We start from the raw sequence: 101,839 nt of genomic DNA, 5'->3' as shown, positions 1-101,839 counted from the left end.
CAGCGGGGGGAAAGGCAAGGTTCCAAGTGTGGTATTCTCATTAGAAAGAAGGACTGTGCTTCTCCAAACGGCAGGAGGACATTTTGGCATTAACTCAGGAGGTGGTTTGGGTGTAATTAAGCTCTCGGGCCGGCATCTTCATTTCTGCTCCAGATCTTTAGAAAAGGCCAGCTCTTTGTCTCCTTCCCATTGAGTGTCTGTGTTTGCCTTCCGTCCCAGATTCATCTGTCTTCTTTCTCCCTCCACCTCTGTCCTCCCTCCCTCCCTCCCTCCCTTTCTTCTCTCTACCCATACTTGTCTCTACTCACCAGACATCTCCACTTTTCATACACATTCCTTTCTCTAAGCACTTGCCTTATGTTGCAGGTTACAGCTCCTAATTTTTTCTATTTCTCTAATCACCTGCATCTTGGCTGTCCATGGGATTCATACGGAGCCATCACAGCCTGTGTAACTGGTTAATTCCTTTTTGAATCTTGCTGTTCCTCAGGCTCATTAGGATTCCCGGGAATTCCCATCCCCTAAAGAAACACGTATGTACACAAACACACACACACACACACGTGTGTGTGTGTGTGTGCGGAGATACTGAACAGTGGCTGAAATGTCAACACTAATGAGATGCCAATGGTTTTGTTTTAGTCCCTCTGTTGTTTCCTTCTCCGAAATGAAGGTTTGTCCCAAAGAAACATATAGATCATATTGAGGTAGTATGAATTCTTAAGGATTTAACCATAAAAGCATTCAAAAGTGCTTTTGGCAGGCTGATACGTGGTGAAAGTGGATTTTGATGGCAAATACTTAAGGTCAGGGCTGTGAGCCTGGTTGCCCTGGGAGCATAAATGAGTCACAAATAATATAAGTAAATGGCAGCAAACAACAGGCCTCAGGATTGGTGACAGCAGGGTGGGGACTGGGGGCAGGGGTGAACACAAGCCCTGTCCAAAGGGGGCAGCCAGCTGATTATTGCCACGCCGAGGAGGGTCCTGTGCCTCCAGATCTTCTGGTTCTTCAAGAGAAGCCAAAAACCCCCCAATTTTTTTTTTTTTTAATAAGACATCTTCTGACTTCTTTTAATATTGGCAGCTAATTAAAACTCAGAGCTTGGTGGAGGCCAAACACATCTCTTGCTGTAGACACAGGTAAAATTCAGCCAGTAGAAATCAGCTGGCAATCTCTGCTCCTAAAAAATACAGGAGGAAAAAAAAATAGAAAAAAAATATGTATAAAGTGAAGTTCTTTCCAAAGGGCTCTGGTAATATTTAGAGGCATTCAAGTGCAAAGATGTGTTAAGGCTTGGGATAGCTTCAAGTATGGATGCCAGGCCTGTTTCTCTAATTATTTTTTCCTTCACTTCCTTATCTACGCCCACCTCCCCCTCATAGCTCAGGACAGGAGCCCCACCCCCAACGTCACACCACCTCTGCGAAGGATGGACCTTTCCAGAGAGTTTTGGGACCCCAAGCGCCAGCACTACTCTGATGTCCCAGGCAGGAGAGATTGCTGAGAAGCTAAACAGACGCTTGCTGAATTTCATGCTGTAGTTGTAGGTCATTAGCAACCAATGGGTCAGAAACTGCTGGTACAGAACACAGTTGAGGGAGGGGCGGTACTGGGGCATCATGATGGTAGTCATCCTTGGAAATGTCTGAGACTTAGCTTTGCTGATGGAGAAATAGTGACCCACCTTTTTTGCCTCATTTCCATGGCTTCCTGGTGAGTAACCTTCCTGTTTTTCTGGGCAGTGAGTCTAGCTTTTTATAAAGGTCAGAACTCCATACTTAAAAAAAAAAAATGTTGGGGGACTAGGTCAGAGGGCTTGAGGCCAGAATTGCATTTCTCTCTAGAGGCTCGTGCGTATGGTGCTCCCTCCTGGCCATGGACTTTGGACTGGAGTTCTCCCAGCTCCAGGGCAAGTGCAGTGAGGGACAGGAGCCTCTGCTGTCCAATTCCAGGCTTCTGTGCTCAGAGCACCTGCCTGAACTACATCCCGGCTTTTGCTTTAAACCTCTTGCAGCTCCTTCGATTTTACTGGAATTATAGTAGCTCATTTACTTAGAGTTGCAGGAGACCAGGCAGAAAGCCCCTCGATGGTGTGGTCAAGGAGATGCTGAGAGTTTTCCCACAGCTGTTCTGTCGTATTTAAAATAGAACATTCAGATCTGACTTCAAGCGGGACTTACCATGTAGCAGTGTTCCGCTGAGGTCTGTAAACGTGAAACTTGTAATATTTCCCCAGCGTCCAAGTGTCAGGAAGCAGCATGCCTGGGCAGAAAGGCCGTGTCCACATTTGAGCAGTTCTGGGTCAGAGCCAGCCTTCCCAAACGGGGTGCCACCTGGCACCAGAGTGCAATTTGGGGAACTTTCTCCATCGCTCACCCGATTTCCTCCCTCTCCATCCCCGGCCGCGGTATGACTGCTTCCCAGTGTCTGCGAACTCGCCTCTCTGTCCACATCTCTCCATATACTTGCCATCCTGACTTACCTTCCATTATCCGAGTCCCTTTTTCCCCTACCTGCTCTCCCAGAGGTACTTTCCCGCCCTCTGGTAATAGTATGATTCAGCTGAAATTTTTAATTTAAAGTTCCATGGTGACTCATGGCTGGATGAAATACAGCATGATGACTAGTCCTTCTAGGGACAGGCATTACTCAGGGGTATTGTACACCAGCTAGAGTCTATAGGGTTATTCTTTCTGTGTCCAGTTTGTCTTCTGGAAAGAGTTAATAGCTAGGTGTGGTTTTCGAATCCTCTTCCAGAAATCAAAAGTCACTCAATCTGATAGAAGAAAAATCCAAACAAATGAGCATTTACAGCCAGGCCACAGTGTTAGCATTTATCTTGATAACAAGGAAAACTTTTTTTTTCAAATTTATTATTGATTCTAGAATCCTGGCAAACAGAATGATCGGTGAGTAAAGCTCTTAGGAGCCAAGGAAATCCCAAGATGGTTGGAAATGACCTGATTCCATAATGCATTGTCCCCCTCGAGCAGTTTATCTGCCTAAAAGGCAAAACAAATCAGAACCTTGACCGCAGTGTTCATGGACAGTGCATCTATGGGCCTTTATCCTGTTCCCCATTTGTCTTCAAATAAAGTACACATAGTTCCTGATTCACAAACATAAGTTATGTATTTGTTCATTTGTTCGATAATAAGCCTCCAGCAATGAATAAAGCAAACAGTTCCTCCTGTCTGTGGAGCTTATTGTCTGTACCTTTGGGCCCTGCTTCAGATCTTTTTGGGAATGAGGCAGGATGCTTCTTGAGAAATAAGCTTATTATAACCCCCTGTGCTGGTCAGTGATTCCCCAGGACCTCCCCTCACAATTGAGAAGATTCTGGATTCCTGTTCCTTTGTCTTGCTTCTGGGCCCCCATTCCCTGCGATGAGGCTCATTGTCAGTGATGGAGAGAGGGCCCGCCTTCCCAGAGAAGTGGCCCAGAGGATGGTTGCTTAGCCCCAGCTCAGCAAACTTTCTGTAAAGGGTCACATAATAAATAATTTAGGCTTTGCAGGCCTCTGGGTCTCTGTCACAACCATTCAGCTATGCCTTTGTGTCACAAAAGCAGCCATAGACAAGGTGTAAACAAATGGACACAGTGGTGTGCTAATAAAACATTATTTATAAAAACAGGTGACAGACCAGATTTGGCCCATGAGCCATAGTTTAACCCCCGGTTTAGCCCCAAGTCTCTATGTAGAGTCAGATCCTGGTCCTGCCATTTATTAACCACATGACTTCCCTATGCACGTCCTTCACTGTAAAGGGGAATATTAATAGTATTTACTTAATGGTATTGTTTTAAAGATGAAAGTAGGTTGTCATAAGAAATTTCCTAAAAGCAGACTTTCATACAAGTGTTTTATCATCATCCTCAATATGTTTCATTGCAGAAACTGGGCTATAGAGGGCACTTTTTTTTTTAACTTCTGGAGCTTCCCCAAAAAAAATTTTCATTCTTTCTTTTTTTTTTTTTTTGATGTTGAAATCGTGTTCTAAATGGTGGGCATGTTCTGTGTCCTGTGGTCCAGCCACATGATGAAATAGAAGCATATTGATGAAACCTGATGGCCATTTATAATATTGTTTTTATGGGGAAATAGATCTTCATTTACATTTAGATGGATGTCTGGTACATAATGTGTGGGCGAATTGGGAACTTGGTGTAACTGGCAGTGGATCAGGTAATCTGGATGAAGCAGGAGTCGGGGGGGTAAAAGGAGTCTCAGCCCGAGGAGTCAGTGTGCACTGACGTTTCTCAGCGTGGTCGTTTGACAGAGGGTCCTGAGCAAAGACTCGAAAGTGAGCACATCTGAAAGATGTGTTACATGAACCCCACCAAGAATGAACCCAAGTATAATCCTAAGCATTCACCCAGAAATGGAGCCGTTGGTTTGTTAGTGATGGCGTTCACAGGAAACTCCAGCATCTCTGTCGGTGTCCTAATGCGCTTTGGATCTTTTACAAAATCTGGGATTTGAATCCTTCGCCTCTTGAGCTATGCCTAGGGAGTTATGCACAGCGTTCAACTTTCCAGTTAGAAGAAAAGTATCTTCTGACCACATCTTTTCCTCATTTAAAACCATTCCAGAGGATCTTCTTGTCATTTGTCCGTCTCCATGGTTATTCATGAGCTTGAGCATGTTTGTGTTGTGTTTCATCAATCTGGTTAATTCTTCCCCTGAGCCATTTGGGCCACATCTACCCCCAGAGATGGGATGGTCCTAGAATCAAGAATGAGGGAGGGTGCCAGGGTGGCTCAGTCGGTTAAGCATCTGCCTTCAGCTCAGGTCAGGATTCCGGGGTCCTGGTGTTATAGGATCACAGCGTTCTTAGCTCATGAAGTCAAAAAATGAATCTCACAGACGCAAAAGGGTGAAGCGAAGTGAAAGTTTATGAAGTGAAGCTGAGAGCAGACAGGAAAGAAGCAGCTCTCTAGAATGAGAGGGGTCCTGGAAGGGTTGCCATGGCAGTCTTCTATTGAGAACTGCCTGGGAAGCTTGTGGCCTTGAGATTCTTGTGCCATCTTGGTTTGAGCAGACTATTGATAACATCCTTAATGACTGACTTCTTTGAGGTTTGGTCATTTTCTGTGATACACCGTAGCCACCAAAGAAAAATATTCCCGACATCCAAGGCCAGGGGGTCTTGTTTCCTTTTCTCTTGTTCACTCTGGCTTAGCACTTTTGCCTGCCAGGAATAGTCTCAGAGCCCAGCCAGATAGGTCCCCTATCTCTCCCTGTCTATACCTTAACCCTTTCCTTACTCACTGGGATCGAGCCCCACATCGGGCTCCCTGCTCAGCGGGGAGTCTGCTTCTCCCACTCCCTCTGCTGCTCCCCCTGCTTGTGCTCGCTCTCTCACTATCTCTCTCTGTCTGTCAAATAAATAAAAACCTTTTTAAAAATAAATAAGAACATGGGCGCCTGGGTGGCTCAGTTGGTTAAGCGACTGCCTTCGGCTCAGGTCATGATCCTGGAATCCCGGGATCGAGTCCCGCATCGGGCTCCCTGCTCGGTGGGGAGTCTGCTTCTCCCTCTGACCCTCCTCCCTCTCATGCTCTCTGTCTCTCATTCTCTCTGTCTCAAATAAATAAATAAAATCTTTAAAATAAATAAATAAATAAATAGATAAATAAATAAATAAGAACAAGGCAGAAGGTTTAGGGGAGGAGAAAGGTAGAGGCACGTTGTGGGACCACCCTCCGGCCCTTCCTTTGGAGCGAGCCACCTCCTCCCAGGGTTGTATTCCCCCCAGCCCCCCACCTGTCCACCCCCCTCCCCTTCTCCTCGGATGCAGTGCCTTTCTCCTAAGGCTTGGACCCTCGCGCTTGGGGCGATTTCTTTCTAACCAAGACCTTCTTCCACAATCCTCCCCATAGAGAAATGGAGCCATGAGGCTAATGACCTGAGCCCTGGGCCTGGCTTCTTGGGCCCACAGCACCTGAGCACAGGCTCAGGAGTCCATGAAAACCACCGCCTGCCTCTCCCCATGTCGTATTTCAGTATTTAACACAGTCAACGCCAAATTCTCTCATTTTACTCCAGTATCACAGTCAGCCCCTCTGATTTGTATTGTGATGACTTTTAGCTGCAAATGGAGTTTAAATGAACTCCTTTCTACTGGTGGGGTTGCTGGTCTCCTCCACAAGTTGTTTACAGATATTGGAGATGCTGCTGTAAAAAAGCCAGGCAGCTTTCCTTAAAGGAGGCCACACCATTCTCTTCTGCCCGGTGGTTGAGGCTTTTTGTTGTCTTCATCATTTAGAGAATTAAGGTAGAACAGAATGAGAAGCAAAAAGCACCTGAGCCTTTTTCTGTACTTGCCTTCCACGGCTGCTCTACTCTAGGATAAATTAATACCTAACATCAAAAAAGAAAAAAGTTAAAAAGCAAAACAGACACATTTTTAGCAGAATTAAGATTGCTAAGAGGCAATGTGCTTTGGGCTTTGTCTGCGGTGGAATATTTCTGTTGTCGGAAAATAATGGAAAGCAATGTCCCATTAGGGGGCTGGCAGATGAGACATCATAAATAACTCTCTGGAGTGTCAGGATTCAAGGGAACAAGATGAATGCATTTATTTATTTATTTTTAAATTTTATTTATTCATTTGAGACACAGAGATACAGAGAGAGAGAGAGCATGAGCAGGGAGAGAGGCAGAGGGAGAGGGAGAAGCAGGCTCCCCACCAGGAGCCCGATGCAGGGCTCCATCCCCAGGACCCTGGGATCATGACCTGAGCTGAAGGCAGACGCTTAACCACCTGAGCCACCCAGGAGCCCCGAGATGAATGCATTTAAATTGCAGCATTGCTTGACAGGCGTGTGAGCTCTCTACAGAGAACTCCTTGCAGAGTTCTCTAAAGAGAGAAGTTTATGATCAAGTGTGAAGGATGGCAGCAGTTCTTGGGGCGAGGGCTTGACTACCACCTCCCATCCCACCCCTCCCCAGGAGCGGGAGGCGTGCTGCTGATGGGGACAAAGATGAAAAGAGCAGAGAGCGCAGTGAGGGACTGCTAAGCTCCAGACCCTTTCTGTGCCGAGTACTCAGACCACGTGCATTGGAGGGGTGGTCCTGCATCATGGGAGCTCTGCTGCTGGGGCTCAGATCCTGGCTTGTCCACATCCCAGTCGCATGAACTTGGGCACGTTACTCCATGTTCCAGCATGGTATTCTATAAAGAGGATACAATTTGAAATAGTCGTGATTTCACATCCTGGCTTTACCACTTATTAGCAGTAACCTTGGATAAGATGCTTAAATTCTCTGATCTTTCATCAGGCCTTTTTGGGGATAGTGGTAGTATCTACTGCATAGCCAAATGAGCTCATTTGTGTTAAGTTGCCTGGCCTAGCACCTGGCATATAGTAAGTGCTCAATAAATGTTAGCCAGGACTTTTTTTTTTGCTTTCATCATAGCTGATTATATAAAATGGACTTACTCAGATTTGGCTTGGACTGATATTTATGAAAATTTACAAACTCTGACACTACACTTGTGTGTGCAAAGAGGTGCTACAGAGAGGCAAGAACATTCGAGAGCACTGCTCTGAGAAGTTTTGTCAAGGAATCATTCCTGAGAACAGACCAGTAGACAGATTGTCCCAACACTCACCACTCTCTAGAGCCTGAAGTTCAAACTCCAGTTCTCTCTTGATATTTTCAGCGGCAGGCTTTCCCACCCGTCTCTGCTTCGGCTCCGTTTTCTATACAGGCAACATTTCAGGGTGGTTTGAACTTGAATACTAACCCGATTGGTAGCTTTGCTGGTGCCACCCTCAGCCCAACCCCTGCCCATGGGTCATCTGTGCTCTGCCCCAGGACCTCAAGTTGATGCCCTCATAATAATTCTCATTCTCCCCAATTACAGACCATCATCACCCTCTTCATCTGACTTCATACCCAGCCTTTATCTTCAGATGGTCGAGGAACACCAGAAATTCTTCGACCCGTTGAATAGGGTCAGCCCATAGGAACCAAGCCTGTTCATCTTTAGTGGTTTGAATGTATCATCAGCTACATAATCACATAATCCTAAATTCCAAAGAGTGAATAGCTGCATTTTCCCTTACCTTGAAAAATCCTCTAGGGCTGCACTGTTCAATTCAGTAACCAACTGGCCGTATGAGTCTATCCAGCACTTAAAAATGCAGCCAGTCTGAATTGAGATGTGCTCTAATTATGAAATACACACTGGATTTCAAAGACTCAGCAAAAAGAAAAGAGTGTAAAATACCTCATTAATAATCTGTATACTGATTCTATATTGAAATAATATCTTGGATATATTGGGTTAACACTATATTTAACAAATCTGTTATTATATGCTTTTATATGTCAGTATTAAACATTATTGAAATCAATTTCACCTGTTGGTTATATTTTTAATGAGGTTAGTAGGAAATTTAAATTTCTGTATGGAGCTGACATGGTATTTCTATTGGACAGGGCTAATCTGGAACATTTCCTCCCAAGAAAAATAGTTTGTCATGGGGTGGGGACTGAAATGCAAAACCAGTGACTTTCTAATGTATTTTTCCGGGGTTTATAAATCATCTGTATCCAAGAGACCCGGATTTCAGAAAATGGATTCTCTCAAGATTCTGGGCATGTTGCTGGACCCACATAAGCATGTGGGGGGGGGGGGGAGGGTTGTATTTTTGGCATAACTAAATAACTGTTAGAAGGATGTAACAAAGTTGGGATAATATTTGAGTTACCTAATAATTTAATAATGCACATTTCTAATAGTAGTCCCAGAAGTCCCAGTGAAATGTACTGAGAATGTCTGATTAGTTGGAAAGCTGTGAGCAGAGGGTCAGAGCCCTCATCGGACCCTCCCTTTTAGATACAAAGTTGCTTTACCTCGGGAACTATACTAAATGTATTACCTAAGGGCTGTGAACCCATGAGCTAACTAAACAGATATTTTGGAAACAAGGTGATACTAACTTTCCATGGCTGAAATGTTTGATTTGAAAGACTTTTTTGAATAGATTCTACAAAATGTCCCTTGGTCAGAACCTGAAGCAGGATTAGCAGTGGCTTCCATGAGGTCTGTGTCCTCACAGTTTTTTTATTTGTGACCATTCAGAACCATAGCAGGGTCTAAAGCAAAAGAAGCCAAAATAAAATTGTTGAGCATGTTTCATGAGAATGAGCTGCTTTTTGGGGTTGGTGATAGAGGTCCAGAAACTGCTAGAAAGAAGCATCACCCTGGAGACTCTGCAGATTGCCTTAAGAACACACATGTATCTACTTTTATTTATTCCAGGGAAACATTTTGAGATTATCCCTATTACTGATTAACAAATTAATATGATCCACTTACTATTAAAGTATTTAAATCAACACTGATGAGTCTCCGTTGCTAAGTTATATGTGGAACGAGCAAGCAAGCATTTTCCTGTTTACTATTGCTGAAATTGGATTTTCCAAAAAGCCTCCATTGTCTCTGAAGACTTTATCTAATTCAGAATGTTCTTCTCTGGATGAGAAAAAAGAAAATAGTTCATTGGAGACCCTCAGATAAATTGTAGCTATTTGTTGATCTGATCGGGCCTGCTACTGTTACCACGGAAACCTGAGTACTTTCCAGTGACCTTTTGGACCCCAAACAGAAAATCTGTGTGCCCCAATATAAATTCTGCTTTTTTTTATTCATTTTCATCCCTAAATAGCTTAATTAATTACTTTCTGAACTGTGTACTATTAAGAGAGGAAAGTCTATAAAATGCACATCAGTTGAAGGATATTTTAATCTTTATATTTCAGCTCTGTCTTAGAAACAAAATCTTTTTTTTTTTTTTAAGATTTTATTTATTTATTTGACAGAGACAGAGATAGCAAGAGCAGGAACACAAGCAGCGGGAGTGGGAGTGGGAGAGGGAGAAGCAGGCTTCCTGCCGAGGAGGGAGCCCGATGTGGGACTTGATCCCAGGACCCTGGGATCATGACCTGAGCCGAAGGCAGACGCTTAATGACTGAGCCACCCAGGTGCCCAGAAACAAAATCTTAAACTGAAATAGGTCAAGGTTCAGTGTTTGAAAGCACTTTCACGCATTCATTAGATCCTTGTCAACAGAGGTCAACACTACCACTCAACTGAGCAGACTCAAAGAAAGCTTCCAAAAGCAACTGCACAGAATTTCTGATTAGTCTGTAAGGGAGGGTGAATGCATTTATATCATAGCATTGGCAACATGCTTTCAGTTTAATTTCTCTTATGGAAATGACTTTGGTAGGAAACCAGAGAAAGATTATACATTCCAGTTATCTGTTCCATCCTAATGGATTCCTGAAATGACATAAAAAGCCTTGTGTTTGTAGCTGTGGGGTTGGCCTTAAGGGTGGATGTTGCCAGTTCAATAAACAGGGCAAGCCTAATATTAAATGTTAAAAGCAGCTATCCATGTGTACCCAGGCCCTGGTACCACAGGGGATTAGCAGGTCAGGAACTGGAAGGAAGGAAGATAGAGCTGGTGTCCCTTGGCACAAACAGAGACATGGTACCTAAGCACTGATACAGGTCCCTATGATTCTAGCCCAAGCACCAAAGTCAAAGTCCCTTAAAAGAGAAAAGCCTAGAATAAGGTTGACCCCCCACATAATGCTGTTTGCTGTTTCCGCAAGGAACATGTCCTACAAAGAATTAGAATTGGGGATCTAGAGAGGTCAATCCCAAGGATTCTGAACTCCCTGGATAGCCTGAAAAAAAAAAAAAGTGGTGGCCACTCTGGTGCTTCAGATCCTTGCAACTCCAAGTATGATCCATGGACCAGCAGTAGGAGTACCATCTGGGAGCTTATCAAAAATGCAGGATCTAGGGACACCTGGGTGGCTCAGTTGGTTGAGTGGCTGCCTTCGGCTCAGGTCACGATCCCAGGATCGAACCACATGTCGGGCTCCCTGCTCAGTGGAGAGCCTGCTTCTCCCTCTCCCTCTGCCTGCCGCTCTGCCTACTTGTGCTCTCTCTCTATATCTCTGTCAAATACATAAATAAAATCTTTTTAAAAATGCAGAATCTCAGGGGCACCAAGTGGCTCAGTCAGTTAAGCATCTGACTTTTGATCTCAGCTTAGGTTTTGATCTCAGGGTCGTGAGCTCAAGCCCCACTTTGGGCTCCACACTGGGCATGGAGCCTACTTATAAAATGCAGAATCTCAGATCCCATCCTAGACTTGTACTGAGTCAGAATCTGCATTTTCACAAGATGCCCAGGTGGTTCCTGTCCCCTTCAAAGTTTGAGAAACGCCGATGGAGAGGATGTGACCTGTTGACTAATAAGCGAACAAATTTATGTCCTCCAGTGGTTGTGGAGGCAATGAGGACAGACTTCATTTACACCCAGTATCTAAATTCAGTGGGATGGGGATTGGCACCCAGTCCCCTGCTTTTATACAGCCCATGAGCTAAGAATGGTTTGAATATTTTCAATGATTTTTTAAGGGTAATATTCGTGACACTTGAAAATTAGATGAAATTCATACTTCAGCGTCCATAGAGTTTACTAACACAACCATGCTCATCCGTTTGTTGTCAGTGGTCTGCTTTCCTGCTACAAAGGCAGAGCTGAGGCCCTGGAATGGAGGCTTCATGGCCTCCCAAGCCTAAATTATGCTGGTCCTTCACAGGAAAAGTTTATAATGCAATAATAGCATATCAGAAGTGGGGGCGATGCATAAAATTATCATCACGGGTGAGGAAACAAAAGCACAGAAGGGACTTACTTGAGCTGGTTTGTAGCAGGACCCAGATCTCCTGTCTCTTCTCAGTCACCCTCCCTGTACACCATGTTCCCGTCCCCCTCAGGCGCACATCATGCTTTGGCACGTACCTTAGTACTTGTGTTCCCTTGGAAAGGCTCCCCACTTCGTCTCTGTCTCAAGCTTTCCAAAGCCTACCCACATTTACATACTTCTCAAGCCTTTTAAACCAGTCCTTGTGCAGACTAAGACTGCTTACCTGCTGGACACACCTGTAAGATTTGCCACCTTCCTATGTCCAGAGTGAGAACCACAAGTCCTGCTCTGGATGCTTCAGAATCTAAACGTCAGGCCCCGTTTGGCTTTCCTCGACGGCCCAGGGGAGGATGTCTGAGCCTGTGTGTTCTAGGAAGCTGATGGAGGCCTTCTAGGGGAGAGGCCATTCTGCAGCCCAGAGAGTCTCCTTCATTCACACCTAAATCCCTTTAGCCTCAGGCAAAACCACAGGTGTGAGGAATATGGTCATGCTCAGAGATGGACCAGCTCCTTTCCCATACTTCGTGTGGTTCCAGAAGCAGGTAGTTCGGAAAATTTCTAACTGCTGTGTCTTAAGAATGTTGCTGAGTAGGAATAGGGGATGTGCGACCTTTTACTCTGTCTCCACTCTGTGGGTAATATTCCTGACCCTCACAGCAGAGGAGAAGCAGAACTTTCTTTCCAGCCTGAACCCAGTAAACATAGATGAGCAGGGGTCTGACTCAGGCCACAAGTTAGTTCTTCGTCCTGGTTCTAGTATCTCCAGTTCTTAAGACTCGGATCCCCTCACTGCTGAGAAGATTATGGCTCTCGTGACATGACGTGGTGTTAACATGGAGACCACAGTGACCTCAGGAACTCAAAATGGCGGCTCCCAATTGTGAGGCCCATTGGGAGTGGTGGCTGGGGTGCTCGTGGGTGTTTTATTCTGGTTTTATTGATGGTCTTTGTTTTCACGGATGAGGTCTCTGGCCTTTAAGACCATCGCCTAAACGGGGCGCCTGGGTGGCTCAGTCGTTAAGCGTCTGCCTTCGGCTCAGGTCATGATCCCAGGGTCCCGGGATCAAGCCCTGCATCGGGCTCCCTGCTCAGCGGGAAGCCTGCTTCTCCCTCTCCCACTCCCCCTGCTTGTGATCCCTCTCTCGCTGTGTCTCTCTCTGTCAAATAAATAAATAAAATCTTTAAAAAAAAAAGACCATCACCTTAATGTACAAGGCACTGTGGCTCTTCCTACCTCATCAAGCCAACCAGGTGGAGTCAGAGAGGGCCGTTGCTCAGGACCTCAATGAATTCAGCGTCTCTCGTGTCCATTGTTGAAAACTGGGTCGTTCACATTTAGGCAGCTCTCAGACATTTACTGTCTTCCCACTGCACAGAGGTGCTTTGCTTCCTCATCTCCCATCCAACATCGAAGTGTGAGGACCAGCCTGTGTTCCCTCAGAGTGGTCATGGATGTGTGGACGGAGAGGGTCTGTGGGAGTCTGGCTGATTCACTTCATAAGCCTTTCTTTGATTTTTTTTTTTTTTTTTAAGATTTTATTTATTTGAGAGAGAGAGAGCACGAGCTCTCTCTGCAGTGAATTAAGGTACAGCTGAAGTGCAGTCTCTCTTGTGTCCCTCTGGAACGTTAGGAAGACCTAGATGTGGGGCTCGATCCCAGGACCCCAGGATCATGACCTGAGCCAAAGGCAACACTTTGCCAACTGAGCCACCCAGCCGCCCCTGATTTTTTTTTTTTTTAAGATTTGGGTTTGTTTGTCATGTCCAAGCATGAAATGGCTTAGGGGTCTTTCTAGGTCTAGCTCAGTCCAAGAGCACCTGCCCAGTGGTTGCTGGAAGGCTGTGAAGCTGCCCAGCCACAGTATGGAAGTGTCTCTGCTAGAGGATTTTTGTCTCCCTGTAGAAGGTGACCTATTCAGATGGAAGTGGAAGGTAGGACCCTTCTGAAGCCATACCATGTACTTTTCAGGGCATCTCAGCCAACGTGGAGCCCTCTATCCCTAGAGGTATTAAGGCAGAGATTGGGCAGCTCTATCAGGTGCAGGAGAAATGTCGATTAAATTTCCTCTAAGGTTCTGGGAAACAGCAACATTTCAGTTAAGGATGTTTTTGTTGCTGTTGTTCGTTGCCTTTAATCTTGATTTGGATTAAGATCTCTAGCCTAAAATAGAGCTTTGGGGATTGGAATAATATGGCCTATTTTGAGAACAATTATAAATAGATTCATGATTACAGATTTAAAGGACCATAATTATAAGCTGTAACAGAGGCTAATCTATCCACACCTGTTCAAAGAGATGTAAAATTCATATTTAACCAGCTTATTTTAGTAGACAAAACCTTCCAAGCACAAAGTATAATCTGTTTGTCTCTGATCTCCTCTGTTCAGGCTCAGGGATATGGTGACACTTTCAGGCTGTGGAATTTTGGGTTCGGAAAACCAGCCTCCTTCTCAAATTTTCTCCCAGAAGCAGACTCACACTCTGTATGAACTTGTAGGACTCGTCTCATGACTCCTTGTACAAGGTTTTCTGTTAAGATGGTTTCAATTTATTTTTCTCACGTTAGTTCTTTTTTTTTTTTAAGATTTTATATATTTATTTATTTATTTGAGAGAGAGAGAATGAGAGATAGAGAGCAGGAGAGGGAAGAGGGTCAGAGGGAGAAGCAGACTCCCCGCCGAGCAGGGAGCCCGATGCGGGACTCAATCCGGGGACTCCAGGATCATGACCTGAGCCGAAGGCAGACGCTTAACACTGAGCCACCCAGGCGCCCTCTCACGTTAGTTCTTGCGAGAGTAAAGTTACCCAGTCAGGAGGGTCTTTTTTTTAAGACAGAAGTTGAAAGATGAAAAGAAGTACGCTTGGGGAGCCAGACCTGGTCACCTGGCGTTCGGGCAACCAGAACGTGGTTAATGAGCTGCCCAGCCTATGTTTTACCAGTAGTCTTTGGCTCTTCAAGATACCAAAGAGTCTTCTGAATTATCAAGAAAAAAATTTTGTTACGGGTAGTTTTCATGGTAAGTGGGTTTGGCTCTATTCTTACCGAAGAGTGGTGACCTACGTGTATGAAATTCAGACACTTGATGAACCAGATAAACCATTACTCCATCATATGGATTGGCCCAAAGCAAAAGAAGCATCCATAATTATCGTGGAGCTGTGTGATGGGATGTCATGCGTGGCCACATAAAAGCCACAAGAAAGAGCGAGAAGGGCCGTGGCTCCGTGTGGTCTGACACGAGTCCGTTCATTATTCATACAATCAAGAAAGAACCCGTTCCCACCCCTCTGAGGGCCAAGTCAGACCTGCCCCTATTGAGCCTCTGGAGCAGTGCCTGCTTTCTCTGCTGGACCCTCACGCTGCCTCCTGGGCTGTCTCTCCCCTGTGCTTTCTGTCTGCACTGGAAATGAAATCTACGGTGTGTTGTACTCGAGTTTTATTTCTCTCGTGGTGCTGATTGTTTTCCTGTCTGTAGCATCCTCCCTACTAACCTAGCAGTTTTTCCCTTTCTCCTGTCTCTTACAGGGATGTCATGTCCGCTTCTTAAAGGTAGTTCTTCCCCCACTCTGTCCTCTTCCATCTTCCCTGCCACAAAAACATTTTTGTGGCTGCCAAGCCTGAGCCTCCCAGCCATGCTCTCCGCTCTTAAGGATGCACTGTGTTTTCTGGTAGCTTGAACCTTCCGCCTACTCGTGTCCCCGTCTGTGCGCTCCCCTCCAAATGGCCACGGCCCTCCAGTGAGGAAAAAAACGCTCCGTATGCATCACCCAGAGAGCATACCCATCCTCCCCCGTCTCCAGATTAGGTCCATTTAAGATTATACAAAATAAGAAATAATTGAAATCTCCGATCAGTGATTAAAGATAAATTCAAGTCTGTTTTTAAAGCATCAAATGAACAGAAAGAGTGCATCTTTAAATTAACAGCACACATTTTCCTTTCCTTCTGCCAGTATATATCTCCAACCACATATTAAGACTCATTGTCAATTTTATGTAGACATCTACATGAGCATGCAAACAATATGGTGTACTTACAGTACGTGTGTGCCTTTATATGGAAGATGTAGTGTAATATATCATGGGGCTGAAATCATCAGATTTTCCTGATGTTCTTAATGCCTGGCTTAATACTTCTCACTATATTTCATTCCTTTTTTCATTTTTTAATTTTTTTCCCAAATCAATTGTTCATAACCTAATCAACCATTCTACCCCACCCCCAAACTGTCAAATGGAACTTTGCAAAGTGCATGTAAATTATTTCAAAAATCTCATCCATAATCCTTTCTGACAACACCAGTCTCTTTTGGGGAGCTGGTTAGAGTCGTGTACCAGCTGTGTCTTCAGTGTATTGTCTTTGTTAATAATTGAAATCCACTCTGGATCATAACAGCATATTCATATTGGAACCATCTGAAAAATTTAAACATTCAAATACTTGGGTGAAGAATTTGCAAGGGGAAATCCCACCCCCCGATCCTAAGCTAGAATCAACGTATGATACTCTTTTTAAAACACTGTACTAAGGAAAAGATCTAGTAAATAATGTTTTTCAAGTTTCTCTGGAGACTTGTATCTGACACTACAGATGTGTCCCCTCAGGGGCCACAAGAGATTAGTGACCCAGAGTTATTGAAAATAGGGGGAAAAAAAAAACTATTCTTTGAGGTTTCACAAGTCTTACAGAGTGTGGTGACTATCATGTGTGAAAACCTGCGTCTGTCAAGATTTCTTTTGTTGCCGCCCTCCTGTTGTTAGTCTTTTAAAACGCTGTCACACCATGCCATGTGTTCACTTTGGAGAAACATCTTCAGAAGTTGGCCATGGCCGGACACACTGAGCCACCCGGCGATTTCCTCCCTCAGAGTGAAAACATCCTCAGAGTGAGCAGACACCTCTTGATCATTCCAGGATGTGCAGACAGTTCCTGCATAAAAACAAACAAATCACCTGTCATACCCTGTTATTTCAGAGGACAGCTCTACTCTGACGAAGTAGATTCACACTTGGAGATTCAGGTCCTTACTGTGACCCGGATCTCTCTTGCCTGTGCAGTGTGTTTCTATCATTGTGATTAGGGTTTGTCGTCCCAGGGAGAAATAATATACATAGTATGGGGCTCTATTTCACAACGTGCAGAAGGAGCTGGGTGCTGGCACAAAGCTCAGATGGGGCTGGAAAGGGAAAGGGCCGGGGTGGGGGCGGGGAGAAGAAGAAAAAGGGGGAAGCCTTCACCTCCCTGGATCCCCTCCTGGCCGGTAAACCACGGCCCCTCCCACCTGCAGTGAGCGCTGTCCCATCTTCAGAAGGACTGCCATCCCTCCTGCCTGCTGGGCAGCACGGCTCCCACCTTGTCGCTGCAGGGACACAGCCCGGTGGAGAGGTTAAGCTCCAGGCTGCCTGGGTTCAAATCCCAGCTCTGCCACCTCCTAGCTATAAGGCCATGGGCCACTCAGCTCACCTCAGTTTCTCCATCTCTAAAATGGGGGCGATAAAAAATACCAGCCTCCTAGGGCTGCTGGGGGCACTGAACGAAGCAATATAAAACATGGACTGAACAGCACTTGGCTGGGCAAGGTGTTGCTGCTGCCATTATCCTCGGCACCCTCCCTCTGCCCGCCCCCAGGTACTGGGAAGAAGAAACATGGCTGTTTTCGGAGACGCCATTGCCAAGTTAAGACGAACCCTTCGTCATGTTCTCTGAGTCCCCCGCGGGCCCCGGGGTTGGGAGACCCAGTTGTGCCTTAGAAGCATAGCGCCCCCGACGCCCCCCAAGCCCCCCATGCCCCCTCGCATGCAGCAATGAAGGTCGTTGAGGAGCAGGGTCGGGAGGTGTCAGTGAAGCCTCTTGTCTTTGTGTTGGTGCTTTGTGTTGTTTCCTGTGCCTTCTGCTATGGGTCTTGGGACAAGAAACACAGGTGATGCCACCTGAAAATGTCACCTGTCTGTCAGATCTCCGCCCTGACCCAGGCAGTGAAAATGGAGTGCCATCACTCACACCTCTTTGCAGAGTGGCATTGCTTGCTTGCTCAGGAACTAATCTTCACTTTGTGGCTTTTTCTGAAAATAGACCTGTCATTCATCAGTCCGTGGCTGGCCCCCAGGGCCCATGTCTCTGTGTTGACACACTGGGAAGAAGCAGACAGGCAGGACAGTCCGTGACTCTCGCCAGTGGCCCTGGGTGGGCAGCCAGATCTGCACAGAGCTGGTGGCCCGGGTTGCAGGATGCAGCCATGGTCTCATCTCTCGCTAGGGGTATTCCTTTTGTAACCCACATTCCACCACCCCACCCCCCGCTCCCAGCCCAGGCCCCAGCAGCCTGTAAGTACTGGTAGGATCACAGTAATTGAAAGAAATTTAAATTTTACTAGCTCTTCCCAGCTTATTGACACAAGACCCCCATCCTCCTCCAGGCATCTGAGCCATACACACCCTCCCCCAAAGCTCCTCCTCCAGGGCCCCTCCTGCTCTGGAGACCAGCTCTTATAGCAAAGGTGCATGGACCGCTCGGCCATGTCCCCCTGAGGGCAGTGGGGACCACTCCCCACCCAGCTCATTTATGCCCCTTTGCTTCATCTGCTTGTTTCCTGTTGTAAGAATCTCTCTTCTGGTGGGACAGCAGCTGCTAAGCTCTGATGATGCTGCCATCCCTAGAGGAAGGGAGGTCTCCCCACTCAGGAGGAGGCAGGGAGTGTCAGTCCATTTTGCAGATGAAGAAGCTGAGGCCTCGGAGAAGTCAGCAGTGCCATAACTGGTATTCCAGCCCACGTCTGGTGGACATGCTCCTTGCCATTTGCTTCCCTGTCAGCCAGTTGCCCTGGGATGGGGGGAGGCAGATTGGGGGGACAGAGAGCAGCCCAGAGCAGTGCAGCTACCACCAGCCTGGGAAGCAGGTGTCCCACTGAGCTATAATTAGGTCCTTCTGTTTTTAAAAACGGGTGTGGTTTTAAAACGCTCAGTGAAGATACGGTGAAATCAATGGTTGTGGAAATTTGGTGCTAAATTTAATTGCATTCAACCCCACTTTCAAAATGCTGCTGTCAATTAGAGACGATTTAGAATTAAAAAAAAAAAATTGAGTAATTGAGCAAACGTATCTAGTATTTTGGGGGGAAGGATACCTTTGTTTGTCTATGTTGACTTCCATGAGGATGCAGGGTCAAGCCTCCTTTGCCAGGTGCCCAGTCCTGCTCACCTCTCCGGCAGCCGCTGGACAGGGGTGGAAGGAAGGGTCTGGAACTTTCCCCAGGGCTGTAGGCTTTATTGCCAGTTATGGTTTGGTTGAGGGTTTTTGGTTTTGTTTTTGTTTTTCAGTTGATTTCAGGAGCTGCTGTTCTGTGATCATTTAGCTCCACTTCCATTTCCCCAGTGGGCTTTTTCATTGAATTTCCCAGATTGTTTCTACCTTTCAGATAAACACAGAGGCTCCCCCGGGCCACTCCCTGTTCCCTCGCAGCCCTCCCTGCCTCCTTTTCCCTGCTTCTTGCCAAGTCTGAGCTCAGTCGAAGGGCTGGGGGGAGATTCAGGAATCCTAGGTCTAGAACCGTTGAGATGTTGTTTTCAAGACATGAAGCATGCAGAGACTAAAACATACTTCTGGCCCATACTATGGGCATTTTTCAGAGGCCTGGCTTTCATGTTAGAGATGTAGAGTCATCTGTAAAGGTAGAGCTGGGAAGATACAATCTGTGTCTCCTTTGAGCATTTGTCAGAGTTTTACCTCTGCAGGGTGGACTAGGAACCTTAGGCATATCTCTACTAAAAGATCCCAATCCAAATGCAATGGCTCTGGAAAATAAAACACCACAAGAGGGCAGTCAAGACTTGCAAATAAAAGATTTCCAGGAAAAGTTGCACACAGAAGATCCTTAGGAACTTGTGACTCTTATCTCTTTACGTTTTTGATGGACCAGAAGATGGGATCACCACTTTACATTCCCAGTTGTTACTTGGTTTTATGGAATGACAAGGTGCCAAGAAGGCAAGACGTCCAGGCTTTCTCTAGGTCTGAGGGACTCCTGTGGTCTGTTCTGGCCTGCCTGGGCCCCAGCCCATTCACATCCACCCTGCTTTCTTAGCAGCAGAGACCTCCCCACTTCTAAGCAATTGAGCCGACTGTCCGTAAAACCATTGACTTTGACAGCTTCCAGGAGTTTCCGGGCTCCTGACCCTGCCACAGCTGACTCATGCAGCCAGGGCAGTATTAACCCCAAAGGGGGACATTCCAGGCAGCAGAAGGATTAGAGGTTTCACAAAAGCACTAAGTAACCAAGAGCATTCTAACCGTACTATGCCTTGGCCACGTCCCCTCACACGGTGCCTTCCGGAAGGCTCCAGACCAATGTGTGCCGTCGGCCCCCTGGCGAGAGACCGTCTTTTTTTGGCAAAGGGAAGAATTGAGGGCAAGTTTTTGGACCTCGGATCCTCACCAAAGTCTGGAGTCTCAGCAGCGGGGGGAGGACTGAGGGCAGTAGCCTTCCCAGGATCGGTTCATCAGGCGAGACAAGTGCTTCAGCCTGATACCCGTGGATACCCCTGATACCCGAGACAGCAGTTAGGGGACAGAGCTGGGAAATGAGGGAGAACGAGGCTGGCTGTAAAGGTCCTAGGGGTGTGTGATACTCAGGACAGAAAGAACCAAGCACTTTGCCTTTCCCACGTTGGGCCTAGTGCGGATGTTTCTCCGGAGACGGCGGCTCGGTTGCCATGACAACAGGCCAGCCGGCTCCCTGTGAATTCGTTCAGCAGTGGTGACAGCCTAAGTGGATGTGCCCATAAAAATATTTCTTATTAAGAAAATGACTCAATGTGGTTTCCCTTACATTTCTGCCCTACCGAATAAGCACTTCCTTCGGCACGTTGTGTGTCTGCACAACGGCGTGTCCCTGTCCCAGTTAGCACATCGGGCACCGTGGAAGAGAGTGGGTCGTTCACGTGCATTTGAGGTTCTTCATTGTTGCCGTTCTGGTGGGTTAACAAGGAGACACAGGCGTGCTGTTTACATCTAACCACAGTGATACAGGGCGAGGGTAGGCAAATGGCAGCCCACAGGCCAAAATCCAGCTACTGCGGGTTTTTGTAAATAAGATTTTATTGGAACGTAGCCACGCTCCTTCACTCACCCGTGTGACTTTCACACTCCAATGGTAGAATTGGGTTGTTAAAACAGAGACCGTCTTTGGCTGACAAAGCTGAATATTACCCATCCCTTTACAGAAGACATTGGCCTACCCTTGCTACAGGAGGATGAGCACTGGATTCAAAGATCAGAGGTCTGGATTCAGAGCCCAGGGACGAAGACGGAGTTAGACACGTCAGTTAGCCAGTTGCCACGTCTGTAATGTGGGTGACCTGGGTTAGCTTATCTCCAGCTTCCTTCTAAATACAAAAAGCTCTGTCACTCTTGTGCTGTTGGTCCAACATTACATCTCAGGGGAACGATCCTCAGCCAGATGATCCGGGGTCCTCTTTCAAGGACCAGTATCGAGGAAAGTAACATCCTTCTCTTTCCCCCTACCCCTGCCCCCAGTACTGTCTCAGTGGCTCAGTAGCCATGGGTAGTGGAGTTAGCTCTCTAGACCTCCGTGTCTTCACCTAACCAAAGGCAGGGCAGACCTTCCCAAGGACCCTTCTGCTGCTGACAGTCCCTGGGTCTGAGAACTCCTTGCAGAAGAATGAATGATGCACACCTATGATTTGCCAGCCACCTCTGATCCCCAGTGCCAGGAGAAAACTTGTCAGCAGGTGTTGGCATACGAGAGGAATCATCTAGCCACATGCCTCCAGGTTATAGTTGTAGGTTGGATTACCGAATCTGAAGGGGGGTGTAAAAAAAAAAAAATGTACTTATCAGATATTCCTACTATGAAATCAGACACAAGACCTGAAAGAAACCAAGATCCTGCCTTCAGGAATCAGGCTGTCTTGACTCTTTGGGTTCCCCTTTTCTGTCCCACATTCATGGTCAGATTAAAGCACCTGGCCTTGGGTACCAACCTTTGCCATGTCCCTCTTGACTCGGCCAGATCCACATCAGGAATCCATCCTAGGGAGACCGGGGATGTGCACGGAAATTTGGAATACAAAATTGTTCATCTGTGTGTTATTGAAAACTGAAAATTGGAATCAGTGTAGCTGTCCAACAATAGGGGAAAGGCTAAATACACTGTGGTAGAGCCACACTGCGGGGTATGATGCAGTCACTAAAATCATGTGGCGGCAGAGTGCCTCCCAAGAAAAAGTTTACAACTTTTATACTTAGTATACATACTAAGGCATAAAGCAGGTTGCAAACAGTGTAATTCTGTTTATGTCAAAGAAGAAAACGTGAAAACCTTTAGAAGGATATACAGCAAAACGTTAACAGTGATTCTCTCTGGGCGTTGAAACTATGGGTATTTTAAGTTGTCTTATTTATTTATTTATTATTTATTTATTTATTTATCCACCCATGCCTATGAAATGTACTACTATGCTCACAAGAAGCAGCATTGTTGTAGAAATTCTTTAAAGGCAGTAACTCTGCCTTTTAAAAAAGCTTGTATGAGAAGTAATTGTCTTTCCCGGTGCACACGTGCATCCATAAAAGGATTCGAGGAGCACCATGCCCCAGACTCTCCCCTGGGCCCTGGACATACGTCAGTGAGCAGAACAGATAAGGCCCCTATGCTCCTTGCCATGGAGAGAGACAGGGAAATAGATGATAGTGAGAATCCACGCCACGGGAAGGGGAGGACAGGGTGCCCTGTTGAAGCCTCAGTGTTAAAGCATCTCCCAAGCAGAGATGGGAGGGTGTCTTGTTCCTGTCTGGGTCAGAGGGAGCAGAGAGTGCAAAGGCCCTCAGAAGGCAAGCATGCTTGACATGTTCCAGAAGACAAAAAATTATTTAGCCAGAGAACAGCAGGCGTTTTATTTACTCTGTGTTACCCAGGAGCCTGGGGTGCCCATGAGGTCCCATCATCTTAACCTGTTGCCTGGTTACTGAGTAGGGAGTAATAGATGTCGTGACTCAGGGCTGTTAGAAATACACTGGCCATATTCCGTTAACAGTATCATTGAAAAGGCTTTCAGTTCCCTTGTGGTTTTCTCCTGAAACCACTTGATTTAACGAATGTTGCAGTGGGTGCAGGTGAATATGTCACCTTAGGGCTAAGACGCGATGCTAAGGTCCTTGGTTATATATAGCAGAGATAGACCTGTTTATGGAACAGCACCAGAACGCCATCAGTCCTACACTGTCAAAATTGTTCGGAGAAGCCCTGAATACAGGGCATTTTCGTTGTAGAGAAGAGATTATGGAAGAAATCCACAATTATTCATTTGCTCCTATAGTTGGTCATTGTTGATGTGTCTGCCCTTGGAATCTTAGAAGTAGAAACGTCTATTGTCAGATTCCTCTCTTTACACCTTGCAAAACATCTTTGATAAATATATTCATCAAAGCCATATTTTCTGTTCTGCTGGGAGATATTATTGAAGACACAGTCACAAAATAGGTACAAATGGACACATTTACAATGGAATAAGTTGAAGCATTACAGCATACTTCGGAGGGTTACCCAGAGGCTCCATAATTATAGAATAGATCCACTGGGAGACCTGGAATTATGGTTAACTCTCTACTTCCTTACTGTAGAGAAACCTTTAGGCTTGGATTCCTACTGAGGTTAAGTTAGCACCTCTTGGAAGGATTGCTAGTCAAGGTGTTACTGTATTGGGGGCTGGTTTTTGTGACTGTACACTTCCCCATGTCTTTATTGTCTGTCTGTTTTCCCACATACCAAAGCTAGAGCATAATCATTATACAAAATTCACAGACTGCAGACTGTCTATGGTATTATGTTAAACTGATTGGAATTGGCAGTACTACAGGTCAGATCATCCCAGCTCAGCAGCAGCAAATGGTCCAGCCTAATAGAGAGTTGACATCTGTTGCAATCCTATCCCTCATAGACACCCAGCGCCATAGTTTTCATTTGAAACCTACCCGCCTAATAATGAGCTGCATGTGGATAGCCTCTGAACACACACACAGACAGCTCCTGAGACAAAGGTGTTTAACACACATCCACACTTCAACCCCAACCTGGGAGAATTTGGATTTGCAATAGTCAGATTCACTTTGTATGATGTGCTTTACAGAAACTCACCAAGGGAGTCCTTGAAATTTGTGAACACCTTCGATGATTGCAGACTCTTAGGACTTTGGGAGAATGTATCTGGGTCATAAAATGAGATGCGTGTTGGTTATTAGGAAATTTTCCAATGGGGAGAGCACCCTAAGTCAAGGTCTTTTCCTGCACGGTCCTAGCCCCTGAGGGAGCTACGGAAGATGCTCCAGAAATCGGAGAGCAGCTAGAGCTGAGACCCAGTTCCTCTCCTACCTCACCGGGAGGGCACGGAAGCGGGGAAGCCCACAGGGGATCTGCCTCGGCCTCCCCACGGGTCCTGAGCTCCTGCAGAGCCTGTCTGCAGGCTTGACACATATCCATAATCACAGGACCGTGAGTCAGCCTGGCAGAACCCTGACCCAGGTGACTTGCAGCTGCTCACAGAGGCCTTCAATCCATAGGCAGGGAGCAGGTGGAGGCCAAGAGCCTGAGGGAAGTACACCTTCTCCTTCCTGGGGCAAAGAAAAGAAGACCCCGGTAAAGGATGTGATGGGAGGCTCTGCGCTGGGGGCTCTTACAAAGGATTCCTCATTTCAGCTTCAGCATAGCCCAGGGATACAGAGGTCTTGGTACTACTATATTATGGATGAGCAATCTGACGCTGAGAGAGGCCATATCATCTGCCCAGAGTCACACAGCAAAAATGGGTAAAGCCAGGATTTGATCTAAACTCTCTGGAACCAAAGTCTGGGGCTCTTTCCAGAACTTGCCATTGATTTTATATGATAATTGAAGATTGTTGAAGGTAGAAAAGGTCCCAGGGACTCTGAAGGGACTTTGAACTTGGAGAAACATTCTGACTTCGACTAGCACATCTGAAACGTGCACAGGACTCACTTGAGGATCTTGTTAAAACTGCATGTTCCCGTTCCGTAGATCTGGGGTGGGGCCCAGGAATCTGCATTCCTGACCAGCCTCCAGGCAGTGCTGCTACAGCTGATCCACAAACCACACGTTGAATAACAGGGACATAGACCACAGTACCTTTTAACTGCAGGTTCTCCAGAGGAAAGGCTACATCGTATTGATCTGATTTCCCCAGCATCTGGCCCAGTGTTTGGGGCACGACAGACACACAGATATCTGTGGAATAAGTGGTGAAATGGTCTAAATTTACCCACAAGGACCCATGAGTTGAATCAAAATGTGTCCTGAGCAAGAACTCAAGATTTGGGATTTATCAGCAAGGAGCATGACCAGCAGGCTCATATGTGCTTCCAGCTCCAGCCCCAGTCAGTTCTCTGCTCCCTCCTCTGATGCCAGGCTTCGGGAGACATTCTGCCTCTCCTCTCCGGGTGTGAATTCCCCTTTGTGCACACAGCCCAGGAGGGCGTCTGGCCGTGCAGGGCGTGTCTGCATTGCTAAAGGAAATGTTGACCTGCTTATTCTGAGGCCTCCTTGGGTCTGCTGAAATTTCTGCAGTTAGGCCATCGGCTTCAGCTTTATCCCTGGACATATATTAATTTTATTTGCACTCCTGGTGAAGTCTGAATTACATTCATGACAACCAGTTATGCCAACAATACACAAGCTGAGAAGGGAGGGCTCTATCCTGCCAGGAGACCCGTTGCCAAACAACCCACTCAAAAGCTCAGAGAAAGGAACCGTCAATGCAAAGCCTCACTGTTGGTCTTCCGTGGATTCCAGTGAAGTCCAGGGCAATCAGGACTTCTCACCGGAGGAATGTCCTTTCAGAGAAACTTCTGAGTTTCAGCTCACTGGCCCAGCTAACTAGTCTAGCGTGGCCTCTGGGGAGGGTCACTGTGTGGCCAACCTCCCTAAAGGCAGAGATGCCCTCACAGCCTTTGTCTGTGGCTGTCCCAGCATGACCGGTAATTGCTTGAGGGAAGGAGTTCCGATTATATTTGAACATCCAAATGCACATTGTCCAGGGGCCACCCTCTGAAATGACATACCTGGTAACAGCCACTTTTCTGTATTAACGTTGGGCAGATGGCTGGCTGGTATTGGCTACCAGCTGACTGTACCATTCGTGATTTGGCCTCTTCAAATTCTGTTGTAGGACTTAATGAAGACATATGATTTTGAATGAATGAATGAGTCAATCAATCAATGAGATATTCAGTGAATGTGCAGTTATGTACCCAGCACAGTGCTTGACCTAAAGACACAAAGTAAGGACCATCTTACTCTGCCTTCCAGGACCTCACAGTCTAATGAGAAAGATCAGCAAATCCTCAGAAAATGTTCATCTGTTGGTTTAGGTTCCCCAGATCAGTCAACTCTGCCACAGGGTTTTGAGAGCAAGGAGTTCATTCGAGAAGTGATCCCAAAAGACCTGGGCAGGGCGGGGGTGGGGGGGGAGGAGCAGGGATGTGACCCAGGGAAGGGAGGAAGCCAGCTAAGATCAGGGCATGGTAGTTCTTCAGATGGTACCAATGCTGGACACACTGGAGCTCAGTCCTGCTGGGGAGCTAGGGAGACGGCATGCAATCCACTTTCTTGTGCGGCCAGTCGAGGCCACGACTTCCTGGGGCAGCAACATGGGCATTTCAGGCTTGCTGTGCAGGCGCGGCCCCAACAGAACCCGCGGACAGCCTCTGATGTGCACAGGGGTGCAGAGCCAAAAGCTCAGGGGATGTGGGTGGGTCATAGACAATGTCTGCCACAGGTTGGAAATCCCAGGAGGGAGGAGGCATCACGAAGATGAGGGTGGTGCTTAAGCTGGATTTGGTGGATGAGCAAGATAGCAAGGCCCCATGGGAAGAGTGACCAAAGACTGGAGGCTGGAACAGAGGGGCTGGGGGAGTCATGGGACCAAGGTCGGAGACAGAACTGACAGCCAAGGGTCTCTTCCTCATCCTTTGTGACAACTCGGCCTTTTTCTGTCCAGCAGATAGGAAGCCAGGGAAGCACGACAGGGTCCCTCCAGGGAATACACTGAAAGGGAGGTCACAGGAGTTGGGGACACTAGAGGTGGGACCACCTCAGAGAGGTGGTAAAGGAGCCCCAGAGAAGAGGCTAAAGTCTGGACCTAACCTGCAGGTAGATTTGGCACGACCTGTTGATAGATTGGCTGTACAGTGTGATCGGAAGAGGCATTAAACAGATACACCATAAATATTCACAAGTTGCCCTATGTGGCGCTCTTGAGAGCAGGGCCATGGGGGGAAGAATGGCAGCCAGTCTTTGGGGAGGGCTCCTCTGGAGAGATGGCGAGCAAGCTAAAGCCTGCAGGCAGGGAGAAGTCAGCCCGGGAGGGGGTGGGGGACTGCACTCCCACAGCATGGGGGGAGGGGGAGGCAGGGTGGAGGGGCCAAGGATGAGAATCAGGAGGCAGAGGCTGCCTGAACGCAGACTGGAGGTGGAGGCCGTGTAGAGCGCCCTCCTGGCGGTCGTTTGCTCCCCGCCACCTCCAGCTGCACAGCTGCTAGGATAGCCACGGGCTGTCTCCTCCAGCTGTGCTACTGATTAGACCCAGGGTGAGCGAAGGACTTGCCAGAGTCAGGCCCGGACCACTGAGGTTTTGCTCTCATGGAAGAGCTGCTTTTGCAAACTCCGTACTGGCGATGGCTTCATGCCATCCGGCAGCTGGGCCCTGCAGTGGCAGCGTGGGAATGACTCCAGAAGCATATTGTGCAGCGGGAATGTGGAAGCCACGTGTCTCTGGTCAGAAGGCTAGCTGCACGAAGTCCCCCGGGCTCCTCCTATCTCAGGGCTGCCAGGAGCTGGGGAGAACTCCATCTCGCCCCCTGGGTCAGGCCACTTTCTAGCCTGCCCCCTGATGGAGAATGAGGTCAGTGTAGCAGCCTGGCCCATCTCCTTCCAAACCATCCCTCTGCTCTGCCAGCCACATGGAACCCAACTCTGCTTCTGGCTCCAGAGACATGAGAATGGAATCTGCCCGGGGCAGGGCAAGAAGCCTGTGTCCTTCCTCCCTCCGGCTTCCCCTCCCCAGAGTAGGAGACTCCTTTGTCTACATTCCGCCCAAACCTCATGGATTGATTTCAGAGCGGAATCTAAGATCCTCCGGCAGTCGGATTCAGAAGTACTCAAATGCGAAAATGCTTTTCTTGCATTTACATCCCTTTGGGGACAATCTTTTCCCTGTAACTGGACTAAGGACATAGCACAAAACTCAGAGTCTTTGCTCCGTATGGCCCCCAGTGAGGGCAGTGTCTGTCCGGAGGTCACTCCGTGGGCTGCTGTCTCTGCTGTCTGTGGTGCTGAAGGGTCAAAGGAGGAAGGAGCTGGGACTCTAGGAATTCACAAGTCTGGAGCCTCTGGTTAGGAGCCCCGTGCTTTAGATGCAAGCTGGATGTTCGTGGGCAGCCCCAGCCCGATCACAGCCTCACCCAGGTGAAGACGCTCTTCGACTGTTTCAAGCCCCTCAGAGCACTGAGTCCGCCTTTTCAGAATTTACTGTGAAGTTCCCGACAAAATAAAATCCATCTCCTCGTGCCTCTTTCTGATAACGTTTCTTTTTAAAAATCAAAAGAACAGAAAAGAGTGGCGTCGTGGGTATTCTCATCTCACACTTGAACTTCCTGATTGTTCATTGCAATTTCGACGACACACACCAGAAAGTTTATCAACTTGGAATCATTCCTGAGACATATGTTTGGAGTGAAAGAGGACTTCTGCTATCCGCCACCTCCGTTTTGATCCCAGTCTCTACCTTCTAATTGATTAAGTTCTCCTTTCCAGCTTCTCCCTTAACTCGGGCAAAGCATCCCGTGATGGGGACTAAAACTACCCTCTCCGGCAATAAGGAATGCCCCGAGCCAGCAAGACCCCATGTGATTGACCCCAAGACAGCGATCAACTTGACCTTCACTGCCCAGCTGCATGCATGTACCCACTGGCCTCTGCCCAACATTTTCCTTACATAATCCTGGGAGCGCTCTCAGCACTTTGGAGACAGTCTCTGAGACACTAGTCCGCTGTCTTCCTGGTGCTGGCCTCCCTGAAATAAACTACTTTCTCATTTCACCAGCCATCATTTGTCTGCCTTTGGACTTTGTCAGCGGCAATGGGTCGAACCTGGTCTGTTTGGGACCCCGGAGCCAGGTGCTCCTGCATTCCTGCTTCCTGGCTTCCAGAGGACGGGGCTGGTCCTGCAGTTGAGGGGGGTCCTGATGTAACACTAGTGGTTATGTCTTGGCTCTTTCTCACAAGTTTGTCTGGACATTACTTCCATCCTCTGTCAAAGGGGAGGCCAATTTATGTATCACTGCAGTTAGGGTTTTTGTCTTTAAAGAGTGTCGGTGTATCCAGTGACCCCCAGGTTCATGTCTGTGTCCCACCGGGCACTGCCGATAGAGGTATATAGGACAGCTGTATTAAATACTTTCAGCCTGGAAGCAAAAATGTGAGGGCCGTCTTTCCCCGTGGCTTAAGATCTCTGCAGAAAAGTTGGGGCCATCTTTCCTCCATGTCTTAATGTCTCTGCCCACATGGCTATGCTTAGTTCATCTGAATACGCACGCAGGCCATGAGGTTTGATCCTTACTGAAACATGTTATTTTTATCACAGAAAAGCATCACCTAACAGCACAGCATCTGATGAACACATTCAAGCTTCATTTCCTTATTCAGCCAGAATGTAGAGCACACGCCCTGTGCTAAGCACTATGTGAGGCCTGGGGATCCAGAGACGGCTGGATCCCATAATGCAAAACCTCTTCCACAGAGCCTGGCACAAGGTGGGGACGAAGGGACACTGTTGCTCTAAGGGAGTATGGGTGATTCCTCAGAAGCTGCCTCTGCTGCTAAAGAAAACATGTCAGATCCCCCATCTTCCCCCAGGAGAGTGCTCTGGTCACGTAGTAAAGCCCAGGATGTCTTCTTTACGTCCTACACCTTTTTGGTAACCACATTGACTTGAGTGTTGTCCTGGCACCTACTCGGAAACTCAAAGCTGCACTTAGGTCTGCTGCCTTGGGGAAGGGCAGGGGGTGTACCTCATCATTCAGAATGTATCCAAAGCCACAGTCTTTGCCCTTGGGCTCAGTCGGGCTCAGGGCTGTGGTTTTGGCAATTGAGCCACACTGCAGGACCCTGGCCTTTTCAGCAGCTGACATGTCCAGCAACTGTGCCCTCACCGTCGGGCAGATGTTCTCCATGCAGAGTCTGGGGGGAGATTCTTCCTGGGCTCCTTTGCTGACCTTTGAGACCTTCCCACGTGATCCCATTAGCCTTTCCTTTTCAGCGGAGCCTCCTTGCTCTCCTCAACCTTTGACCCAAGACTCTAACTCTTCAATCAGAGTAATGAGGGTGTAGTTTCTCCAGCACTGTGTGTAGCGTGAGCCTGGTTTATAAAAATGCCTTCTGGTAACTGACAGGTCACTGACCAGGGATGCTTCAGGTTCAAAGGGTGCTGCCATGTTTTGTGTGAACCCAGGTTCTCATGCGTATCACCATTTTCCTGAGTTCAACTCTTAACTTAAAAAAAAAAAAGAACCCTATGTTCTTCTTACTGTGCCTTTTAAAGTAGCAATAAATCATCCCTAAGCTTGCCGGTTAAGAGTTTCCTCTCCAGGGAACCCCTTTTTGCTAGGATCCAAGTTTCCTTTATGCAAATGAATCAAATTGGAAAATCTACAAATTAGAAAAGCATCAGTGCACAGTTTATTTCTTGTATTATGTTAACCATTGTGAAACACCCATTTTCCCCAAGAAGTTAACTTCTAAGTCCTAGAATGAGAATCAGCCTGACTTGGTTAACTATGTAAAGAGTTGTCTCTTGATAGGTAAGGGCAATTTTTTTTTTTTTTTGCACTTTGCAAATATTGCCCTTAGGGTAAATATAGCTACTGACTTGAATAAATATTTCGTCACCCTGTGATTTCTTTTCTTGCCCCCATCCCACCTCCCACCTCCCAGCTGCCCTCAAGCTTAGTTAAATGCTTTCTATCACTCTTTTTCCTGGGAAAAATGACTCATCGATTTCACGCGTGTGCTTGTTGTTTAGAAAGCCAAGCTTGGCCCTGCTGGTAACAAAGTAATCAGTCCTTCAGAAGACAGGAGACCACCTTCCAACAACCTGGACAGAGTGAAACTCACCGACTTCAATTTCCTCATGGTGCTGGGGAAAGGGAGTTTTGGAAAGGTAAGGGGATGATTGTCTGTGAGGCGGAGGGGCTTTTTCAGAGACTGCAGGGATCGGTCCTGTGCTCCCTGAGGTTTCCAGAGCCATCCTTGGGATCTCCCTGTTCTCTGTACTCCTTTCTCAGATGTTCCCCGGTGCCCCACCCACCACTTCATTTCATTAGAAACAATTGTATCCAGAAAGCTACAGACCGTTCCCTGTGTGTCCCCATTTCCGGGTTGGGAACAGAGCCGGTACTCCAAAATGTTGGTTGAATCAATAATTTTCACAACTAAAAATTAGAAGTTGATTTGTAGAACCTGTTTGTCTGCATTTGGCTTCTGTGGCCCCAGATCTTACGATAGACCCAGGAAATGATTTCCAATCCCGCCTCTTTCTTTGTCTTGGCTCCCAACTCATGAGAAGTTTTATAAAGGTCAGTCACGTTTTTGCCCAAAGGATGCTCCTGAAAAATGTGCACACTTCAAGGCTAATACCAAGGGCGCGTATATTCCTTCCCACGGCCACCATAGCGCCATCATGTGGCCATAGCCCACGCAGCATGCAAATCTTCGACAGCTTCTAAATTACACCGTGCTGGGAGAGTGTAATCTGCGCTGATGCGCAAGATTTCAAAATTTGCACATGAAGGGTGCCTGGGTGGCTCAGTCGGTTAAGCGACTGCCTTCGGCTCAGGTCATGATCCCGGAGTCCCGGGATCGAGTCCCGCATCGGGCTCCCTGCTTGGCAGGGAGTCTGCTTCTCCCTCTGACCCTCCTCCCTCTCATACTCTCTGTCTCTCATTCTCTCTCTCTCAAAATAACTAAATAAAATCTTAAAAAAAAAAAAATTTGCACATGCAGCAGAACTTTATGAATAGATAGCATAGGCCGACTGAACGGCCACCTGACCAGGTTCTCCCACCCCACCCCCAGTACCAGACGTACGCTTCTGAAGCTTTCAGCTTGCCTTTCGTCTGCTCCCAGGTGATGCTTGCTGACCGGAAGGGCACAGAGGAACTGTATGCTATCAAAATCCTGAAGAAGGATGTGGTGATTCAAGATGACGACGTGGAGTGCACCATGGTGGAGAAGCGAGTCCTGGCCCTGTTGGACAAGCCCCCGTTCCTAACACAGCTACACTCCTGCTTCCAGACAGTGGTAAGGCCCCTGGGGGTTCCGATCTGTGGTGCTGCACGCGGCGTGCTCCCAAGGGCCACCCCTGAAGCCAGGGTTCTAAGCATCTGAATCCACCTTCCTCTAGTAGAGAAGGCTCAAGAAAACCTCTCACTCCTATGCTGCTGGTAAATTTGGGGAGCCCCCTCCAGATCTGGGATGCTCCCTACTTATAGGCTTGGCACTAATTCTATTTAATTCAGCAAACGTTTGTACCAAAGGTACGTTTTATAAGGTACAAATGTACAAAGGTACATTCCTTATACCAGGCCATGTGCTAAGACTTGGGGTTACAACACCAATAAAATAACCCATGGTCGTGGCTTTTGAAGGCTACGGGTCCCGTTGCTAGGCAATGCATTAGAATCCGAGCAAACTTGATCTTGTAAAAGAGTGTGTTCTTGTTTACTGCACACAGCAGGCTTGGTAGTCTGACCTGTTTTGTACAGTCCATGAGCTCTAAGAAAGGTTGGAGGAGAAAAAGAGAATAATATTTTGTGACATGTGTAAATTAGATGAAATTCACATTTCAGGGTGCGTGAATCATTTTCTTGGAAGACAGCCAGGCTCCTTCATTTTCCTGTCCCCCGCAGTGGGTCTCCCGCGGTGCAGGCAGAGTTGAATCATTGCAAGATACCCGCAGAGCCTAAAGTATTTGCTGTCTAGCCCTTTACAGAAAGTTTGCTGAGCCCTGTCTTACAGTATAACGAAAAGGAGGACAAGAGGGTTCCGAAGCACCGATCAGCCCATTGTGGGGCCAGGGCCCTGGCATGGAGCTTGCAGGTGGCCCACAAGAAATATAACCATTTCGAGGGCACCATTGTCAGGCATGCCCAAAGACAGGCTTTCCACCCTCAGCGCCTGCCCTTTTTAAGATGTGACTCAATAATCAGTAGCTATAATTATTACTGTTACGATTATAATTATTTTTAACTTTCTACTGGCCAGAAAATGACTTTCTGTCTTCCATCTCTCTTTAAAAATCTCTTGGGAGGTCCCCCTCCATGCTCTTGGAGCTTAGAATCTCAGAATGACCGTGTAACCGCACAGTGTTGGGGCGGGCCATGGACTGCAGAGCCAGGCGCCGGCCACTGCGTGTCAGCCTGGTGCCGGTGGCATGGCCGGTCCCCTTCTCCCAGCAGCACCTAAATAGTGCCCAGGAGGGAGGAGCAATATGCCAGACGGGGAGCCATGTCTGCAAATCCCAGCCCGGATCCTATCACCCCGGTTACACGGATGGAGCTCCAGGGAGCAGCAAAACACGGAAATAAAGATGGAATTAAAATTCATCACAGGAAAGCTAGAGAAGGAAGCTCCAGGAGCTGTTTCCCCACTGCTAGCACCAACTTCATTGTTATCTTCCATTCCCCGTGCAGCACTTCAATGTTTAATAACTTCCGCGAAATGGTGACGTTGTCTAGAAGCGAGCAGAGGTTGGCTTTCACCTGGGTGTGCTGTGCTGTGAGCTGCTTGGCTGTTCAACCCCATTTTCCCCCATTTACCCCACTGTAATGTCCTCATAAATATGCAGCTTTATTGGGGCCTATGATGTACGCCCTCCGTGGGGCCGACATTGAGCACACCAGTGACGGAGAAAATAAAAAGCAATACTTGGGCCTATTATGATGCAGAAGCACATTGGATTAGCCTCTCCATGTATAGTCCCCTCCCCCACAGTAAATATCATTGAGCATTTATAATTTAGGAGCCCAGCCTAACTCACGAGATCTGTTTTCAGAAGCTTCTGGTGGAAACGCATGACTACATCACTGGGGTTTTCCCCCCAGATGCTGCGAGCGAGCAACACTCGTTAAAAGTAAATAATTGGCCCATTTGGATTCTTCACACCATCGCTAACTTAGACATGTCTTAATGTGCAGGAGAAAGGGGAAGAGTGTTGGGAGGCCGTTACTACAATAGGGAGTATATGGAACCAGAAGGGGGCAGCCATGTTGACAGTTAATGACTTTATGCTTCCCAAGGCCCTCATGCAGTAGGGTTTATGACTTCTATTTCATTTGGGAAGAAAAATTTTGCAGGGCTCCACTGAGCAGATCTGCCAGGGTAGCCCACAGTTTACTAACTGATGAGAAAGCAAAACACAGTCTAGAAGAGTGAAGGAAGATTCTCGGCCGGTGGCCAAGTCCTGCTCACATGTTGCACCTTCGTCTTCAGGACCGGCTGTATTTCGTAATGGAATACGTCAATGGCGGGGACCTCATGTACCACATTCAGCAAGTAGGAAAATTTAAGGAACCACAAGCAGTGTGAGTATTTTTTTTTTTAAAGTCCCTTAATTTAGACAGCACACAGGGACTGCTGCTGGGTGAAATATGGAAGTGGGGCTTTGCCTACTTTGGAGCTGAGCACCGTCTCCTCCCAGGGGGCCAACTTCTTGGTTTGGGTCCACCGACCCTTCGGAAGGAGAGGTTCATTCTACTTCCAGTTGGTCGGAGATGCTGGTGTATCCGCCTGTCACCCAATTCCATCCTCATGGATTGAGTCAGCCACTCGTTTTAAACAAACGATTATTGGGCGCCTGGGTGGCTCAGTCGGTTAGGCGATGGCCTTCGGCTCAGGTCGTGATCCCGGAGTCCTGGGATCAAGTCCCGCATCGGGCTCCCTGCTCAGCGAGGAGCCTGCTTCTCCCTCGGACCCTCCCCCCTCTCATGTACTCTCTCTCTCTCTCATTCTCGCTCTCTCAAATAAATAAATCTTTAAAAAAAAAAAAACGATTATTGTACATTCACGACACACCAGGTGCCAGGAGTGGGATAGGCTGTCTGCCCTCCGGGACCTCACCACCTTGACCCAGGGTAGGAGAAGTCACCCGACAACTGTACTATGTGGCTGTAATGTTAGAGGTGGCACGTGAGCCCTGGTAAAGGGGAGTGGGGAAAGAACATCCTCAGGGAATGCCCGAGCCAGCGGGACAGAAGGGGGTGCAAGGGCTCCGGGTGATGAGCCTGATGGAGCCAGCTGAGGACCATGGAAGGCGTGGCGGGAGGGGGTTTCAATGGGGCTTCACACCATCAGGCCCAGTTTTCACAGAGCCCCGTGACCGAGAGGGGAAGGAAGGATGAAGGGGAGAGTAGGGACGGGTGCAAGGGGGCTGGTGAAAATCTATATAGAGGAGAAAAAATGGAACCTTCATCAGGTCTTGACCTTGGAGCCAAAGAAGAGTAAGGGCTTTTGAGAAACATTCTGGAGGAAGAAAAGGGGAACTCGGTGTAGAACAGAGACACCGGACACCTCTTCGGGTGACACCTCATTTTAGGTTTGGGAGTGGGCAACTGCCAAGGAGGAGATGGTTTGGGGGAGAATCATGAGCAGTGTGGAGGGTTTGATTGGGATGCAGGAGTCAGCAGCAGCCAGGAGAGACACGGCCCATGGAAGGGGGGACCTCGGTACCTGAAAACTCACCCTGTTTTCCAGGGGCCAGGAGGTCACAGGACACATGGCAGAAGCAGATGTATACAAATAGCTCTTTCATTTCCCTCGGGGAGGATGCATCGTGGGCATGTACCCCGATTAATCAAGTTAGCAGATGTTCATTGGATCCTGGCCGATGTTCGATTTGAAAGATAAATCTGAAGAACTTTCGGCCTGCATGGGTTGATGTGTCTTAGGGAATATTGGCTGAAGGCAGAAGAGGGAATGCTTTGGTAGCAAGCTGAAAAAAATGCAAAAGGGAATTTTTTTTCTTTCTTTTTTTTCATTCTCAGATGTCTTTTTTTTTTTTTTAAAGATTTTATTTATTTATTTGAGAGAAAATGAGATAGAGCATGAGAGTGGGGAGGGTCAGGAGGAGAAGCAGACTCCCTGCTGAGCAGGGAGCCCGATGTGGGACTCGATCCCAGGACTCCAGGATCATGACCTGAGCCGAAGGCAGTCGCTTAACCAACTGAGCCACCCAGGCGCCCTCAGATGTCTTTATTAATCAAACCCACGAACGCCAATCAGATTTTTGTTGTTGAAGGGGGATTTTTTTTCTATTTAGATTTTTATTTTTCAATTTTCAGGAATGCCTGTCTTTATCCCCTGTCTTAACTCTGTTAGTTAGAAAGCATCAAAATGCTTGGGTTGTAAAGTAAAGCTTGGTGACAAAGTTATAAAGAGCAAGTAGCAGAATAACCACCTTACGTTATGAGGTGACATCAAGGTGTCTCATCCAGCACCCTTACGTTGTGTACTTGTGTTGCTAGAAAGTTCTTATTTTAAAAATACAGAAGAGCATGAAAAATCATGTAAAGGTCGCCTGTAATCCCATTGCTTTTCCCTCTCCCATCCCATTCCTCCCCTGGTGGCCCTCAGAGATGCCACACCCCCACCCCTCCCCGTAAGAGTTCAGTCCTTATCACCAGAGGTTGTTCTCTGCTTGTGTAGACGTTGTGTGGATTTTAAGCCTCCCGGATGTGATGTTTGCACAAACGCAGTCTTGTGGTTTCTCAGACTTCAAAGATTCCTAAATGCTATGCACATTTTAAAACCTCTTTCAGCATTTACTCTGAGTTTATTATGAATTATTTAAAAGGGTAAACTCGAGTATGAATCATGGTGTGTGTCCCATTTATCCCAGCGCTTGGGGTGGGGATGGTAAGGGGGGATGGTGAGGACACCAGCTACAGAGCACATCACACACGCTCCTCCATCATCCAGGGAATCACTGCATTTTCAAACACTAATGCATTCTGTCCGTGAGTAGGAAAATAGACATTTTCCCCACTCTTCCCCAGTCCTGACACAGACTATTCTAGCAGCCACTGTTTAATAAGAGATCGTATTGGAAATTCCCTGTAAGCAGTAAATTAACTGTCCACCGGCCTCAGACAAGAAGTGCTTGTTTCTAGACAGGTAATAAACCTGTCTGTTTGACTTATTAGCTGTGAAGTTCCTCCGGGAGGTGGGAGTGCTAAAATGGCCAAGCGAAGAGCAAAGGGTTTGTCATCTGCAGGGTGATGCTGATCTCTGGTCGTCCCAGGGTCTTACATTCTTTTGCCCCCTTGATGCCTGAGCTGGAGGGTACAAAATATTCAGAAATCCAGAGAGCAAGCCAGCAAGCCTGATGAGCATCTTCTTTTGCAGATTTTATGCAGCAGAGATTTCCATTGGATTGTTCTTTCTTCATAAAAGAGGAATCATTTACAGGTGTGTGTTGAGGCTCTGCAACCAGCAGGGCATCTGGGAGTTTCCCCGGACCCCTGGACCTCCGTGTGCATGTTGATTCTGTGATGGGGACTTAAGACACATTGTTGAGAACCCTCAAGGTAACAAGAGACCTACCTTTGTCTGCAGCCTGCAGGCAAATCAGAGCCACTTTCCGATCTCTGGACCTCAGAAGATTTTGTATATCTCATTTCTGCTTCCCACAAGAAAACATGCTTTTCTCTCCACTGACAGTTCCTTCCTCTGCCTTTTTTTGTAATGAAGGTCAGGGAGCAATGGAAACCGAATTTCTGTTATAGATGCTCAGCGGGAGAAGAACATGGGGAGCTGGGGAGAGGCAGAGGAAGAACTAGTGAATTAAATTCTGCAGGTGGTTAGCAACAGTGAAAGTCTGATGCCAAAGAAAGGGGAATGTCTTCCAGGATTAACTGAAGAGTAAAAGGACCCATGCCACCAGGCAGAATGCAGTGGCCACACGTATGTGACCCAGCAAGGTTGTTCTGAACCTGGGATTTGGCAAACCTGGTTGTGTGCCAGGCCCCCCTGTGTGGGATCCTAGTAAATCAAATGGTTTGGAGCTGCCCCAGACCTGCTAAATTGGAATCTGGTGATTCACATGCTTGGCCAAGGTTGGGGATCGCTAGACCAACCATTTAGTCATTTATGCGGTGTGCATTTATTAAGTACCTACTGTGTCAGGCACTACAGTAGGCTCTGGAGATTTCAGAAACAAAAACAAAACCCAGTCATTCCTGGTCCCGGCTCTCCGGACCGTAGTAGTTACCCGTAGGACTCGTAGTTAATACGCCATTGAGGTGGCAGCTAGTCCGAGATCTTTCCGTCTCACTAGCTCCAGAGCAGACCATGTGATGTCGTGGGAAGGACGCTGATGCTCTCCTGCTTCCTTGCAGGGATCTGAAGTTAGATAATGTCATGCTGGATTCGGAAGGGCATATCAAGATTGCCGATTTTGGGATGTGCAAGGAACACATGATGGATGGAGTCACAACCAGGACCTTCTGTGGGACGCCAGATTACATCGCCCCAGAGGTAGGGACCCCGATTCTCCTTGGTTTCTAGACCAGACCTTTCAAATCACAAATACAGCCCCCTCCATGGGGTATAGAATCATTAGCGAATCACCAAGTCAGTGGCCACAAAATAGGCCAAATTAATAGAGCAAAATAAAAAACAAGTGTGAGAGCTCAGTGCATAGTAAGAGTATGTCTCGTTTCGTGGAACTTTGTTTTGTGGACCTGTAAGCTGGGTGTATGGTAGAATGTGTTTCTTACACCGTCATCATCAGAACAATTTAAGCCACACTGTTGGGCAGAGAAGGGGCGGATAGTGCTTGTAAAAATGCTCTGCATGGGAAAACTGGGTCAAAAGGTGGTTCTGATGATGGCTTTTTAGTAAAATCAGAGTGATCAGTGCCCTAAATGACCCATTGGAATTGATCATGGTGTTTAATCTAGGAAGAACATTCCAGTGTGGTTGTAAGCGGAGTGGTTCCAAGATACGTGATCACAGCGGTGGCCAGACTGCTTCGTCTTTGTATAACATTCTTTAAAAAATATATATTTATTTATTTGAGAGAGAGCAAGTGAGTGAGCCAGTAGGGAGGGTCAGAAGGAGAGAGAGGATCTCAAGCAGACTCCACGTGGAGCCCGACGCAGGACTTGATCCCACGGCCCTGAGATCATGACCTAAGCCGACATCAAGAGTCAGACACTTAACCGACTGAGCCCCCCAGGCACCCCTGTTATGACAGAGTCTGAGTAATTTTCGTCTTCTTGTGAGCCTTCCTGCGCACCAGTGACTGGGCGGGTTATAACCCTGGGTCACTGTGTAGCCAACTTCCTATCCACACACAGCTCTGTGGATGAAATGGGTTCCTCCCAGCTGCGCTCCAGCACCTTATAGAAGGTAACAGAATCAAAGTTAGCCCAGCCTTCCCTCTTTGGAGAGCTCTCGCGTTCGCTGTTGGCAGCTCGTGCGGTATATTTTTAACCTGTTGCCCCACGTGTTTGTCTTAGAGGTAGTAGGTGCGACATGAGCTTAGGAGTCAGACCAAAGTGTCCTTCATTCCTGATTATTCTTCACAGGCTCTGGGAACTCGGGCAAGTGACTTAGCCTCTCTGCCCCCCGTGTCCACAGTGGCAAGTTAGAGATGATAATGTCCTCCTCGTAGAATTGCTCTGAGCACAGAAATGCCAAATACAGTGTTTTGCACCTAGTAGACCCCCTGTGGTAGCCAGTGTTCCAAAAAGGAAGCTTAATTTTTTTTTTCCCATTGTTAAGAGCTTCCTTATTTTGTTTATCTGCCCAGTGTGGAAACACAGACTTCGAACATTTACTTAGAAACTTAAATTCTGGGGCGCCTGGGTGGCTCAGTCGGTTAAGCGACTGCCTTCGGCTCGGGTCGTGATCCCGGGGTCCTGGGATCGAGCCCCGCATCGGGCTCCCTGCTCGGCGGGAAGCCTGCTTCTCCCTCTCCCACTCCCCCTGCTTGTGTTCCCTCTCTCGCTGTGTCTCTGCCAAATAAATAAATAAAATCTTTAAAAAAAAAAAAAAAGAAACTTAAATTCTCGGGGCGCCTGGGTGGCTCAGTCGTTAAGCATCTGCCTTCGGCTCAGGTCATGATCCCAGGGTCCTGGGATTGAGCCCCGCATTGGGCTCCTTGCTCCGCAGGAAGCCTGCTTCTCCCTCTCCCACTCCCCCTGCTTGTGGATGAAAGAGAGAGGGAACTCTCTTGCTGTGTCTCTGTCGAATAAATAAATAAAATCTTTAAAAAAAAAAAAAAGAAACTTAAATTCTCAATGACATGGCCAAAGGCGACATGTTATCTTGATACATAACTTCGGGGGGTTTGCCCCCCAAAGAACTCACACATCACTGTCTCCAGGCATAACGTGAGCTTAAATAGTCCTATTTCTCAAACGTGAAGAGTAGGGAGATCGTACAGTAAAAATACAACTTCCTGATGCAGGATTTGTTCTGACGCCTTCTACCGGCTGACATGTATTCAACAGGCTGTGATTATGAGCTGTACCTGCTCCCATTTAACACCCACCAGATGCTATAAATGTGTGGTGACAGGGAAGGAAGTGTTTTTTAGGAATAAAAGTGGTTTGAACTTCATCTCCATTAAGACCGTTCTCTGCGATTAAACAAATAGCTTCCTGTGTTCAGTAACACTTCAGCCACGTGACGTCCCCAGGGACGACCGCTTCCCACGTAGATGAAATGTTCCAAATAACGGACGTTCGTTGTCTTTTTTTTTTTCCCCTAATGTTCCTCATTGTATCAGTTTCCTATTGCCACTACAACAAGTAGCCATGCACTTAGTGGATTAAAACAATACAAGTTTATTATCATATGGCTCTGGGGTCAGAAGTCCAAAATCCATCTCACTGGGTCAAAGTCAAGTTATCGGCGGGGCTGCACTCCCTCCAGGAACTCTGGGGGAGTCCCGTTGCCTTGCCTCTTCCGTCCTCTGTGTGGCTACGGTCCGTGCTATTACCATTTCTGTCTTTTATGATCCCAACCCCACAGCCTCCCTCTCAGAAGACCTTTGTGATTACGTGGGGCCCACCCAGATAACCCAGGCTTGTCCCTCTGTCCCAGGACCCTTAACCACACCTGCCAAGTCCCTTTTACCGGATAAAATTACCATATGCACAGATTCCCGGACTAGGATGCACACAGCTTTGGGGAAGGGGCCACGGCCCGTCCTGCCACACTCATGATGGTGTCCCAAGTAACTATATTTGATAAACTCCCACCCCCCTCCTCCAAGGACACCTAGACACACTTCTAACATACTTTGGTAACTTTGGGGCTTTTTTTTTTTTTAGAGCCACACCTCCCCCCTCCGCGGTCACCCCTCCTGTCCCCATCCCTGGCCTCAGCAACCACTCACCTATTTTCCATCCTATAACTTTGCCATTTCAAGAATGGCATATGATGAAGTCACACGGTATACCTTTCGAGATTGGCTTTCTCATCTGAGCACTTTCTAGAATCTTCTAGTCATCATATTGGCGTGCACGTCTACCACCTGGGCAGGTTACTTGAACATCCCGTGCCTCAGTTTCCTCCCCTGTAAAGTGGGGATGATAACGTCTACCTCATAAGGTTGCCGTCTTGTGACTTGGAGTATCATCTGGCACCAGGCAAGGTGGTCCTGCCATGGTTATTGTTCACTTGACCCATTTGCCACACTGCATGGTGGGCCTCTTGCAGTCTTCTGCTGCAGCCCCCCTCATAGTCCTCACAGCATGCTTCAGAAGAGGTGCCAAAGGCAGTAAGTAATGGTCTAAGGCCACGTCACTGAGAAACCCAGAGCCAGGCTTCACTGCCAGGCTCAGGCCCCTGTAGACACTCATACTGCCCCGTATGCTAAACCACAGCCTGCTCCTAAGTGACTCACGCATTCACAGACTCTCTGTACCAAACAGGGTGCCACTGGGACAGGGTCTCCACCGGGACCCGGCCCTGGACACACTTTACAGTGTGGACGACATGATGCTCAGGCGAACGGAAACCCATATCCGTGTTTCGATTCGGGTTGACTTGCATTGTAAGATAAGCTGCACCACTTTGGGAACTCGATCAGTAATTCCGGGTGTTTTACCGGAAACAGTTAATTCAGGCTGTTTTACCTCCTGCTAGCATTTTCCCCATACGGATCCGGGAATGTGGCATATTTGGCCATAGGGATAATTGCGGTGAAGCGGAAGACCATCTAGATTCCAAGTTTCTAATTTGCTCAGAGGTTAACATAATCCTGTCCTCTGTATAAATCTTTCTGTCAGGCAGAGGCCAAAATAATTATCTGAGCTGGCATTTTCCCTAATAGGCAAAGCAGAGGCTTAAATATTTATGGCTGTTTGTTTAAAACCCTTGAAATGGATTAATACTGTGGCATCTCCTTAACCAGGGAAGATGAGCTAAGGCAGAAAGTGTCACTAACAGATGGGATTTTGGAGTTGAGTTGGACACGCACAAGCAGGGGGTGCTCATCAAAAACTAATTCCTGGACTCGACCTCACGGGTACTCAGTGCTTTCACACAGAAAGAATTCTTCGGGGTCAGTGCGAGTCCCTGAGAAGAACCAACGGAAGCTTCATCGGGGTTTAATCCCCCCTCCGAAAGTGATCTGGGGTGTGTGAGGTCCAGTTGCAGGTCAAGTCCCTCCCGGCAGCTAAGCATCAGGCTCTGAACACTAGCCTGGCGCACTTGTTCCCGGGAGGAGAGACGCAGCAGGGACGGGTTTGCTCCTGGCAGGTGCACCTCCGAGTACCTCCTGCTGCGGTGGGAGCAAAGCCTTTGGGAACTGTGCCATGCAGAGTCCTTGCTGCGGCAGGGGGCGCGTTAGACCACACCCATGATGTAGGGACTATCTACGCTGTACCAAGCCTGCGGAGCACATCTTCTGGTTTGTCACATTGCACCCGCGAGCAGAGCTTAAGTGACTCACCCATGGTCACACGGCTGGTAACAGGCAGAGGTGGGATTTGGACCTGAGACATTCTCACCCTAGCGCCCAGACGTACATTCTTGTCACCTACTGCCCCCATCTCCAGAGAGAAGAGAAAACTCCGCGAGTGAGCAAGCCGTTCACAATGAGTGCGGAGATATTGTACAACATGAGCGACATCTTGTAGGAGGAGATGGATGCTTATCCAGCTCAACTGGAATCAGGGACCTGAGTCACAGACGTCTCTACCGCAGTCAATGACTCGGGGTTGTATTCCTGCTGGTACCACTGGGCATACCCCTTGAGAAGCCAGGGGCCGACCACCAGCACCGAAGCCCCTCTCCCACACGTGGCAGCAATCAGCCAGATACTCAGAGCGCCTGCTAAGGGCCTGCCATGCCCGGCAGGAGAACGGAGCCCAGCGGGGACCTGTGAGGGGGGCTGGAGGCTGTTCGAAATGGGCCACTGCCGCCCAGGAGAGCCGTAGATTGAGAGTGGATAAGAGAGTATTCCCCTTGGCAAGAACAGATGGCACCTCAACATGGCTAAGGAAACAGTCTGTGGGCACACGTGCCAGCCCCACAGCCCACTGGCCAAACGCAGATGTGCAGCCCCCTGTGAGGGTTGGGGGCTGGATGGGTTCAGCAAGCTGGAGGCCCTTCCTAGGGGGCCACGGCTTCTCCGTCCATCCCTACGGGAAGGGCAGCCCAGTCTTGCCTGGGACCGCCGCCAGAAGTCGGCATTTGTGTGTAAAACTTGCCTACTTGTTCAAAGTTGAGTCTAATATAAAGAGAAATGTACGTCGCTAAGAGTCAGCCAGTGGGCCACCAGCTGTGACCTTTTCTGGAGGGGGTCACGGGTCACATCTGGGGGGAGCCACATTTTAGGAATGGGAGGAAAAAGGGGAGACCAAGGGGTGTCCAGAGAGGTGGAAAAACTAGGGAGCCATAGCGTCTTGGAGACCAAGGAAGGTGAGTGCTTGTGAACTCAGAGATGGCCAGGGACTGTGGAGGTCAAGGAGCTGGGCGGGGGGCGGCGGGGAGGGGATCCGGCCACAGGGAACCAGCCATCCCGAAGAGCACGTGGTAACGATGCGGCAGGAGCTGGATGGCACAGAGTTGAGTGTGGGCATCAGCAACCAGGCTGGAACCATGTCTTGGGGAACGGATGGTAAATGGACAGGGGAAGTGGCTGGTCACTCCTAGGGAAGCAAGATGGAGGGAGCATCAGTATGGCTGGGAAAACCTGAGCATGCTTCTAGCCCAAGGGAAAATGCCCGGAGAGCGAGAAAGAGAAGATACAGAGAGAGAGGGAGGGAGTACCGCAGGGCAGGATGGAACGGGATAGGGAGGCAGGAGGAAGGAAGAAAGCTGAAATCACCCTCACTGGCTGGCTTGCGTTTTCCAAGGGCAAGGCCAGGAAGGGTGGGATGGGGGCCTGGGGATGGGCGGTGTACTGCCCCCACATCCACACATAGTGACCTGCACGAGGGTCCTGGAAGTGACCGAGCAGGTAGTGGGAACCGGAGGGCGAGACCAGAGCGGGGCTGAGTGTCTGTCAGAAGAGGGGAATTGAGGGGCTGGTCCTCAAGAGTATTGAGACTAGGTCCAGTGTGGGAAGCGGAGGCGGGGTGGGGGAGGAGAGTGACACAAGGGCAGGACATTGCTGCAAGCGCTGAGGAGGGGGTTCGTTTCTGAATTAGGCATCTTGGCAAAGCCCGAGACCCTTTGTTGTCTGCCCCCCCTTCCCCTTCCTAACCTCATCTCTCACCTTGCCCTCCACCCCTCACCCCTGTCTCTCCAGAACACCCCCACCCCCCACACTGGCTTCCTTGCCACTCCCCAGATTTGCTGGACTCTCCCGTCCTCAGGGCTTTTGCTCTTCTCATCCCCTCTACCTGAGATATCCTTCCCCGGCAGCAGGGATCCCTCCTGCACCTCAGCTCAGATGTCAGTTCAAGGAGGCCATCTTCCCTGGCGACTCTGTTCCAACCTGCAGACCTCTGGCCCCCACCCTGCTCTCCTTCCACAGTGCTCCTCACCCTCTGACAGAGCATGTCACCAGGCACTCATTTGCGTGTTTCTCTAGCCCACTCAGCCCCCCACGGCAGAATCTTTGTCTTTGGTTCACTGCAGAGCCTCTCGCCCAGGGTCTGGAGCGGTGCCTGGTGGGCAGGGTGGGTCTGGGATGATCAGGTGCCAGGGCTGGCAACAGAACAGAGCTGAAGGCTGGGGAATTGAAAGCTCAGGAACTTGGGCAGGGATTGGACAGATGATTCCCAAGGCTGCCACCTGCAGGGGACAACCACATGCCTCACGCCATGGACCCCCGAGAGCTGGTGCACTGGGGCACCGGAGTGTCTGAAGGTGTGGGACATCAGCCTGGGTCCCCCAGACAGCCCAAAGTGCCGGAATATTGACACCCCCAGAGACATTTCCTGGCCTTTGGGGAAAGGGGCGTAGAGAAGGATGGAGAACAAAAGAGGATCTAAAAGTTAAATGAGAAAAGAACACACGAGATGCATGCAGCCAGGCAGTAAATTAGCATTTGCCCAGCTGAGAAGAATGGGGGAAATGAGAGGGGAAGCAGTGGGTTGGTGCCAGCCGGGGCTCCTCCGGGATCAGCGCTTCTGAACCCCGGGCCCCACGCCAAGCCAGCACGGGCAGAGCAAAGAAAGCACTTGATTAACATAGGAGACTGATAAGCCGAAGGCGGCTTGCTTTCTTTCAGAGGCCAATTTCCCTCTGTGTAAAGTCACAGTCCGATGCCTCCGGCTTTGCAAGAGAAAATGAAGCAGCTGTCTTCCCTCCAAGAAATATTTAAAGAGCCAAGGCCAGGCTTTCCCTTGGGGTCTTCCTTAAATTGTGTAACTCTGCTTAGATCTTTTCTAGGCATCCCCTTGGTTGCGTTACTCATCTCTGTTCGGATCTGCCTTGCAGCTCTCAGCTCAGCTGTCCTCGGAGTTTTATCTGCGTCGCCCTGTTCTCTGGAGCATTTGCCCCCTCTCTGTCACAGGAGGCCCCTGTGACCCCGTCCTTCTTCCTGACTTCCCTCAGGTTCTTCCTCCAGAGATAACCGGCTCCTTGTGGGTGAGCGGGACCCAGGGCGGAGCGCCTCACGGACGTGGTTTTGTTTAATCGTCAGAGCAGTTCTACGAAGTTGATGTCAGTGGCTCTGTTTTCCAGATGACGATCCCAGGGTGCAGAGAGGTTTGGTCATTCTTCCCACGGCCCCAGTCCGGGGCAGAGCTGGGCTTTGAACCCAGGGCCGGTCCGCTTCGCACAGCAGTGGCTTCTCTCCCGAGGGGAGGGAGGGGACTGTAGGTGTCAGCTCAGGTGTTCCCGAGCGTCCTTGCTCTCGCTACCCTCGTGGCTCCATCTGTTGCTTGCAGAGTCCCCGTTCAAGCTCTGAGCACACTCCCAGCACACTGTGGCTGCATTCCTTGGCCTTTCGTTTGGGGATTTGCTTAAATCCTGTAAAAATGGGTCAGAGATTTCTGAAATCTTATTTCACCTTTTACTTTGCCATGGAGTGCGGGAGGGTTGGGGGATGTTTGGAGGATGTATCTTGAGAGCGAGGACCAACACTTACTCATTCCCTAGCGCATGCTGTGTTCTTGTATCTGTTGTCTTGTTGAAACCCTATGATAGCCCTCGGAGGTCAGTTTTACAGACAAGGAAAAGGAGACATGGAGAGGACAGGTGACCTGTCCGAGGCTCATGGATAGCAAGGGGCAGGGCAGGGACCCTGGGCCCCAAAGTGCAGGTCTGTGGCCCTAATGTCACCAGCAGCCGGGTTCCCCCCTCAGGCTTTCACTTACTGCCCTGTTACCAAACACATCTGGAAAGACCACCAGGCTGTGAGACCTCCCAGTTCTGGAAAATCTTTTATTCCAGCTAATAAAGCTCCCACAAGCCCCAGATTTATTCCTACCTCCTAGGTCATTCCGTTACTGCACAGGTGGTTATTTTGTTCAGATACACAATGAACATTTGGAGGCCTGAGGTGAGGGGGGTCCCAAGTAGGCGCCGTGCTGTGGATCTTGTCCGTTTCTCCGGGACCAGCCACCCCCACCCGCCACCCTGAGAGAGACCATAAGGGTGCGGTAGCTGAGTTCGAGAACCACTTGAAGGGGGACAAGCAGGCCGATAACAGTGCACTTGACTCTGCACTGAGTCTTACCCTATGTTGGCCCCATGCAGACTGTCCACCCCTGAAGGGAAACTTCCTGTTTGATTTCAGGTGGCTTTTTCTTCATCATTGTATAGCGAACCCTGGCTGTAGTGCTCTTTTAAGAACATGGGGTGACATCTGTAAAATGGGGATAATCACGGTACCATCCTCAAAGCATGGCTTTGAAGATGAGGTGAGTTTTGCCCTGGCTGCTTCAGAGGAAGCCCTCCGTCCACTTTTGTCTGTTACTTGACAGTTTTTCAATTATCTGTTGCTGTGTAACGGCCTCCAAAGTGAATGGCTTAAGACATGTGAAAACTCTGATTCTGTGGGGCAGAACCTCCAGCAGGACTCAGCAGGGCTGACCCCTTCCTGCCACGGGGGCTGTTGGCTACCATGCGTGTTCTGCTGCGCTGGGGGATCCAAGACGGCCTCGGGCTGTTGGCTATTGGCCAAGGCCCCGTGGGTTCTCCTCTGTGTGGTCTGTCTTTCCATGGGGTCTGTCACCATTCAGTAGTTTATCCAGAGCTTCTCAGCATGGTGACAGGCTCCCTAGAGGGCAAGAACGGAAGCCACAAGTCCCCCTGAGCTGCACCTGGAGCTTAACTGTGTCACTTGCACCACATTATGTGAGTCAAAGCAAGTCCCAGAGCCAGCCCAGATTCTAAGGGAGGTGATAGAAATTATGTTGGCGGGGGGTGGCACTGTCAGCCTGTAGGAGGCCATACAGGATAGGAGGGGGTCACTGTGGCCAATTTTGGGGGCAGCTGGTTTGAGCTCTGTGTTGGCCGATGGAAGGCTCCTCAACACAGCACCCCAGAAAGGGCAAATTTCAAAGTGCTGAGGACTCCAGCAAGAGGGGCCCCTGCCCTGTGTTTTGGAGCTGGGATCAGCAGACTCCTTCTGCTAAGGGCTAGAGAGTAAATATTTTAGGCCTTGCGCTAATCTAAATTTTAGATTTTACCAAGAGGCAAAATTGAGCAACTGTTCTTGCCAAAAGGCTGATAGTCTTTTTCACATTTTTTTCGTTTTACATTTGCTCACAGCAGGTTGTACACAAATGGGAGGCAGGCTGGATTTGGCCGGCGGGCTGTAGTTTGCCGCGCCCCAGCTTCAGAGGGTTCTCCCGTGGCCCTCTGCCAGCCTTAACCCGTCTTCTAAGGCTAGAGCGACATGCCCCCTGGGGCCTGAGAATTGCCTTCCATGGACCTACATGGGCCTCTTCCTACGATCCAGTCTTGCTAGGGACACCACCCTGACTCCGGTATCCGAAGGAGAGGCCAGTGGTGGCCATTTGCAGGGCACAGCAGGACGGAGTTTGGACGCACAGGCCGGGGCGCACAGGGTCTTCATAGATGTGATAAAGGATTGAGAAGAAAAGGGGAGTGGGCCACGTCTCCCGATACTGGAATGGAATCTAAGGGGTCCATGAATTCTAAAGTCGACCTGCCCCTCCAGGTTGTTGAGAACTATTATGGACGGACTTATGTCCCCTCAAAATTCATGTCACTCCCTAACCCCCCGTGTGACTGTATGTAAAGATGTAGGGCCTTTAAGGGAGTATAGAAGGTTAAATGAGGTCATCCGATGGGGCCCTGATCCAAAGGGACTGGTGCCCTTACAAGAAGACCAGGAGATAGCAGGAGTGTTCCCCTCACAGAGAAAAGCCTGGGGGAGTCACGTGGGGAAGGAGCCTGGCTGTAGCCAAGAAGAGAGGCCTGTCAGAAGCCAGCCCTGCCAACGGGTACCTCGACCCTGGACTTCCAGCCTCCAGGCCTCTGAGAACATGAATGAATATGGTTGAAGCTCAGGCTGTGGTATTCTGTTCTGGCAACGTGAGCTGACTCATACCGGAGGGTATATTGGTCATGGTGGTAGGAGAGGACATTTAACAATTGGTTAGCTTGATCGGTAATGTGTGTTCAGACATCTGGTATGTGGGCCTCAGTCACTTTTGTTCCAATGTCCCCTGTCACCCTCCCCGCCAAATGTTAGAGGTGGACCCGTCCCAGACCAGTGTGGACTCCTGCACTTAGGCCAGGTAAATTATGTTGTAAACCAAGACACATTTGATCTATTCACGGTCAACACCATCGTCCCCCTTATCAAGCAGAACAGGAAGGAGGAGTGAATAGAAGTCTCAAGGTCAGAGGCAATCTCTCAGATGTCCTGGTCCCATTCCCAGCCCCTGCTTGCAGAGTGGGCACCAGGAGGACGGGAACGCAAGGGCCAGGTTGAGTCCTGGCTCTGCTGCGTTCCCGCCATGCTTTATTGCACTGACGCTTGCTTGTGCCTCGACTTCCCCAGTGGTCAGCAGAAGTGGTGCCCAGCACAGTGCAGCCCAAAGACTGTGCTCAGCGGTAGCTTGGATGCAAATGCCACCTCTGTTCCTGTTGGTATCACAGCATGTCTCGCTGTGGGGGAGGCTCTTGAAAACATCAGGTTGGGAGGAGAGTGTCTAAAGAGGTGTTTGATTTCTTGGGGGTAACGGGGGGATTATAGAAGTTGTGCTGAAGAGGTTGGGCAACCAAGTCAATTAGGAGGACGTTCTCCTGGCCCCGTTTCATTGTCACTGCGCTGATTTCTTCCGTGACCAGCACATGTTACCCAGGAGCTAGAGAGAGATTAGCCCAGGCAGGAGATTAGCGCTTCCTTGGAAGAATCACAAAGACGTGAAACGGGAACACTTTCCCACATGTACCTCGGTGCTGATGCCTGCTCCGAGGGTCATGGAAGACCACGTCCCACAACTCCGCAGCGCACGTCCCAGAGTCAGAGGAATGCCGGGCGCAGGGGCGGTTTCTGCAGCCTGAAAAGGCCGGCACTTCATTCAGAATTTTACCAGCAGCTCCCTCCGAAGTCACCCCGCCCCTCTGGAAGACAGTTTGGCGGTTTCTTACAAAGCTAAACATAGTCTTTACCATACGATCCAGCAGTTGTGCTCCTAAGCATTTGCCCACATGAATTGAAAACTTATGTCCGCACCGAAACCCTGCACACGGATGTGTATAGCAGCTTTATTCATAACTTGCCCAAACGTGGAAGCAACCAAGGTGTCCTTCAGCAGGTGAATGCCTCCATAAACCGTGATGCAGCTACATAATGGAATATTATTCAGCACTAAAAAGAAATGAACTGTCAAGCCATGAAGAGACCCATAGGAACCTTAAGCACATATCGCTAAGTGAAAGAAGCCAATCGGGAAAGGCTGCATGCTGCATGATTCTGCCCATAGCACATCATGGGAATGGCAAAACATTTGGAGACAATAAAAAAAGATTAGTAGTTGCCATGGGTTAGTGAAGAGGGAGGGATAACTAGACAGAACAGAGGACGTTGGGGTCAGTGAAATTCTGTACGATACAGTGGTCTATACATGTCATGATACATTTTCAAAAACCCATAGAATGAACAACCCCAAGAGTAAACCCAAGCATAAACTCTGAATGATAATGATGCAACAATGTAGTTTATCAGTTGTAACGAATGTACCACTCTGGTGAGGGATTTCCATAGCAAGGGAGATGGTACTCGTGGGGACAAGGCATATGGGAACTCTGTATGTTCCACTCAGTTTTGCTGTGAACCTAAAACTTCTTTTTAAAAAAATTTATTAAAAAACATAGAGGAGCGCCTGGGTGGCTCAGTTGGTTAAGTGTCTGACTCTTGATTTCAGCTCAGGTCATGATCCCAGGTTTGTGAGATTGAGCCCCGTGTACAGCTCCACGCTGGGTGGGGAGCCTGCTTGAGATTCTCTCTCCCTCTGCCTCTGCCCCTCCCCACCCCTGTGCTCGCTCACGCATGCTCACTCTCTCTGTCTCTCAAAAAAAGGGAAAAAAAATACACACACACACACACGCACATTTATAGCCTCTGGCCTTTCTCTGCTATATGAAAGTCTGGAATGGCACTGGGAATGGGGTCTGGTAATCACCAAGCTCTGAGCTTTGCTCCTCTCTCCCTCTCTCTTTCCTTCCTTTCTTCCTTTTTTCCCTTTGTCTTTAAAGCCAGTGTTAATCATTACAAACCATTTTGTGCTTGTTGTTCCTCTCCTCACATTTTGGGGGAGCAAGACTTAGGTTGTCCTGCTGTTTGTTTTCTGTTCTCCTAGAGTAAAGTGAACAACCAGGAAGTAGAAGAGGTGGGTACTATGAATAGATTATAAAGCACTTTTATTGCCATTAGAGAAATCATTTCCTGTTCTCTCCAATCCTAGATAGAGCCACAGTTTCTGTCTACATAGAAAGTGTATACTTTGGACTCTAGACTTTCCATTTTCACCTTATGGTGATTTTCTTTATACTTATATCATGCCTTTTGTCCAAAGATTTCAAATATTGCAGATATTTCTCATGTGATGTACAAAGATCCCTGATGTAAGGCATTACATTTTAGTTGTATTTATCTGTTTTCCTGTCTGTCTCCTTAATTAGAGTCACAGTCCCTGTCCCTAGAAGAGTGCCCAGCCCAAGGAAATGTACAATTAGCCATAAATAGTAGGGGGGCGAGGGAAGGCGGAAGTGGGAGGGGATATGGATAAAAAAAGAAAAACCTGAGGTTTTGCTGCTCTGGTAAAAATTAATGTAATTGCACGAGGGGGGAATTCTAAAATCTATTAATTTACATACCTCCCCAGCCTAGGGCAGTGTCCAGCACATAGGAAGCTAATATTTGCTGAAAGAATGAACGGAAAGTTCAGCGTTGATGAGAATTGCCAGGTGCCAACAATCATTTCAGGGTGTTTAATACATATTGTGCATGTAATCTGTCCTAGCAGAATGTTTCCTTTGTCCTCCTGTGAGCCACGTGTAACTCCACTGCCTTGGTTCATTTTCACCTGCGTGCTGTGCCTGGGGGCCGGTTCTTACTTCTGATGTTAGGCAGTGTGGCGTCATATCATATATTCAACTCACCTGCAATAAACACATTTTATTATACAAAATGCCGTTTATCCCCTGCCACGTTCCTGCCAGGTGGGTGCTGGAATTCCAGTATCCCAGCTGAGGAAATGGAGACTCAGAGAGGCTAAGCAACTTGCTCAAGGTCACACTCTCCCAAGGCAGAACTGGTCTCCAGAAGTCCGGTTCAGAGTGTTCACATCACAGTGTGCTTCCTGTGCAGTGGCTGCTGGTGTTCTGGGCTTGGATGCACCACCGAAAGGTGTTTGACTGGGGAGCCTCTTGGGCTGAGAGGTGGGGTGCCTCACCCTTACCCACCACGAAGCTTTCCTGTTTCTCGAACTCTGGTCCAAGCCTGGTGCTGCGGGAAGGGGACGCGGTCAGGAGACCTTATCTGCAACCAGCCCAGTGACCTTCGAGCAAGCCACTTAGCTCTCTGAAACTTAGGTTCTTTTCCAGAATCCTAAGGACACTTTTGTAAGGCACCTGTAAGGGTCCCTCCAGCCTTGGCAATCCAGCAATTTGATGTTGCACTTAAGAGGTGGGTGGTGGGGCGCCTGGGTGGCTCAGTTGGTTAAGCGACTGCCTTCGGCTCAGGTCATGATCCTGGAGTCCCGGGATCGAGTCCCGCATCGGGCTCCCTGCTCGGCAGGGAGCCTGCTTCTCCCTCTGACCCTCCCCCCTCTCATGTGCTTTCTCTCTCTCATTCTCTCTGTCTCAAATAAATAAATAAAATCTTTAAAAAAAAAAAAAAAGGTGGGTGGTGCCCACGGTTAGGGCTTGGATGAGATCCACTCCCACATGTTTCTTCCGCACCAGCTGCTGGGTGGGGTCCCGGTGCTGGGTAAGCAGGAGGGTGGCCCGGCCCTGCTGGGGAAGAGTCTGGGGTCGAGGGAGGGCAGATAAGCAGTCTTAGCCTGACGAGGCAAAGGCCGCTGCGTGGCAGCTGAGCTCTGTCAGCCCCAGAGGAGAGAGTGGAGGAGACAGTTCTCGAACTCACGGCCCCAGCCGTCATGACAGAACATGCAGACGGCACGGCAGCTCGTCTTCTTTTTTCCCAAATGGTACTGTATTGACATGTCAGTGTTCTTGACCATGCATATAAAGAAGGCCTCTTGTGGCCCATGTTCTATTGTTGGGTACTTAGGATGTTTTTCAAAACAACCATTTTTCGTTAAAGTAAAATAGTTTTATCTTTGATCAAAGGAAGAGAAAATGTTGTTTCCCTGAGACAGTAAAAGAACTCGAGCATGTTTTATGCATAAAGGCCAGTGTTCATTTGTAACGGCAGCCTGGGAAGAGCCTTCTGTTGTCGGGCCAAGTATTAGGGGGGGTTCTGGGGATTTGGCTAGTAAACGTCACGTGAAAATGAAGAGTGGAGTCCAGTTAAGGTACAGCCAGGAATGGGAGGGTGAGTCTCCTCCCACATATGTCGCGTTCCCCTGGGCCCTTTAAGACAAAGCCTCCAGAGCCAGAGTTCCTGAGTGAAGTGGCTGTCTTGGCAGCTTTAAGCCTGTTAAGCATTTGAGCCCCTTTGGGGGCCAGTTCCCACCATAGCTGTCTAGGGAACCACACTGGGTCATGGGCCGACGAACCTTTGGTTTAGAAAAATGGTCAAAAGTGTGGATACCAAGTCCAGATGACCAGAGTTCAAATCCCAGCGTTGCTACTTACTCGCTGTGTGACCTCGGGCAAGCTACTTAACCTCTCTGTGTCTCATTTCCTCATCTTTGAAATGGGGCGCTCCTACCTCATCAAAGTCTCCCAAGGGCTAAGCGAGCTAGCAGAGCTAAGGAGCCTGGCACATAGTGAGAGTGCTGCGATGGTGACGTTGCTTATAGTCACTGTTGCTATTGCCGGTAGCATCTAAAACCTTACCATGCTGCCCCCCAAAAGGCTTCTGAAGCCCCGTCCTCTTTGGCGGGCCTTTGAGTATGTAGCCCTGGCAGAGGGTGGAAAGGCGGGTGGCTTCGGAGCAGTGTCCTTCCAGTCACTGTGGCCGCTGACCTGCTAGGAGATGAGAAGCTGCCCCCTGGTCCCTTTCATTCCTGGTCCTGTGCCCAGGCTGGGAGAAAGCTCAGTCATATCTTACTTTTACAAGACAGGCAGCCATTTGAAACATCCTGACATCTCCCCCAAGCAGTTGGCTCATGTGAGTATAATCATAATGATCATAATGACAAATAGCAGGAAAGCTGAATGACAGTGGCCCTGTTGGGGGTCTGTCTTTGAAGCTAAAGTTCAACCTCCCATGTGTGCAGGGAGATCTGCCAACTGGAGCCCTTCTTGCCAAGTTTGCCTCTCTTTTGTGAGGTTCTCTGCTGTGGGAGACCGAATTGCCATTGCAACCCCCTGGGCTTGGCTGCAAGCCTCCGTTGGCCCACGAGTCCCAGAAACACCTGTTCCTGTCCCCAGGGGGACAGAAACAAGAGAGCCTCACCACTCATTCTGCGGCCTCTGAGCCTCGTCCTCGGCCCAAAGCTGGCTCCCTGGGCCAACAGGAACCAGAGTGAGTTGTAGGAGCCCGTGAAAAGGGTGTAGACCAGCCCCGTCCAGTAGAAAGAAAATGCAGGCCAGACTGCATTTAGCAGCCCCATTGTTGTGTATGTGTGGGGTTTTTTCCCCCAAAGATTGATTGATTTAGGGAATCTCTACACCCAACGTGGGGCTCGAACTCACGACCCCAAGATCAAGAGTCCTGTGCTCTACTGAGCAACCACATGTTTAAAAGTTTAAAAAAAAAAAAAAAAGGTAAAATTAAGCTTAATATATTTTATTTAACCCAGTATATCCAAAATATGAATGAGATATTTTGCGGTTGGGGTACTAAGTCTTCAGAATCTGATGTGTATTTCCCACCTAAAGCACATCTCGGTTTGTTCTAGCCACTTTTCAAATGCTCAGTGGCCACATGGGGCTGGTGGCTACTGTACTACCCAGGGCAGGTCCAGACAGCTCACAAGGGACAGCGTAACCAACATCCCAAATCATGTGTATCTAAATGTTTATCTTCAAATGGGGCTCTCTAACAGTTCGCCTTTTGCAGTGAGATTTTTGGATCATTGGAGGTATTTATTAATAGCAGCTCATCATTGAGGGGAAAGCAATGCTTCATTCTAAAAATGAATTTGCAATGGTAAGGTTGCACCCCTAGACCTTGTAACTTAGATCTTCGGACCTCCCCATTTCATGGAGCGCATAAGGCAGGGGTGACACATTGTGAGCTTCTCCAAGAAGAAATGCCCCAGCTGAATTTCAAGTCCCATCCTGTTATTACCATTGAAAGCACAGCAGTGTTCAGCATGACTTTGTCATCTCGGCCCAGTAGCTGAGCTGGTCGGCTCGGGGGATTGCCAGATGCTAGCGACAAGAAAAAGGAGCCATTGGTACTTGGCATTCTCCTTTGGTAAGCCTTGGAGGAAGGAGAGCGTGTTATCAGCAGGAGTCATGAGAGTTTGATGCTGTGCAAATAGAAAATAAAAGTCAACTTGGACCAAAGTTGATAAAAGAGTCAAGAAGAAAAAAAAAAAGTCTTCAGGTGGCCATGGCTTTTGGGATTTGTGAATCATTCTGACCAGAGACAGGGTTTCCCTACCCTTGACCTCTGATGGCTTTCCAAACTCGAGTGGCGTTTCATACCACCCAAGGAGAGGAGTCTGATTGGTAAGATTACTCAGATCCTTGCAGAATATAGGATACAAAATACAGTGTGACCTCCCTCGTTCAGCCCCCTCAGTTCCCCAGCCTGATATTTCCCACAGCAACACGGTGCCCGAGCTCCACCTGCATTAAAAACGGAGTACACTAAAACACCGACTAATGAAAATAGATTGCCGGGACTGGTTTTAATATAGTTACAAGAAAAAATGTTATTCAGGTGCTTTTGAAATACAGCTACAACAACTGAAATGGTGGTTTTAAACCTCTTTAATCCTCGAAGCCCTTCGATTAATATTTTATTAATCTCAGTATGAGTGATTACATATATTTGACAGCCATAAACTGTGTTTTTAAAACAGAAATGTCAATATCCAGAGCACCACTTATGAGCTGATTGGCTCTGGATGGGTCTCTGAAACGTCTTGCTACGTCAGCTTTCCCACGTATAAAATGGGAAGAATAATTAGTTCTCCCGCACTGGATTCTGCGGAATGTGCTCAGCACATTGGACATATAGTAGGTACATAGCAGGTGTACTTTCTTACTCTCCCAAAGAGAATTTCTGTTGTTGTTCTACTTGGTTAAGACAAGCTTTGATCCAGTCACTTGCTGTCTTGGAACCAGAATGCCAAGCCTCATTTTACATCATCAAGTAACACATAGAGGCTCATTCTGATAGGGTTTTTTGTTCTGTGTATGTGTGCATTTTCCAAGTTTTCAAAGAAGAACAAATGTAGTTTTTTGTTTTTTGTTTTTTTTTTTTTAAGATATTATTTATTTATTCATGAGAGACACAGAGAGAGAGAGAGAGAGGCAGAGGGAGAAGCAGGCTCCCAAGGAGCAGGGAGCCCGATGTGGGCCTCGATCCCAGGACGCTGGGATCATGACCTGAGCTGAAGGCAGACGCTCAACCATCTGAGCCACCCAGGCACCCGAACAAATGTAGTTTTAAAAAGAAAGGAAGTCCTCCTTGTAGCTTCCTTTGGTTGTCATTTCCTTGTCAAGAAAATGAGCAATAAAGCTGCCAGATCCAAATGTGTGCCCTCTTGTTGCCACCCACACCGAGGTAAGCGACAGGGAGCTTGTATTTCTCATGCTACAAGGAGAAATATTAGTAATACATTAAAGAAATGGAGAGGCAGAGACATGCAGGTTTGTTTGTGTCCCAGGACATTCCATTAGACATCGTGGGCCATTAAAAAATACCCTAGAACATTTCCAAATCACATGTGTATATGCAAAATGTCAGAATGGTCATGGTGAGCACCTGTCCGGATGTCTTCGCCTCGGATCCTGGGGCATGATCTGTGGGTCGGGGGATCGTGTGCTTTAGACAACACCAGTGTTTTAATAACCCGTGCCGTGCTTAGAAATTCCAATCAGTATTACCCTCTTCCACGAGGGCAGGTCGTAGAATTATTCTAGTACTTCTGGGAGCCACAAAGATAGAGGGAGCAGTCGGGGTCTCCGTGGGCCGTCACCCAGCTTCACCAGCTCCCTGCATTTTGCCAACTGTTCCGATCCCTTCCTAGTTTGCTCAGGTATTTAAAACAAGTCTAAGATGTCATGCCACTTCACCTGTAAATTCTTCATCTCTTGTGCATTTCACTCATTAATACACTCACCGTACACTTTTAAACGAATCACCATACCATTTTCCCACCTCACAAAATTAAGGGTAATCTCTTATCGAGACCACATTTTGGTTGTTCCTGATTTCTGTTTTAGAGTTGGTTTGGTTTGAGTCAAGATTCAGACAAGGCTCAAATATGACATTTGATAAAATGATGTCTCTTTCAAATGTTCTGAAACTTCAGCAGATACGTTACCTCCATCATCATCTTTGCTGCTTTCAGCAAAATTCTGTTACATAGTTTGATTATCTTGTTTATCAGACCCATGGTCTGAAGGACCCCTGGCTTTTTCCAAAATGAAATCCACCTCAATGTCCAAATATTTTTCACCATCGAGGATAATTAAATCTGCCCTGTGGCATCTCCAGGTGGATTCAGAGGAGCAGACCCCAAGCAGGTTTTGGGCAGCGAGTCATGGGGAGGTGGTTCCCCATGTGTGGGATTTGCGGGGCCCTCTCCCCTCAGTGCAGAAAAGCCTACACACTTGACTTGTCTGTTCTAACATGGGCTTTTTGATTCGCCACTAAATGTAATTGATGTATGTGTTTTCACACAGATAATCGCATATCAGCCATATGGAAAATCCGTGGACTGGTGGGCCTATGGCGTCCTATTATATGAAATGCTAGCCGGGCAGGTAATGTACATTTTTGTACTTGTTTATTGCTGGATAAAGTGAATACCACAGCTCTGTTTGGGCCAGGATAGTGGGACCCAGCTGCTGATGCTGGTCTGACTTCCCTGACCCCGGTGAAAGAGGGAGAAATCCCCCCCGCCCTTGAAAGTGGATTATATTCAACAGGCACAGCAATTATCTCTGGTTATAAAAGCCCCAAACTGAGAGCTGACACCTGGAGCATCACCGACATAGCTTTCATATTAAACATGAAAGTCCCTGCATGTTGAGGACAACAGTGGCCTCTGTAGGTTTTCAGTGTCTCAAAGCTGTGGTTGCATTATGGTTCCTTGCAAGTTTGTCTGCACAGATTACCTAGCTGCTGCCCGGGTGTAGAATCGGTATTATTAGCAAAGGAAGAAGACAGTGAAACTTGAAGAAATGCTTTAATAGCTTCTCCCCATCTCTCCTTATCTCACCCTTGGCAGTTCATTGCAATTTTCACAAAAGTCCAACGAGGCTGAACCTCCAGTTACAAAAAGACAGATTAGGTTTCTCTGAGGAATGCAACATACATCAGATAAGCAGGGGAATGATGCCGAAGCCTGCACTTTTTTAATATACGGCCTTAATATCCATAGCGTTGGGGCAAATCACACTTGTTGCTTTAACAAGCAAGCCCCCAAAACCTCAGTGGTTTAACACACCACACGAGTTTATTTTCCATTCTTGGCATAGCCCTGTGGAGGGCGGGGGGGGGGGGGCAGCAGGCAGGGGGTACTGATCCACAGGGTCATTCAAGGGCAGGTTTCTTTTGTCCATTGTCCCTACAATCTTTTAGAGCCTCAGATTCCTTTAGCGAACCCTCCTTACTCAACTGGCCGATGAAGAGAGCAGAAGGGAGGTTGCACAGGATGTTTTAGAGGCCAGGCCTAGAGGTGGCATACATCACCCCTTCCTACAGCCCACTGGCCACGTGGCCCCACTAGGATGCGAAGGATCAGGGGGTGGGGGGAAATATGGTGTACCTATGAGCTCAGAAGGGGAAGCAGGTTGGGTGAATGTCTACCAGATCTCTGCCATTTTACCTAAAAATAACTCTGTTGTGGGCGGCTTTTTAGAATTCCCAGCAGTTGAGTACTGTTGTCAAGGAGTTGGGTCCTCCATAGCGAAAAGCTTTAGTAAGAGAAGGTGGAAAGAAATACCCACACTGAGCAGCTGAGCTACCCCCTAAGGAAATCTTTGAGTCTTTGTCCCTGGGGGGGGAAAGTCACCCTTTCTGACATATGACATTCATCAACTCCTTCATTTATTCATTCAACATAATACTTGTTTAAGGCTTACTCTCTGCATGGTGTTCACCGTAAACAAAACAGACAAAAACCCTCACCTTCATGAGGCCTATAAGCTAGAGAGAGAGAGAGACAGTAGATGAGTTAAATAAAGAAAATACGGACTAGTGATAAGCTAAGAGAAAAAGTAATAAAGCAGGAAAGAAAATACAGTGCTGGAGGAAGGTTGAAATTGGAGCGAGGATGGCCAGGGAGGGTCTCATGTAGAGCTGAAGTGAAGATGAGCAAATAGTTAGAGAATGCTAGGTGTTATGTGGGGTGAAAGCATTCTGGGCAGTGGAAACAGCAAGTGCAAAGGCCCTGGGGTGGAAGTGTATGGCCATGTTTAAGAAAGGGGTGGGAAGCCACCAGTCTGGCCAGAGCAGAATGGGTTAGAGATCAGAGAGGAAAGGGGAGCCCCAGGTCTTGTGAGTATGGAAGTCATCACAGACCCTTGGCTTTCCCTCTGGAGTGGAAGGCCACTGGGGAGTTCTCCTTTATGTTTTTCATTGCCTTACATCTTTTAGATACTAAAGTAGTCTCTTAGAGATTAAAAGACACAGGGTCCTAGCCTACATTCGGTCATTAACTGAGAAGTGTGGTTAGGCCTTGATTGATAGTAAAATGGTTTGTGATTATTAATTTAGGTTTTTAACCCCAGTAAAATGTTCATCTCAGGCTAAATACGCCGGCTTGTAAGCACGGAAAAGCAGGTCATCCAGAACCAATGTCAGTGAGACAATAGTGAGTTGCCTGCCCCTTGAGTTAATTTCCCCTCTTTAGAATTTTAACAATAAAATTTGACTAAATTGTTGGCCCCCTGGGAGCCATGCTATTCACGAAGGCACAGAAAGCTGAGTTCTTCTTCTTGATCCCACTTGCATGTTCTGACTCTTGAGTCCAGAAACAAACCCTGTTTTCACTGAGTCACATTTGCATATGCCAACCAAAGAAATCGGTTGCGTGGAAAATAGGATCTGTTTCCAAGGGCACTTTACAAGAGATCGGATGAGCTGATTCTTCATTGGCGAGCAGGAGACTAGGATCTCAGAAGTCCCGTGCCCCCCGCCCACCACCACAACACACCGCACTCCTGCCCCCATCCTCCTTCCTCCCTAAGCCCGGGGACTTCATTCCCTAGAGGAGAGCTCAGGAAATGCTGCCCTCCTGCAGGGAAGTCCCCTTTGGGTGCATTTTAAAAATTCTGCCTCACTTGCCCATTGTCCCTGAGACCCCCACCTGCAGATGCCCTCCCCACGCCCAGTGCTTCCATAAGCGTTCTGGCACATTTCCATTCCCATCCTGCTTCTCGGACTCCATTAGCCTGCCCCATAGGATCCCTTCCAGTTTTAATGATCTCTGTTGAAAATGGTGACACTCTTTAAATGTGACATCTTAAAGGCGTCCCACATTAGGGCACCGTGGCGGGCTCAGTCATTGTTCCTCTAAATCCTCAACTGTGCCTGCCTCCAACACAGCGTTTTCATTTTGGGACCCATGTCTTCGTCTTCCCTGTGACTCAATGCAAATTTCAATGTATTTCTGGGCGGTGAGTCAGCCCAGAAAGGATAATAAAGGCTCTGAGCCCGGTACCCGGAGCCCCCCAAAGCTGCAACAGCCTCCAGACCCAGCGGAGGGAATAGATGCTCTTATTGGAAAAGTAAGATTAATTATAAAGCTGTTGATAGGGTTATGGTCTAAATTTGTCCTCTTTAATCACAGAGGGCTGACGATGAGCAGAAAAGGTAGCTTATTGCAGTTTTCTTCTCATTGGGTATATTTACTGTCAGCAGTCAAGGGGGCAGTTAAGTATAAACAGCCTGAGTCTTTCTTCAGGTCCCAGACTGCTTGACAGATATGATTACTTTGGGGCATAAACAGTATTTACCCAGCACTCTAATGCGCGTATTGCAGCTCTAAGCGTTCACGGGTCTTCATCATAAAGGGACCAGTCCTCTCTTCTTTATGTCGCCTTCTGCCAGGGTTATCTGTGCTTTGTCTTCGTTCCTGATGCATCGGCAATGGGTACTTTCTCCCAGCACTTTCACCCGAACTGTCCTTGGGTGTCCTCCCCACACCCCCACACCCCTACCGCTGATCACCAGCGATCTGCAGACACACATGGCAGGGCCCCCGCATCCATGAACCAGTAAGTGACTTTGGAATCATTTTAGAAAGAGGGAACCATCAGCCCTCATTTGTCTGTCTAAAATTCACAAATTGCATATTGCTAAGGAGAACACCCCGGGCTCGGAACATTTTTACACCCAGCCTAGACTGTATTTAACACGCAGCTTAGCTGGAGACACTGAGCTCAGATTTGTAGAAATTTAAAAATAATCATGGGAATGTGGGAAAGAGGGGAGAGGAGCAAATCCAAAATGGTCATGCACTTACTCCTCAGCAATACATTGCCTCTATTGTCCCCAGGCTCAGTAGCTGACTGGGAAGGAAAATTAATATAATTATAATTTCACCCTTGACCTGCCTTCAGCACCAAGGCCTGAGCAGCAATTACCTGTAAAAATGCTCCCAGGGTGACCTGGAGAGACTTAACGACAGCCATAAAAATGCTCACATCCTTCGGCTGCATAAGCCCACACCTGGGAAATTTTTCTTAGGAAGTAATCCGGAGAAGAGAAAAATGACTTGCCCAGAGATGTTTATCGTAGCCTTAGTTATCAGAGCGCAGCCCCAGACAAATGAGCCCATCTCGGATGGATGAGGCGTCAGCTCCGCAGGGTTCATCTGCCTGGGAATACCAGTAGCCACGGAGAAAAACAAGAAACTCCAAATTATGCATCCTTATTTGAAAGTAATACAAGAGTTCACAGAAAAATAAGAGCAGTGTTTGTGGTGAGGTGAAGGGAATGTGGATGCAACTTTCCCCCCAAGAACACATGATTTTAATTTCACAGAGGGCTCCGGGGAGCTTTCCCGAGTCTGATGATCATTATTGCTGCTCACCAGGTCTTTGGGGGCTTCCTCTCTTCTGGCACGTGGTGGGATTGTACCTCCCAGCTCGCTCGTGGTTGGGTAGAGCCTGTGACTCATTCTGACCAGCGAGATCTGAGTGGACATGCTCCTGGAGCAGGACGCCCCCAGAGCGCCTCTTCCGGGTCCCCCGCAGCCAGACCAAGATGGCAGCTGCACCATCAGCAGGGGTCCTTGGTGACTTCTGCTGACTGACAGTGGATGTGTCGCATAAGCAAGAGATAAGCAGTCAAAATCAGGGCTGGGAAGTCACGCCAGTTCTCTAGTCTAGAGACAGTCCCTTTACACAATGACTTGAAACATCTCTGGTCTTTCCAGAACCCCACTACTCATTGTGCCGGATACCAGAATGGCCTCCCCACATACTCCCTCCCCACCACTGCCCCAGTCGAGCCGTCTTTAGGTGTGGGTGGACCTCCCACTCAGCCCTCCCAGCAGCAGCGCTGGGGGGACCGTCCTCCCCCAGCCACCTGCCGGAGCAAGTGTGAGAGATTGACAGCGCTCAGAATGGCCCAGAGCCCAAGCTCCGCAGTCAGATGTCTGGGCTTGAATCTTGGTTCTTGCACATCCCAGCTCTGTAACCCTGCCCAAAGCACTTAATAATAGAACCTCAATGAGCTCAACTGTGAAGTGAGATCCCCAGTATGTACTATGGCGGTCAGATGGCGGTTTTGAGGATTGAGTGAGCGATGCTGGGAAAAGCACTCTACCTGGCACATAGCTAGAGCCTGAAAAGCATGCGTTACTGCAGCTGCAGCCGTCCTCACTGCTGTTCGCTCCCAAACACTGGCCACCCTTCATCAGGCAGTGTAGACTCCAATGGGCGATAACAACGTCAGGGGTAGAGGCACGTGTCCTCCCTGGGATTGCCAGGAGACGCCCCAGTCCTCGGGGCCACACAGCGACGGAATATGGGGTGGAAGCCCAGGGCGCTGCCACAAGGACACGTGGTCCTGTGGCTTTTGCCATAGCTTAGGAATCTTACCGCAACAGGTGAGCCCAAGGGGCCTCAGAGAATCCTTCCATCCCCAGCCTGTATGATTCCCACGGGATTAGATAGCTCTCTTTATGGCAGGACTTCTTAGAACCTAAATGTAAATGTTACTGCAGATCCCAGAAAGAGGGGGGAAAGGGTGCAAACTTTGACCCAGGAGTATCCTGTAGGATTAATATCCCCTAGTTCTAAGGAATGCTCTCTGGGGTGTGTCAGGAGCCAGGTGTCCTGCTCTCAGTGGGAACACATTGGGGACTTCATGGTCAACTGCTTCCTGGATCAGGAATAGGCACAGCTCACCTGGGCCAAGGTGGTTCCCATGCCAGGAGACAATTAAACAGGTGTGATAGGCCAGTGCCCTACACAGTATTCCCCCCCCCAAATTCCTTTTTCCGCATCAGCGGGGGTGGGGGTGGGGGTTGGGGGGAAGCATCTGCATTGACCTAACCGTCTTCAAATGCAAAGGTTCTTGCTGCCTCGCCTGACAAGGATTCCTGGGGACGATTTGTCTGAGTTTCTCTTTGGAGAAAATTGCCCTTAAGCCTTTGGCTGGGATGATCCATGACTCAGCCCCTTTAACATTCCTGCTGCTAGTGCTTGAGCACCACCAGAGAGCCCCGCTGACTCCCCCTGCTGCCTCTGTCTACCTAGGGGGCCCAAGCTTTAGGAACCCTTCGCGTCTGGTTTGATGCTCTGCTGGTACGTAGTTTCTCTTGACCAGCGACTCTGAGGGGCCACACTGAGAGGTGTCGATTGGTCATCCAGGAGGAGTACCCATACCCTGCTTGCATCCAGAGCACCATGACATTGTAGAGTATGAACACAGGAAATTCAGAGTGTGGGGCCCCCCGGAGATGTGCAGTTCACAGCCCGGAGCAGAGACCCTGCCATGTTTGCTTTAGTTATAAAGATCTCCTTGGCCAGAGCTCAGCCACATATGTGGATCACTTATCAGGGAAAATGGGATGTTTTGTGGGTATTATACCATAGGTGTCCAGAAGAAGTAGGTTGCATGACGTCAGGCAGAGAAGGAATGGTGGGATGGACCGCAGGACTGGCCTCCACTGTAGTTCTTGGCCAGTCTTGGGCCGGCCTGCTCTGTCTGTGCCCAGCTTACTTGCCCGTAGGCATCCCAGGTGCCACGTTATTCCTGCTCAGGGAGACTCACCATGGTGGGCTGTTCAGGCTCTGCTCGGACTCATTCACAGGCAGGGTAATTTTTTTTTTTTTTTTAAGATTTATTTATTTTAGAGAAAGAGCATGTGCGGGAGGGGCAGAGGGAGAGGGAGCCTCTCAAGCAGACTCTGCGCTGAGCATAGAGTCCAAGGCAGGGCTCGATCTCACAACACCGAGATCGGGACCTGCGCCGAAACCAAGAGTCAGATGCTTAACCAACTCTGTCCGCCAGGCACCCCATAGGTGGGCTGATTTTAGTTCTCCTCACCCACCTGCATGCTTTGACGAAATTAAATATTCTTTACACCAGGTACTTAGAATCGAAAAAGAGACCTGTTTATTTATATTTCTAGACCCAAAAATAATAAAAATAAAACCAACAACAACAATGGCATCAATCCCAACCCCCCCCCCATTCTCCCAGACCTGGTCCCAAGGTAGGGTTTTTTATAGACTTAGTATCTTTCCCTTGAGTAGGTGTAGTTCCCATGGGCTGACCCAACACCCAGCTCCTATTCAGGGCGGGGGGTAGGGGAGGACTAAGGTTGGGGGGTCAGATGAGCAGGTTGGAATGATCTGAGTGGCGCTTCGGGGGGAGCAGTCTGCTTGGGTCCATTACTGTCTCTTACTCGGAGGGAGATGTTTGATGAGAAGGGGTATCCTGTTGACCATGGCACAGCTGTCTTTGGTCCATGATAGAGTTTACATTTAAGCTGGACTTTGCATTTTCGGAGCCCTAACCACGTTAGTCAGAGAAGGAAAATGCACCGAGATGAAACATACGGAGATTCTCTCATCTGTGATAGCCGACCCCGCTCTGCCTTTCTTATGCTGAACCCAAGGTTAGCTAAGCCTAAAGGGAACATTAAGAAATTTCCCATAAACCCACTGATCCTGTGCACTGCCCCTCCAGAGTGACAAGTAATTTGCCAGACCTCTCAGGATTAAAGACATGCTGGAGGAGAAAGCTTGAGGGACGTCCTGAGCTCACCCGTTCCTCCCGAGGAGTCTAGCAGCCCCTTCTAAGACAGTTCATCTGCCTTAATAAAATACCAGTACCACTAGGCACCCTTCAGCAGGCACCCTTCGGCAGGTGTTTTGCAGACTCGCCAGGGAACCCCATTTTACAAATTGGATAACTGTATCTTAAAGAGAGAGGTCGCTTGCATGTGGACACCCAGCTAGGAGGTGGTGGAGCTAGAATTCTGGTCCAGATCCGCCGGACTTTGAACCATGACCGCCCACAGCACTGCCATGCCTCCCGCTCTCACTGTGGGCAGTGTAAGCCCAGCAGAAGAGGAGAGGGGAGGGTCTAGTGGAGGCTAAGCTCCCATCACTGGCACCATGCACGTGCCAGGCTCTCTACAGAGCAGCTCCCTGGTGGGTCAGAAGGGCCCAGGTGTGGATTTCTGGACCTGGGCACGTCCTTTTAGCCCATGTCCGGTGGCCCCAACGCCCCATGCTCAGAATCCAAAGGCACAAGCATTCTCCACTTCCCCTCACCCCTGCACACAGAGCCATCTGTAAGCTAACTTGATCATAATTAAATTTTTTAACACATAATTACAAAATTAATGGATTAATTATAATTTATTTGCAAAGCATTAAAACCATTACTCAAAAACATTTTCCCTAAAGATTGTTTTGGGTTGCCCAGGGCAGGATAATTAAAGAGACAGAGGAAAAAGTGAAAAACACACAACCACCAACCTAATGAAAGATAAATAAACCAGCAACTTCACTGAGCTAACTCTGCAGCCGGTGGTGCGCCCAGAAGCCCAGAGTGTGTCTTGGTGCTGACATGGGTCTCCAGGTGCCACACTCATGAATCACCCTGCCTGTGTTCCCGTGTCTCTGTTTTCCTGAACAGCCTCCCTTTGATGGCGAAGATGAAGACGAGCTGTTTCAGTCCATAATGGAGCATAACGTTTCTTATCCCAAATCCTTGTCCAAGGAGGCCGTTTCCATCTGCAAAGGAGTAAGTAGACCTGCATTCCTTTTAGAACCACGGACCGAGAGGGTCAACGAAATCTCTTGCCCACACTTTTGAGAGAGGTTGGCGGAGAACCCGCAAACCCACGCCACTGCTTCCAGCCATCAAGGGCTACAGCTCAGTGACATGCAGGGCATCGTAGGAAACATGGCGGCCCAGAGAAGGGCTTCTGATCCCCAAACTGCCTGGAACTCTGGCCCAGGCAGCTAATGGCACTGTGCTTTAGTTTCTCATCCCCCTCATGAAACTGCCATGAGTTACCAGAAATAACCGCGGGCCCTCGGAAAATATTCAGCCTCTTCCCTCGCCTGACTTGGTGGGCCTTGGGTCATTCTTCATTCAGTTCTCTTCTTTTGAGGTAGAATGTGCATGCGGAAATGGGCACGAGTCGTCAGTGTTGTAGATCAGTGAATTTTCACAAAACAAATGCACCCAGGTCATGAAAGGGAAGGTTTCCGACACCCTAGACGCCCCCTCCCTTCCTGTCCCACAGCGACTCCCCACCCCTTAGGATAAGCAGCGTCCCTGCTCGTAACTGCAGGGATTGGCCTGGTCTGTTTTGAACTTGGCACAAACGCAGTCTTGTGGCGGATGCTCCCTGGGCCTGGCTTCTTTCACCCAACATGGTGATCGCGGCATTTCTCCATATCCGTGTGCGTGCGTGTGTGTGTGTGTGTGTGTGCGTGCGCGGGCGCATGCATGTGCACTTCCGTCTTCCATCCGCCCACGTAGCATTCCACCGTGTGATCACACCAGAGTTTATTGATTCATGCTACTGCTGGTGGGCCTTTGGGTTGTTTCCACTTTGGTTTGGGGCTGTTCCAAATAGAACTGCCCTGAAACTTCCAGGTTGTGTGTTTTGGGGAACATATGAGCTCATTTCTATGGAGGAGATACCAAGGAATAGAAATGACCGGGTCCTGACCTGGTTAGTTTTTTAATCGTGAAGCTTTAGGCCACAAAATTATCGTCAGACCCAGTGGGACGGAGTGTAAGACACTCCTAACGTTTTCTGGCGAGTTTGATCATGTGGGATGTGCTTATCAGGTGTCTTCCAAGGGCAACGCACTGTTTACATACATAAATAGGGAGAGCGGGGCCCTCCTGTGTTCGCCTCTGTCTCCCGCAGTAGACACATGGGAATCAACTAGTCACCTGCTGGCCACGACATTTATTTTTCCAACCCATATGTCTTTTGATTAATACATTTTGGTCCGGGCAATAAATAGGCATATGATGCTTGTGATTAGCATCACAGGAGATACACATACAAGTTTTAGTGATTGCCTACCTTTCCACATACATATTTTTTGTAGACCTACAGAGTTGCTGCTCTAACACAGTGTAGGAAGACTGCTGATTAAATTCTTAGGTTTGGCTCTGGGGCCAGATTGCTTGCCTGTGTCCTTTATCATAAAAACCGCTACAAAAAGACCCATACTGGGCACCTGGGTGGCTCAGTTGGTTAAGCGACTGCCTTTGGTTCAGGTCTTGATCTCGGGGTTCTGGGATGAAGCCCCCCTACCCCACCCCATGCGCATGCACATGTACTCTCTCAAATAAAATCTTTTTTAAAAAATTAAAAAATAGGGGCACCTGGGTGGCTCAGTCGGTTAAGCGACTGCCTTTGGCTCAGGTCATGATCCCAGGGTCCTGGGATCGAGTCCCGCATCGGGCTCCCGGCTCAGTGGGGAGTCTGCTTCTCCCTCTCCCACTCCCCCTGCTTGTGTTCCTGCTCTCGCTGTCTCTGTCTCTGTCAAATAAATAAATAAAATCTTAAAAAAAAAAAAAAAAAGGACCCATACAGTCAGCACTGTATTTGTGAGTTGGGGTCACTCTGTGCAAGCCACTGATTTCTCGGGGTGCTCCCCCAGGCATCCGTGCAGTCAGGGCTCCTAGCAGAAGTAGCAAAGGTGCGGAACTACCACCCAGCATTCTCTTTTTCTCCTATTTTTAGTGTGTGCGGCGGGGGAGGGAGGGTCTTTTTTCCTCTTTATTGAGGTATAATTGACAAATGAAATTGCAATGTGTTTAAAATGTGCCACGTGATGGTTGGACACGAATTACATTGTGGAAGAGTCCCACAATCGAGTAGACACGTCCGGCACCTCACACAGTTACCTTTTTGTCTTTTGGGGGGAGAACACTGATGTTCTACTCTCTCAGCACATTTCAGTTATACGATACCATGTCGTCACCTCTGGTCCCCACATCACACATTGTACCCTCTTTCTGCTGCTCTCTAGCTGATGACCAAACACCCAGGCAAGCGGCTGGGTTGCGGGCCGGAGGGGGAGAGAGACGTGCGGGAACATGCCTTCTTCCGAAGGATCGACTGGGAGAAGCTGGAGAACAGGGAGATCCAGCCGCCCTTCAAGCCCAAAGTGGTGAGTAGGGGACGTGGCCTGCTCCTGAGCCCCATGTTCCTGAATCCCAGAGGGGTCCTGCTCCCCCTTACTCTAGAGAGAGGAGGCCGGTGACTCCCAGCATCTGCAGGGTGGAAGAACATGGCCAGGCACCAGCCTCACCTTCAGTCTGTGGTCTGAGCCCCGGAATTCCTGCTGACTTTCAGAGTCAGCACAGACCAGGCAGGGATGGGGGGCCTGTGCCCATCAGCCAGGGGGCTGCAGAGTGCCCCCCAGAACTGAGAGAGTGCCAGGGTGCGTCGGCTGTGGGGATCGGGCTTCGTGGACTCACGTGCCTGGCGGGACTGTGATCCCTGCTCTGGGTCCTCGACGGGACGTCTCATCGGTGTCCAGCTCTGCTGGGTTTGCTTTGCTCCTGAAGCCTAACTCGGTCTCAGCCGGCTCTTCTGCAGGCCCTGGCTGTGCTTCCCACATTGGCCATGGCCCCTGCTGCCAGGAGTACGGGTCGGGCCCCCCCCTACGCCTGTTCTGGCTTCGCCCCCTTTGTTGAGACTCCTCCCATGTGACCCGCATTTTTTCCGTTAATTTCACAAACACTATGCACCAGGCCCTGTTCTTTACAAATTGGCTCATTTAACCCTCCCAACAACGCTGCTCAGTGGATCAACTAAGGCACAGAGAGGCTGAGTATCTTGCCTGAAGACACGCAGCTGGTAGGTGGTGTTCTGGCCCTGGGATCTGTGTCCTTACCCCATGACACCCATCGCTCCACCTCAGTGACTGCCGTCTGCCCGGCTTCTGACTGTTGGTGGCAACCAGCGTTGGCCTTTCTTAACGTTTCTATCTCTAGAGGTAAACTGAGAGTCTTTAAGACATCGGGCTCCTCACTCACGCCACCTGCCACTTCACAGTGCTTCCCGGAGAGTCCGCTTTCCCCCGGATCCCATCTCTGGGGGCCAGTGGACCGTGCCTTCCAGCTCGGCTGCTGTCTCTGGGTGGTGCCCATGCTGCCCCTGCCCCCAAGGCCACAGCGAGAGCAGTTCTGGCCCACGGTCTGTTTGAGAAGCACCCACACCTGTCTCCCCCAGCAGGTGCCTATGAGCAGGCAAAAGGGACCCTCCCGGGGCGGCTGAGTGCCTGGCCGGTCGGCACAAGCTTTGCTCTTAGAGCAGTAACCTCCCATCAGATATGCAAATATGCTTATGTGTCCTCTACTGAAAGAATAAAACTGCTGGTGGGGAGACCACTTCTACTCTTCCAAGGTATTCTTAGCACCAACTGAAAAAAAAACTAAAATGAATCAGGCCAGTTGACTCCCTCCTGAATCATCATGTGCAGCAGGACCCTTGCATGTCTGCACCCCACCTTCCCTCAGCCGGTCCCCGACTCAGGGGGTTTTCACAGGATCCTTCCCGTCAGTGTACAAAGCCTGGTTTGGAGAAGGGCTGGGGGCGTGAAGGCAGTGATAACACTGCAGACAGTCTCAGAACATTCTATTAGGAATTTTCTTCTACCCCTGTCCTATTTAGCCTTCTTAAAATATGAAAGGCACACAGTAGCCTCTTACAGCTCAGTTTCTGTAGAGGACCAGCAGTGATAACGCGCTGACCCTGCTTTAGGTGTGAAGCAAAATACAGGTACTTGTCAGTCACTTTCCAGAAAGGGACAAGATGGAACAAAGTCAACCATAGGACACCTCTCCTTCTATGTCTCCCCATCTCATCTTCCGAAGAGATTGTTTGCATGCTCACCCGCCTTCTGTGGACACCGCGGCCCTAGATTCAGATGTAGTGGAACAAGAGGGTGACTCGGGTGCAGGAGCCCGGAATCTGACTGCGCTGTTCCCCAGGGGCCGTGGAAATCACCGGAAGCCGAGTCCTAACCGCGGCGGGCAGTTGAGCCATGAGCAGCGGCGCGTGCGTGTTTATTTATTCCTGGAGTCCTGCTGTTTGTGTTTTTAGCTGAGCAAGAGCTAGAATGAAACGAAAGAAGAGAGGGCCTCTGCCTCACAGCAGCCGCTGAACTCCAACACAGAAGCCGGAACCGCCGAGCACGGCCGGACCGCCGAAGCTTGTGTGCAAAGGGCCTGCTTGGCAAGAGCTGTGGCCAGAGGGAAAGGGGGGATGTCCCCTGCTCACAGGGAGCCTTCCCAGGCCGGAGCCCGTGTCCCACTGGGAGAAGCTGGAAAACGTACCCATGGGCAGCGGAGGGGACAGCAGGGGACGCAACGCGGTGCCGGGGTCAGGGGCAAGCAGCTGCAGGAGTGAGCGGCAGACCTTCTGTCCCAGGGCCGAAGAGCGTCAAGGGCAGGAGGTCGACCGGAAAGTTCTGGCCCCCCGGGAGAGCTCGGTGTCCCCCAGTGCCTCCACCACGCCGCCTGCAGAGCAGCAGAGTTTGGCCCCTAATCCCGGCTGAAGGGGGCATCTCCATCGCCTCCTGGACATCATTCTGTCCCCGAGGTGCCACGCTGGAGTGGAGACACCCCACGCCAGGGACAGTCTGGGCAGCGGGAGAGCACGTTTCCAACAGCGCAAAGCAGTCTCGGTCCGGCCGTGACCGAGGCTGCACGCGATTCGCCAGTTATCAGTGCAGCCGCCATTCCAGGGGTTCTGTGATGTTTCCCCGCTTTCTCAGTGAAAAATGTAGCGCTCTGAGCCAGGGCTAATTAAAAAGCCAAAAGAGTGGACAGATAAAATCCAGAGCTGAGTATTGTTCCATGGGCAGTTCTGTCGTTTCAAAGGGAAGACGGAGCAATACGTCCTCGTCGTCACCTGCCGCCAGAGGCTTGGACCCGCGTCGGCGCCGAACCCCTCCTGGGGAGCACCTCCCCTCTGAGCGGAGCCCAGAGCCCTGGCTGGCGAAGCTGGTCTGCCTTGGAGAAGTTTGCTCGAGGCTTTTTCAGCAGGTGCCATGAGTCCATTTCCCTGAGATTTAGCGGCTGAGAGGACCATTTCCTCCCGGCGCCCAGGAAGTCAAGCCTTTGGCCCTTGCAAATGCCAGCAGGAAGTCTTCAAGCACCCCCAGCTATCTGCAGGGTGCTTCTAGAGATCACGTTTGTGCTCGTCAGCTCTGGAGTCTCCTTTGGCTTTATTTTTTAATTTGCTTTTGGATCTCCAATGAAAGCGGACTCCAAAATCACGAGCCTCCTTGAGAGAGTAGAGGTAAGTCCCAGAGCTTATCCAGAGGAACCAGAGTTCCCATTTTGTCCTGTCTTCTTTTCTTTTTCTTTTTTTTTTTAATTTTCCTGCCTCCCAAGTGACATCACTGAAGCTAGACCAGAGGGCCACAGAAAATGTGAAATTCCACTGCCAAAGACATTTCATGATGCACAAATCCATCAGGAGGCTCCGCACAGAATTTTCCACCTCACGGTGCTGGTGAGGTCAGGCCCTGCAGTGCAACCGCGGCCTGGATTCGGTGTGGAGTCACTCACAACGGAAAGTGGAGAGAGGAGAGTGGCCAGCATCAGGTGTGTGGGGCTGTGGCCGTCTCCCCTGACGGTGGCGAGTCTGGAGGCTCAGAGGTGCACATCCCAGACACAAGTGCTAGCCCCAAGAAGAGCCCGCAGGAAGCGAGAACCAGCCCCCAGGCAGCCCGTGTGGGGGAGTCCAGTCCTGGCAGAGCCATGTCCCCAAAAGGCTGCCATGTGCAACTGTGAAGGGGAGGATGGTTTTCTAGAAGATGGGGCAATCACTTATGTACTGGTTGATTATGTAAAACAAAACAAAAACAAAAACAGCTGTGTTATGGTCTCCTGGAGAGGAGCGCTCTCTCTCTCTCATAACTCTCTCTCCTTCTTTATGGAAAAAAAAGCACACAGCGAGCTGGTTTCCTTTTTCTCTCAAAGAAAGCACAACAGTGGAAGAGCCTCTGTTCCACAGACCAAGGACCCTCAGCTCAGCATTTGGCTAATGTTCTGAACAACAAGCCTGAGTCTTCAAAGAGGCTTATTAATGTTCAGAAGATTCCATGTCATAAAGTACCTTTTTTTTAAATTATTATTTTTAAGGTTAAGGAAGATGTCACTCCTGAAAAGGTTGATGTTCAGTTGCTGAGGGAGGAATGCGAGAGGCCGAGCTGCCTCCCTCAGCATCAGGTACATAGGAGGTTTCCGTGGAAAAAGATGGCACAGCCAAGCCCACTTGACCCTGCATCTTGAGAACCCAGGGAGGGAAGGAGAGCTCATTCTTTCTGCTTTGCCTGAAAAATCAAAGGCTGAGTATGCCCTTCGAGGCCCACATGAGCCTAAGACTCTGATCCAGTGTCGCTTTGAATTTTGTAGGCTTTTACCCTGATTTATTATTCATGTGAATAAAATGCCTGAGAACAGCCTTCAAGTTCCCATTCATCCTGCCCATAATAAATAACAGTTTATACAAACATTAGAAGTGGAAAGTTAATTGGTTTTTTTCATTTTTTGAATTCTATCCATTGGCACCAAAGAGCAGAATAATAGTTCACAGGCAAGCCAAAAACCTTCACAATACTTAAGTGGTTATTAGAGAGAGAGAGATTAATCTATAAAGTTAACACCACGAAATATATTCCTGAGTTGATAAATGAGCAGAGCACTCTGGAAATAGGCTTATCTGTCACAGGGAGCCTTTCTGGGGAAATTACTGTCCTCATTTTATCAAAAAGAGAGGGGGGAAGAAATGACTTTTATCAGGACATTGTCATCCTTGCGGCAAGAGCCAGAGAGAACAGGAACAGTGGGTACAAGTGCCACGGTGGTGAGATTGCATGGTCAAGTTCATTTTCCCAGGCACCCCGAAATTCTTTACAGGTGTATCTCAGGGAGGCTGCGGGTTTGGTTCCAGACGGCCACGACGAAGTGCATGCCGCAGTAAAGCGAGGCAATGAATTCGGGGGTGTCCCGATGCATCTAAAAGTTATGTTTACACTATCCTGTAGTCTACTAAGTGTGCACTAGCATTATATCTTAAAAAAAAACAAAAAAAAGGCCTTTACCTTCATTTAAAAATACTTTGTTGCTAAAAAATGCTAACCATCATCTGAGCTTTTAGTGAGTTCTATTGATCACAGATCACCCTAACAAATATAATAATGAAGATGTTTGAAATATTGTGAGAATTACCAAAACGTGGCCTAGAGACAGGAAGTGAGCAAATGCAGTTGGAAAAATAGTGCCATTGGACTTGCTTGATCCCAGATTGCCACAGACTTCCGATTTATAAAAAACACAGGGTCTGCGGAGTGCAGTAAAGCAAAAGGCATTTCGCAGTGTCATTAGCTTGTCTAGAAAGTTTGATGCTGGTGTAATTATCTAAGTCAGTGCAGTGTGCCTTTTTAATTTTTGAAAAAATTTAATTTTGAAATAACATCTAATTTCAGTGTTGCAGAAGAGTTGCAAAAATAACATAAGGAATTGCTACATTCGCTTTACCCAGATTCCCTAAATGTTAACATTTTAGCACATTTGCTTTATCAGTTTTTCTCTACATCGCTGTGTGCCTGTGTGCAGACACACACACAGGCGGGGTTTTGTTGTTGTTTTCGAACCAATTGAATGTAAGTTGCAAAGGTGATGCCTCTTTACACCTACCTGTTCCGTGTGTCTTGCCTCAAACCAAGGACATCTCGTGGTACTGCTCTTCTTAAGAATCACTCTGAAAAGGTCATTCTACAGAGCGGCGGCCATCCAGGTAGAAGGAGGAGGGTCCTGGAGCGCTGGTCTGAGTGTTCAGTGCCGTAGGCAGCCTTGGGCTGCAGGTAATCATCCTCTTGGGTAGCAGGTAGGTTCATTCTCTTGGCCGTTCAGTGGTGCCAGGAACTGACAAAAGTGAGAGATTCTCAAGACTCAGGGCGCTCCACCAACATGTGAACACTAACCAACCTTTGGAGACTGGAGTCTGCCACCTCATGGTGTACTCGGGTGTGATCTGTGCATTTAAACCAGCGTAAGCCAGCTTCTACTTGGTTGATGAGAGGCAAGAAGTCTGCCTATTCTTTGACAACTACTCTCCCAAATGGTCTTCTTTAAAAAAAATTTAAAAAAAAGTATTTATTTATTTATTTGAGAGAGAGAGAGAGCACAAGCAAGGGGAGTGGGAGAGGGAGAAGCAGACTTCCCACTGAGCAGGGAGCCTGATGTGGGACTCGATCCCAGAACCCTGGGATCATGACCTGAGCCAAAGGCAGATGCTTCACCGACTGAGCCACCCAGGTGCCCCAAATGCTCTTCTGCTTGAAAGAGAAATGGGAAGATATGAGACATTTAAAATAATAATCAAGATAAATAAGTAGCTCTGTTGCAAGCCTCAGGGAGTTTCAGTGGTGAGGGACAAGGTACGTGCACAGCCCATGTGCCTCACGGCGTGTGAACTGACAGGCTCCCGCTGTCTGAAGTGAAGGTCTCCAACACCGATGGTCATTACACCAACTTGTTTTGGAAAAGGAGCCTTGAATCCTCCAAAGCTGGCCATCGGTATAAAGACAGACCAAATGGAGTGCATGTTTCTATTACATAGGATACAGCCCGGGATGAGCCAGGACAGTTCCCTCCTAGACACGTGGCTCTGACACCTACAAGAATCCACTTGGTTAATGTGTGGCTTGTAGCCTGAGTCTGTCAACAAACCCATCAATAGAACCAGCTTGCTCTGGACCAGCACTGGCCCTTTCGGAGGTGTCCCCTAGTGCTCGCTTCGGCAACACATATACTAAAATTGGAATGATCCGGAGAAGATTTAGCATGGCCCCTGCACAAGGATGACACGCAGATTCCCGAGACGTGCTCCGAGGCAAGAGATCAGTGAACAGTGTTTAATTTTGTTTGAGAAACGAAAACCTGTCTCCAGTCTCTCACCACAGGTAGTGTTGGCAGGAGGTGAAGGAGGTCCTAATCCCTTTTTAAAAAGTCATTATTAAAATACTAGCTCTGTGTGGTGACATAGGTAAGCAAGTAAAGATGGATACAAAATGACAAGATGTTATCTCCCCCACCCCAACCACTGGTCCCGCTATTTGCTGTCTCTTCTGTAAGCTTCTGGAAAGCTGTGAGCGTGTGTGATCAGACCCACAGCGAGGTTGTAGCATGTGTTCCATAGTTCACCTTGTACCTTTCACCCGGCAATATATCTGGGAGACGTTTCCACGTGAGACCGTGTGGGTGTGTGGCATCCTTTACATGGGCCATTTTGATTCTAAAGTTCCCAGGACCGGCACTGACTCTTTTCCAAATACTCTCCTCTGTCCGTTCTTATTCTCCAGACTTTCTGTACCAAAATGCACTGGCTGCAGTGGGCATCCAGGCCTTCGGTGAGCACATTTCCAGATCCTTGAGTGACTAAGTGGGCAAACTAACCCCATTTTGTAACCCTAAGCGTGTGCTCCTGCTTGTGTTGGGTCATGCACGGAAGACCATTCCCTAAGCATGCTGATCTTAGAAAGGGCTGCTGCCTGGGGCCTTAGGCCCCTCACTGGATGGTCCCATGGTGTGGACATGACCTCCCAAGAGGCTCAAGGCAGAATATTCCCGTTCATTTCTGCTGCTGGTTATTGAGCTAAATGAAGTCAGTGCACAACCGCGAGTCAGAAAGCCGTGCACAGATGTCAGCAGGGTTCCTACTAACACTGCACTAGGACCACCACACAGTGGGACTGAAATACGGGGTACCCTGAGATGAAGCAGGTCCTGCTACATCTGGCAATAGCCAGAGACATTTCCCACCTCTATAAGTTCCCTTTCTCCTTCATCTTGCAACACGCCTTTACTCTCACTTGGTTCCACACTCTGCCTGCTCCTCTGGGTTTGGTTTGGTTTTGCTTTGTAATGGCAATGTTTTCGAGCTACTCATACTCACCCTAATTCCCATACCAGTGACCATGGGGTTATATTCTACATGACTGAGACACCAAGGTAAAGGACAGGATTGAAACCAACACATGTATTGTGCATTCTCGGTGGCCTCTCCCAGGTAAGAACCGTGAGAAGCCGACTTGCGCGGGGCAGGCTGTCTCTCCCCCATAGCCCTTAGACAGGGTGTGCAGGGTGGCGAGTGGACCGTGTGCTGCCCAGGGCTCTGGATGGGGAGCGCAGTGATCCCAAAGTCCACCTGGAGTCTGCATCTTCCTATGTTTTGTCCCATCTTTACCATGCCTGATTTCTCCTAGGTTCATTTTATTAATTGATGAGTTTACCAAATGGGTAGGAATGTCAAAACAACAAAGGACGTATGTCCCGAATCCAGAGCTAAGTAAGGCAGGTAGATTATTAATAGTGTTCATTCATCCCTCACATGTTAATCCCATGCCTTTTACATGCTGGGTATGCGTTATGCCTTAGGTCGTATCATGCCTGATCGTTTAGAAGGGATTGCACACATTCTCAGTCCTTTGATCCCCACAGTAGCCTTGGAAGTTGGACGTTCACATCCCCATTTTATCTTTACAAAGAGGTGCGGTGAGTTTCCAAAGGCTGTACCCTGGACTTTTGACCTCTGATGGGTCCTTCACCCCACTGTACCTCCCATTTTCCCTCGGGTGTCTGCTCTCAGGGAGTACCAGAGGAACTTTTCTGGGCTTACACACTGGCCCAGCCAGGTTTGGGCTGCCCCCTGCTGCCCTCCTCTCTTCCATCTTTGTCCCACACCAGTTATGTGGTACTTTGCATCCCAGATGGCAAAAGCCTCCCTTGGTGACAGGTGTGGGTGGCCTTTGGATGTGAAGAAAGTGTATGCCCCGCCAAGGGGTTTTGCTCTCAAGTAGCAAATGCTGCCTGCAGCTGCAGGTGGCCTAGAGCTCTGAGGCCATGGCCAACCCAAGCCTGCCTCTTGTCCCACACTGCGGTGGAGGCTGCCCTCCTGGTGACCACGGTAATAGCCTTCTTGAATCATCCCGGAGGAAGGTTGAGAGGATGTCTGGAGTTTGGCCAGCCTCATTCTTCACCCCCACCATCGCTCGCTCACTCACTCACTCACAGGTACCACCCGGTGCCCCCTGAACCCTTCAGTCTCTGTGTCTCTTCTTGCTCCCTCTCACATCCAAGATGGCGCCCGAGTCCCACTGCCCACAAGACGATTATTATGAGTAAGGTTGGCCCACAGACAGCAGGAAGAATCTTTTCTATGTTTAAAATACAACAGCTTGTTGAAAACTTTATCTTGTCCCTTCACTTCAGTGAATCGGTTTTAAGAAAGGCTTTCCTTTGCTGGAATGTGATTTCTCTCTCCTTGGGATCAGGGAACATTCCAGAGCAAGTTAGAGTGGGAAGGAAAAGGAAGAGGCTCCTGGTAGTGAGCAGTTCTGAGACCAGCAGTCCTCTTCCCGTGCGGTGTGATCGGCTTGGACTGGCCTGGTCTCTGCGAGCCCCCTTAGTCTGGGCCGGCAGCCCGCACAGCACAAGGCCTGAAGCAGCGAGGGTTTCTGCCCCGTGTGTTACCACATTTAGCTTCACAAGCTGTGGCAGCCTTTAAGAGTAACCCTCCCCAGGACAGCAGTTCTAGAATTTCATGTCCTTGAGCATCCAGCCCCATCCCCAGGCTTCTCGGTGCTGATGTGTATGTGGTCCCCTTTTTAGATCTCGGGGACTCTTCTTCTAGTTTTTTGTTGATTCATTTGGCAGTTAAGCCATGGCTTTTGGAACTTCCCATTAGAAGATGATCTGTGAATGCCCTAAAGATGGTACCCAAAGAAAAGGTCAGACCTGTGCCAGAACAGTTCAACAAATCTAGGGTCAGATGGTTGGAGACACATTTTGCCTTGGCTCATCTTCCTCTTCCTTTTAGAGACTTTTCCCAGAAGTTCCTTCTTGCTCATCTTTGCATGTTTAGTGAATAGCAAAAGAAATGCAAATGATCTCTTTCTAAGGGAGCAAATGTCCCAGCCTCTGGGAGCACCTACAGTGCACTTGAAGTGCACTTGAAATCTTCCAGGCCCTGGGCATTGATCAACCAAGTTCCCAAAGGACATCCTCCTCAAATACAACTGCACCATCTCACTTGCGGGAGGCAGGGCCCGCATGACGAGCAGGGCCAATAGGATGGCCTCCATAGAGAGGCTGTCAGGGCCCCATACAATCCCCTGGTATGGACTCTCCCCAATTAGGAGTGGGTGGTCGCTCATGAAAATGAAGGCACCCCCAGAAAGGGAAGCTGTCAGTTATGAAAGACCTTACTTTTGAACTCACCACGTGCCTTAGGAGTAGGGTGGGGAAAGCCTAGTGAAGCTAGATTCTCAAGGAAACCTTCTAGAAGATGGGAAAGATGTAAAAGAGGAAGTGGGAATACGGTCTGTGAGACTAAACTGGCCTTACAAAAATAACAGCAATCCTTGTGCTCTCACTGCATGCTGGGGTCTATGCGAAACACTGCACCCTTAACCCTCATAGCAGCCCAGGGAGGGGGCATGGGTCTTCTGCCCCCTTTACACTCGAGGGAGTGGGATGGACCCCCTCGCCCCCCCCCCCCCCTTTACAGTGTACCTAGAGCTATCCTCTGTTAAAGATCCAGGGATGCCTGGGTAGTGTGAAGTTGTGCTAACTCGGCATTGGTTCAGGTCACCCTATGATACCAGCAGGTAGAAGGGTGATCATTTGCAACATGTAGAATACTATGTGATTTGTATCACCAGTGTAACCCCAGCATTCCCTGTTCCAGAGTCATTTGGGGTCCTGGGGACTTCAACATGCCACAACCCTCCTGAGCGGCTGAGAAAGTGAGGACACCCCTTCCCCCCGATTTGGGGCCAGGCTCCCAAGCGGTGCTGTGCATGCTGCCCTGTTTCTCAGAGCCTCTAACAGGGCAGCTCTGCCTGCAGCCCTGTCTGTGTTGAGTGCCCCAGTGGACCCGGAGGAGAGGAATATCTAAGACAGATTGGAGACTGCTCTCCCTTGCTCGGGGCACCCAAGCAAAACCCCTCCAGCCTGAGACCACCTGCGAGGGAACTCCGTATCGACCTGCCAGTGACCAGATAGATCTAGATATGCTGAAGCCCAGCCGGGCCCCAGGGTGAATGTCCCAACCTTACCACCACCCCTACTTCAATATTGGTACCCAAAGGAAGATTAGAGACTGAGGTTTTTAGAACTTTCCAGTTGCAAGAATAACGCAGCTTTTACTTTATTACAATTATGGTTGCAAAGAACCACACGTGGGACAGAAATCTCAACCTCTCGGTTCAGAGGTCGCTGTCTGCATTCGCACCCAACATCCTGGCCTTTCAACATGGACCGTGACTGGTGGCCCCGTGAGTGTGGCATCATGCCCATAGCCCACTTGCTCTGTGAAGTGGAAGTGACATAAAACAGGCTGTGTCCTTGCTGCTGCCTTTACTATCAGCAGTGCCTCTCCACGGAGGGGTTAGGTTCCAAGGGCAATTGAGGGTTTACAACCGAGTGACTTTGCGTTATTGTTTGCTGTGGCTGGCTTTGGAATCCAGTAGGTGTGCAGATTCTCCAGAATTCTTCCTGCCTCGACCAGTCCCAATTTCCCCGGGCCACGCTCTTCCCTGCAGAGCCCTCTCAGAGAGCTGCCCCCTGTGCTTTGCAATGATTACTAACCTTTCCTTCTTTTTCTCTCTTCTCCGCAGTGTGGCAAAGGTGCAGAAAACTTTGACAAGTTCTTCACACGAGGGCAGCCTGTCTTAACACCACCTGATCAGCTGGTCATTGCTAACATAGACCAGTCTGATTTCGAGGGGTTCTCGTATGTCAACCCCCAATTTGTGCACCCCATCTTGCAGAGCGCAGTATGAAAGTCACCACTGAGAACCAACGCCTCCCCAGCCCCCAGCCCCCCAACAGTGGGAAGGGATCCTTAACCCTAAAATTTTAAGGCCATGGCCTTTTCTCTTGTTCCAGATCGGGGGGCCTGAAAATTTTAGGGTTATTAGTCCAAATGTGAGTAACTGTTTAGGGTCTCTCTCTTACAACCAAGAACATTATCTTAGTGGAAGATGGTATAATGTACAGTGTCCAGTTTAATTATGTAGAAGTCATATCTGCCTGTAGGTTAACCCTTCCTAGAAAGCAAACAAACTCTCCCCCTTTTTTGGTACGATTTAATATATTTTCCTTATCCCTCTGTCAATTTCCACCATTGGGATCCCCCAACCAGAGATGTTAAAATGAACCTGACCCGGGGCCAGTGACTCTCCCCGTGAGACATCTTTGGAACAAAAGAACGGGGAGCCCAGTATGTGAGCCAGGTGGGGGGTGGGGGAGGCTTTGAAATACCCGCTGCTTCTGTTCTCTGCCTCAGTGGAAACAGTCCCTAGAATTCAAGAGGCCGAGATGAATCATGTCCCCACCAGTGAGTCATTTGCAAGCTCACTGTTACCAGACGTTGACAGTCTTAAACCAGTCACGGTCCAGTGATTACTGGTCTTCAAAAAGAGAGTGAACCTCAGATGAACGTTGGGTGAACCTGTCAACTCTCCTATTTGGTTGATAATTATCTTAATACTTGCATTTCTTTTTAAGAGGCCAAATCTTCTAAGGACTTTGCTAAATGAGCATGTGAAATCATTTCAGATCAAGGATAAACCAGTGTGTATGTATGTTCATTTTAATCTCTGGGAGATTATTCTGTGATCCAGGGTGCCATCAGCAATCATGCCACTACTCACGAGTGTTGTTAGCCAACCCCCACCCTCCAACCAATATTTTGCTACCTACTTCCTCAGAAGCTGAAGTGTACGCCCCATCCCCTTTTGTACTTATTTATTTACTAGGCTGCGGTGTTGTTCATGAGAGTACGGTGTACAGTAACTTAGCAGAGTGTTAACTATAGCATAAGTCTCCATTGATCGATTTTCCTCCCATGTCCAGCCCTTGACATCCGCTAAGAGATGAAAACCAATACAGTTTGGGTCCCCATTTCCAGTTCATGTTGAATGACACACCTGAAGCTGTAGAATCAGGAAAACCTGGATGCACATCAGCTCAAAGATGTTTTATTGCTAGAAGGATTTTAATATGTTTTGCAAATGCATCATGCAATGAATTTTGCATGTTTATAATAAACCTTAATAACAAGTGAATCTATATTATTGATATAATCGTATCAAGTATAAAGAGAGTATTATAATAATTTTATAAGACACAATTGTGCTATATTTGTGAAGGCTCTTGTTTCTAATCTGCTTTTATGATTAAGCTTTCGCTTAATTCCTTGCTGCGTGCTTCCTCTCCCCTCACCCCCACCCCCCGGGTACCCTGCACATTGGCACTGTATCGGATATATTAATTTTTTTATCGTAGATCTAATTTTGAAATGAATGGCTATTTTACATGATCAGTTAGGCTTATATATATATAAATATATATATAAATATTTGATTCTACCTGCAAACAAAAGTTTTTGTTTTCGGGGATTATTTCCGAGATGACACTCACTCTCTCCTAGCTCCTCAGCACTATTTTCCACTCCTGTGCCACTCTTCCTCTTGGGGACAGCAGGAAGTGTTTGACTCCAGTCTACCTAGTATGTTTGTGTAGGTGTGATGTTGTCACAGCCCCTGGGCTGGACTTTGGTTTTTCCTTTTCAGCCTTGTTACTGTTAGTGACTCGGGGTGGGAGGGGCAGGAAGACGCCCTTCCTGCTATGTGTGTGCGAACACACCAGAAGCACACTGTCCACCTTGCTGCCCCCGGAACGACTCGCCCTTTGCTCCAGCACATACAGACTTCGTGAGACAACCGTCCAGTCCAGCAGCCCCCCTGGGCACAGCCATCCCCTGGCACTATCCACAGACTCTTTAGAAGCTGCAGATCTTCTTCCACCTGTTGCTAGAACCAGCCTTTCCAGTCTTGTGAGGAGCGCCTCCATGGTGAAACACAGTGCTGACGCAAGTTCCTCGATGAAGCCAGCCTCCTACGATAGAAAAAACACCCAACATGGAAGCAGTTATCAGGTCTTATGGGGCCGCTCTATTTCCCCTTGTGCCCCAAATGCGTCTCCCAGCTACGCGCCTCCTCATTTTTACTTTCTGGCTGTTTGCCTGAAATTCATGTAACACACAATCACAGAAGGGTCTTTGAGTTTGAGAGGCCTGGTCCGCCCTGGGAACCCTTGATTAGGGGAAGAGATGGGGTAGGCAGTGGGTCAGCCCCAAAAAGAGCAACTTCCTCTGCATTCTTTTATGGGCTGCAGATGTCAGAACCCAGAAAGGGCCCCAGCACACCCAGGGCCACAGTCCTGCTGGTCAGTAGAAAAGGGACCAGTTTATGGAATTAGCCTAAGAAACAAAACAGACGGTCACCCTGCCCCTGGATGGAGCAGCAGCAGGATGGAAACACCCCCCACCCCAGCCCAGCCCGCAGCAAGCCCCAGGCAGTGAGGAAAGCCTCAGAAAAGAACACATGGGGGGTTCCGGACCGTTGGTTCCCGAGCCCCATGCCACCTGCTTGTTTCTGAGCCAGCCACAGTCTCAGGCTTTCCCTCACCCAGCCAACACATTTCCAAATTATTCATAATTCTCCAGGAAACATATTCAGCATCTCAGCTGGCTTGTGTTCTTTCAGAATGTGTGGCAGAGTTTTAAAAGAAAATCTCTTGGCTGTGGGGCCCTGCGCTCAGCCTGAGGGACAGAAGGCTTGAGGCCAAACTTGGGGGGAAGACAGTAAACCTCAGGACCTGCTGAAGTATCACCGTGATGTGCCCTGTTTGGTGCATGGCTTTGTACCAGATTCAGATAAAGGCTAATGTTGTCAAGGTCTGAGCAGCCCAGGATGGTTATTTCTGAAAGAATAAACGGTGTAGGTGACCAAGACCAACTGTTAGGCCAGCTTACAAAAGCAGCGATCTATACAGTTCTCTGGTGCAGTCCCACTTCGTGGGCATTGTGTGAAAACCACAGGGAAGCTGTCAGCTGGAATGAGGAGAACACCTGAACTCTTGAAGTTCAGCCCCCAAGTGCTGCCCATATCACTGGGGCCTGTGGAGGTCCAGGGCCCAGGCAGCATCTAGCACAGTCTGCTTCTCTGCCAGACTCTATGGCCCGAGACTCTGAAGGGCCATTCACGTTGGCTTGCATTCTTTTCTCTTGGACGGTGGGGGCTACTCAGCAGCAGAACTTGGCTCTGAGGCTGCAGGCCAATGGGTTGGCAGCCCCTCTCTTGGCATCTTGTCTAAAGAGGCTAGATGCTCAGTTTCGATGGAAGTATCTAGAGTGCGCAGCCAGGTATAGCCCTCAGAGGTTAATGGGCAGTTCACTAAAGGCAGGAACTAATTCAAAAGGCAGTGGTTGCTTTTCACACCTGCTTCTCTTTGATCCCCACGACCTGGTGCCAGTGAATGCAGAGTCTCCGTCTGTTTTGTCTTATGAGATGTGTCAGGCTTTCTTATGAGGAATGTTGGCCGAAAATCAGAGCGTTTAGGGCACTTTGGAAACTTGACCTGAGATGGTCAGTTGAAAGGTGATGAAAGAACACAGTTGAGACAACCAGCCAAGGGTTGTGGAGCACCTCTCTGAGCTGCAGTCCTCAGCAGAGTGAGCTGACGAGCTGACGTACTTGCTGGAACGAGGGTGTAGACCCAAGAGAGCTACCCGTTGGTGTTCAGAGAGGGGAGAGGTCGGTGGAGGCTGAGGTCTATAAGGCGTTTAAAGAAGAGCAGGGATTGAGTGTATCCAGAAGGATGCTTGCAGGAGGAAGAAGGTAGGAGGGTGTGGAAGGAAGGAGAGGGCACCTCGGGAAGGAAGCTACTGCCACTTCCAGTGGCTTTGCGTCGTTGATTGTTGGTGCATTTGATATCCACCTCCTGCTGGTCCCTGAGAGCAAGTTTGTTGCCAGGAACACAGTCTAGACCTCCTCAAAAAGCATCCCGTGAAGGCCAACTGCATCCTCAGCGGCCACTGGAAGCCCCCCTGCCCCTGCCTGCCTTGAGGTGGCTCACAGTTCTCTGGGCAGAGCCAAACCATCCAGCGTGCACCGGAAGCCAGTAGGTTCCCACCCGCCTTCCTCTGTGGCTTCCTGCTGGGAACGATGGCGGCCGGGGACAGATGGAGAAGTGGCGGAAGGAACTAACACTCCAGTCCCCACCTGATTGCCCTTAGTGGGAGAAATCTGGGTTTTTGCAGGGATTCATTTTCTCAGGACTGAAGAGGGAGAGAAAGTGAGAGTCTGATATTTTTAATGCCTCAGAAAGGCAACACCAACTGACAGTCACTTTCTCACTCTGGTCTTACGAAGTCACCTATTTCTTGTGTGTGCATATCACACCATTTCCTGTCTCTTTAAGTCCAGCAAGGGCAGGAGTGCCTGGTCCCCCACTGAGCACACTAGTCATCATCAGGAAGGAGACGCTGACCTGGGGACCCAAAGGATGATGGTCGTTAAGAGAGGAGCAGCGAGGCCAAGACAGTTAGTTCCAGTGAAGGAAAAGGGCACTCTGGTTCTTACCACACGCTAAAGTGACAAGTGGGAAACTGTTTTTTAAAACCTTTTCCTTGAGTTGCTTGGATTACATCTTATGGAATATACCAGACTGTAAACATGTCTGTCATTTCCCATTTGGGCCGATGAGACAAAATCTAGGGAATGCTGTATATTTCTGCTTCGGAAGATACAGGAACTTGGGGAAGGTTACCTGAGTTATAGTGAGTGAAGGCATCTAGAAATGGTGTCAACCACAATCCTGTTCATTTTCTAATGTCAGGGACTCTGGGAGGGTTAAAATCATGTATGACTAGGACCCCTGTGCTTCTGATCTGCATGATCAGGTGTCAGTTGATAATTGTGTAGGTCAAACTCAGTCATCAAACAGCCTTACAATGACCCTACACTAAGGCCCATAAGTTCCAAAGACCTTTTTTTAAACCTTAAGGAAGAAATTAGTTAATTCCAATAGAACAACAGTATACTGGGCTATTTGTACTTTTTTATAGAGAACTTTAATAACTCAATTCTTTTTTTAAAATAAATCTACTGACAATTTGATAAGATTCCAATCCCATGGAGCCTGTAGGAGAACTCAGCTGGGGTCAGCTAGAGCGCCCCTGACCTGCACTCCCACTGCAGGATTTCCTGATGCCCGTGGTATATGAAGTCCACATCAGAACAGCTGGAAATTCAGGTGGAACGTGTTGGCAGACTGATGCCCTCCATGTTTTTGAGGCACACTGGGGACAACCATCCAAGGTCTGGAAGCTTTTGGACCATAGGAAAGATAGCTTTATTTTCCCCTTCCAGATGCAGCCCTAGGATAGCATTCCCCTGGGGTCCCTGGGATCCCTTTCCTTGCTCTGTGAGGTTCTGTGACCACCTTTTGGCTTGGGAGGCATGGCACTTCCTCAGCTCTGTCTCCAGTCCCCACAGGTCCCCCAAGGCTCACACTCAGTGAAAATTCAGAGGTGCCCTGTAAGGATTTTGTCCATTGGGCAATTCAGATATGCTTCAATATCCCCAAGAAAGAAGAGGCAGCAGCAAACACTCCAAGGGCATCTGTCTCCAAATTCTCTCTTATGTGAGTAGACAGAACCCTACTTTTCAGAAACTGTCAAGTCTATAAGAACCTTTTTTTTTTTTCTAAAATAAGACAAAAGGTGGCTTTGCATTTTCTGATTAAATAACTGTGTCTTTGTCTCCTCTGCTTAACTTTAGGAGTATTTATTCCTGTGATTGTTCATAGATTTTTGTTGATATTCTTCCTGGAAGAATGGGGTTCTTAAGGGGATCAGTGGACTATTCAAAATCATCCATGAAGGAAGTTATTCTTTTGAGTCTAAATGGTCTGAAAATTCACCTCCTATCCCTTCTATCAGGGTCTTTCAGAATATCTTTTCTAGATGGTCAGAGACATTTGAATTCATTGCTTTTGCCCCATGAAAGAGAGAGAGAGAGAGAGAAAGTGTGCGTGTGTGTGTGTGTGTGTGTGTGTGTGTGTGAAGGACATGTCATGTTTAAATCATTCATTGGAAAACATCGTATAAGATCCCAAATCTGTACGGAGGAGGAAGATGAAGAGATGGAGGTTGAGGTTTTTCCTTCTGTATAATCACCTTCTGACAAAATGTAGAGGCCATTCAACTGTCCAGTAACATTTGGTTTAAAGCAGGCAAGATGGATGTATACATTACTGCGCTGCTTTCCTCAATTTGTATAACCTCTGATCTTTGTTTGCATGATATGCTTTGTTAGATACATTAATTGTAGTTTGGAAGCAAGTGTGTACGAATAAACATAATGATCATCCCTCGGTGTCCTCGGTCTCGTTTGCTTGGTCTCTTTGTGGCATCGCAATTATTCAGCAGCCGTGCCACCAGCATTCCACTCGGGATCTTCTGTCCACGCATGCCTCTCCGTTTAAGTTCACGCTGGTTTTTCTTAAAATGCTTTGTGCTTTGATTTGAAATCCCAGCAGTTACCGGGATAAAGGAGCCTCAGCTCACTCCCTCGTTCCTGTATCAGCCCTTGACAGAGCGCCTGCTGGGGGCCAGGAGGTGGGCACAGGTGCCAGGAATGTGCTGGAGAAGGGGAGCGGGACACCGGGGTGGGGCTGCCTGCCGGGAGCTTCCGTTCTTCGCTCCCAAACGGTAGGGGACACAGCAACTGATGAGGACGCTGTCCATCCTGTTGGCCACGCTGTGCACCCAGCTCCGGGGCTGCCACCGCTCCTGGCATCAACAGCCTTCAGCCTGGATTTATTTTATTCATAGGTGAAAAATTGGGGGTAATTTTTAAATGTGAAACAGGTAGGGAACATTCCAAAACATCCAGAGTCTTGACACTCAACACTCTTAGTCTCGAAAAAAAGTAAAAGCTCGGACGCCTGGGTGGCTCAGTTGGTTAAGCATCAAACTCTTGATTTCGGCTCAGGTCATGATCTCCCAGTGGTGAGATCGAGCCCCGCATCAGGCTCTGTGCTCAGCAGGGAGTCTGCTTGAGATTCTCTCCCTCTCTCTCGGCCCCTCCCCCTGCTCGCTCGCTCGCTCTCTCCCCTTCCCCCTTTAAAATAAATAAGTATCCACAATAGCCAAAATATGGAAAGAACTCAGATGACCATCAACAGAAAAATGGATAAAGAAGATCTGATGTGTACACACACACACACACACACACACACACACACACACTGGAGTATTACTCAGCCATCAAAAAGAATGAAACCTTGCCAGTTGCAACAACGTGGATGAAACCAGAGGGTATTATGCTGAGCAAAGTAAGTCAGAGAGAGACAAATATGCAATTTCACTCCTGGAGTTTAAGAAACAAAACAGATGAACATAGGGGAAGGGAAGGAGAAATAACACGAAATCAGAGAGGCAAACCATAAGAGACTCTTAATCATAGAAACAAACTGAGGGTTGCTGGAGGGGAGGAGGGTGAGGGGATGGGGTAACTGGCGGATGGGCACGTGATGTGATGAGCACTGGGTGTTAGACTGATGAATCACTGAATTCTACCTCTGACACTAATACACTATATGTTAATTAATTGATTTTAAAAACAAAACAAAAAAAGATGTTAGTTGAAAAATAAATAGATCTTTTAAAAAAAAGAGAGAAAAAGCCAGTAACAATAATCCTAAGTCTAAATGCTGAGGGTCAGCCTTGGCAAAGTTCGCCTTTGCTTGCTTCCTCGCCTTCTTTTGGGGGGCTGCTCTCCCCACAGGCTCAGGGCTTTGTCCCACGGCTGCCTCTCTGTCCCCTCCCAGCGTATCCACACTTGCCTGTCCTGCGTTCTCTTTCCTCAAGGCCTTGCTCCCAGCCCACTGAGTGGGGTCCCGAGCACTCGTGTCCACTGGATTAAGGTCCCGTCCCCGGCCTGCCGTGCTCTCACCTGAACCTCCAGAAGTTAAGGGGCTTTCGGCTGCCAGTGGGAGCACTGGTGGGACAATTACTGAGGAAGAACGAGGGGTCCTCGGTGGCTGGCCCCTGGGCTGGCCCTGAACTTCCCTCTGGGCTGGTCACTTTTACACATCTCTGCGGCTCCTGCCTCGGGCGCACATTGCCTAGAACGGCAGGAGGCAGAAGGGCAGCCCTCAGCCCCCACTCTCCCCACCCCTGCCCCCCGGGGCTGGTTCAGCTTCCCCGCGTCTGGTTCCGCGCTGCGTTTTCTTGCCTTGCCTTGACCGCGACGCGCAATGGTGCCCGCTGGGTCGTCCTGCACCGAGCAGCATCCTCAGCAGCAGCCAGGGACCTGCAGGGTGCGAGCAGCCACGCGTGATGTACCCGGCGGGGCGACCCCAGAGGCCCCGCGGGATCGAGGAGGGGGCCGAGGGGACGGCCTAAGCGAGCACCAGGCAGACCCGGCAGGACTGGATAACCCGCCCCGGAGGGTTGCTGCTCCCCTGCCTCTCCCCCCGCCCCCCGCCCCCGCCCCCGCCCCTGCCCCTTGTGACACAGGTGAGCCTCCGGCTGGGCTCGTGCCCGATCCTGGCCGCCCCTGCGAGTCAGGCCCCATTTGCGTCCGCCTGCCCCGCACCCCGGCCTCTCACCCGCCCTGCACCCCTGCCCCCCGCACCCTGCGCCCCCGTGCATCTGGCTTTGGAGAGGCAACATAGGGGGCCCTTAAGGGCAAAGTCTGCAGCCACGCTGCCTGGCGTCCCCCGGCGAGCAGGGTGAGTGACCTGGGCCTCCCGGTGCCTCCGTTTCCCCACCTGCATAAGGAAATGAGAAGAGCGCCTACGCCAGAGGGCCCCGGAGAGGAGTGAGTCCGAGTGAAGCGTTAGAGCGCCCCACGAAGGAAGTGTGAGTGCTCGGAGGGAGACCACAGCCCTGGGATCTGCTGAGCCCCAGCCCGGGGTGGTCAAAAGGCAGAAGGGCCTTGGGGCTGGTCTCTCTTCTAGTCCTTTTTGAGAAAGGGGCCGTGTGTCAGCGGATGAGGGGATTCCCGTGGGAAGAGAAGTATGGAGCCAGCTTCTGGCGGGGCTGCTCTGTAAATAGGAACCGAGTATTCGGGGAGAGGAGCAGCTGAGCCGCGGAGGAGGGGGGCCGGGGGAGGAGGGAGATTGGGGGCTGCCAGGGCTCAGCTGCGGCCCCCACGGGTACAAATGTGCCCCCTGGCTGCGGCCCAGCCACCTGCCCCCCGACCCCGAGTCGCTTTGCTGGGCGAGAAGTCAAGGCCCCTGGAGTCCAAGCTCGGGGGACAGCGCGAGTCGGCGCCCGGGTGGCCCTGAGCTCCGCGCCTGGCCCCAAGCTGCTGCGCGGTGAGCGTCTGTTGAAGGAGTGAGAGTCCGTGTCTGACACGTGGAGGAATTCAAGCCTGGGCCCCTCCGGCTGGTAGAGACTCCTCTCCATCTGTCCCGGCCCTGAAATTCTGGGCAGTGCCCCGCGGTGTGGGTGTGGGAGGGCTTTCTCAGTGTTGTGTTAAGTGGGAGCTCTCTGAGGGGCAGGCCGGTGGCTAGGACACGATGTAGGGAACGATGTAGGGAACGCGGGGTCAGGCCTGGAATAGGCACCTCAGCCGTAGAATCCCAGCTTCAGCAAGACCTGCCAGGTCCATCCTTCTGCACCTACGCCTCCCCCACGCACCACACACTTACACCCACCCTCTTGGGTCCAAGCCCCTGCCCACGGCTCACCCTGACTCCGGCAGGAGCCTCCTGTCCAGTGCCTCACTCAGCCTCTCCTGTCTGCCCCCTCCCTGCAGGCAGAGTGAAGCCCTATGCTGCCACAACTTTTCTTCAAACACTCCAAGGACATCCCATTGCCCTTGAGAAAGACCAAGTCCCCTAACATGGCTGTGAAGCCCTGGGCAAACTCCCCACCCCTGACATCATCTTCCCCCATCTGGCCCCACATTCTCTTGACTCTCTGGCCTTCCTTCAATTCCTCAAATGTGCTATGATGTTTCCAACCACAGGGCCTTTGCACCTGCTGTGCCCTCTGCCTGAAACATCCTTCTCCAAGCCTAGTTAATGCCACCTTACCCTGAATTATTCATTCTTGCAGAACCCTTCTCTTTCCTCCCAGGCTGGCGCATCCTCCTCCCAACCCTTCATACACCTGCTTAGTATCTACATCCCTTCTTTGCTGTACTTACCATGCTGCCATTTTACACTTCCTTGTGGGAACACTTGATTGCCAGCCTTACCAGTTTCCTTTTTGAAATCGGGTGTCATGCTGGGTTATGCTTGCATTTGCCCTTCCAGGGAGTAATATAGTGTGTAGCCCAGAGTGAGAGGTCAAAACCAGTCCTCCATCCACTACAACCCTCACGATCCCATGTCTATACCTGCCCACTTATCTCCAACCCATCAGCAAGTCTTGTCGGGTCTACTGGATAGACATGGTTCTCCAAGGCAAGGGGGCCATTTTGCAATATCCAAAGTCATTTTTGGTTGTCACAACTGGAGGGAGGTGCTACTGGCATCTAGAAAGTAAAGGTCAAAGGCCAGGAATGCTGCGATGCACGAGACAGCACCCCCCCCCCCAACAGAGAAAGATCAGCCCAAAATGTCAGTGGCGCTGCTACTGAAAGCCCTGTTCTAAAACGTACTCAATCCTCTCCCTTTGCTCCATGTACACCATCTTCTCTGCCCATCTCCTTGAGTTCACCCTCGATCCCCCATGACCCTCTCTGCACAGCCGTCAGTGTGACCTGGTCCCAGCAAATACCTTCCCTGGTTCAAACCCTCCAGCGGCTTTCCATTACCCTTAACATAAAACCCAAAACTTCCCACGACCTAGCGGCCTCACGCAATGTGGCTCAAGGCACACCGGCTGGATGCTTAGGAGGTGAGCTCGGAAAAGTGCCGGCCTGTTTATCAGTCTGTGTGTGTGCCCTGTCCCATCAGAATGTAAGCTCCGGGAGAGGAGCAAGCTTGTCCACCATGTTCACTGCCGGATCCCAGCACGAGAGCGGTGCTTGGCACAGACGAGGGGCTCAGAACAGTGTGCGTTGAAGGAGTGAATGAATGAATGGACCCCAAGACTGCTCCGAGTCTAGCAAACCATTGCTGTGTTTGGCCCGTGGTATTCACAAACTAATTAAGGAGATGAGATGTACACACACACACGAATTAAAGATCAGCTTTCGAAAACTTTTCACGACCTCACACCAAGGAAACCCACGTTCTGAGTCTGTCCATCGGCCTGGCAGCTGGAGGCAAACACTGCCTCCAGATGCACTGGAGTGAGTGTTTCAAGCCCTGAGCTTTTTCTCCCGCCTATCGGGTGCCCTGAGGGGTGAAATTACAGTTCAGCTAAAATGCTAATGCACACAGTCAAAGCAAAGGCCATCTATTTTCACAGTCTGTCCCCGTGCACATCACAGGGAGCAAGGCTGTGCCTGCAGGAAATGTGCGAGAAGTGCTTTTGGCTCCAAGAAAGCAGAACTGGATGTCTCTCCAAGATTCTTTTTTTAAAAAGCTAATTCAATAAATATATTGCAGAGAGGTCTATTCTAGGCATAAGAGGGGAAAGTACAATATGGCTCTAAAGAAATGGAAGAGCTGGTGGTGGGCTCGAGGACTCAACAGAAACAGGTGAAAATGGCAAAAAAAAAACACAAGCATAACGCAGATTATAAACACACGTGTGCATGCGCACACCAAGCATGCGTGCGCGGGCACACACACACACACACACAGTCACACATGCACTGAGCGAACATCACAAGTATGCCGGGCACTCTTCTTGTTACTGTACATGCATTTATTTAAAGCCCACGGCGACCACACAGAGTAGGTCCTATTTGCTGTGCCCATTTTACAGAAGAGGGAAGGCAAGTCCAGAGAGGTTAAAGAACAGGGTGAGCAACACCAGATAAACCGAGCCAGCGGCCAGAGCAGAGATGGGAGCAGTGCCAGGGCCTTCCTGGAGGAGGAGGGCAGGAAGGCTGCGGTCTAACGAAGAAAAGGAAGGAAAGGGCATGTCACAAACACAGAAACCAGCGAATAGGTAGGAGGGAAGGACTAACTCCTACCCGGCACCCCCCAACCCTGAGCAATGTCAACATAATCGTGGCATGTAATCCTCGTGGCATCTCTGCAGAGAAGTCATTGTTCCCATCTTACAGATGGGGAAACTGAGGCCCAACTTAATAACTGGCTTCTGGTTACATAAGCCCTAAGCAGTGCCGGCAAGGCTGGGCACCAGGTCTCTGGCCTTGCCATGTTCAGGGGCCCAAAGAGGCAGCCTGGGTGGGGGGTGCAGAGCCTTCCTGGGGCTCGTCTCCCCCTAATGGCTTTCTTCAAAGCCCATCCCATCTTCAAGGGGGACTTTCTTTCTCTTGCCTTACTCTGGGGCCTAGGAGACTAGATGCCCTTCTATAGCTGTTTCTAGAAGCCTCTTTCCCACTTTTCCCTCTTCCCGACTTTTTTCTTCCTTTTTTTTTTTTTTTTTTTGAGCTGCCTGGTCGTGGGTGGAGAGAGAAAAATAGCACTGTGGTTCTCAGAACCTGGCAGATACCTTTGCAGCCGCCCCCACCTGGCTAAGTCTCACCTGGAGAGGCCCCAGAAGAAGGAGCGAGCTGGAGGGAGGGCTGGCTGGGCATGGGGGAGGGACGGGGGTGCGGGGGGCGGCTCACCCACCCACCACAGGACAGCCCTGGCATGGAGACCCACCCACCCCCCCAGAAGGCAAAAACAGTTGGAACTCTGTGAGTGCAGGGGAATCCCAGGGAGTCCGGGGAGGGAGGGGAGTTGAAGGCCGGCCAGGTGAGGGAAGCCGCACCTAGTGGCCAGCGAACGAACATGTCCAAGTAACAGCTGATTTCTTTGGCAGTGGGCAGCCTGGGGAGGAAGAAGGCTCAGCTGGGCAGAATGCCATGGGAATGCCTTTACTTTTTAGAGAATTTATAAAAATAACACCTGATTCTTATAGCTAATACAGATAAGGAAAAGAAACCCCCAACGTCCCATGATAACCACTGTCATACTTAAACTGCTTGGTAACTTGCTCACTTCATTCAAATATTATTACTTCTTGTGTTGCCTTTTCAGGGCAGGACAGCGAAGCCCTCATTTCAGACTCCACTGGAACTCAAAACTGGCCATCCAGAGCCGGGACCACAGACGCTGACATGCACACCCTTTAAACATGTTATTGTAACTTAAAGCTTAAAAATGCACAACCATTCAGAAAAGATGACTTCTCTCTAAGTGTGGTGTTTCTTTCTTGCATAAACTACACCCATATGCTTGACTTAAAATTTCCAACTTGAGTTTATTTAAAGAAAAGCAAAATAGTCACAAAGCCACCCGACTGCAAAGTCCTAGATTTTTGCAATATTTTCTAGTCTTCTGGAGTTACCCTGCCCACAAGTAGCTCGAGAGCCATTTTTTAAAAACTCATTTTTATTATCTTTCTTAAACATTCTATTTTATGGTTATTGAAACAACTCTATTATTTGCACTTGTGTTTTATCAGTTCATGTGGGATTTGTTTAAATTAACCACAAAACAATAGAACAGACATCAAAAGTTGACTCATGGCAAGTCGCAGTGGGAGCAAAATTGCACGGAAATATGAGAAAATAGGAATTTGGGGAAAAGAAAATATTCAGCATGTCATGGGAATTAATTAGTATTTTGAAGAGGAATAAAATATTGGTTAATCTAATAGGTCATTCAGGGGACATCAGTGAAGAAAGATTCCACTACAAAATATAGGTCTTTCCACATATTCTTAAGGGCTACATAATATTCCATTTTGTACAGATGCATTATAGTTCATCCTAACTCATCATATACTTTCAGTTTACATGTCCTAACATTTAAGTGGTTCTCAATTTTTTTTACTATCATAAATGACACTGTGATAAATATTCTAATCTTTATATCTTCAAACACTTCACCGATTATTTCATTCATTCATTCATTCATTCAAAAAATATGTTCTGAGCCCCTACTCCATACTGTGTCCTGTCCTAGGTGTTGGGAACCCAGCGATAAGTCAAGCCAACAAAACTCCCTGTGCTTGTGGATTGTGTCCTTATGGGAGATTTTCATGTCCTTAGAATAAATTCCAAAATGGATTCTTGGTCAGTGGCTATACACCATTTTAGGGTTTTTGATACACATTGTCAAGATGCACTCAGAAACGGAAGAAACAGTGACTGCTAATTTTTAATCCACTGAGTCACTTCCAAAGGTTTATACACACATATATACACCCTTCACGCAGAGTTAATAGTTGCCATGTATTTTAGTTATCCGTTACTGCGTAACAAATTACTCCAAAACTTAGCAACTGAAAACAAATTATTATCTCACCGTGGATCAGGAATTTGGCAGTGGTTCATCTCGGTGGACTGGCACAGGATTTCTCACGAGGCTGTAGTAAAGGGGTCGCCAGAGCTGTTGTCAGCTGGAGGCTCGACTGGGTCTGGAGCACCTGCTTCAAAGAAGGCTCACTCTCATGGCCATTGCCACGAGGCCTTGGTTCCTCTGCATTGGGGCATCTTTGTAGGGCTGTGGGAATGTCCTCACAACATGGCAGCTGGCTCCCCCACAAAGGAAATGATCCAAGAGATAGTGAGGAAGAAGTGATGCCTTTTCCAGTCTACTCCTGGAAGTCAACACTGCCACCAGATTCTATCTGAAGCAAGTCACTGAAGACAGCACATACTCAAGGGGAGAGGGACTGAACTCAACCTTGAATTTGGGGACATATTTTTAAAACACCACACCATAGGCAGGTGAGCCTTCCAGGGCACTGACTGTTGTCAGGAAGAAAAGCAAAAACAAACAAACAAACAAACAAATATTCTTTGGTCCCAAAATGCATTTCAATGGGCCTTTCTATTGCTTAGTATCTTTTTTTCTTTCCTATTTTAACGAAGCCTATTCTCTTCTTATAAAATGCATGCTTATTTTTGAAAACTTGGAAACTACAGGAAAGTCAAGATCAAATAATAAAATTCACCCACTGTCACACAAGCTGGAGACAAGCACAGATAACATTTTCGTTTATTTCCTCTCTTCTATGCATATTTCCTTACATTGGGGGGAACATAAGGATTATATAATTCCTACTCTTGCGTTTAACACTGTTGCATTCATTTTTCTTCAAATCATTAAGAACGCTTTGCACTGAATATGTGAAAGAGCTACCACTTTCCATTACACAGATCAGCATAATTTTCTTACTAATTCCCTTATTATTTGACTTTTAGATTGTCAATTGTTCAAAAATTTTTGATTGAACAATTCAATGATGAACATCTTTGTTCCTAAAATTTTGAAGGCATTTAGGATCATTTTCTCAGTTGGGTTCCCAGAAATATGACTGAGCATTTTTGAGACGATTGGTACTTCTTTCCTGCCAAGCTTCTTGAAGCTCTACTTTCCATGATAACATTTTCTTACTCTTGGATCATCTAGGAACTAGTATTTCTCTTCAATCACTGTCAGTGCTATTCTTAGTTGGTTTGTTATCAAGTGCTTTCATTCATTTGTTCATTTATTCATTCAGCAAATATTTATGCGAGCACTACGTTATATGCCGGAACTGGGCTACGTACCAGGGATGCAGTGCTTACCAGAGCTCATAATTGAGAAATTTTGGCTTTTGCCTCTTTCCACAAGATTTGGAGTGGCTTGAAACTAAAACACATTAAGTGAATAATAAAATAAACATAGAAGGTCAGGACTGAAGGCAATAAAAACATAAATACATTTCCCAAAAGTGTTAACAAAATTGCTGTCATTGATTCTTAAACTTGGTTCTGCATTTCCTAGCAGGAAAAAAAAAAAAATGAGGACTATGATCAGCTCTAGGGTTCTCAGCTGGAAAAGCAGAAGCATGTGTGTTCCTCAGGGAATGAAAGCCTTTCCTAGCACTGAATTCTAAAGGAAATTTCTTAAGTCTGATTTTATTACATCAAAGACAGACAGAGCAATATAAGGAGGTCCTCAACAACATTTGGGGTTTTTGAAAACTGTCAAAGCAGCAGCAAATTTCACATGGCCCTTTCTGTACTGATCTTTACCAAGTCAGGGCATAAGGTTAAAATGCAACTTCATGAAAGTGACCAAGTGAAAAGCCAAGCCAGAGTCTCCAGGTAAGTAGCCAATTATATGGTCCAACTTGGCCCAAGAAAATAATTTAGAATTCCTGGAAGAAAAGAACAATGAGATACAATGTTTTATCTATCAATTTGGCAAAGATTACACTTTCCTTAAAGATTAAAACCCAATTTTGGCAAAAGATGGGGAAGCCAGCCCTCTTATACACTGCAGGTGAGAATATCCATTAAGATTTTTCTGGAGGGCAATTTGGCGTGAAGTAACAAAAGTCCTGAAAATGTACTTATTGTGAAGTAACGAAAGTCTTAAAAATGTACTTATTCACAGAAATTTTGCTGCAGGGGACTTTCTTTTCTTAAGGAAATAACAAAATATGCATACAAAGACTTATGTACTAGGAGCGTGTTCTGCTCAGGCTTCTTGCTTTGTAATAAACACAGATGGGCCAACCCACCCAGGGGCTAGAAATCTCTGGATTTGGGGCAGCTCTGGGAGCTGGAACTTTTTCTGTCACTCTTATTAGTATTTCAGCTTTTTTTTCTTTTTAAGACTTTTCACTTTGAAATAATTTAAGACTCGAATCTGCAAAATAATGGAGAGAGTTGCCACATATGCATCATCCAGCTTTCCCCAATGTAACCAGTACATTAGCAAAATCAAGGCTTGGATCTAGTAAAATACTATTCACTAAACTACAGACCTTATTAGGAGCTCAACAGGTTTTGAATGCTGCGCGCATGCACGTAGTACTATGAAATCCTATCGTGTGCATAGGATTTCATACGTGTAACCACCACCATATTCAGATCAAGGACTGTTTTATCGGGAAGACTCTCACTCACTTTATAGTCACACCTCCCCCTCCATAGCCCGTGGCAACCTCTGATCTTCCTCCTCTGCTATAATTTTGTCATTTCAACAGTGTGATATAAATGGAAGCACATGAGATAGAACCTTCTGGACGTGCCTCCTCTTTCTCGGCTTGTCTGTTTTCACAAAACTTCGACTGACCGTACTTTCTCCTGGCCCCTTCACAGCCTAAGTGGTTCTTTATGGTATTTCCCCCGAGAGAGGGATTCCGATGGTCACGGAGTCAGCCCATGTCAGCCCACATCATTGGTCACTGATAAGCCCGTGGATTGGCTGTCAGGGTGTCAGGTTCCCATTTCTGGTCCAGTCATCCATGGCCCAGGGCAGTGGTCATTTGACACAAAAGATGGCCACCTCGGCCCACCCCATCATCAAAGAGATGAACAAAGTGTTCCCTCTGAGAAGAGTGCAGATGCTTTAACTGGTGTATCTACCTCAAAGTTCAGTGGAAACAAGCCTAAATGTCTGTGGCCTACCTGATAGACACTCCTGTGTTCTACTTTGTGAACAGACCCTAATTTGGGATTTTTTGGGGTGAACACTCGCTCCCTGAATCTTCTAAGGCCCCGGGGGATGGATGCTGATGGGCGCAAGCCAATCCCAGGGATTCCATTCTCCTTCGCAATGGCTGGTTCAGGCAAGAGCCTGTGACACAATGAGACCTGAGTGAGGACTCTTTCCATGAAGCATCTCAGATAGCCTCCAAAAGGCCCGAAGGAGTCACCTGGCTGGGGGCAGGCCCAGGAGAGAACAGCTCAGCATCAAAGAGCTCCCGAAGGTTTCTCAAGTAGGAGAAAGCATCTTTCTGGGTGGTTCTTCCAAAAGCCCTTTAACCAGGATTCCCTGGCCCTCAACCACTGCTGCAGCAATAACGATCCATAACAGAACAAAACAGAACAAAACCCAAGAAACTAACTTTGAAAAGATTAAAGGCCAGAGAGGAGATGCCAGGAAATTTTATTAGCCTGAAAACAGAGTAATCATTTTGTGAGTTAGGAGGGTCATTTTGTTCCAAAGGTCTGGAATGATTTCTGTGTCTCTGTGAAGGTTCCTGTCCCCATCCCAAGCACCTGATGCTCACTTGTCTCCAGGGTTTGCTGGGATTTGAAAGAAGCAGAATTCTGTCCCTCTGTCCAGGGGATTTTGTCTTCATAGGGAGAGGCTGTTGTTTGTGCCCAGTAATTGGGTGACTGACTATATAGCTACTTGTCCAAACCAGGACATTCATGAGAGTAAAACAGAGACTTGTTAATTCTGCTGGGGCCACAGGCATAAACAAGACCATCCAAAGCTAACTGGGCTGGAGGGTCACCCAGCAATCTGCCCAAATCTGATGAAAGCTGCCACCTGCCCACCCCACCCCACCCTACCTCACCTTTTGGGAGCTGCACGTGAATTTGATAATTTACCTATTTCAGGATTTCTCACACTTGGCTTGATGACATTTTAGGGCTTCATTATTTCTTCTTGTAGGGGACTGTCCTGTCATACATCCCTGGACTCTACCTACTAGATGCCAATAACTACCCCCTCCTTAAGTTGTGACAACCATAAATGTCTCCAGACATTGCCAAATGTCCTCTGAGGAACAAAACTGCCCCAGTTAAGAACTGCTGTTCTAGGCCCATCCACTCACTGTTTTGAGGAAGGACTTCAGGTCCAGGGTGTGCTTAGGGGTTAAAGTTTATCTATAGTTAACAAGTCTTATAGTATCAGGGCCTTCCAAACGTCCATCGACTGATGAATGGATAAAGAAGATGTCACACACACACACACACACACACACACACACACACACACACTGGAATATTACTCAGCCATCAAAAAGAATGAAATCTTGCCATTTGCAATGACATGGATGGAGCTAGAGTGTATTATCTAAGTGAAATAAGTCAGAGAGAGACAAATACCATAGGATTTCATTCATATGTGGAATTTAAGAAATAAAAGAGATGAACATATGGGAAGGGGGAAGAGGCAGAAAAAAGAGGGAAATAAGCTATAAGAGACTCTTAACAACAGAGAACAACCTGGGGGTTGATGGAGGGAGGCGGGTGGGGGATGGACTAGATGGGGGATGGGTATTAAGGAGGGCACTTGTTGTGATGAGCACTGGTGTTTTAGGTAAGTGATGATGAATCACTGAATTCTACTCCAGAAACCAATATTGCACTGTATGTTAAGTACCTAAAGTTTAAATTTTTTAAAAAAGCAACAAAAGAAAAAAAAATATCGGGGCATTGCTTGGGATTCTCTCTCTCCCTCTGCCCTTCCCCTCCCTCTAAAAAAAATTTAAAAAAATATCAAACTCAAGAGAGTGAGTCACAGGACAGGGCAAGCAGCCGCTAATGGAGTGGGACAGTGGGGCACATGAAGGGCACCCCAGAGAGAAGGCGAAATATGTTCCTTCCTTTCCAGTGTTGCTTGGGAAACTGCTGTGACACAGAAGCTGGGGTTTGGGTGGGAGAATATCTGAGTCTCCCAACCAAAATGGCGCCTGTGCCTTTAGAGAGCCAGCCAGGGACAATCCATTGACCAAAATGTGTTGCTCCCACAATGGGTAGCTCTGAAGCTAGATCACTCCCATCACTCCAGGAGGGGCCAGGCATGTCGAATGAATGAATGAATGAACCCTAGTTCCATCTTAAACTTACTGAGTGAGCATGGGCAAGAGCATTTAGTCCTTCTGAGCTTTAATTTGCTCATTTAAATAATAAAGACCACCTACCTGCCTTACAGTGGTCTGGTGGTGCCCGATGAACTGAGACTCTCTAGTCCATTCTATCACAAATGGGGGTGGATTGCTACAGGCATCTAGTGGGGTAGAGCCCAGAGATGCTGCTCAACATCCTACAATGCTGAGGGCAGCTCCTGACCCTGCCAACCAAATATGAATAGTGCCAAGGTTCAGAAACCCTCATAAACCTGAGGTCCTGGGTTTCTCCTATGTTCCAAGGAACTTGGGGTTGTCTTCTCCTGGGGAAGGCTGGGGGGTCTCTGCACTCCCCCATCCCATGGGAATAAAGGAATGAGTTAGGGATTGCATCTCTGTCCTCTGAGGTTGTCCTGATCTATCAGTGGGAAAATTGCTTACCCCCCTCCCCATAGACCAGCATTTATGAGGTTGATGAAAGCACCAGGTGGTCCTGACCTGAGTCAGGATTTTTCTGACTATGGCCATAGGTGGCTGGCACTGAGTGACGTCAAGAGACTCACAGAAGATACCCCAACCAGGAGAGATAGTAGCTAAATACTAGCTAGTATCCCCAGTCTTCCCTTCCAGGCAGAGTAACATCCAACCTTCCCACCACCCATCCTCCTCGTGGGCCCTAGAGGGGTCCTGGCACATCCAGATTACTCACTGCCAGGAACACCAATGGTGCCCAGAAGACATTTTCCACTTTTGTGCCCTCCCTGCCTCTCCTTTGCTCTTCTGCTGTCAACACCTGCTCCCAGAAAGTGCCTGGCACTGTTTGGCCGAGGACTGTGAACCATCTAGAAACTCTACCCTCCCATAGGGATTTATAATTGAACATGCATTAAGACCTATATAATGACAGTTACATTTGCTACTGTTTGCCAGATCCTGGCAATTTTGAATATATTATCTCCTTTATTCTCTCAACAAGCCCTCCAGGTGTGTGTTATGGACAGTATGCCATTTTTCAAATGATGAAATCAAAACTTGGAGGAATCAAGTAATTGACCCGAGTCACTTAGCTGGTCAGTGGCAGAGATGAGATCCGATCTCAGACACATCTCCCTGCAGAGGGCATGCTCGTAATCAACTGTGGATAGACAGGTATAGGGGGTACTGCCTCTGGAGTGGCTGGAGCCCCTGAGCCAGTCACCCCCAGCTGCAAGAAGATGGGTCCCTTTACCCCAGTGGGCCACCTGTAATTATCATGGTCTTGAAAAAAGGCAGGAAAGACAGATAGCCTGAACTAAACTTTTTCCTACAAATGGATAGGAGGTCCATCAGGAAATTTTAGACATTTACCAATAGATGGCAATGATCGAGGGAAACAGGGAGATCTTTTCTATCCCCCATGGGAACAGAATCCATGATCTTTACAAGTTTATGGGAGGAGATGTGTCATTCTTAAGATTTCCAGAAGCTAGAGGCTTCCAGAAAACCCGAGGCGGGTCTGTTTTTTGAGAGACCAACTTGTTGTGCTGATGGGGGGGTCCCACTTCCTGGAACCAAGCCCAGATAATCCTTTGCTTGCTCTGAAAGGACAGCTAGAGCCGCTGGAAAAGCAACATTGCTCTGACTGGGGGGACCAGCTTTGCCCATTCCCCACCCCCATTCTCACTATGCTAACCATCTCCTCAGACTCCTTGCCCTGCAAAATCAGTGCTGTACACTTCACACCCACTGGGAGGGCTGATTAAAAAAAGGAAAGTAGCAAGTGTTGGCAAGGACATGGAGAAATTGGAACTTGCTGGTGGGAATGTAACAG

The 101,839-nt window shown here is 48.6% G+C and overlaps 1 protein-coding gene and 1 non-coding gene across 4 annotated transcripts; both read left to right on the top strand.

Annotated features, from left to right (window-relative positions):
- Positions 1 to 28,789: 28,789 nt before the first annotated feature.
- On the top strand, positions 28,790 to 86,785 carry LOC123853847 (protein kinase C alpha type). 3 transcript variants are annotated; one of them, XM_064583858.1, is made up of 11 exons: positions 28,790 to 29,589; positions 30,858 to 30,995; positions 31,961 to 32,134; positions 34,325 to 34,416; positions 37,235 to 37,297; positions 38,227 to 38,365; positions 57,719 to 57,799; positions 66,144 to 66,251; positions 68,513 to 68,653; positions 75,866 to 75,913; positions 80,183 to 86,785. In XM_064583858.1, the coding sequence occupies exons 1-11, from the start codon at positions 29,557 to 29,559 to the stop codon at positions 80,345 to 80,347; spliced, it is 1,182 nt and encodes a 393-aa protein (XP_064439928.1). In that variant the 5' UTR covers positions 28,790 to 29,556; the 3' UTR covers positions 80,348 to 86,785. The 3 variants fall into 3 exon arrangements, with proteins under 3 accessions (XP_064439928.1, XP_064439930.1, XP_064439929.1); XM_064583860.1 differs by lacking the exons at positions 75,866 to 75,913; positions 80,183 to 86,785 and adding an exon at positions 70,482 to 75,859 and having other exon boundaries at positions 28,793 to 29,589; XM_064583859.1 differs by lacking the exon at positions 75,866 to 75,913 and having other exon boundaries at positions 28,799 to 29,589.
- Positions 75,292 to 75,399, top strand: LOC123854864 (U6 spliceosomal RNA). Its single transcript, XR_006793413.1, has one exon. It is a non-coding gene; the product is annotated as a U6 spliceosomal RNA (small nuclear RNA).
- Positions 86,786 to 101,839: the final 15,054 nt, after the last annotated feature.

The sequence above is a fragment of the Mirounga angustirostris genome, unplaced genomic scaffold (genome assembly GCF_029215605.1).
Source record: "Mirounga angustirostris isolate CCGP_5_RB_7025 unplaced genomic scaffold, mMirAng1.0.hap1 SCAF_42, whole genome shotgun sequence".
NCBI classification, from domain to species: Eukaryota; Metazoa; Chordata; class Mammalia; order Carnivora; family Phocidae; genus Mirounga; species Mirounga angustirostris.
This window is presented reverse-complemented; position numbering and strand designations above follow the sequence as displayed.

Bases quoted from the DNA above. Each gene is read 5' to 3' on its own strand.
- LOC123853847 (XM_064583858.1), top strand. From the start codon at position 29,557: ATGCAAAACCTCTTCCACAGAGCCTGGCACAAG. The intron at 29,590-30,857 runs GTGGGGACGAAG...CTTGTTGTTTAG, and splicing joins TCCACAGAGCCTGGCACAAG to AAAGCCAAGCTTGGCCCTGC. The intron at 38,366-57,718 runs GTAGGGACCCCG...GTTTTCACACAG, and splicing joins CAGATTACATCGCCCCAGAG to ATAATCGCATATCAGCCATA.